This window comes from Choloepus didactylus, chromosome 7 (genome assembly GCF_015220235.1).
Source record: "Choloepus didactylus isolate mChoDid1 chromosome 7, mChoDid1.pri, whole genome shotgun sequence".
In the NCBI taxonomy this organism is placed as follows: domain Eukaryota; kingdom Metazoa; phylum Chordata; class Mammalia; order Pilosa; family Megalonychidae; genus Choloepus; species Choloepus didactylus.
In genome coordinates, this window is record NC_051313.1 from 127,395,055 (window position 1) to 127,527,250 (window position 132,196).

A 132,196-nucleotide genomic window follows, 5' to 3' on the forward strand; every position below is an offset into this window, starting at 1 on the left:
GCTTTTCTCATTATTCCTAAACATTTTTTACGTTTAGTTTCTACTGTACATTTAGTTTCTATATGTATGATAGAAACTAAAAATAAAATTTTTAATTTTAGTTATACCCTTTATTGCTGCTTGTATATTTTGTGATTAATCAGCTTTTGAATTCTATTATTAATTTTAGTAGATTATCTTCAATTTTCCAACTCTATAATCATTTCATCTTGGATCTTCCATATCTTAGCTTTGTAACTTTAGGCAAGTTACTTATAATCTTTCTATACCTGCACTCTTCTGTAGAGAGGGAAGCACAGTAACCTATCTTGAGGGTTGTGGGAAGAACCACCTATATAAAAAAACACTCAATAAATGTTAGCTTTCTCTTCCTTCCCCACCTCTCCTCTTCATTGTTGGCATCCATTAGCTAATACTGCCTGAACCACAAAAAATAATTGCAGCCACAGTGGGCAACCCTATTTCATTCTTGATTTTTGCAGATATTCTTCTTGTGCATTTCACTAGTAAGCAGAACATTTATATACATACGGTCATGAAAAGGATATATCCATCTATTGCTATTCTATTAGTGTTTCTTTATTCTGTTTTTAGATCAGAAAGGCATGTAGATTTTTGTCACATGTCTTGTTAGCATCCATTGGAATGACTGCATGCTTTCTTGTTTAATATTGAATCCTTATATTCCTCATTATAGAATATTATTCTTTTACTGCACCAGAAAATCCTATTACCTGTTATCATAGTTAATATTTTTGCTTCAACACTCATAAATTAGATTAGATTTAATTTTCTTTTTCTGTGGGGGGAGATCTTTGTCAAGTTTTAGTATCAATGATTGTCTAGGCTTTTTTTCTTTATCCATGAACTATAACAGTTTAAATAAAATCTCAATTTAGAGGGAACTGTCTACTCTGATTTCCATCTTCCTTTTCTCCCTTAATATAAGAACTTTTGATTTTTAGCTGGCTGCCCTGAAAAGAAGACATTTTTCAGACTCCCTAGGTATAGTCATGGACTAAGTTCCAGCTAGTGATCTAAACATAAGGTTACATGCAAGTTTTTAGAAAACTACAGTAAAAGGTTGCAATTGCATGCCCTTTTCCCTACTTCTATGTTTTTTCCTCCTTTCTATAGCTTGGGATGCAGGTGTGATGGCTGGAGCTTTAGAAGCTCTCTTGTATCCTAAGGATGGTAGAGGGATTTCTGGAAGAAGCCTGGTGATTTTGTGGAGTTGTATACCAGGTCTGGACTTTTGAACTTCTTGGACTTCTACCTCTGTATTTCCGTTACATGGGAGAGAAATAAACTTATTTCAACCACTGTTATTTTGAGTTTTCTACTCTACAGAACTTAATCTGAACCTCAGGGGTACAATGAATTGCTGTTCTTTTAAAATTATTTGTTTTCTTTCTTTTTCTCTTTTTTTTAATTGGAGCTCTGTAACTTTCTCAGTTTCATTTATATCTATTAGTCTGTTTAGATTTTCTTTTCCTTCTTGGGTCAGATCATTTTTATTTCCTTTTTTAAAAAGTCAATTAATCAAGGTTTTCAAATCTATTTTTGCATAATTCTGTAAAGTATTCTTAAAATTATAAAATTATTTATATAGAGTAAGCTCTTTTGTGTTCCTAATTTTTTTGTATTGCTGCCTTCTTTTTAATCTTAATTAGAATAGCTAATATTCTCTCCTACCCCTGCCAAGGACTATCAGGATTTATTTTTTCATTTTATAGCTTGCCTACATACCACTCAATTTCTAATTTTATCTTTAGTACATCCTTCCTTATGGTGTCCAAAAGTTTGTTTTCTTAATTAAAAAAAAAAAAATTTCTTTAGTCAAATGCCTTCTTGTTCAGCAGTCTTAAGTGTTCAAACACATAGAATTTCCTCTGAACACGGTACTGCCAATGTTAGAGATCCTTCTTCTCACTGGCAAGACCACACTTGGAGAAGACAGGACTGTAGGACTCCAAGAAGTAGAGATTAGCTTAGCAACATTCAGATTGCTCTTTCAAAGTTTCTCAGTTATTCAGTGGGTTCTAGGCCCAGAACTGAGTCAGTACTGTCAGGCTGAGGGTCCCCCAACAGATAAGACTGGACTTTCTTGCTAGTTACAACCCAGCCTCTGAGGCTGGGGAATGTGGGTGATGGATTTACCTTTTCTGTTCCTTCCTCTGGGCAGAAGTGGATGCCTAACCACGCCTCTGACATATAAACAGAACTCTTCTGCTTCATTTCCCATATTCCTAGAGAGACTTCTTGAGGGGAATTTGCAGTCATTATGTGTTCATTTTCCTTGTTGCACTGGAAATACTCTGACATCTGGAGAGGCTTAAAAATGCATGGACAATTGTCCCATTTACTTTTCTTAAGAAAGAGTTATATAAACAGTGATGTCAGAGAACCTCAACATCAGCAAACATCAGTTTTTATATTCAACCATAAATTAACATGAAATTTAGCATCTAATGGCTTTTTCTTGTCATTGTTAGTATTGTTTATATATTGGCTGCCTTCACTATTGTCCTTCCATTGGTTCATACTGATATGATAATTTAGGTTTGACATGGAATGCAGTTTTCAGAATAAACTCCTAAAGGTTATAATAAAGACTGTCAACAATCATTCCAGCAAATAAGTATTTATTGAGATGAAAAATATTTCAAGACAACTGACTCTAGTACAGTCTGAAATATATCAAATTATTTTCCAGAACTGAGTCACCCTTCAGAATTTGCTTTTACTCTTATTCTCTTTCCCATTTGAAGCCACTGGGATGGTTGGGTTCATGTGTCAACTTGGCCAGATGATGGTGCCCAGTTGTCTGGTTAAGCAAGCACTGGCCTAACTTATTGTGAGAACATTTCATGGACTTGAATCATCATTGAGTTGATTGCATCTATGGCTGAGTACCTCTATAATCAACTAAGGGGAATGTCTTCCGCAATGAGAGACATTTGATCCAATCAGTTGAAGTCTTTACAGGGAGACGTGATAAATTCCACAGTCAGAAGAGAGAATTTCTGTCTGCTTCAACCAGCCAGCCTCTCCTGGGGAATTCATTGAAAACCTTCACTGGAGTTTCCAGTCTGCCCTAAAGAATTTGGACTCATGCATCCCCACAGTTGCATGAAACACTTTTATAAAGTCTCATATTTACAGATATCTCCTATTAGTTCTGTTTCCCTAGAGAATACTGACTAATACAGCCACTTTTAACCCTTCTCTTAAACTTTACCTGGATATTGTCTAGGCAGAGCCTACTAGGTCTGGAAGCCATCTGGATTTAATACATCATCTAGATTATTAATCAGCACATCTTGGTTGGAAAAGACTCTGCTATTTTGATTTTCCTCCTCTTTTATGAGGTTGGCAGAGACAATTCAGCTTTCCTTCATCTCTCCCACTTGAATTCAAAATGGACTGGAAGATGCCTCCTAACTTCTGGGGTAGTCATTGGCTTTTCTTGCACATCACTCAAGAAATCTTGGAAATTGCAGCCCTGAACCCATTGAAAAGGGACAGAGAAAATGACAGATGATCACCACTGCTATCTCGCTTTTTCCCAGTTCAGGCTTTACAGTCTTTATACTATTCATTCAATGCACATTTAGTAAGGGCTTTTTACAGAGCTAATACCCATTCATTCTTTGCATGTTTAATTAAGTGTCCACTGTAAGCATGGAATTGTTCTAGGTGCTGGGGAAATAGCAGTGAAGAACAGGCCACATTTCTGCCCTGACAGGATTTACATCATAATCTCTCTGCTGGTTAAATCAAGAGGGAAACTGTGCTCCTTTCTTTACTCATCTGGAGGAGGCAGGAACAAAGGAGAATACTGAAAAACCTGAAAATAGGGCCGAAGAGTGTCAGAGAAGGAGGCCTTGGGGAAAGTGAAGATGTGGGAGGCAGTTGTCATGTTGTAAAAGGATACAACTCCAGCCTCATAGTCTAGAAAAATTCCCATAAGCAGAGGATGCTCTGTCAGATGAAGGTAAATTGGGGAAGAAGTAAGCGCTACATAGCCTTTCTTTCTGCACAGCCTAATAGCCCAGAACCCAAACTCAGGCTTCTGCTTCATGTCCATGCCTCGCTGCACATTTTCCAAACAAACCCCTACTTCCCATGCAGTTCCTTCCCCCACATCCACTTCAAAATAATGTCTTCCTGAGGTGAAGCCCTCATAGCCCAGGACACAGGGGAAGGCACTGAATCTCCTAGAAGAAGCATCAAGATTGTCCTGGGGGGACCCATGGGTTACTTGTCTCCTATCCTCAGAAAGAAGTAGTTCATGGTAAGCTGTATCTGGGTCCAGAGTCACACCGACTGCAGAGAAAGACAACATTTTTGGTGTTAAGAACACGGTTTATTTTCAATAAAGCCATCATGCGTTCAAATCCAAGCATTGTTTCTTATGTGCTGTGTGAGCTTAGGCAAGTCACTCAACTCTCTGAGCCTGTTTTGTTAAATATAAAATGGAAATCATCAGACCTGTGGCAGAGGGTGGTAAAAGGATTGAGTGGAGCCAGTGTATGTTTAGTGCTTGATATAATTTCTGGCACATGGAAAGTGCCTGCTAAATGTCAGTAGTAATAATAATAAGAAGAATAATAACATTGTCATCATCATCACTACCTTAGTCACTCAGAGAACTCAAGGCCCAGCACTAACCAGAGTAGATAATAGTTAGTCTCCTCTCCAAAGCCCACCCTCTCCCTTGTGGGACTCACGGAATATTGGAGCAGAAAGTAGCCCTTCCCCATCTCCATTTCATAGTCAGCAACACTGAGGATCAGAGAAGGAAAGTGACTCAGCTAATGTCACAGCTTGTTATTGGAGGACCCAGAATCTTACCCAGGCCTCAGGATGCACACCCAGTTCCACGACTTTAAAATGTAAGCACTTACTCCTTGCTTCAGAAAATATCCAACAGGGATTAGTGTAAGGTAATGTGTATGAAATTATCTGGCCACAGTCAAGTAAGACAGAAAAAAAAAAAAAAAAAAAAAGATAAACTCAAGTGAGATATTGGTCAACAATGCCATTAAAAAAAATTTTTAAAAATGGTAATAGGGTATTCTAGTAAAAGAGTTAAGAAAACACTGTTACTGGGTTAATCACTGATCAGGTAGGCTGTGGCAATAAGGGAAACAGAGTATTCTGACACACTCTCTGGGATGAATGATCGCCATTTGCTCCTCCAGACCAGTCCCACCTTTCTGCATCCTGCTCTCTGCTCAAGTAGGCAGAGACCTACTTGACCTCTGTGGACATACAAGCTGCCCTCCTTTTCCACTTCTGTTTGCTACAGGCATTGGGAAGCATTAAAGGAGACAACAGGGCAGAGAGAAGTAGTGTTAGGAGTATCTAATATCCCAGTCCCTCCCTACTGGATATGATTTGGTCTACATTCCTCTGCTTCTGGTGATACACTCTTAGAGGCACAGCTCCCTCCACCTGCCACTTGAGATCCCACAGAGGTGACAACTGTCCGTCTGTTACTGGTCCTGGGTGCTTCACTGTTCCTTGATTACCCTGCTCCTTGCCTTTGCAAATGGCCTGTTTTATTAAACTCCCTTCAGCCACTTTTATCACAAGCCTTTTCTGACAAAAGTCTGGGGTTTCAGTTTAGACTACCTGAATGATCCATGAAAATCCAAATTGAGAAATTAGAGTGTTTATAGGTTGGTAATGCCACTTAAAAGACAAAATGTCAATTGGATTTTTAAAATTCCACCTATATATTATTTATAAGTGACATATAAAAAAAAGATCCAGAAAGGTTGCAAGTTGGATAATATAATTGTATAATTATATCAAAAGATATTAAGTCAAAGCATTATTATGGTTGAAGAGGGTAAACTCATAAAGATAAAATGTACAATTCACTAGGAATAGATCACAATTTTAAACATACCTGCACTAATAAAATAATCTCAAAGCAACAAAGCAAAAATTACAGAATTACAAGGAGAAATTGACAAGTTTACAACCATCGTGGGAGATCATGTTCTCTCCACAATTGCTAGATCAGACAAAAAACACTGAAGATACGGAAGATCTGAACCTAACAAGCCAATCTAATAGAAATATATAAAGCTCAGTGACTAATAAGCAAAGAATATGCACTTTTCTCAGGCAGAGATGGGACATTTACAAGTTGAGTAAATACTAGGCAGAAAGCAAGTCTGAATAAATTTCAACAAATCTACATCACACAGACCATTTTTTCTGACCTTAATGCAATTAGGTTAGAAATCAATAATTTAAAAATCACTAAAAACATAACAAATATCAGGAAATAGAAAACATTTCCAAATCATAAGTTAGAAGATATTTAGAATGGAGAAATTTTTAAATGCTACATATACAAATTATACAATGAAGCTAAAACAGAATTTTGAGGAAAATGTATAGCCTTTAAATGCTTATTTTAAAAAAGAGAAAGGCTGAAACTTATTGTGCCAAGCAGAAAACAAAGAAACCCAAAGAAAATTTTTAAAAAGGAAAAATAAAGATTAAACAATAAGTCAACAAAATAAAAGGAAACAAGATTGCAATAGGAAAGAAAAAGCCAAAAGGAGCTTTCTTGAAAAGGCTAATAAAATAGACATACCTCTGACAAGGTTTATCAAGGGGGAAAAAAAGGGAAAGTAAAATTACAATGAATATAGAATTTTTTTAAATATAAAGGGAATTTTATGATGAACTTTATGCTAATAAAATGGAAAAGTTAGACAAAATGTATTATTTGATCGAAAAATATTTTGTAGTAAAACTAATTCAAAAGAAGAAGAAAACATGAGCAAACACAGCATTAGAAGAAATGAAGTCAATAGTTAAAAATCTCCCCACAGACCCGACTCCCAGGGGTGTAAATCCCCCTGGCAATGCAGAATATGACTCCAGGGGATGAATGTGGACCCAGCATCGTGGGACTGCGAGTATCTTCTTGACCAAAAGGGGAATGCAAAATGAGACGAAATAGTTTCAGTGGCTGAGAGATTTCAAATGGAGTCGAGAGGTCACTCTGGTGGACATTCTTATGCACTATATAGATAACACCTCTTAGGTTTTAATGTATTGGAATAGCCAGAAGTAAATACCTGAAACTACCAAACTCTAACCCAGCAGTCTGGACTCCTGAAGACAATTATATAATAATGTAGATTACAAGGGGTGACAGTGTGATTGTGAAGACCTTGTGGATCACACCCCCTTTAGTGTATGGATGAGTAGAAAAATGGGGATAAAAACTAAAGGACAAATGGGGTGGGATGGGGGGGATGATTTGGGTGTTCTTTTTTCACTTTTATTTTTTATTCTTGTTCTGGTTCTTTCTGATGTAAGGAAAATGTTCAGAGATAGATTGTGGTGATGAACACATAACTATGTTATCATATTGTGGACAGTGGATTGTATACCATAGATGATTGTATGGTGTGTGAATGTATTTCAATAAAACTGAATTTAATAAAAAAAAAAAAATCTCCCCACAGAAAATAAAGCAGGCATATACATCAAACAAAAATTTATCTTGTCAGTTTTACAAGAAATTCTACCAAACAGCTAAGGGACAGATGATGCCAATCGCATACCAAATTTTCCAAAGAACAGGAAATTACAGATCTCTCTTACTTAGGAACATAGATGCAAAAGCCCTGCACAAAATAGTATAAATAATAACAGACCAAATTGTAGATATTTTTACATTTACAATATCAATAAAAAAATTTAAGGTGAATCATAAAATATAATTACTTCATTAAGAAAAACTGTAACATTGTACTGAAAGATATTAAAGATCTAAATTAAAGAAGAAATATTCCACGTTCATGAAGAGATAAATGTACTTCTCACCAAATTACTGAAAATTAACACATGCAGTCTCGATCTCAACAGTTTTTCAAAGAAATTAGAAGTGTAAAGGCCAAGACAGTTTTAAAAAGGACCAGTGAAGATGAGGAAATATGTCCTAACAGATACAAAGATTTATTATAAAATGTCAATAATTTATGACAATGGGGTATTAACCCAGGAATAAAAACATGGACCAATGGACCAGAAGAGACACGCATATCCTGAAAATAAATCTGTGACAGAAGGGACATCAATAATCACTGGGGAAGGACAAACTTTTAAGTGGGGCTGAGAAAATTAGTTATCTATACTTCCCACCAAAAACATAAATTGATCTAGGTGGATTAAAGTCCTAATGAGAAAAGTCATATTTTAAAACTTTAAAAGAATGTATAATGAAAAATATCTGTATGGCCTTAAGGCAGAGAGGCTCTGTCACCCAAGATACAAAAGTCACAAACTGTGAAGGATAGTGTCTACTCAAAATTTGAAAATGTGTTCATTGGAAGAGAGAATGAAAATGTAAAATGCCAACCATATAACAGGAAAAGATATTGTTAACCGATGTAACTGACAGAGACTTTAACAAGCTCCCACAAATCAACAAGGAAAAGAACCTGAACAAAAACTACTAACTCCCAGTAAATCGTGGGTAAATCACAGAAGAGGAAGCCTGAAGGATGAATGGACGTATGAAAGGAAGTTCAGCCCCACAAGGGAAACTGGAGAAGCTCAGATTAAGTCCACAATTGAGCACCTTTTCAAACCATCAGATTGTCAAAAAACGTAAATTATAAGCAAAGACTTGGAGAGATGTGGAGCAGTGGGAGTGCTGATAGTGCTGGTGGAGAATAAATGGGAACAATTTCAAGATTTGCAGTATCTAGTAAATTGAAGATGTGCATCCCAGTATGCCCACTCCAAAGTATAACTCTAGAGGAAACCACTCACAGGACACAAAGAAGCATGGACAAGAATGTTCATATAGTATTGTTTGTAAGAGTATCAAATAAACAAACAAAAATCAACTTCACACTACCTCAATGCCCACTCCACAGGCAATCAACTTAAAAACCCATCTTAACCATATTCTGCCACATCGCAGAGTGGTTCAGAAAGTGGGTAGTGTAGGGACACTGCCTGACTTACCACCCCCTGCTCATGGGACCCTGCAACAGTCACTTAATTTCTGTGACTACTTTCCTCATTTATAAAGAGTAGCTCGTAAAAGTGCCTCCTGCAGACACAATTGTGATATTAAATGAGATAACACCTGTGAAGCTCATCTAATCTGCTGGCCAGAAAGAATGCTCAGTGATGGTGAACCGTTATTTTTGGTGCTGGCGGGACTGCAAATGGCAATGCTGGAACAAGTAACCTGGTACCGGGCACTGAGGTTAACAACCACCCCAGCAATCCCGGTTTTACATATGTGCCCTACAGAGATGCAAGCACCAGCATGACCTAGGAAGTTGGCTGTGGCAACGTTGCAATATCCAAGTTTTGAAAATGGCCTGAAGCTCTGTGAGTAATTATAGTATATTTATGGAACATCAGGCAGCTTTAAAAAGTGATGAGTGGCATGAGAAGACACATTCGATATCTTACATGTTTGTTCACATTACCTGGAGATGAGGGATTGGAGAGGGGTGAAAGAAACCTTGACCTTTTCCTTTTACATCCATCTATATTGTTTGGCCAATTGCAATCTGCCTGTATCACTTTTGTAATGAAATTTTTAAGAAAAATGGCTTCAAAAAGAAGTAGGAGAAATATCTAGTTAAAAGATGAGCACATTTATGAAGCAGGGTAGCCTGAACCATGTTGTAATGCCTTCTGCAAAAATAAAAGTAGGTAAATCTGTTCAGTTGACATCTGCACATGACTTAACATGAAATCCTATTTTTCCCTCCTGGTGTCTTTACTCAAATACAGAGCGTTTTTGTCTTTGTTTGTTGTTGTTAATACGAGGGGTAACAGACCACAAAGTCCATAATCCTTTACCTGATACCCAGGGGGCCAAATAGGATTTATAATTCACAATATTTTTGATGCTATAAAGGTAATAAATGCATATGCTTTAAATTATGTGTCCACTCCCATCAGGGTCTATAATCAAATACATTAACATTTTTGCAGCAAAACATGCAATTATTCAAACTAAATGGGATAAACAAAGATTTTAAATAGCCACATCGGGGCAGTTCAGGTTTGGCCACTGGTGGACAACACAAGGGTCATGCCTACTGGTGGTCATGCCTCCCCTTGATGTAGGCAGGACCTTGAATGGATCCTGACCGACATAATATAGCAAAGCTTACAGGATGTGATGCCTGTGATTACATTTTGTTCTATTAGACTCCATGTGGCTAGCAGCCTTACTCTAGAGATTCTCACTCCCTAGCCGGCTTTGAAGAAGACTGTAGCCCTTTTGGGAGGCCCATGTGACAAGTTGCTGAGGGCAGCCTCCAGCCAACAGGCAACAAGAAGCCATGGGCCTCCAGATGTAAGGAAATGAATTCTGCCCATGACCTGAGTGAACTTGGATGTGGATTCTTCCCTAGTGTAGCTTCCAGTTGAGAAGGTAGCCAGCTGACAGCTTGACTGCAGCCTTAGGAGACTCGAAGCAGCAAACCCAGTTAAGCTGGACCCAGATTCCTGACCCACTGAAACTGTAAGATTATATATATATATATAATATGTACGTTGTATGCTAACTCACTAAGTCTGTGGTAATTCATTTGCAGCAATAGATAACTAATATAGCCAGCAAATCATTTCAGGTTAGGTCAGATTTTGTCGCCAAATGAACTCTGCTTTCATTTGGGAATGCTTTTGGAATGCTTTTGGAATTTTTTAATTGTGGATAAGGGATTGTGGAAGTACAGCAAGCACTGATTAAGAGAATCAAGGGAGCAGGAAGCTCAGGCTTTGGAGTTGGTAAATCTTGGTTTTGTTTATAAATCTAACATTTACCACTTGTGTTATCTGGGTCAAGTCTCTAAAACCATTTGAACCACAGCCCATAATGTTTACCTATTATTTTCTGCATTGCTCTGGCAGTTGCCCAAAATAATAACAGTAAATAAATACTAATAATACCATAATGTGCCTTCATCCTGCACCTTACATTTGTTGATGCATTTAATCTTCATGACAACCCAGTGACATGGAAACTGCTGATATTTTCATTTTTCAGATGGGGAAATGGGAGTTTAGTTGACTGGGGTCGCACAGCTAATAAACAGGTGATGTGACAACCAGTATGGTCTGCCCCTGTCAAAACACTGGGGAGTACTCAGCTCCACCTAAATAACTGAACAACCTCTCTGGCCATGTGCCTGCCAAGGGATGGATGGTGAACTTGGTGACTGCCAGAGTTCCCGTCCAGCCACAGTATTTAGTGATTCTTGAGTTTACATACCTTGATAGCTCCTTAGCATTTTCTTCACATCACAGTAAAGTTCAGGAACATTGCACTCAGTATGAGGCTCCAAGGACAGGGCCTCTGGTGTCTCCAGCTTCACAGCCCAACTCCTAGAATAAGCAGAAGCCCAAGACTTCTTCAGTGGTGCCTTCCATTCAGCTCTATATACCCCACCTCTTCCTTCCAGCATTCACCCAAGACTTACTTGCTCAAAGTGTCTTTCACATCCTGTAGAGAAACAAAGACAAAAGGTGAGTGTGGAAACATCAGTTTTCCATCAGGTTTATCCTTAGGGGCTGTTCTCTAATATCCCTCTTTCCAAAGAGGTAAAGAGTACAACCCCAGCCTTAGGTATAGATTGATATCCAGAGAAACTGCTTCCCATCCCAGCCCCCTTGGAGGCTCAGCTAGCAGGATGCTTTTCAACCTTGGAGTCTCTTACCCTCCTTGTTTGAAGCCTGTGGCTGTAATGGTCACAATCACACAAGCCTGTGGTCTGCTTGGGGAAGGGGGCAGGGAGCCGTACCCATGCTCCCTTTGATAAGACTTGCTTTGGTTGATCTAATTTCCTTGAGTAAACTGATACTGGAGATCATTTATCACATAAGTCCTTCATGGTGATTCCATGCACAGCCTCTGGCTGGGTCACTAAAGTGGTGGCAGTGGGTATCAGTCATGCTACCCTCTTGACCTTACAGTGTTACCAGCAGTTCTATTAGGGAGAACCAGAAGTAACAGCCGTGAGGTGTTACTCTCAATGGGCTGGGCCCTTCATGCAGCTGTAAAAAGGCCCTGTAATATCTCTGGAGCAAAAGCTCTCCAAGTACAAGCACACTGGGGGAAAAGGTCATCATTCACTTTGGCTGCCCCACTTTGTCAGCCACCACTCACCTGGAAGAATATTTCAGGAGAGAGTTGGACAGTCAGGGTTCTGGGCATAGCGCCAAGGGGCAAACAGTGGCAAAAGTCACCCCATGGTTCGCTGTGGCTCACCAAGCTATGTCTACCCAGAGGGAGGTGTATTTTTCTAATTAGCACAAAGGCACCCTATAGACTAGTGAAGTCCACCCTGAAGATACCAACGCATATCTAAAAGAAACATTACTTTAAATTACTCCCCCTAATGTGCCAGTTTTAAGTGAAGGTAGGCAGGCCTTGCCAATCTTCCCATGCTTCCTTTGCATGCTCTTCTTAATAACTCAATAATGGGCCCGCGTTTCCCTCCTACGAGCCCACAGCCTCACCTGTAGCAACTCCTGGGCTGAGCCCTGACATTTCTCCTCCAGCTTCAGGATGTGGTTCCTTAATGCACAGCTCTGCTGTTCCAGGCTGGCCTCACTGGCCCTTAGTCTCTTCAGAATCTGTTCTTCTTCTTTTTCCAGCTTCCACATACAAGACTTCTCCTCCTCATACAGGAAGCGCTGGAGATTCTGAAAGTCAGACTGGATTTTTTCTCTCCGAGTCTCTATATTCTTCTAGAGACAAGAAATTATGCTCAGCAATTGTGGCATGATTTTCCCATGAGTCATCCGAGCTGGAAGAATGTTTCCCACTGTTGAGCTGGCCTGGGATGCAGGCACTCAGATATGTGAGAAAACATCCCGATTCTCCATCCTCACCTGACAGCCAAGATGCTAGAGAAGGTTGGGGGTGGGGTGCTAGATAATTTTATCATGGAATTAGAATGGAATTTGAGCACTTTCTTAGTTATGAGGATAAAGAAAAAAACATTTTATTTGGAATGCAAGAAAGCATCTCTAAGTCTGAGGGAATTTCTTGAAGCAAAAGCCTGTAATGAACATCAAAAAAGACTGGATTTTAAAACAGTCAGGCTGACAGGAGGAGAGTCCACAATTCTCAGAAGGGGGATGTCCAGCTTTGGCAAGCTTTTACCGTGGGTTAACTGAAGAACAGTCATGCAGCAGCCTAGGGTCAACATAATCATCCCCATGTGGAAGACTAACAGAAATTCTATGATATATCTTATGGGGCTCAGTTTTCATTTTGGGGAATATAGAATTATCACTTCCATTAGTCCTTCCTCAATTCATGCAGTATTTCAATGACCGTGATGTTATGATAGAAGGGTCATTGATTTAGGATGAAGAGGAGCTTTTTCTATAGGAGACAGATGTAGCCTTAACTCCTCCATTGAGAGGGCTCCCACGTTAGTTATAATTATGCCTCTCCCCACTGCCCAAGATCTTGGAAATGAAGGAAGAAACAGTGTCCTCTGAGAGCTAAACTTTCATATCAATACATAAGGGATCAGGGCAGAGGGAGAAAAAACCCCCAAAAGAGGCAAAATGGCTCATAGGCCTACGGGATTCGACTGTAAGCTGATGGATTACACAAATATTTCCATAAAGGAATGCATCCATGAAATACATGGCCAGCTGTAAAAATAGACTTAGAGACCCCACAGTACTGCAGTTGCAAATTGTAGGTTCTTAACAACAGTTTATGGTCCTCATTATAAATCAAATGGGTTTTATCAGCCTTGAGTTTGGGTAATGTGAATCCTACAATGAAGTGAGTCTGTTCTCAGAGGGCTCCCAAAGGTTGGTTTCTGAACCTGTAAGGCTGAGAGCCACACCTGGCACTGTGAAAGGTATGGTAAAGCATTTAAAATTCAAAACCCAGTCAAGGCCAGTTCTATGTAAACAGGCACTCCAACCCTGCTTCTGTTGACTGAGATATGAGGAATCCTACCTGGTTAACAATGAAGGATTGACCAAGCTAGAGGTAAATTCTCATGGTAGACAACTAGGGGACACGACATAAAAACAAATACTGATTTCTTCTTTGGGTGTCAGTTATTTGGTCTAGTTTAGTGAGAATAAACCACCATTGTACTCTGCCCCAATCATCCTTTGAGCCTGAGCTCTAGGGTGGAAAATAGGTTAAGCTCAACTAAGAGTCTTACCTTCCATTCAGTTATTTGCTTTGTTGTGAACACCATCAGATTCACACATTCCTCTTCAAGTTGCCTCAATTTTGTCATAACATTCTGGAGTTTTTCCTGAAGGAAAAATTGGGGGAGTCAAGACAATTCAATCAGACAACTCTTCATTAGGCACCTAGTCATGTCTATTCCTACAAGGAATTCCAGAGCTCAGGAGGCGTTAGAATAACTGAATATTTATTGAGTTCCTACTATTTGGCAGGGAGTATGTTAAGGGTTCTATATTTGATTCATTCAGCAACCCTGAGCAGTGGGCAGGGTTCCTAAGGTCACTTCTGTGCTTAGAAACTGAGGATTAAGTACTTGCCTGAGGTGCTATATAACTGAGATGGCTGAGCTCTGATTCTAACCTTCATCTGCTGACTCAAGAGCCTGAGCTATATCCACCACTGTAGTCTTGCCAGGGAAACGTAGCACGTGGGACAAGATAATAATCATCTAAAAGAAGATTTATAAAATAATGTGCCAAACCAAACATAACCAGTGCCAGAGTGTTTGGCATGCATGGAACTTTGTAGGTGCTACAAGTGAGTAAGGAAGGAAGGACGTGGGTGCCGACTGGAGTTATCAGAAAACATTAACAAGAAGAGGGGAATCCTGATATGCTTTTGCAGAATGGTGTCTTGAAACCAATTTAAAATAATATCCGTATCAAGCTTTTAGGTTATTTTTCAAAATGGTTTCTCTTATTTTCATAGAAAGCATCTGAAACTAAGCCCAATTGCTAATTGTGGAAAACTAATACCAAACAAGTATACTGTTTAATTCTCAAGCATGCTCAAGGGGACTCTGTAAACTGTTTACCAAAAGCCTGTATTGCGCTTGCTGTGTGCCTAGTGTTTTTCTAAACCGTATGTATATTAACTTCGTTAAAGCTCACAACAACCCTCTGGATGTGCATGTTGGCAGGGATGGGGATTGCTATTGTCCCCATTGTATACAGACAGGGGCATGAAGTCATTAAATAACTTGCTCAAAGTTACCGATCTAATAAGTAGCAGAACCAGGATTTCAGCCTATCTGGCTCCTGAATCTGTGATTATAACAACTACCCTGTATTGCAATTTTTCTTAAAACATGTGCAGGAGGGTGGGGGGAACAGTTAAAATGTGAACATTCCCATTACAATTATTAGCTGCTCCGTGGAGTTTAAGAAAGAGATGCTGTCTGCTAAGTGGTAGCCAATATTGACATGTCTTAAGAAGGACCACCTCCCCGCCATGGAGGCTGGAGCAAAGAGCCCCACAGTGGAAATAACGTTTTCTTCAAATCTAGGCGGGGCAGAGAGGGAATGAGGCAGCAGGACTATTCCAGGGCCAACTTCACTCCATCACAGCAAAGAGCAGCTTGCCTTACATGCCCTGGGGTGAGGAACTTACTTGTTGCCCCAAACCTCTCTCTCCCCTTCATCCTCTACAACCAATCATTTATTTCCAAATACCTTCCACTCTCCTTCCTGAATCTTGCTTGAAACTACCCCCTCCACCCCTTCTTGTTGGGAGCATCTGAAATTTACTCATTGATATTCATTTTATTTTTTCAGTCCCAGAGTGATCTTTTCAACAAAAACCTGACAACACTACCCAGATGAAAATCTCCAGTGGCCTTTACCACTCGGATCCTCTTAAGCTGATACCAGTGTTCCGGGCTCCAACTTTCTTTCCCATGTTGTCACCTGCCTTTCCCTACACACACTCCCTGGACTGGTCAAGCTGCAGGAAAGCTCTCAGGGCTGAGCCTTTGCACATGTGATCCCCTCTGCCTGCAATGCCCTCACTTTACTGCATATCTCTGTGTGGTTAATTTCTATGTGTCCTTCAAGAGCCTTAGAGGAAGGCTTCCCTGGTACCACTCCCTATTCCCTGGCAGTTCTAGCCAACAGGAGGGTCCAGGTAGTCTTTTTTGTTGGATTGCCTTCTCTACTAGACTGCAGGATGCCTGAAAGGTGGTATGTCTTTCTCCCCTGTATTTTGAGACTTTGCCACATGACTGTCTCATCGTGGCTTTTCAAATTATACACACCGTGTGAAGCAGTAAAACATGCAGATATGAGTTTGAATGTAGCCTGTTCTAGAGGGCAGAGAGAAGTCCGTCATAACCAAAGGGGAAAGGGACAAGGGTCTAACCATCCCACTGAAGGTCAGGATGGACAGTCTAGACTTGCTTCAGCAAGAACCCATCACAAACTATTCTGTAGAAGACAAGATGAAAGCTACATTTCAGGACCATAAGCTTGGGTTTCAGGCTAAATAGTCCCAGGTTTTGGGGAGCAGTGGAGACCAGGCATTTGGCAAGGCCCGCTGCCCCCCACCCCCACTCACCTTGTAGCCCTGACATACATCTTCGACAAGAGCTGTGGTGTGCCCTTTGTGTTGCAGTGTGCGCTCACAGCGCCAGCAGATGAGCTGGCCCTCATCTTCACAGAACAGCTGGAGTTGCTCTCCATGTATCTCACATGTCATTTCATGGTCCAGCTCCTTGATGACTTCAATGAGGCTTCCCAACTGCTTGTTGGGCCGGAGGCTCTCCATTTGAAATGGGACCCGACACTGGGGACAGGTGAACTCCTCTGGCTCTGTATGGCTCATGATCTTAATGAAGCCCATAATGCACAAGTGGCAGTAGCTGTGACCACAGGTGATGCTCACGGGCTCATCCATCAAGTTCAAGCAGATGGAGCAAGTGGCCTCCTCCCTCATCTTCTTGGAGGGTGTGCCTGAAGCCATGACTTTTTTTGGAAAGCTCCAAAATTGGATCTAGAGGCCAAATGAAGCAGCCAGAATTTTCCTCAGTGATAGAAATACATCTCAGCTGATCCTCCGTGTGATGAGTTGGGTGTCACTGGCCTTCACAGGTCCTGAAATTGTCTCTCTAGAAAGAATAAATGGATTGGAATCTAGAAGATGCATAAACACCTAGCTGTCTTGTCTAATCAATCGCGTGTGGTTATTTAAATTTAAATTAATTAAAATTAAATAAAATTAAAAATTCAGTTTCTCAGCCCCGCTGGTCACATTTCTAGTGCTCAATAGCCACATGTGGCTGGTGACTACATGAAGTGCAGATACAGAACATTCCATCATTGCAGAAAGTTCTCTTGGCCCAAGCGCCGGAGAGAGTAGGAAGATAGGCTTCCTCAAAGAAGTTACCCCAGAGAGACAATGCAGTGAGGAAGTGTAAAACTCTTTCATATTCTAATGAATATCAAGAATAATTATTACCAGAATTTCTCCTTGTAACTGGCAGCAACATTCAGGTAATCCTTGGTCTATCAAGGATTCCACTGAGACAATCAAAGTTGACTCCCCAACTCCAGTTCTCTCTACCCCTCCCCCATCCCATGAAGAACAAAACACACCAGATTAATAGTCTCAGTGGAGACCCAACCCAGGCAGTATCAGAGTAACCAAGGCAACCGGAAGAACCAGAAGAAACGGTCCTTTTTGTTTCCTCTCCGTGCACTGAGAAAGCAAATATTGGAGAGAAGGAAGGGGGGCAGGAGGCTTCCTGGGGAGCAGAGCTCCGGCAGAAATAGGGAGGTGACTGTCACTTTTCCAGACCAGGAACCATTTCCCAGAAGTCCGTGGTGATCGGAACAAACGAAATTGGCAGAATCCACGGGGCAAATCCACTGGCAGGATGGGGGGAGACAGGAAGTGGTGGGGGGCAGACCTCTGTGGGGGCCCCAGGGTGCTGGACCCCCTACTGTCCACCAGTGAGTTCCTGACAATCAGAGGCAGCTGAGGAGTTACCAGAAGCAAAGAAGCCTGTCTGCCTCCCCACCGCTGCAGCTGCTTCGGGAACCTAGCCCTGTTCGTCCCTTCTCACCCCTGGGTACTTGGTTGGGAGGTGGAGGAGGAAGTTTGGAGAGTGATCTTTCCTTTGAACCGACAGTGCCTGAAATTAAAAACAGAAATGCAACTAAAGTTACCAGATAGCTGTTCTCCCCCTGACAATCAGGACTGGTGTCTCGGAGCTGCGTGGAATTTCATCTGGAGACTTCTGTTGGGTGACAGATTATTCCCATCACGGGATACACGAGGCTCCTCTCTGCCAAGGGGTGCTGTGCTCCTGGGATAAGGGCCTTCCCTCCTTCTGAGGCCCCGGGGTGCCCGTCCTGGGCCCTCCCTCACCGCATCCTGGAACTTCTGTGGGCGTGGCGTCTGGTGAAAGAGAAAGCAGAGCGGGGCTACGATGCGGAAAGCCGAGTCCTGACGAATCTGCGTTAGCGAAGCGCTCTTTTCAGGAAACACCCGCCCTTTCCCCCCGTACACACACAAACGCTTTCACACACACATACACACACACATATCGTATTCTTCCAAACCTTGGTCTAGACCTTTTCCTAAACCTTCCCACACAGCAGTCACATATTCGCTGCTAGTCCTCTCCTAAACTGCCACTTCCTGAGGCCTGCGTGAGGAAGTTAACTCCAACCAATGAAACTCAGAAGTGAAAGAACTGTGGGAGGCGGGGCCGTAATATTAGAGGGACTAGTGACGTTGAAGTGCAGAGGACAGCCAAAAAACTAATTTAAAAATTACTTCCTCAAAACTCTCCACCGGAGGCTCAAGAGAGGCCCCAAACATCCCCTGGCAGACAGACTCGCTGGTTACGAGCAGGCAATGAAGGAGCCCAGAGGTAGCGCTGTCAGCTCTCTGATTAACTTTGCAACAAACTGTTCCAGAAAGCAGCCTGAAGTGAAGCTCATCCTCTGAGGCACAGCTGAGCTATTCAGTTTGGAGCATCTGAATCCCAGCAGCTTCTCAAATTAGTTGTGTCAATTTCCTCGTTGATGTTCCTGAATTCAGATTGGATGAGTTTGTGAGGCTAGTGCCCAGTTTATGGATGAACAGCCTTCCAGGGGATCAGGCAGGAAACAGTTTCCCTGAGAAACAAGAGTCCGGCTTGGGATGTCTTGACACAGTTCCTGCTTGTTTTTCCTGAAACTCAGCTGTTAACAAGCTCCTCAGATAATCACAGGAGAAAAACTGCACTCCTGAGCAATTACAATCTTCTCGGGTAAACTTGGTTTTCTAGGGCCTAGAAAGAAGCTTAACTGAGGCCTCAGAGGGCCTCAGTCTGCCTCTCAGACTTCACGCCTACACTTCTCCCCCTTGCCCACTCTGCCCCAGCCACCCTGGCCTCCTTGCAATTCCTGGAACTAATCAATTAAACTTTTCCTCCAGGGCCTTTGCACTTGCCATTTTGACTTCCTGGAAAGTTTCTCCCCTCTTACCCCAACCCAACCCCTAAATACCAAACATTTACATAGCTGGCCCCCTCACTTGACTTAGATTTCTGTGTAAACACCACCTTGTACCTTGCTGGAGAGGCCTTTCTGACCCCCTGCTGAAAGCAGCATGCTACCTTGCTACCTAGCACTCATCTACCTGACACTATAGCTTATTTGTCCATGGTCTGTCTTCACTAGCAGGCTGTTTTATGAGGGAGTTACTTTGTCTTGTTCACAGCTGCATCATTATGTCTATAAGAGTACCTAGAATATAGTAGATGCTCAATAAATTTAGGGTTGCCAAATTTAGCACCTAAAAACACAGGATGCCCAGTTGAATTTGAATTTCAGATAAACAACAAATAATTTTTTAGTACATGAGCCAAATATTGCATGGAACATACCTATACTAAAAATTTACTTGTTATTTATCTAAAACTCATGTTTAACTGGGTGTCCTATATTTTATCTGGCAACCATAAGTAAATACAATTTTTTGAGAGAATAAAACAATCATATGCCCTTAAACAAAAACAGATCACTTATGCCTGGGTGACATGGTCACAGATGCATGAGGGAAAATGGAAAATGCATCTGTTTCCTACACTCAGGTATTTTGATTTGGGCGCAAGTCCAGCTAATGAGCAAGAGGAAATATAGAAGCCAGAACCAGCAGAGACCCTCTGAGGCAGATTAAGCAGAAGACAGTACAGGGGCACTTCTACAATGGGGGAGTTAGCAGGTTTGTACTAAGCAGGTACCATGGGAAGCAGCTTGCTAAGTGCATGGAAATAACTGACATTATTCAGATCCCGGCCACTGGTGTTAAAAGCTACTTTTCAAAAGAAGGTAAATCATGAATCTCTTACTGACATAAAAATTTATAAAAATAAATTTTATTTATTCAGGGGTTGGCATACTAAGGTCCATAGGCCAAATCTAGACAGGTTTTTTTAAAAACATTTTTTATCGTGAAATAAAACATATATTCAGAAAAGTGATAAATTTCAAAATACTGTTGTGCCAGTGTGGCAACCCGTGGCCTGAGCAAAACAGGCCTGCAGATCTTTGGTGCACAGCAGTCTGCATGAGGTAGGCAGCTAAATGTTTAACCTATTGCCTTTCTAAGCCAGTAAAGAGAAAAAGGGTAAACTGACCTTAAAATGTAACTTTATGCAAGCAGGCAGGAAGTGAGGGGCTCTTAGTCTTACAAAAAGAGCAAAATGTAATTGTTCAGGTGTTATTCTAGTCCTTCCTGCACCACCCCCCAGGTCAAAGTAACCTGTTCCTGCATCTATGCTCCCCCCACCCTTAGGAGGGCCTTTGTCTTAAACCCTTGTAAAAGGCTTTCTGCCCTTTTTGCATCGCTCAGTCGTCTTCCCTGTGAACGTGATACCTGTCCGGCCTGAGAGAGCCATCATGATCTCTCCATGACTTCTCACTCTATAAGTAAGCCCTGAATAAAAGTTTATATATCAGAAAATGCTTGTTGTCTTCTTTGGCCTCTGGACTGGCATGGCCCTCTTGGGCTGTGACAGCCAGTTTGAATGTATTATGTGCCCCAAAACTCCATGTTCTTTAATGCAATATTGTGGGGGCAGGCGTATTAGTATTGATTAGGTTGGAATCTTTGAATTGGGTTGTTTACGTGGATATGTGACACACCTGAATGTGGGTGATAACTCTGATTAGATTATTTTCGTGGAGGTGTGGCCCTGCCTATTCAGCGTGAGTCTTGATTTAATCACTGGAGTCCTATATAAGAGCTCAGACAGAAGGAGCTCGCTGCTGCAGCCAAGAGAGACATTTTGAAGATGGCCATTGAAAGCAGACTTTTCCTGACGCTTTGGAGATGCTAGCCCAGAGTTTGCCCCAGAGAAGCTAAGAGAGAACAAAATGCCCCAAGAGAAATATTTTGAAGAATGCACAGGGGCTGAGAGAAGAGCTGGAACACAACCCAGGATCAGCAGATGCCGGCCACGTGCCTTCCCAGCTAACAGGTTTTCTAGACACCATTGGCCTTCCTTTGGTGAAGGTATACTCAAGTTGATGCCTATAGCTTGAGACTATAACTGTTTAATCAAATAAACCCCCTTTATAAAAGCCAATCCATTTCTGGTGTTTTGCGTAATGACAGCATTAGCAAACCGGAACAGATTTTTTAACAAGTGTTAAGAGCAAATTTCAAAGCATGATATGGGTTACAGTTCCAAAATTTCAGTGATTTCCTTTTAGCTGTTCTAATACTTTAAGAGTAAAAAGAAGTATCTATATAATGATTCAGTATTCATAATCATTTGTTAACTTTTATCTTCACTGTTACAACTCCTTGCTCCATTTGATCATTCTCTCAGTCTTCAGGGATATTTAGGCAATGACCATTCTAACTTCATGTGGAAAAGGGGTACTGACATTATGGGGTAGGGGGATAGCCAGTTGTTTTTGTCCAGCTCTAGAGCTAAGAAAGTTTTTCTATTAGTTAAGGTGGTAAAACAAAAACAAACAAAAGACAAACAAGGATATGTCAGAGATACAGTATATGGACCACAAAGCCTAACATGTTTACTATCTGGCCCATCACAAAAAATTTGCCGACTCCTGATTTAATTCATTAATGAGGAACTGAAATGGTATTATAACCAGTCCAAAGGAGAATCCAAACAACAGATTCATATATAGATCAGGAATATTGTGTACAAATAGAAGCAAAACTGATTTTGGTGCAGGAGTGGAGATTGGGAGAGGACTGTTACTGGTTACAGATAAGTTAAGAAGAAAGGAGGTTCTCCAAGTGTCCCTGCAGCTCGGGCGGCAGGAGGAGCAGCAGCAACCAGCAGCCCAGTCTCAAGAAGGCTCCCTGCACACAGAGCATGTGCCAACCATGCAGCCAAGATGCCCAGAGGAAGAATCCTGCTCCTGCAAAAGTGGAAACAAAGCCAAAAATGGTACTTGAGGAAAAAAAAAAAAAGTGCAAGCAAAAGGGAAAGGGGGAGCAAAGGGAAAAGAAGCTGAAGTGGCTAACCAAGAAACTAAAGATTTACCTGTAGAAAATGCAGAAACTGAACATGAGGAGTGTCCAGCCTGGGATGAAGCAGGAAAGAAAGAAGCCAAGTCTGATTAACAGTGTATACTATGTCTTATCAGTGGTCCTTGTTTCTTCCTTCTTGTACAATCCAGCAGAATATTTTTATCAACTATTTTGTATTGCAAGTTTTTTAGTAGCTTTTGATGAAACATTTTTAAAGAGATTGAAATCCCATCTCATCCCATTATTTTTAAATGTAAATGCTTTTTTTAGAGAGGGTAAATCATTTGCTGGTTGTTTATTTTTTGATACAACCACAAAATAGTGGGTTATTGAATTACAGGAGGCTGTGACTGTATTAGAAGTCAACTTAACATTCCACAGGGTGGGGAGTGCGGTTTTTATACCCTATAATAACAACATGTACTATATGATGAATAGGAGTCACAGGCATGCGTTTAATATGTGTTGAACATTTAAAATTACCTCTATTCCTATGTTTTTGGTAGAATTGTTTCTTAAAACCACTCCTTGATCTTGGCTCTCCCTGCCAGAACTGTGTGTGCTCTGTAACATCCTTGGTCATGATTGTCTCGTTTTCCTGATAACTTTGTTATATTCTGTGAAAGACTGGAAATGTGAGTGTGTAGAGTGCATGATATTAAATTGTGAACTAGTGGGACTTAAGATGTAACAGCTTATCAACATTTGAAGATATTGTTATTTGATAAGGAAAATTTGCCTCCAAATTTTAAGCTGGAAAGTCACTGGAATAACTTTAGAGAAAAATGACAACTATATGGCTTTTTAGATTTTCAGGATGTTAAGAATTGTGCACCAATTGTTCATAGTGTCTGTGTGCTGATCTTCAGAACACCAATAAAATCTCAATTATGAAAGAAAAAAAAAAAGAAGGGGCTTCCAAAAATTGATCCAGAAAATAGAAGATAAAAAAAAAATATTCCAAACAAATAGCCACAATCATCCCTCAACAGTTCAGATTCATATAATTAATGCTTATTCCATTGGACCTTCGATTAGCTGTCTCACGAATTCATCTGCTTCTTGACTAAAAAGAATTCTGAAAATCCTGACTCAGTTCACTGGTTCAGCCTCAAAGCTGTTAAGCGAGGACATGAGAAAGCTTGTTCACGAGAGTCTATTCTTTGAAGTGTCAACTATTTGAAGTACCTGTTCCATGCGGCTTTGAGACAATCCTTCTTTGCTGAAGATGTGATGTCTGGTCAGTTGTTGATTGCAGAGACCTCAGGAAGCACCAAAGTAAAACAAAAACTGTCTGTGGATGGCAGAAACTGCAAATGGTCAGGGTTATTACTGATAATTTTCAAAAATTATATGAGAGTTCATAAAAAGAATAATTTGTTTCCATACCATCATGCAAAACAAGATAATAAAGCCAATCCAAAAAAGTTTTAGACAAAATATATAGAAGCATAATAATTAAGGCTATTTTCAAAGGCAGTGAATAATGAATATTCCACTAATTGTAAAGAGATTCACATAAAAGAAGATATATTAAGATATAATATGTAATAATCCTGAGATATAATATACATAATATCCAAAGAATATGACAAGCAAATAGCAAGAAATACCAAGAATATATTTGGAATATCAATTAAAGAGTTTTAGTAAGTCTAGAGTAAGTCCTAAACATCTGTAGTTTTATCATACTACTTAGATAAATGTCTGAGTCCCAGAGAAAAAGTTCTGGCTTAGAAGATGCTAGATACAAATTAAAGAAGTAACGTGGTTGCCAAGTTATCATTTTAAATAATAATTGAAATAACCATTGTTGCCTAGTATCAGACAAAACAGCACCATGACTCTGATAAATAGAAACATCATGTGTAGAGACATGGAGTCTTCCCTGGCTTAGCAAGTTCTTTAGGGAGGCCTCCTCCTAAAAGTTTAAGAGAAAGCCAAGGCAGTGTGTGCCTGAAGGCAGGCAATTAAGATAAGGAATCACACTGGGTTCCCTCCTTGCCTCTGCTTCCCACCCTGCCTAGAAGAGATTGTACTCAAGGTTATTATGACCCCAAAGTTTGTTCCCTAAGGCTGTAAACATGTAAGTCTTATGATTTTAGAAAAAAAGCAGTTCCCTTGTGAAACGGGAAAACAGTCACATAGTAAAAGGAATGCTTATGCTATATAACCCTGTGCTAAAAAGCTAATAAAAGAACTTCTTGCATGAACAGAGAGACGGTGTCGGTTCCCTTCTTTCACAATTGGTGCCCCATGTGAGGCATTTCAATCCCGACCACAACATTGGAAAGTTGCGCAGTAAGTACAAACAATTTTGTTTTGCGGTGGTTCAGTAGTTTCAGCCGCTCAACATTATGGATCAGTCTCTCACTGTTCCCCAGCGCCGGTATGTGTTAACCCTACAATGGCTGCTGCAGGCTAGCGGAGCTTCTATCTCCGAGGACACTCTGCATTCTTTGTTACATGATGTTGTTCAGCATAATCCTTGGTTTCCTGTTGAAAGTACGTTAGACCTTGATGTTTGGAAGTGCATTGGGTATAATTTGAAGTGGGATTTTAAACAGGGGCAGAAAGTCTCCTCTAAAACCTTTACTACATGGGCTCTTGTCCACACTGCCCTGGCCCCTCTTCATATTGTTGGGACTGGAATACCCAGGGAAAGCACTACCGATGCCTCTACTAGTAGTCCTCCACCTCCCGAACCATCAGCTCCTCTACCTCCAGCTGATAAAGGCGGCAGAGATGTAATAGAGACCGCTTGGCTCTCTCCTCCTTTACCGCCACCACCTCCTCTTTCCCTTCCCAGAATTGTAGCACCAGGTTTTTTTTTTGTTTTTTTTTTTTATTAAATTCAGTTTTATTGAAATACATTCACACACCATACAACATCCATGGTATACAATCCACTGTCCACAGTATGATAACATAGTAATGTGTTCATCACCACAATCTATCTCTGAACATTTTCCTTACATCAGAAAGAACCAGAACAAGAATAAAAAAATAAAAGTGAAAAAAGAACACCCAAATCACCCCCCCATCCCACCCCATTTGTCCGTTAGTTTTTATCCCCATTTTTCTACTCATCCATACACTAGATAAAGGGGGTGTGATCCACAAGGTCTTCACAATCACACTGTCACCCCTTGTAATCTACATTATTATATAATTGTCTTCAGGAGTCCAGACTGCTGGGTTAGAGTTTGGTAGTTTCAGGTATTTACTTCTGGCTATTCCAATACATTAAAACCTAAGAGGTGTTATTTATATAGTGCATAAGAATGTCCACCAGAGTGACCTCTCAACTCCATTTGAAATCTCTCAGCCACTGAAACTATTTCGTCTCATTTTGCATCCCCCTTTTGGTCAAGAAGATACTCTCAGTCCCACGATGCCGGGTCCACATTCATCCCCGGGAGTCATATTCTGCATTGCCTGGGAGATTTACACCCCTGGGAGTCGGGTCCCATGTAGGGGGGAAGGCAGCGAGTTCACCTGTCGAGATGGCTCAGTTAGAGAGAGAGAGGGCCACATCTGAGCAACAAAGAGGTACTCAGGGGGAGACTCTTAGGCACCATTACATGCAAGTTTAGACTCTCCTTTGTGGTAATGAGCTTCATAAGGGCAAGTCCCATGCTCGAGGGCTTAGCACATCAAACGTGGCGCCAGTTTTACAATGCTGTTTGCGCGAAGCAGCATTAGCTGGAGATCTCGTTTGTCCTATCATACTTAACCAACAACAGCAGAGAGTGGATGAAGCTGAACCCAGTTCCCAAGCTCCGCAACCTGAAAATAGAGGGGACCACCCCACCGACGATGAGGCTGCCGAGAACTCAGCAGGCCCCGTTGATGACGTGGGGAGTCCTGAAGAAAACCACTCAAAAGGCTGAGGCGGTGCTCCGACAAACCAGCACCCCCATGACTCCAGAAACACTGTTTCTGGCAATGGTGTCAACTATCCATTGCCAGAGCGTGGTAACCTTACTCTTTCTCTCCTTATTCTTCCCTTTGTTCCAGTGTACTTCAGCTCAACTATACTGGGCACACATTTTAGGTCCTCCCTTGTTCTGCCCAGTAACCTGGGCGGAGTCCCCCTTCCCTGTTTCTAACGTCACCAACTGGCTAGGTGGAGTACATGCGCCACCTAGCGGCCTCTTAATTAATGGCAGTCAGTGGATATTAGCTAACGACAGCGTGTCCTTTGCCTCTTCCTTTTTGCCCCTTTGCGTATCCCTCACTAATGAATTTTGCATTAAACCACACAATCGTGTTTGGCTACACAACGCCTCACAGGCACTCACCTTTATATCAGTAGGGAGCCTCACTTACGGAAACATAACCTCCCAGGATAATGTTTCCGTGCCGGTTCCAGATCCCTCTTGCGCCATCGGGTGCAATGAGTATAAGCCCACAGGTGCAACCCTTGATTGGATTGCTTGCAGTGGCAAAAATCCCCACATTCTTTCTTTACAGAACCATTCTGTCATTGATTCAATCCCCATTGGACATCTTAAGTCCGATAATCACACACAACTAGTTCACTGGGTGGGTAATCACTCCGCCCTTGTGGCTAACTCCTCTGAACCCATCATTTGGATCAATGGCTCATTGAGCCTTCCAGCCCCTCAACTTGATTCCCAGCAGCCACAGTGTACTTTATGGCGGCTATGGCACATCTTCCACAAAGTACCCATCCGGCATGGTAATTATAACTTCCCCAATCACACAAACATTACTTTCACTCGTAATTATACTCTTGATGTTCTAGTCTGCACTGCGCATCTTACGTATTCTTAATCAGTGATTCCCTTAATATTACCTATTCTGACCATTACAACATTACCTTTTTAGGAAGCAACTCATATTTTACTTCTTGTATTTCAAATACTAACATAACTAGTAAAAATATAACAAGTATATTAGTCTTAAAAAGACAAGCTGAAGTGTTCCTTCCTGTGAATCTAACCTGAAAGTGGCACTCATCCTCCAATCTCATAATTCTTGAGCAAGCTTTGCAAAAAATTCATGTTCCCTGTTTTCTATTTACTCTAATTGCAGTTCTTGTACCCACCGTTATAATTTTAGCCTCCGCCACTGCATCCATAGTAGCTATCTCCCAAACTGTGCAAATAGCTCAATCCGTAAACTCCGCAAATGGAAAATGTCAGTCAACAATTTATTACCCAACAAAGCATTGATTAGGAAATCTTAACCTGGCTTCAGGCCTTAGAATCTGCCATTGAATTTGTAGGTGAACAGCAAGATGGTCTTGCCCAGCACCTTACCCTGAGATGTGATTGGCAAATGATGTCTATTTGTGTAACCCCTTTACAATGGAACAATACACATCACACTTGGAATGATGTTAAAAAACAATTGTGGGGAGCGTTTCATGATAATTTAACTAGTGATGTGGATAATCTAAAATCACAAATTTTAGAAACGCTCCATGCACCCAAATCAATGAAGAGCAAACCAATACTATCAACACTACAAAATAATTTGCAATGGCTAGACCCAAGCTCCTGGGGTCACATATTTTCTCTACCCTCTCTAGCTAAATGGCTCTTACTTAGTGCTATAGTTTATGTTTTGCTTCTAGGACTCTGGTGCGGGTGGACCAGCCTAAGAAGACGTCGCACCGCCAAGAACTCCTATAGTACCCCTAACAATGATGTCTTTATCATCACAGAACAATGTAATCATAATAAAAAGGGGGGCAATGTAGAGACACGGAGTCTTCCCTGGCTTAGCAAGTTATTTAGGGAGGCCTCCTCCTAAAAGCTTAAGAGAAAGCCAAGGCAGTGTGTGCCTGAAAGCAGGTAATTAAGATAAGGAATGACAGTGGGTTCCCTCCATGCCTCTGCTTCCCACCCTGCCTAGAAGAGATTGTATTCAAGGTTATTATGACCCTGAAGTTTGTTCCCTAAGGCTGTAAACATGTAAGTCTTGTGATTTTAGAAAAAACGCAGTTCCCTTGTGAAATGAGAAAACAGTCACGTAGTAAAGGGAATGCTTATGCTATATAACCCTGTGCTAAAAAACTAATAAAAGAACTTCTTGCATGAACAGAGAGACAGAGTCGTCTCCCCTCTTTCACAATCATGGCAGTGAAGGCATTGATAAATCTCTAGGACCTTCCCAGGCAGCATATAACTGCTGAAATATTTACATTAATAACATGTTAGACATACAAATTTAACCTAGAGAAGGTCCCATGCAACTCACAAATTTCTTTACAAGGAGAAAGAAAAAAAAATTGTTTTTAGATTGTATATATGTTACTAGAATGAAAAACTTTAAAAAAGCATAGGACTGTGTAACACAAACAGTGAAATCTTACTGTAAATGATAGACTATAGTTAATAGTATAATTATAAAAATATTCTTTCATGAATTGTAACAAATGTACCACACTAATGCAAGGTGTTAATAATTGGGTGGTATATGGGAACTCTGTATTTTATGCATGATTTTTCTCTAAACCTACAACTTCTCTAATATAAAACAAACAAAAAACAAATATTTGTGATTTTCTAGGGGTCCTCTGTGCAAAAGATAATCTGAAAGTTTTATTTTATTTTATTTTGCATTTAGAATTCTATTTTAGGAAGCTGAAAGTCAAAAGTTGTCAGGAGAGCTGAACATTTAAGATAGGATCACAGGTGCCTGATTTGAAAATGATAATAAAACATTTAAAAATAAACGTAGAAGGTAACATGATTGTAAAGAACATGAGTTCTTTCTTAAGTGAGAAATCTTTGGCTGGTTATTTGTTTTCTTAAATAATCAAGAACACAATAAAGTCAACTATAAAGCAAAGAAAATTTTTCTGGTGAGAAACAGAATCTTTGTTAACTAAGCAGATTACAAAGGAAAAAGAATAACCTTCCACACTCTGAAGGAAATAAACAGTAAACAGTGAAGGCAGTAAACTGTAAACCAAGGAAACAAACCTGTCAACATTGAACAAGTTTTGCTAAGATTTTAACACATCATAATTTTTCAGATTCAGGTATTATACCAAGGCAAATACAATTCATTTGCACATTTTGTTCTTTGTTATATTCTTTTATATTCGGAAGCAAACTAACATTTTACTTTAGGACAGAACTCAGGGGTCTGTAAGGTCAGAACTAATTTCGGAATATTGCTGAGATATTATCATGCAAGGTGTCCATTGCTGTCTTGCAAAAATCGATCAGTGACTAAGCATTTACAAACAGTCCCAGTTTCAATTTCCATTAGGGTAATTATCCATAGGTGTAACCCTTGAAATGAAAGCTCTTTAGGACCCTCAATAAGTCTGAAGAGAGCAAACGGGTTGGAAGACCAAAACAAACCGCAGCAATGACAAGGACAAAAACAAAAACAAAAACAAAAATATGAGAGCTATTGCCTTGGAGCAAAACTGCTATTTTCTTTGAAAAATAGAAGCACATACACAGTTATATTTCTCTGAAAATATTGCTCCTCAGCATACTCCTAAGCATTGGAGCAAAAGAAAAGAAAGGGTAAAGGAATTTACATATTTTAAGCCACTAACATGTCCCAGGAAACATGTCAGGAACTTTATAAACATCATATTAACTCCTCCCTGCATTCCTAAGAGGTATTATCTGCAGGTTTGGATTAAAGAAACTGCAGTGTCAAATGGGGTAAAGATTGATTTCATAGGAAAGCAGGATTCCAACCTGGGATGGCCTGACTCCCAAGTCTGTGCAACCCTGTCTCTCCACACTGTCATGCAGGAGCCCCTGTTTCTGATAAAAGCAGGGGCAGAAAAGCTTTGCCCTGAAGGGGAAATATGCAAATGAAGAGGTCATCTTCACTCAGAGAAGCTTTTGACACACTTCCTCGACAACCTAGACTTCTATTCTAGTCTGGGACGAAAGGGCAGGGGAACTAAAATGGTGGTGTTCAAACCTTTTCTGCCCTGACCTATGGAAAAAAAGACATTTGATAATGCAATCCAGTACACACACACACAAACACACAAACACACACATAACACAAACATCCCAACTGAAACCAAATTCAAAATAATGCTTGCACTATTTTGTGTGACACACTCTTTGTTTTCTTTTCTTTTTAATTTCTGGTTGAGAGCCACAAAATTGATTTCTAAATCCACTAATGTAATGACCTAAAGTTTGAAAAACACTCAACAAGAGGATTTGAAGTATGACCCAGAGGGCGATAACTTTGACCTCACAACCCCAGGGAGGAAAATGTCACAATTCTTTATTATTCTAAAGTACAGGTTCCTGACTTATCTCCTACTTGACAAGAGTTGGGAGAATTGCACTCTTCCTCCACTTTACTGTTCTGGGGCTGAGAAAATGGGAGAGAAGCTCATGATCTTCCAACCAACAAGGCCTCCATTGAGAAGCTTGGGGCCAGGGCAGGCCCCTCCAAAGCAGAGAGCTTCACCCCTGCCTCCTTGCCAGGTGAGGCACAGCCCAGACCTGACACCTCGCTAGGCCTTTCAGATACCCTCTGTTTTAGTTTGCTAATGCTGCTGGAATGCAAAACACCAGAAATGGATTGGTTTTTATAAAAGGGTGTTTATTTGGTTACACAGTTACAGTCTTTGAGGCCATAAGGTGTCCAAGGTAACACATCAACATTCCGGTACCTTCACTAGAGGATGGCCAATGGTGTCTGGAAAACCTCTGTTAGCTGGGAAGGCACGTGGCTGGCGTCTGCTCCAAAGTTCTGGTTTCAAAATGGCTTTCTCCCAGGATGCTCCTCTCTAGGCTGCAATTCCTCAAAAATGCCACTTTTAATTTCACTTGGGGTATTTGTCCTCTCTTAGCTTCTCTGGAGCAAGAGTCTGCTTTCAACAGCCATCTTCAAACTGTCTCTCATCTGCAGCTCCTGTGCTTTCTTCTAAGTGTCCCTCTTGGCTGTAGCTCCTCTTCAAAATATCACTCACAGCTGCACTGAGTTCCCTCTGCCCACCAGCTCATTTATATGGCTCCAATGATTAAGGCCCACCCTGAATGGGCGGAGCAACACCTCCATGGAAATTATCCAATCAGAGTCATCACCCACAGTTGGGTGGGGCGCATCTCCACAGAAACACTCAAAAGAATTACAATCTAATCAACACTGATAACGTCTGCCCACACAAGATTACATCAAAGATAATGGCATTTGGGGGACACAGTACATTCAAACTGGCACACCCTCCTTCTTCCCTGCTGGTGCACAGGGCAGGATGTGGATTTCAACCACTCCTGAAAAACAAAACTACCAAGGCCCTTAGACCACTTACCTCCTCCTCCTGCACTCAGTCCACACCTGGAACCTCTGAGAGTGCTTCCCTCTGCCCTTTACCTCCAGGAGACCCTCAGGTCTTCACAAATTCCTCTTCACTCTGAAATGGAAGTGGGAAGGGTCCCTAGTTTTTGCCTTCAGCTCATCCTGGAAAGGAGGGAAGGCAATAGGAAAATATACTCTTCTTTTACAGCAGTAAAAAGAAAGGACAGATTAGTAACCCAGTATATCACCTTCCACACTGGCACAGAGTATCTAAAAGCGGGAGGCATGCAGAGGGTCAGCTCACAGACTCTCACTCGAGATCTTACTTCTCTACCAACCCCCTTGGGAATCCGTAAACCTTCCTGGATGAGGTTATTGTTTGCTACTTTTAGATTTCTTCTTGTTTTGTAACTGCTCTGAAGGATGTGGAGGAAAAGAAGACAGCGGCTCATCTCCATCACAAAATGCATCCAAATAGGCTTCCCCTTCTCTGCCCTGTTGCTCTCTCCTTTTCCTCCTCAGGGCCCTATGCAGGACTGAATTACATTTTGGTACCCAGAGACAGTGGCCCAGGGCAGGGAAACGGTAGCCACCAAGGCCCAGCAGTGAGCAGCCTCAGCTTGGGGCCATGACACCTGTCTAGCCCTGCACTCTGTGGAGATAAGGCTGTGGAGTCTGGGTCAAGTACTTAGTGAACCAGCTCCAGCTTCTCCAGTTCTAAAATAAAGCAGAAGTACCATACCTTCCCAGTTGAGAGTTGTTATTAAATGGGAAGAAATATAGATTATGATCCCAAAATACGATCTTGCCACACTTACAGCCCTCAGATACAAGAGGCATTTATGACAAGTGCACAATAAATATTTGCTTAAGACACACACATAGGTAGTGGTCCACTGGGGCCAATAAGAGAGGATGGGTACACATGCAGGAGAAGGAGTTAAACTTGGAATGTGGGAGCAGCCCACAACCATCTCTGGGGGTCTGGCTGATCAGATGTTGACCCCAACAGTAACCTGGAGGTCTGTGCTCATGCAATAGAACTGCAGAGGGAGGCTGGGGCAGTTCTGCCCAGCTATTGTGCTGCTGGTCTAAAACCTCAGGCCAAAGACAAAAATTGTTTGTGAAACAGGCTCCCCACCTCTCACCCCAAACTGGATCTTGCTTCAGCACTTCTCCCTCCTGGGTACACATGGGGCCTTCTGCCATTTTGCCACTCAGTGATTTATTGTGCACTGGCATGGCCTGTGGTAGCCGACCCTTTGCGTAGTACAGGACATATCCACACCTGAGGCAACCCAAATCCCAGATCCTACCATGATTCCTTACAGATCCCTACAAATTTCACTGTTGTGGATGTGACTCTGGACCCAGGCATAGCTCATCCCAAATTTGTCCTATTGAAGGATCAGAGAAAGGAAGCTAGTGAATTCCAAAAAGTAAATTACCAATATCAACAAAAAACAGCAAGACAGAAGCAAAGATGTCATGATAAGGTCTCTCTTTTGATAGTTTCCCCGCCTTGCACTTGTATCCTGGTACACAATGGAGGGACTGGCTCATGTGAAGAGCTGTGGGTTTTAGTGGGGGAGAGGGAACTCAGACAATCTTTCAGGGAGATGGTCCCTAAAAGTGGGCGTAGAGAGAGACCAACAGGAACACTCCTGTGGAGGAATGTGTCATCTCCGATAAGTGCTGGGCTTGACCCCGTGAGCCCGGGAAGGGAAAGGAGTCATTGGAATCTATTTAAAAAGGCCTGGACTCTGAGTGTTCCCTCTACAAGGAACAGTCATTCCCCAGATATTTACAGGGTGCCTCCCCTCAACTCCTTCAAGTGTCCACTTGTGGGTCAGAAGAAAAGACACCTAAAAAATTGTCAGCTCCCTCCAACACAGGTGTCAGGGTCACCAGCAAAAGCACCACTCATACAGGCTCTGGTGGGAAGACATTTTACTCACATAGAGAAGAGACAGAGCAAGGTCAGTTTCACTAGTGGATGTTGGTTCTCATAGCCAACTGGTCTCAATCCATGGCCAACTCAGGGAGGCAGTATCCATCTCTTGTATTTGCTTGCTACGGGGAGGAAACCCGCTCCTCCCCTCCAGGCACAGATATACCACTGGTGTTGAGCAGGATGTCATAAAATATGCCCACAAGGGTCAGACAGTCTCAGTGAATGTTTACATATGCTTGGGGCAACAGGGGAAGACAAGTACTGGCAGTCCCCTATCTGCCAGGGGATTGTGTTGTATCCCACCAGGCTGACACACCTGGTCCTGAATACAGGATATATTTGTGGGTCCCAGGGAAAGGTGGGAGGCCATGCCAGGACTGTCCTGTGTCACAGCCTTCTCAACCAGGCCTCCTCTGACCACCTGTGCAGATTTGCACCCCCACCCTCCACCCCAATCCCTCTCAGAGTGCTCTCTTTGGTTCCTATGGCACTTATCACTGAATATTTTACTTATCTATCTTACTTATATTCTGCCTCCTCCATGAGAATGCAAGTTCTACAGAGGTAAGGATTTCTGTCAGTAGTATTCACTGATGAATCCCAAGTGTCTCAAATAGTGCCAGATACAGTGAATAAATGTTAACATACGTTAAATGAAAGAGCTCTCTGAGCTGCACTAAACACACAGTGCACGGTGTGATGTGTGAGCCTGTGTGTGTGTCTGTGTGTCTGTGTGTCAGCAGATTAACATGGCAAGTGGTATGAGAAGGTTCCAGAATCCTTGGTGGTTAATGGTTTCCCACAAAGCTGCTTCTCTTCCTCCCGTAGGACCTATTGAAGGTGTGGACTGAGAGAAAATGAAAATGGAAGTAAGACAAGAGCTGGGTCTCTGGTAAAATGGCTTAGGGGGGAATTAATTACAGCAAAGTACAGCAGTGATTTGAGGCCAACTTTTCAGATGAAAAGTTGCACCCCTCAGAGGGAGAAAGGACACAGAATTCTAGGTAAAAAATCACCCAGAGGAGACTGACTTGAGTGAGGGGCCTGACAAAGAATGGAGGGGAGGAAGGAGAAGGTGGAGCACAGGACATTTTTAGGGCAGTAACACTTTTCTTTTTGCTACTGTAATGATGGATACATGACATTATGCATTTGACAAAACCCATAGAACTGTACAACACAAAGAGTGAAATCCAACGAAAACTATGGACTTTAGTTAATATCTCAATACTGATTCATCAATTGCAACAAATGTACCACACTAATTCAAGTTGATAATAATAAGAGTTGCGGGTGCAAGAAATATGGGACCCCTCTGTACTTTCTACACACTTTTCCTGTAAACCTAAAATGGCTCTAAAAATACTCTATTAAAAAATTGTTTTTAAAATTTTGATCACATTGACTTGAAAGATTAATTTTTCAACATTGAGTCTTCAGTCCATACCAAAACATGTATACCTATGTGTTATTTAGGATTTCTTGGGTTTCTCTCAATTATATTTTGTAGATTTCAGTAAGGAAGTCTTGCAGATCTTTTTGTTTGTTTCCTTGTTTTATTTCGTTTTCCCCAACTTTTTATTTTGAAACATTTTAATCCTATGAGAAAGCTTAAAGAACAGTAACAATGAATATTTATATACTGTTCAACTAAATTCATTTATAAATAATTTACTCCATTTGCCCCCTCTCCCCCCCCACTCTGTGTGTCTCTTCTGAACCCTTTAGAAGTAAGTTGCAGACATGAAGACACTTCATTCCTAAATACATCAACATATGTCTCTTAAGAACAAAGACATTATCCCACAAAACCACGTTAAATATTTGACATTTATAAAATAATATTATGACATTTAATCAAACATCCTTAGTTGTCCCAGTCATGTCCTTTATCCTTCTTCTTTTGTTTTATTTCCAGTCCAATCCAGGCTCACACATTCGTTTGGCTACTATGTCTTTTCAGGCTCCTTTTATCTGTAAACAGTTCTCCATGTTGAGTCCTGGCCAGTTGTCTTGTCAAATAGGACATAGACAACCTGAATTTATCTTATTGCATTATCATGATAAGATTCAGATTAAACATTTGGCAATAATGCCAGAAAGGTCTGGTTGACTCTTAGAGGCATATATTTACCACTAGGAAATCATTGAGTTTCTTGAATCTACAGTTTGGTGACTTTTATGAGTTCTGAAAAACTCTTCAAATTTGTTTTGTTTCTATTTTCTTTCTCCTCTCTTTTTGAAACCCTGATTATGTTACGACAACTTTTATTCTCCATGTTTTTTCACTTCTGTTTTACGGTTCCTTTCTGTTTTTCTCTCTGTGCTGTACTTCGATAGTTTATTCTGATCTCTATTTCAGGTCACTCAATCTCTTCAGCTGCATCTAATATGCCATTAAACTAATCCACTGAGTTTTACATGTTAATTATTGTGTATTTCATTTCTAGAGGTTCTTTTTCATTTCTTTTCAACTTTTCTGGGTCACTGTTATAAGTTCCCTTCACTGCCAAAAGAAGGCATAGATGTCCCATAATTTATGCCTAACTCTAATATTTGAAGTATTCGGAGTTTGTTTCTGTGGTCTAATGTTTTAGCTGGCTCTTGTACTTAGTGTCCTGTTTCTTTGTGTGCTTGGTTATTTTTGCCAATGCATTCTTCATTTTTCTGGGAAAACTATTTGTGGGTATTTAAGGACAAGGATGAAAGTGCTTTCCTCTAGAGGAAATTTGTGTTTGCTTAGTCAGGCAGGTGGGGTACTACCAAATATTACTTTAAACTAAATTCGTGGCTTGAAAATTTTTTGTAATAACCCAAGTGATGTGAATTTTTATTTCAAATATGTATGAAAGCCTTATTAGTTTCCCTGCTCCCCACCCACACACCCCCAGCTCTATTGAACACCAGGACAAATTTTCTTGCAGTTTCTAGAAAGAGGACTGGGGTTACTTCTAGTTTACTCTTATATTTAGCAGATTAGTCTGTTGAAAGAGGTAGGTCTCCTATTAGACAAACCTTCTTTGCAAGGATCTGGTTTTGATTTTAGACCTTTTTTTTCTAATATATATACTTTAAGTTATAAATTTCCTTCTAAGCACTGTTTTAGTTGCATCCTACAAAGTTTGGAATGCTTTTTTTTCCCATTATTGTTCAGTTCAAAACGCTTTATAACTTCCTTGTGATTTTTTTTTTCAGAGTGATTGATTATTAAGAAGTATGTTTAATTTCCAAATACTTGGTTTTTCCCCCCAGATATCTTATTTTTATTGATTTCTAATTTATCTCCACTATAGTCAGACAACATATTCTATAAGATTTAAATCCCTTTAAATTTATTAAGACTGGTTTTACAGCCCCAAATATGGTCTATGATTAGCAATATACCATGTGTCCTGAAAACAATGTGGATGCAGATGTTGGATATAATATTCTATAACTATGAGTTAGGTCAAGGTGATTGATAAGGTTGTTTAGGTCTTCTATGTCTTCATTGATATTTTATTTAGTTATTCATCAGTTATTGAAAGAAAGCTAAGTTCTCCAACTGTGATTGTAGAATTGTCTATTTTTCACTTTAAATTGTTTCAAATTTTGCTTCATGTATTTTGAAATCCCTCTTACTCTCTGGTAATTTCTTTGTCTTAAAGTCTACTTTATCAGTTTTTAATAGCCGCTCCAGGCTTTTTTATGCGTACTGTTTGCATAGTGTATCTTTTGGGATACATTTATTTTCAACCTATCTGTATCTTTTACTTAATGTGTTTCTTTTCTAGCTAGTACATACTCAGTTCTTTCCTTTTTAAAAAATCCATTCTAACAAACTTTGCCTTTTAATTGGAATATTTAGACCATTGACTTTTTTAAATTCAGTTTTATTGAAATATATTCACATACCATACAATCATCCATGGTGTACAATCAACTGTTCACAGTACCATCATTTAGTTATACATCCATCACCCCAATCTATTTTTGAACATTTTCCTTACATAAGAAAGAATCAGAATAAGAATAAAAAATAGAAAAAAGAAAACCCAAATCATCTCCCCATCCCACCCCATTTTTCATTTAGTTTTTGTCCCCATTTTTCTACTCATACATCCATACACTAGATAAAGAGAGTGTGATCCACAAGGTTTTCACAATCACACTGTCACCCTTTGTAATCTACATTGCTATCCAATCATCTTCAGGAGTCCAGACTACTGGGTTGGAGTTTGATAGTTTCAGGTATTTACTTCTAGCTATTCCAATACATTAAAACCTAAGAGGTGTTATCTGTATAGTGCATTAGAACGTCCACCAGAGTGATCTCTCAACTCCATTTGAAATCTCTCAGCCACTGAAACTTTATTTTGTTTCATTTTGCATCTCCCTTTTGGTCAAGAAGATATTCTCAATCCCACGATGCTGGGTCCAGATTCATCCCCAGGAGTCATATCCTGTGTTTCCAGGGAGATTTACACCCCTGGGAGTCAGGTCCCATGTAGCAGGGAGGGCAATGAGTTCACCTGCTGAGGTGGCTTAGTTAGAGAGAGACACAAAGTAGACCATTGACATTTTTTTTTAATCATTTTATTGAGATATATTCACATACCACGCAGTCATACAAAACAAATCGTACTTTCGATTGTTTACAGTACCATTACATAGTTGTACATTCATCACCTAAATCAATCCCTGACACCTTCATTAGCACACACACAAGAATAACAAGAATAATAATTAGAGTGAAAAAGAGCAATTGAAGTAAAAAAGAACACTGGGTACCTTTGTCTGTTTGTTTCCTTCCCCTATTTTTCTACTCATCCATCCATAAACTAGACAAAGTGGAGTGTGGTCCTTATGGCTTTCCCAATCCCATTGTCACCCCTCATAAGCTACATTTTTATACATCTGTCTTCGAGATTCATGGGTTCTGGGTTGTAGTTTGATAGTTTCAGGTATCCACCACCAGCTACCCCAATTCTTTAGAACCTAAAAAGGGTTGTCTAAAGTGTGCGTAAGAGTGCCCACCAGAGTGACCTCTCGGCTCCTTTTGGAATCTCTCTGCCACTGAAGCTTATTTCATTTCCTTTCACATCCCCCTTTTGGTCAAGAAGATATTCTCAATCCCACGATGCTGGGTCCAGATTCATCCCCAGGAGTCATATCCTGTGTTTCCAGGGAGATTTACACCCCTGGGAGTCAGGTCCCATGTAGCAGGGAGGGCAATGAGTTCACCTGCTGAGGTGGCTTAGTTAGAGAGAGACACAAAGTAGACCATTGACATTTAACGTTAACATTTATTTTTCTTCTCATATTACACTGGCGTGCACCCTGCCCTTACAATATTGAACATAAGTGATGATAATTAGCATCCTTGTTTCATTCCTAATATGGGGGGGGGGGGAGGAAGGAGAATGCTTTCAGAAATTTATTATGTTTTTGTTATACTATTTTCTTTTGTATGTAAAAATATCATTACATTTTGCATGAATTCTTAGGAGAAAATATTTTCCAGTTTTCCAGGAAAATACCATGACCATATCTCTCAATTTTGTTTCCATCTCCTTTTCACATTTTACATATCCCACATAAACCGCACTTCATCGAAAGTAAGTGTATTTTACTTGACTTCTTAGCACAGTCTCTGTTTATATTTTTACCAATAGATGGCACTCTTGCATTTTTGGTGGCTTATGTCCATGTGGTTTTGCCTTTATAAAGTATTACCACTTCTTTGACCAATATTGAAGAAATTTAATCTGGTTCATATGGTGGTTTTAAATGATTCAAGCTAACAATGCTAACTATATCCAAACACTTAATCATCTTTAAATATATTCATTCATACATACAATAGTATTTATTGAACAGCTTCTCTAAAGCAGACCTTAGGCTAGACCCTAAGAATATATTAGGAAGAGAATTTTTATCATACAAAAGTTTCCAAAAAGCTAAGACAAGTTAAAAAACACACACACACACACAAAAAACACTACATTCTAAATGATATAACAAAAGTAGGAAAAAGTGTTGAGGCTAAGAGAAGGAACAAAGAAGCTTGCAATTTCTGGCAGAATCTGGATACTTTTTGCAGAAGTTATAAGCACTGAACCATGTTCTGAGAGAAGAGCAAAATTTCACCAGAAGATAGGGTTCAAAGAATTCCACACAGACTGCATGTGAAAAAATCAAGGACAATAAAAAAATTTTCCCTTTTATGTAAACATGGTATTATTCCAGTACTGACAACATGGAGTACATGTGGAGGATGGATTTGAAATAAATACGGGAATGAAACAATGAAGTCATTGGTAGAACTCATGTCTCCTTCCTCCCCCCTCCCTCGCACATTTCCTTTATGGAGTGATTACACGGATGGCAACAATCCAAAACCACCATTGTGCCAGAGTGCTGGGGGGAAGGTGGAGAATGAAACTGCCTGGTTTGCTCATCCTAAGCTGGATTCTTCCAGGAGACCCTTCCACCTTCCCCACCAAATCCCCTTCCCTTGAAAGGGCCTAGAGAGCCCATTTCCAGCCCCTGAGGACTCCGTATCTGCATTCAGAAATTGATTCCACCCAAAGATTGTCTGAAACCCTCCCCTGACTATTAGCCAAAGTCGAACTCAATCTCGCACCATCCTCACTCCAGCCTCCCCTCCCATAAGCCCACCACCCCTAGACCCTCCTCTACCTTTCAGAGTCATGGATGTGCTGCCAGTTTCTCTGATCTAAAGATCTAAACCTGATGGAGCACTGCTGTGCTGATGACATCTGGCCCTTGAACTAGACCCATTTTGAGCTCTGCTGCTATAACATCTTTGGCCCCCACAGGCCCTTTGTTGTGAGTTTTAAAAATGCAGTCAATCTACAAAATAAAGAAAGGCTGAGGAACTGTTCCAGATTAAAGGAGACTAAAGAACCATGACAATTAAATGCAATGTGTAATCCTAAATTGAGGGGAATGAGAGATGGATTCTAGAAAATCTGTGGCCTAGAGCCTAGACTCATACCTGCTTCACTCAGCATTCTGCAGAACAGTCCTGAGTCTGCCCTGGGTATGAGGGTCTCCAGGGCTTATTTCTACATATAGAAGAAGGCATGGGCTTTCTCTGGGAAATAGAGCCTGTGGCCTCTTAGTCTTCTCTATTTCTGGTGACTGATGAGTGGTGCAACCCAGGGGTCTGGAATAAATTTTCCAAATGAAGATTTTCAGTGGTTGGGCTGGCTGAACATTAGAATCACCTGGGGAGTTTTTGAACTTCTCATTGCCCAGAACACACCTCAGAACAATGACATCTAGGGTCTAGCCCAGGCATCTGGTCTGTTTAAAGCTCCCCAGATGATTTGAACCCACTAGGTTCAAGCCAAATGAAGTCTTTTGGCTTCATTTGTCTAGAGCCACAGCAGCTTTTTATGTGGGAAGTTTTGTTGCCATCCACATGAGCAGGCTCCATTCCTGAGAATCCTGGTTTAGGTATGTTGCTAAAACTCCCCAGGTGATTCTGCAGCTCTCTCCTGGACAAGAGTCAATGACACCCCACCCCCACCCTACACCCCACCCCGGAATGTCCACACTGCCCATCTCCTGTGTCAGTCTCGGGAAATGGTAAGCTGATTGCTGAAAATATTGGGCCTTCAAATCCTGAAAACTCTCTTTTACCTCATTAAGACTAACCTTTGGTAAAATGCAGTAAATTGAAGTGAATTTTGGAGGCTGTCTTTTTGGAACTCAGGTGGTAATAAGTTAAAACTACTATCTCACCTGAAGGATTGAGAGGCCTGTGGGCTCAATGGGATCTGGTATAAGATTTCAGTTCAGAAATTGGACACATTCTGGTTTCAACTGCAGGGGGCAGCTGCATATTCTGAGACCCAAATCACACATGGAAATTAGCTGGAGAAATTACTTTGGAGGGGTTTAGAATTATGATGAATGTATAGCATTAGCTATACATGTTGCTTTTTTGTAGTTATCTTTTTGTTTTGTGCTTACCATATGTTTAGTCTTATAATTTTTTTACCACTTCACTAATCCCTACCCTGTCTTCCCCAAAACAGACTACCAATGGCAACAGCCTGATTTAGCACATAGAATCTTATACAGAAAAATATACACATATATAGGTTTTTTTAAATATAAATATTTATAAAAATGGAATCACATTTTATACTCTTCATATTATTTTCTCATTTAAAGTTATATTACACTATACAAAAGCATCTAAGACAAATGCTATAGATGCAAATCATCTTTTCTTCACTATTGCTTAATTTTCTATGTATCATAATATATTCAATTAATGGTCATTGAGGCTGTTTACAGTTTGTCCTTCCATTTTTCCTTCTGCTTCAAATTGGATTTCCTTGAACGTGTTTATTAATTCAGGGAGAGTCAACATTTTTTGTGATATTAAGTTCTCCCATTCATGAAGATAGAATATAGTTCCATTTAGCCAGATCTTGTTTGTGTCCTTTAATAAAATTTTATTGCTTACTTCTTTGAATCACACTTTTCTTGGTCAAATTCTAAAAATTTTATAGTTTTTCTTGATAAAGAAATTAAAATTTTCTTTCTGTTTCCATTCCTGGCTAGTTATTTCCACTGTTGGGAAAAATAATTGACTTTTTTAAAATACTTACATGTTTCCAGTCAGTTCACCAAACTCCCTTTGTGCCTTGTACTTTAACCTCTAGTAGTGCTGAACAACTCTAATTTCCCACATCAAGTCTCTCTGGCGTTGCTGTGTCTGGAAAGTCCTTCCCTGACGTTATTGACTCATTCATACCACCCATGAAGTCTGACCACAGCCCCTCCTCCTCCCGGAAGCTTTCCCCTGACCCCCTGGGTTGGCAGCAGCCCTTATTTGTTCTCACCTAGTACCCTATACACACTTGTATCATTTGTGTTTATTACCCTTCATCCTAGTTGTCTGTCTCTATGTATAGTCTCGCTCACTGGACTCTGAACTTTGTGAAGTCGTGGGTCAGGTAGGTCTTAAACAAATTGGTATTCTCAGAAGCTAGCACAACATCTGAAACTGCTAATTTTCAAAACTGCTCTGACTGGGACAGCCATTAATGCCAAGACAGACAGACCTACTTTTTAAAGATCTCAGATCTTTTCTGCTATATTACTTTGATATTTTAAAAAAGGCACAGGTACTATTCTTTGAGTGCATAGTTCTCAGAATTGATTTAACCACACTTTGTTATGTGAAAATCATGGTGGAGGTAGGGGAAGGAGAGTTGGACCAGCTATGGAAATTATGATTCCTGGTTTCTAATGTGATTCAAGAATTTGTTCAGTCAGTGCACTTACAATGATTGAACACATGTTATAGGCCAGATACCAGATACCATGTCATGTACCATAGGTACAGTAGTTCTCAAAACACACAAAACCCCTCCAGGGAGTTTGCAAAATCCAACTATAGGTTTACACATTTAAACAAAATATTCAGCTTTAAAAATGCAATCTGCACCTTACTTGTGGCACTGGATACTTTTTGACCATCTTTCCTTATGATTATCACTTCTCTTTCAGGGATCAATTCCTGGCTTCTCTTTCTACCAGGGCTATTGCCAGCTCACTCCAGGCCCTTGTGTGGATTAGAAAATGTCACACCTCCTTGGGAAGAGTCAGCAAAAAGTCTCATTTTCCCTCTTCTTAACTATTTTCCTTGGCTGATCAAGCACATGACAACTTTATAATAAGTCAATTACCAGAATTTTTAATTAAAGAAACAATGGATCCATCGTGTCAGTTCTCCCTGCTACTCCTCCATCCCTCAAAAGGAGACAGTGGTAGCCAGAATACAGCCCCCGTTTCCACCCAAGGCCCCAAAGATGTCCACATCCTATTCCTCAGAACTTGTGAATTTGTTTCCTTCCATGGCAAAATGGACTTTACAGGTGATTAAATTAAAGATTTTGAGATAGGGAATGGATCATCCAGCTGGGCCCAATGTAATCACAAGGGTCCTCCTAAGAAGGAGGGAGAAGGGTCCCGGTGAGGGAGACATCTTTCCCTGTTGGAGCCTGTGCCAGTTTGAATGTATTATGTCCCCTAAAACGCCATTATCTTTGATGTAATCTTGTGTGGGCAGACCTATCAGTGTTAATTAGATTGTAATGCTTTGAGTGTTTCCATGGAGATGCGCCCCACCCAACTGTGGGTGATGACTCTGATTGGATAATTTCCATGGAGGCATTGGTCTGCCCATTGGGTGGGTCTGAATTAAATTACTGGCGCACTGCATAAGATCAAACAGAAGGAACTCAGTGCAGCTGTAAGTGACATTTTGAAGAGGAGCTACAGCCAAGAGGGACACTTTGAAGAAAGCACAGGAGCTGTAGATGAGAGACATTTTGAAGATGGCCATTGAAAGCGGACTTTTGCTCTGGAAAAGCTGAGAGAGGACAAATACCCCAAGTGCAACTAAGAGTGACATTTTTGAGGAACTGCAGCCTAGAGAGGAACGTCCTGAGAGAAAGCCATTTTGAAACCAGAATTTTGGTGCAGATGCCAGCCATGTGCCTTCCCAGCTAACGGAAGTTTTCCGGACACCATTGGCCATCCTCCAGTGAAGGTACCCGATTGCTGATTTGTTACCTTGCACACTTTATGGCCTTTAGACTATAACTGTGTAACCAAATAAACCCCCTTTTATAAAAGCCAATCCATCTCTGGTGTTTTGCATTCTGGCAGCATTAGCAAACTAGAACAGAGCCTCCAGAGGGTGCACAGCCCTGTCAACACCTAGATTTCAGCCCAGTGAAAGCCATTTTGAACTTGTGACATCTAGAACTGAGAGATGATAAATTCATGTTGTTTTAAGGAACCAAGTTTCTGGTAATTTGTTATGGCAGCAATAGAAAATGGATTGGCTTTTACAATAGGGGCTTATTAGTTCACAAATTTACAGTTCTAAGGCCATGGAAATGCCCCAGTTAAGGCATTAACAGGACGATACCTTCTCTGAAGAAAGGCTGATGGCATCCAGAGTTCCTCTGTCACATGGGAAGACACATGGCTGGCATCTGCTGTTCAGTGTCTCTCTCTCTCTCAGTTCTTATGCATCCTTGCTTGTTTCTCCTGGGGTGTTTCTCTCTAAGCATCTGGGGGTCCTCTGTTAGCTTCTGTAGGTCAAATTCTGGATTTCATCTCTTAGCTTCTCTCCTGGTTCTGATTTCAATGGCTGTCTCCAAAATGTCTCTGGGTATTTTCTCTGTAAGTGTCTCTGAGCTCTCTTCAAAACATCTCTGCTTATTATCCTCTCATAGAGGGCTCCAGCAAGGGGGTCAAGACCCACCTTGAATGAGTGAGGTCACATCTCCATGGAAACAACCTAATCAAAGTTCCCACCCACAATATGTCTGCCCCCACAAGATTGGATTAAAAAAATAGTCTTTTCTGGGGAACATAATAGACTCAAGTAGCCAAGCTAAGGTGCTGGCTCCAGTAGGCTCTTTTGGGAAGTGTGGTGAGACTGACTGGATCAGGGGAACTCACCTAAGGACATTTGCAGCAGATAAAACCAGACAGAGCAGGCCTCCACCTCGTTTTATAAGGGTCAAGATTCAAACTAGGAAGATCCAGCAGTAATTCCTGTCCAAAGGTTAAAAGTCACAAAGAGGAAATGGGTCCCAAGAGTCAGGAGCCAAACAGAGCCTAGATCAGGAAGGGACCAATAAGAAGGAAGAAAGAAAAGAAGGAAGGAAAGAGGGAGGGCGGAAAGGAGGGAAGGAGAGGGGGTCACGGCAACTTCGTGGGGAGATAATAGAGTAGCCAGAGTGCACAATTATCAGGTTGTGGGCACTGAATGCTAAAGTCTAACTGATTTAACAGAACTCTTAATGGGGCCATCTCCTTTATTAAGGAGCCACAAGTTAGTGTATATTTTTCACTTAATTTGCCCAATATCCCGATAAGTTGAGCACTATAAACTTTGCTTTACTAAAGTAGAAACCCATTCAGAGAGGTTAAATGACTTGTCCAGGGTTACAGGAAACAGTAGTAAATGAAAGTGAGATGGACCGCATCTCTCCAACCCCAGCAGCCCTGCTCTTCCTTTCACACCATGCAGCCTTCCTTTCAGGGTAAAGACTTGTTGACTGAATGGTTGTATACATAATTCATGGCAGAAAAACACGGTGACTTCTCTGCAAAATACTCACTCCATCAGTGAGAACTTGAACATGAAGTTAAAGATTAAGCGGCAAAGCCAAACCCAGGCTCTCTGCTCTGAGCATGTAGCCCAATCTGGTGACTGCCACGTGACTTATTATTTACCCCTGTGAAACCAGGTGGAATTATTTGAAAGGAAAGAAGGGATAGAAATTCTCTCTTTCTTCAAGTTAGCTATAGAGTCTAGGACTTAAAATACTGACATAATGAAGGGAAGTGCCTTTTTTCTTTGAATGTAGGAAGAGGATTAGCAGTCTATCAGATCGCCATTAAAGGGAGGGAACAGTTTTAGGGGAGATCAGAGTGAAAACATTGACAGCACCCTAAGGATCTCCATCTGGGAATGGTCTCTGGTTCCAAAAGGAAGAAGGAACTTTCTAGGAAAGGTAATCAATTCAATCAAGACCCTAGAATAAGGCTTGAGAGGCCACCGGTGCCAACACACACTGTGGACGATGGTCACTTCTCCAGGGACTCTGTGAGTATTAACTGTGTCACTTGGATGAGTTGGATGGGCTTTCACTGTGGAATAAAACACTGGATACAAACCAACAAGGTTTGGGTTTGGGGAGTATGACTAGTTTCTCAGATTTCTATATGTACTTGAAATTGACTCTCAAGAAAAGGAGAACATGAGCAAGGTTGCTGGGAATAAGGTTGAAGGCAAGAAAACATATATGCTCATGGAAAGCATCTGGTTTATACAGCTGAGAAAAGGTGCCCAGAGAGATTATGGTTACCTGTTAGTGCTATGACCAGAAGCCAGAGGGGAAAAGGCTCAGTGAAAGTGCCACCTTCTAACCTGCCTAGGAAAATCCCAAAAGCACAGGAGGCCTCATATTGACCTGGAAGATGGAGGTTCTTGCTTGAGGGAAAGGCTGTGAGCCCTCCAGGATGGTGTCTCTATTGCACCTTAGATTTTGCATAACCCTGCCTTTTAGGATTGCCCACTATTGGTGAATTGGTGATCAGTATGCTTTTTCTTTTCTTTCTTTCTCTCCTTTTTTCTTTTCTTTCTTTCTTTCTTTTTTTTTTTTTTTTTTTTTTTTGGTGATAAAGTTCATAAGTGAATTGACAGTATTGTGTAAATGATATAATGGAAAAACCAATTTAATCTCAGAACTACTGAACCTTCAGAAATTTAGGCAGGTGATAAAAGAACCTCAACTTTGCTGACACTGAAGGAACCACCTCTTCCCAAACTCTCTGATGTTTACAACAAGATGCATCCTCTTTCTAACCACTTTGTGGATACCAGTCCAGAAAGAAACCACTTTTAAAAGGAAAAGCTTAAAACCAATTTAACAGCCAGTCAAAGCACCTTTATAGAAACACATATTATTTGCTGTAAGCCAATACTTAGTCACGGACCTGAAGGGGCCAGAGTGCCAAAACTGTGACCACATTATTTTTGTTGTTAATATCAATAACGACATTTTATAATGTACAATATTATCAAGTTGCAGGGCTTTTCCATACATTTGTTAATTTCAGTCACAATAGTCCTGTGAAATAGTAGTATCCCCATTTTCCCTATGAAACCTGCTCAGGTTTGCTCACACTGTGAATGTCAAAGCAGAATTTGGTTCCTGGATACCCTTTGAACTTTAGGTTCATGCTCTTTCAACCACATGCAACATTTACTCTGAGTAAACTGGGAGATGATGCAAGACAGGCTGAATATTAGGGGAAATCTAAGAGCAATAGAAAGGCCAGCATTACAAAACAGTTCTAGACCCAGAAGAATAGGAAAAAACTATTCCTTTGCTTACGAATACACAGTATTATCTATAATATTGGTTTTTATCTCAAATGCAACTCTATACTGCATCATAAAATTATTTTTAAAATATATAGTTTTCTTTTAACTTAATTTCAACTCAGTTTACATATGTCTACTTATGGCTTAGATAGTGGAGTCAATATTCTTATAGAAGCGTCCCTGCCGAATGGGAAGGTTCTTGACAATATTACATGTTCTCGATTGCTTACAACTGGGTTGACTGATCCCAGTGTCTCTAAGGCCTTATCAATCACACCAGTGCTCAGAACCCACAATTTCATAAGCTGCTGTGATTATTTTAGAAAAATAGTTTCCATTACTATGTCACAGAAAGACTCTTATTTAGAATGGTTTGGAATTTTAGCCTGATTTCTATATTTACCTTGTGCAAAGAATTGGGGAAATTAACAACTGGAATGAGCTATTGAGACAAAATTCAAAATAGCCTTTATGACCATGAAAGCTAAATAGGGCTTTTCAGCCCTTCCTATAGGATGGCAATAGATAGAAAACAAGAAGGGAAATTGAAGTGGTAGGTTTGTGATACCTTTCCACTAATATAAAAAACAAGAAAAAAGTAGGGGCTTTTAACAAAATATTGACAGCTCAAGTTGAAAGTATTCTATATTATAAAATTTCCTTCTGGAACAAATGATTAAAAATTGATTTAGTGTTGTATAAATTCCCATTTAGAATACCACAAAATGAAGCTACTCCATTGTGCTTTAAGCTTGTGCATAAAATATCATGACAATAAAAGAAAGGTAGTGTTGAGGTTAAAAAAAACACACACACAAAAAAAACATTAGGGCATTAGGAAACCTGGTATTGACTCTGAATTGTGTGACCTGAGACAACTTCTCAGACTTTCTGCATACCAATGTTCTCATCAGTAAAATGAATGGTTGGGCAGAAGGAGCTCAGAGTCTTATTCAGAAGGAGCTCAGGGGTTCAGTGTTTATAAGGTTCATTAGAGAAGTTGTTGGAAACTTTATGTAGACTATATGTACTTGTAATTGCATGCAGTTTAAAAGTTGCCTTCAGCCAAGGCTTGGAATCTTACGTAACAAGGGAAACAAATACAAAATGGTCCAAACTCAGCTAGGTCAGCTAAGTGTCTATTCCAGATTGCTTCAGCTAGGATCTGAGTGTAGGTAAAGAGGTCAGTTGAACCTCTGATATCATCCAGATGTTAAGCAAGACTTAGAAGCCTTCCAAGACAGAGCAACAGCCAACATCTTTCCCGGCGCTGACCTCCTCTTGCCAGCAATTGAGCCTCCAATTTTCAAAACACAGATGGGGAGACGTTATTCTCAGAAATCTAGAGATATCTGGCAACAGAAAACCATCCTGACATGCAGATGAAGCCTAATTGTTGTTCTTTTAAATACAATTTCGTTTTTGTGGTTAGAAAATGAGTATCTACTAAATATAAAAAAATTTACTTGGTAAATATGGAAATGTGGAAAATAAGGAGAAGCCTAAAAAACAAAGTGACCTGTAATCCAGAGATAGCCACTGCTGGCACTTGTGAATTCATTTCTGTCTCTGTATGTGGGCATACACGTACACACACAGGACAGAGTCTGCTTTGTACAAGAGAGTATGAGCATGTCCTCAATGTTACTTGACATCTTTGACAATGTTATTTTAATAGAATCCATCATAACAATCTATCAAAATTGATTCACCAAACTCTTATTATTAGACTAATTTGCCTCCAATATTATGCTCTCATAAGTAATACTGCAGTGGGTATTTTTGGACAAAATTCTTCATCTACAACTTTCCTTTTGATGTTCCATCCTAAGGTCATCGATGATAAACAGCTTTAAGGCTGCATATATGTATCGTTAAATTTATGTGCAGAGACAGTGCAAAGCTTTGAATGATGAAATATAAGCATGATACATGTGTTTGTAAAGTCACGGATCTTCAAGTTAGGAATGACTGCAAAATTGACACTCTTCTTAGGCTGAGGAATGTTCCTAAAAGAAACACATGCTTATCTCCCAAAATAGAGTTTGATTGGTGTACACAAAACAAATGAAACATATCCATATTTGGGGTCATGAATTTTCTTTGCTTGTCAGCTTAACTGTATTTATCCATCATTGTAGCAGAAAACTTTAGTACAATTTTATAGGTGATTTGAAGACCCTTTCAGTCCAATAAGGTGTCCAAATTGTGTGTAACCAAAACAAGAATACACATTTTAAATGTTTAAATGTAATACATATAACAATTATGCAATGCTGTCCTTCCTGTAAAAAGAAGGCACCATGTGCCATTGTATGGAGGGAATGGAAGCATGGCCAGAATGAAAGAAACAACTGCTCTGGAACCTTCCTCCACCACCAGTTCTTGAGCTTAATTTAATCATCCCATCATCTGCGCCATAATATTTCTTCCTTTGTATGGTTCTCTGTGGTTTTATAAAGCACTTGAAATGGTCTCATTTAATTCTTACAGTATCACTCAAAAATAAGCCTTAGCCTTATTGAACAGACAAGGAAATGGATGGGTAGAGATATTAAATGACAAGCTCTAAGTCACAGAGCTAGGTCTTAAAGTCAGATTCTCTTGTAAAAATTGAGTCCTCCAGAAGCACAGCAGTAAAAAACTGTACTGTAAAATGTAAATCATATGGCTACGACGTGTCAAGACTTTTACTGATGCTGAGAGGATGTGACATTACTAAGCAAAAATCATTTGTGTGTCATGTTTTGGATTATGTCCTCTCTGTAGATAAAAATCTGTCGTGATAAAAGAGATTCAGGGCAGAGGGAAACTCCACCACCAAGTGTGGTTCCATTTCCCAGAGACGCCAAATGGACAAGAAGCCTTCCACCAGGAAAGGTAAAGCCACCTCTCTCGTTTGCAGGCTTCATTATAGAACAGTTGAAGCTTTTTTCGGAGTTCTTTACACATCCTTGCTGTCCTCTCCTCCCCTTTCCGTCTTCTTGTCCCTTTGTAGAGACTCTCCCAGTCCAACAGTGGACCTGGCCCCAGCCCCTGATCCTGGCAGGTTTTAAAATTACCTGTTTCCTTTTCCACAGGGAGTCGCACCAGGGTATCCATCAGAAAGTAAACCAAATGATCAGTAAAACCCTCAATGTATGCACGAATCCTCGCTATGATATCCTCATCAAGTGATGGCTATTTCCCCCGAGGTTAGAAAAACCACCAGTAATATGGGAATAACTTCTTTTGCAGGCAGTCAATTCTATCCCTGGGCCTTTTTGGCCATTAAAAAAATTACTTCTTCCATTATATTTTTATCTGCTTCCTTACAGGTTCTCTCTTGGTTTCTTTTTATTCCCATTTCTCCAAATCACCATAGGAAATGGTATCTTCCAATATTGGCCCATGTTCTACTTTGTGGGATCCCCCTTCTTTTTTCTTTTCAGTTCCTTGACCTTGCAGTATATTGAATACTCTCCAGCATCATGTCATCTACAAACTTAGTAAAAATGGTTCTCCATTTTAACTAAAAAAAAAAAAAAAAATGCTGAACATACATGAAGGCAGGACCTTGTGACACTCTGACATACAACCAGAATGTTTCCTGGTAGATATCACACTAAGGAGTTAGTGAAAAATGCTCATTTAAAGTACTATCACCCAGATATCTTAAAAGAGAATCCTTGGTTGTGTGATTAATTTAATCTAAAGGCAGCTAAGTATAAAATTTCAGGCTTTGTGATAAATGAATGTGTGCCATGGATGGGACCACTGGCTTGGCTCTGGGAGATACAGACTTTATGACCTGCTCTGCCACCATCTTCCCCATTCACTTCATTTTGGAGCAACAAGACACAAATGCTGTGCACTTAGGCTTTCCTCTATCATCTGTTTCCCACATTTGCCCTCTTTAATTGTTGAGTCCCAGATGCATTGTATTGAAGCCATCAGAAGTATGATGATATGACAAATATGACAAAAAGAAAAGGAAGGTGGTAATCTTGGTTATCTGGTTGAATAAAAGACAGTGGGACTGCAAGACATCAGCTGAGGTCCTTTCAGATTTAGCCATGGGAGAAATGGAAAGAAGAAGGGGGGATTCAGCCAGGATGCTCACTGTCTATTTCTGTGTTGTTCTCAAGGTCCAGATTTCTGTTCCTTACGCTATGGGCTGGCCCTCATCATGCACTTCTCAAACTTCACAATGATAACCCAGCGAGTGAGTCTGAGCATTGCAATCATTGCCATGGTGAACAGCACCGAGCAGCACGGTCTGTCCAATGCCTCTGCAGAGGGGCCGCCTGCACACACCCTCAGCAACCCCAGCAAATCCATCAAGGAATTCAATAGAGGGGTAAGTTGCATGGCAGAACAAGGCTCTTTGTCAAGAGGACAAACCCAGTTTGAAAGGAAGGCTTGGATTTTGTTTCTGCATAGTATAGAAGCATGCATTTTCAATGACAAACTCAAAGAACTGGGTTTATTTTATTTGCTTATATTTGTGGTACAAAATAATCGTTATATGAGATTATTATGGTCACAAGGTTGGAGAATAGGGGCTTTAGGAAATAAATAGAAAAAATAGTGAAAAATTCTGAAATGGACCAAACAGATTACTGGGTGTCTTCAGTAAAACACTAGATATTGTCTAAGCACATCCTCTGGGGTTACCCGATTCTATACGGATCTCTGCTTCTTTCATTGTCTTTGAGATATTTTGCAACTCCGAAAATTGCATATAATTGTATATAACTGGTAGATATGCAAATGATTCTTGTCAATTATCCTTTAAACTATCTATCATTTATTGCACATTTCCAATGTCAACCCCATAATTCATGTTTATTTATAATGACCTCCTCACCTTGAACTCAGCTTATTTATAATGACCTCCTCACCTCCAATCTTTCTTCCATCATCCAGTCTACACACCCACACTCCCATACTCAGGAATCCAGGACACCTTCCGAATTCCTCCCTTGATATATTATGCACTTCCAGAATCTAATACCACTTCCCAGTTCAGTCATATTTTCTATCAATGGCCCAGGGAAATTCTTTGCTTTGGGCAAGCCAAAGTCCCTGTTCATTTCTGATCATTTGGTATTATTCGAAATGCAATAAGTCCACTCCAATGAAAGTGAATTTTCCTTTTTCTCTTTATCCAAATCATAGTCATTCTTCAAAAGGTGGGTCAAGTACTGCTTCTTTCCTGGAAACTTCCCAAATTGTACTTCCCTGTTCTCAAAGTCCCTACTTTACTTACATTCATCCTTAAATCTTCATTCTGACATGAATCACATACGTTGCATTACTTACAGATTTATAGTTATTTCACGTAGATAAAATGTCTCCTTTTTTGTATTCTTTGGCTCTCCACTTCAACTTCTAGCATGATGTCATACATCTAGTAAGCTACCAAAATTTACTTATTGTGTTATATCAGAAGAATGTGACCTTATTTATTTGTAATGTGCGTTTTAGGAAGACAGCTCAGCCAGGGCAGACCATAATACCTGAATTTAATTTCTTTTTTTTTAAATTAGAACAGATTTTGATGAGAATTCAGTAAAATTTTGTTTTCCTTTTTCTTTGCAATGAGTCAACATGTCATGCACCTTTTACCAGATGTAAAAATAGTTAAAGGAAGCTCTTTCACATACAAACCATCCCTAAATGGCTTTTTCCTATTATCCATCTATGTAATAATTTTTCTTGGTCTCTTTTCTTCTCTACTTCCTCGGCCTTTCTTTCTCTCTGAGAGGAACAAATTGGGAAGTAATTGGTTGTTGGTTTTGAAAATGTGGGATATTTAATTTAGGCTAAAAAGAGAGAAAAATAAAATAGATATTTAATAGTGAGACCCCACCGATCCCAAGCAACTCCTGGCTATAGAGTGGGGTTTCATAAATGGACTTCTTAGCAAAGAGTTTTCCTTGTTTGCTTTTTTTTTTTTTCCTTCCAGGCCTCTGTATATGAATGGAGCCCAGAAACTCAAGGTATCATCTTTAGCTCCATCAGCTATGGAATTATATTTACCCTTATCCCAAGTGGGTATTTAGCAGGGATATTTGGAGCAAAACAAATGCTTGGTGCCGGTTTGCTGATCTCCTCCCTTCTCACCCTCTTTACACCATTGGCTGCTGACTTTGGAGTGATTATAGTTATTGCAGTTCGGACAGTTCAGGGCATGGCTCAGGTATATAAGTACTTTCTTCTTTTGAGTGGGACAGAGATTCCCAGATTCTACTGGAAATCAAAGGACTTAATGATTTTTCATTTCAGGGAATGGCTTGGACGGGTCAGTTTACAATTTGGGCAAAATGGGCTCCCCCACTTGAACGAAGTAAGCTCACCAGCATTGCGGGATCAGGTAAGACACAGGTCACAGCTTGGAAATCTGCTTCACCCTACCACGTCTTTCCTTCTCTGAATGAGATTTTTATGGAGAGGAGAGAAGTGCTACAAAATAATTTAACAATGTAAAATAGTTACATAACAAATAAAAAAGATTCATCTGTGCTGTAGCCATTGAGGCTCAGAAATATAAAAGAAGCACTGTGAGTTAGGGTAGGCAGAAAAGATTGTAAGAAAAGTTTAGAACTTTAAGAATTTGCATCAATGGGAAAAGGTCAAGTAAACTGTATAAACACCATTTTAGCAAAGACATAGAAGTGAGAATTAAGACTATCATAATTTGGAGTGGCAAAGAGAAATCTGACCAGAAAGAAGAGTTTAAAGAGTCCTCATTATTCTGAGCTCTTTGCTGTTCTGAACTGTAATTCACAACAACTGTCTATGTAGGCAGATTTTTCACTCACATTTTACAGAGATTAAGCAAATTACCCAGATGCAAGTAGCCAGTGAGTGGTGGAACTGAGAGTTGAGCCCAGGCAGTTTGGCCCCAGAGCACACATTCTCAGTCACTATGCAAGAGTGTCACTCCGTGGTATGTGCTCATACTAAGACCTCCACAACTTTATCAGCGCTGTTTTCCCCAACTTGCAGTCTTGAGAGTGTACACTTGAAGAACTGAACAGAGTTTCCATTAAGCTTCTCACTCCAAGGCCCAATATACAATGTCATCCTGCTGATTTTTACCTCAGAGCAGCTCTTTTGCTTGCTGGTTTCCTTCTATCACAGTTGTCACCACTTCCTCTATCTCCAAATGCTGTCAGTTGGCCTTTCTTAGCCAGCTTATTTCCGCCATCCCTCCCTGCCTATCAAAACCAAGTTATCTTCCTAAAGCACTAAAAGAATGTTTTAGCTCACATGCTCAAGAATCTTTAATATGTTCCTCCACAATTGTAAAATAAGACTGGTCTTCTTACTGCACAGATCTAATGATGCTCTGTGCCATCAAGCGCAAACCTGCTTTTCTACCCTAAGCCCCTCTGCAAGCAATGAACTGGTGGCACCAAATGTGTGCCGCAACCCTCCTCCCCTACTGTCCATATTTGCACTTAATTTCTCTCTGTCTCTACTTCTGCTGGCCCATTTTGCAAGAAGGTCCTCTGACCTCAGTTCCTATTGCCAATATTCCATGCATCCTCCCACTTAGCTCATGTAAGCAATTTATAAATTTTATTGTCAGTATTAATTTTCTCCTCATACATGCTTCAATAGCGCATTATAGTTTTTTTTTTTTTTAATCATATTTATATGCTATGCCCATTTCTTTTTTCAAGTTGTAGACTGGGACCTATTACTGGGTCATAGAATCAACTTAGTGAGTAAAAACTAGTATTAAAAAAATGAAAGGAAATAGATTAGAATAGAAAATGTTGGCATATGTAGCACATGATAAGGATAAGTATTGTTTTATGAAACTTTGTTTGAGGTGTGTGTGTATGTTTGTGTGTACAAGTATATTTGTGTGTATGTTGTGTTGTTCTTACTAGCGATCTCTGTAATCTTCAAAATCTAAGGTCTAAATTGTATTATACTTTTAATAGTGAATTTTGTTCACATTTATCCCTCCAACATGACTGAAAGATCCTCGAGTACAGGAACTGTATCTGACTAATTTTCATAAGTCTTTCCTTTCCTGCCCCTGATCTTATATTTCACTTGACCGGAATGTAACTCTCCTCATAAGGAAATACTGTTGGGCTGTGATTGCAGAGAGTGTCTGTAACAAGCTAAAGAGATTTGAATTTGATCACATTGGTGTAGAGGAAGCTTTGAAAGTCAAGGAGCAGATCACTATTATTTATTAATTCAAACTACTTCATATGACTTTTTGGAGATTTGTCAGTGGGAGAAATTATGTCACCTGGTAATTCTAAGTCTGCCACCTCACTGTGGAGACTGAGTCCACTCAGTCTCAGACTCTGGTGCTGTCATAAGTGGTTTTTTCCTCTCTTGTCCTCAGGGGCAGCATTTGGGTCCTTCATCATCCTCTGTGTGGGTGGCCTCATCTGCCAGGCCTTAGGCTGGCCTTTCATCTTCTACATCTTTGGTGAGTCACCTTCTCTCAAATCCTAATTCTTCCATGTCTCAGGCATTCATTTTGAAGGCTACATAACCCATATTCTTTCCATGTGATAGAAAATATCCTTTATTAAATGCAAGGTGATGAAGGATGTTGAGGATTAATAGATTTCTTATTCTAAAACACAATTTGATTTAGCATTGTCCTGGTGGTTCTGGTCACATGCACAGGCAGAGGAGATGACTATATACATGGTTCTGGCATCTGAAACAATAGGAATGCAGCCTTACCCTTCTACCCAAGCATCTTCTGCAGAACTTTCACCCCCACATCTGAAATGCCTGGTCTTGTTGTTATATGAGGTTTATTAAAGTTGTTAAAGCACACCTTCAGTGTGTCTTCATATTTAGTTATAATATGTGTTTCTGCCCAAGACGCCCTTTACCTTATTCTCTACCTGATGAATTTTTTAAAGCTCAAACGAGGTCCTCCAGTACTTACCTTATCAGATTCAAGTGTTGCATCCTCTATGCTCCTTGCTGCTGTGCTTTCACTAGGCCATGTTGTCATGTAATTATTTATCCAAAACACACACACACATACACACACACACTAGACTGTGAAATGCTTGAGGCAAAAAATCCATCCAATAATGTTTTTATCATTTTGGTGCCATCACGGTGCCTGACTCTTAGCTTTATAAATAAAGAATGGATGAATCCAGTAATTAGATGGGATTGAAGAACATTAGTTCTCAGAGTCTTTTAACATAGACTATTCTTCTAATAGCAAATCCTAGTAATGGGACAAGTTTCTACTGATTATTTTGTTGTTATAGCCAAATGGTATCTTGAAATATGATCCTGGCTTGGATAGCTTTTCATTAATGATTCTAATCTTGGGTCAATTTGATCTACACTTGTTAACCAGATTCTATTGAACAGTGTTTCTTCTGGGAATCTGAAAGGGGTAAGAGGTTTGGTTAAAACAACAATGTCTCTTGCAAATGTGTTTGAAATTTTCCCTTGCCACACTGATTTCATGGCTGGTTATTTCATGTATATATGACTACTCTTCTGCTTCAGGCCTGACTATTGAGAACTTCCAAAGTAAGACAATAATGTATATTTAATGAAGAAATCATTGCTAAAGGCACGGCATATAATACTGTTGGCATTTTAAGAGTAATGCTCATCTTTACATTGGTATGTTTATGCTCATGCTATATCCAGAGGGCTCCAATATTGATAAATGAAGACTGTATTTGAAAGGTAGTATCTAGAAAGCTTTAATTGTAAAAGAAGTTTGGTTGAAGAATTGACTGGAAGAAGTGGGAAATTTTAGGTCTTTATAATGGAATACCCACGAATTGATGTGTGTGTCAGGGGCAGGGGGTGGAGGCATGCCTCTTCAAAGGAAACTCCCTCTCCCCAGGGCACAAATTCATCTGAAAACTAATTGGGTCCCTGTTTCCCAGGTAGCATTGGCTGTGTCTGCTGTCTCCTGTGGTTCGCGGTGATTTATGATGACCCTATGCATCACCCATGCATCAGTGTCAGGGAGAAGGAACACATCGTGTCCTCACTGACTCAACAGGTACAGTGCACCCCTCTACCTGTGGACCACACAGAGATCACCAGGGCAGGGTGTGGGTCTCCCGGGAGAGATGCTCTCTGGCCTTTCCTCATACCTGTGTTGACTAGATGTTTCCTTTCAGTCCAGTTCCCCTAGACGATCTGTCCCCATAAAAGCGATGGTGAGATGCCTACCACTCTGGGCCATTTTCATGGGGTTTTTCAGCCATTTCTGGTTATGCACCATAATCATAACATACCTACCGACGTACATCAATTCTGTGCTCCATGTTAACATCAAAGATGTGAGTATACTTCCTATACTTATATGAAAATGATGATAATGGCAATAAGAAGAAATAGTTCTATGCTGCCTACTAAATTCTGGTTGCTGCTCTCTTTGCACATAACCACTCATTTAGCCCTCACAATGAACTTGAGAGGGGCATGGTACTGATTCCCACTGCCCAAGAGTGGAAATGGGGACGCAAGGAGGTGAGATGACTTGCCCTGAGTTATACAACTCTTAATTGGTAGAGCCACTCCAGTATCTGTTTTCTTTACTACTTTGCTACACTGCCAGGCCAGCTAATACTTCAATTTCCCTTCAAAATTAATATTGCTTTGTTTTCTGGGGATCAGTGTGACACAGATGCTGGCCCTCTTACCTGAGACAGTATTCATTCTAGTGTGGACAAAGTGCTAATTTCCATAAAACAACTCAGAATGTCAGATGGCAGGCTAATGGTTATCTGTATAACTAATAAATTTTGGTGCTCTGTGAACCTCTGTAATTACTCACTGTGTAATTTTCCTTCCTTTAGAGTGGGGTTCTGTCCTCCCTGCCTTTTATTGCTGCTTCAAGCTGTACAATTCTAGGAGGTCAGTTGGCAGATTTCCTTCTGTCCAGGAATCTTCTCAGATTAATCACTGTGCGAAAACTCTTTTCATCCCTAGGTAAGGATAGACCTATGAGCTTGGTTAATCAACCCCTTTTTCCATGTGGGGTCTCAGAGGGTTCCTGACAGCATGTCCTCATTATCCAGGGCTCCTCCTTCCATCACTGTGTGCTGTGGCCCTGCCCTTTGTGACTTCCAGTTACATGATAACCGTTATTTTATTGATACTTATTCCTGGGACGAGCAACCTGTGTGACTCAGGATTTATAATCAACACCTTAGATGTTGCCCCCAGGTAAGAGCTTTACCTGTTTTTCCCCTTCTCCAAAACAGCTTGCCTGCATTCCTGCATTCCTACCTTCTTTCCTTCTTTCCTTTCTTTCTTTTAATGCTTGTCTGTAACATCACAAAATGTTCATTTGGAATGAAGTTTGCAGGCACTGGTTTTAAAGGTCTTTATAGGCCATAACCGTGTTGTCTAACCTTACTTATCCATTTAATGTATTAGTTGCAATAAAATTTTAAACTCAAAAAAAAGACGGGCTCTTCCAGAGGCATTAGTCCTTAGCCTTCTGCTTGCGACTCTTTCATGTTGTTGACGCGCACTGAATGATGACGAAGTGACAGGTAACTAGAAATGCTGGTATGTGGCCATAACCTAAAGCAGTTTTAGAATACCAGTTCCCAATCTTGGCTGGTAATCAGTTAGATCAAAAGCTTCCCAAGCCTCCTTACAAGATATTGGACTGTGTGTTTTGGGGAAGGGCCCATACAGTATGTATTGGACAAGCTCCCAGGGTGTGGATAATATTAGCTACCAAACCCTGTTCTAAGGATTTCTCCTATATCAGCATATTTAATCCTCACAACATGAAGTAGGCCCTATTGTTACCCCATTTTGTAGGGGAGAAGACCGAGGCATAAGGAAGTTAAGTGGCTTGCCTAAGCAGCAGAGCCAGAATTTGGACCCAGGGAGTTTTGCTCCAGAGTCTGTATCCTCCTACCCACTGCACAAACTGCCTCCCATGCTGAGCAACCAGGGTGGGGAATCTCTTCTCCTGGAGGGACTGAATTGCCCCTGGTGGTTGACTCTGTGGACAGGTGATTTCAGGGTTGGCAAACAAACGTTGCCCTGAACATCTTCAGGTAAAGGACAAACTACACTTTGTCTAAAATGACTTGGCCATTAGAGTGGAGCTCCATTAAAGCTGAGTCACCCTAGGAGTCATGGGCTTCTCTGATTCTATATAAAATCCTCTCCCCACAGATACGCAAGTTTCCTCATGGGAATCTCCAGGGGATTTGGGCTCATCGCAGGAATCATCTCTTCCACTGCCACCGGATTCCTCATCAGTCAGGTTGGGCCCTGTTTACTGAACACCTACAGGTGGCGGGTATTATTTGGGCACTGGTGCTATGCGGTTGGGCCTCTGCTCTGAAGCAGTCTGGTCCAGTGGGGAAAACAAGTGTGGATGTCAACACAACTACTCTCCTCATAGGGGCCTCTAAATCAGACCACAGTTGGTCAGATTTGCCAGAGGAAGAAAAATAGGGGCTGAATATTAAAAAATGAATAAATGTCAGATTGATGAAAGTGAGCAGTTCAGACCATGTGGCAGCATGTGTGACTTCTTAGAGCTAGAAAAGCATCAAATAGTTCTTAGTTACTGCCAGGGGAATAAAGATAGAGGGGCAGAAGGGGGAAATCAGGAAGAATCTGCTCAGCTTAATTCCAATTTAAAAAGAAATCTCAAACGGAAATGTGGAGTGCCCCAAGGCCAGTTTAAAGAGAAGAGAGAATGCATGTGAGACAACTCAGGTAGCAAGGACAATGGGGCTCACTCAATGTCCCAAAGTGGGGATGGTGGGCACGATGAAAAGACAGAACCAGGCTGGGACAGAAGAAATGACCAGGGTCAACTTACAGAGGAAAGTTTTGTTTTAATAGATCTCCACCTGCTCTAGTTTCTGGGTTAATTTTTTCACCAATTACTAGGAATCCATGGTGACTATAATGCTGGAAATAAGTTATGACTTACCAGGACTTAGTGAGCAGTATCACACAGGGAGACCAAATGTAACCCATGTTGCATTGGGATGTCCATCTAAGGGGTGGTTTTGGTTGATATCAGCAGCCCCCAAAAATAAAAATCAGAGAGAACACAAGCATGAAACCTTAAAAGATGCTGTGGTAGGTAGAATTTTAAATGCATGGCACAATGTATTTGATTCCTAGGGCTGCTGTAAAAAAGTATCACAAACTGGGTGGCAGTGGGGCCATGCTCCCTCTGAAGGTTCCAGGGAAGAATCCTTCTTTGCCTCTTTCTAGCTCCCGGCAATTGCCAGCAATCCTTGGTGTTCCTTGGCTTGTAGCCACACCACTCCAATTTCTACCTCCATCTTCACACAGCCTTCTTCCCTCTGAGTATCTATCTCTCTGTCGCCAAATCTCTCTCTCTTTATAAGGACACCAGTCAGTGGATTTAGGGCCCACCCTAATCCAGTATGAATTTAATTCCATCTGCAGAGACCTTATTTCCAAATAAGGTAGCATTCACAGGCATTGAGGGTTAGGACTTCAACATATATTTTTGGCAAGCACAAGTTAATTCACAGCATACAATATTTTCAGGAATGTTGAAATCCAAATCTCTAGAAAAAACATTAGTATAGGTTAATTTATTCTGATTTAAAGAAAACCCCAGAATTCAGAACTGTATTTTAGACTCATTTCATTTCCACCCATTTCATAAACCTTTTTGATGACTTCAGATGTTAAAATGGTCATTGCATGTTGGTCCTTATATTCCTTGCGGTGGACGTTGTAGTACACAAAATGGAGGATTTCTAAAACGGGTGGAGGAGGAACTTGTGAGGTGGATGACTAGTCTGTGTTTTTTGTCACTAGGATTCTGAGTCTGGATGGAGGAATGTCTTTTTCCTCTCGGCGGCTGTCAACATGTTCGGACTGTTCTTTTATCTCATGTTTGGACAAGCAGAAATCCAGAACTGGGCCAAAGAGAGGACTCTTACCCGCCTCTAAGGCTATTGAGTTATAAACTTATATACAGAACTGACTGTTAACTTTTCAGCATTTTTAATGTATTGCCATTCTTTCTTTGTATTCTTGGCCACATATTCAGCAGTTCTCAACTGTGGCTATGTGTTAGAATTCCCTGGGTAGTTTCTAAAACTTACTGATACCTGGACCCCATCTGATAGATTCAGACAGAGTTGAAGGAGAGCCTAACTAAAACTAATTTTTTGGCACTCCCCAGGGGTTTCCAACACACAGCAGGATTGAGAACTGCTGGACTAATGTAAAATGTCAATTCCTATTGCCTTTGGATTTTCCTTTTTAGAAGGTATTAGATAAATAAAAATCTATGTGAAAATAATTCCTGCCAAATACCTTCATGAAGGTGGTTATGGACAAAGAGAAATTCTGCTGGGAATTGTAGCCATATTACACAGTTTTGCACAGAGTAGAATTCTAAGACTGTGATCCACACAGTTGTTATTTTACATCTAGATTTACTGTTTTTTTAAATAATTTGTAAAACATGGATATTTATTTATGTAGCTAAATTCTATTAAAATGCATATGCTAAAATTAAATAGACCATTTTCAAATTATTTAGATTAGGAGAATCTTCACCAGGCAAACATATATTTATTTATACCAGCTAAATTCTCATAGATTAATGACCATAGAATGGCCAGAAAGAGATGAAATGAATGAGGTCAAATAGAAACTGGAGAAGAGAGAATACAGAATTGGAAAACTTGTTGAATGTAACAGGAGAGAGTGTGGACACTTCCAAGAGTGACAGTGAGATAGTTCAGATCAAATAATGAAAAGGGGAGAGAGATGAATGCTCCCCTTTCAAGTATAATGGAAATTTATAAGGAGAAGACAAGGTATAACAAGATACAGCAAGGCCTAGGAAGTTATCACATATCAGAGAAGTTCCTTTAGATGGTAAAAAAGATCATTTGACCTTCCTCATATTTTCACTATTTTCCCAAGATTTTCAAATTAGTCATCATCAACCCCAATTCCAGGAAATAGCTTTATTGTTCTTTCTGTTAGTGCCTTCAGATATCTTCTGTTGGATTGCCCTTTCCTACTTCTGGACAATATCTCTCAACTGTTTTCAGTCCAATCCAGTATAAATCAGAACTTCAATCTTATCTGACAAAGAGTGTGCACTGAGAAATATAAAGAACTTCAAACTAAAAAGAAAAAAAAGACAGAAAACAATAGAAAAGTGGGCAAAAGACTTGAACAGAGTCTTCATAAAGAGGTTTTCTAAGTGGTCCATAAACATATAGAAAGGTGCTCAACCTCATTATTCAGTGGAGAAACGAAAATACAGTGAGATACCACCATACACTTAACAGAACAGCTAAAATGAAAGAAGATGAAAATCAGCAAATGTTGGCAAGGGTTTGGAGCAACTGGAACTCTCATATGCTATGAGTATAAGTATAAATTAATAATTTGCAAAGCAGCTTGGCTATACGTCCTAAAGCTAAATTTACACATTCCAATAACTCAGAAATTTCACTTAGAATTGCATGCAGATGTTCATAAAAAAAAATTACAACAATGTTCATAATAGCCCAAACTGAAAACAACTCAATTATTCATCAAGAGAAGAATGAGTAAATAAATTATGATATGTTCATACAGCAATGAGAATAAACAAACCACAACACACAACACGGATGGATCTCAGAAACACAATGCTGAGCGAAAGAAATAGCGTATTTTTTCAAGTTTATATAGACCTTTAAAAAATAACCAAAACTAATCTATCATGTTAAAAAAATCAATTTAATGATTTCCCTTGAGCCAGGGGTGCAAGTAGTGATGGGGGGAAAGGGGTGGCTCCTAGGGTGCTGATAATATCATACTTCTTGATTTGGATGCTAATCATAGTAGTGTGTTCTCTCTGTGAAAAATGTACATTGATGATTCTTACACTTTCATATAGGTAAAAAATACATTGCTATTTTAAAATTCAATGCTAATAGCATTGAACTATAAAAATTTGTTACAACTGTATTGTAAAAATTTGTTACAACACTTAAAACAAATTAAATTTCATCAATTTAGAAGTTTTTCCTCTCCCTTTGGCCCAGTGGACCTGCCATTGAGAAAGAGTCTTGGCTGTTTCTTTCATGTTCTTTCTGGTCCTTTCCTACTTCTGGATCCTCAGCATCAGAGCAGGAGGGAAGGTAGTGGGACAATGTATGTTGTCAGCTTTGGGGCCAAGGCCAAATTCACAAAGAACAAAATCGAGGAGCTTCAGGCTTCCAAGAAAACATGTCCCTGGAAACATCAGTTGCCGTGGGAGGTAAGAACAACAAGGATCCAGCATGTCCAGGCTTTCTGAACAGTGGCTCTAATTCATCCTGGCAAGTAACTTCAAAAGCTATCTTACCCCATTTGATGGTTTGAGGAAGAGTTGCCATCCATACTTCCTCATGGCTTCAGAGAACAGATGCAATTGTGAGCTGATAGGAAGCATCTCTAATCCAACTTTCCCATCCCTAAAAAACTGGTTCTAACATTAATGGTAATGCAAATTAATTCATTTCTCTCAAGTAGCTTATGGGCATCTATCTAGTGATGAGATGATTTTCTTTCTCTCTTTTGACTTAATATTATGAATTGTATCCATATATTTCTTAATGGTGAGGAATATTTTCTTTCAGTGTTCTTTTAATATACTGTACAATTTGATTTACTAATAGTTTATTTAGCACTTGGGCTTCTGTATAGATGTATGAGAATGGTCCTGTATGTATGTGTGTGTTTTGCATGTCTTTATCGTATCTGGAGATGAGGCTTATGCCAATTAAAAAAAAAAAATGAAATAAAGGGAAATTTCCTTATTCTCCAATACTCTGAAAAAACTAACTAGAGTGAATGTTTATAGCTGCCATTATTATTTGAAGGCTTGAAAGCAATGGTTTGTAAAACTATGTAATCATAAAGCCATTTTGTGGAGAATACTTTGATAACTTTCTCAATTTCCTTCATGGTTATGAGTCTGTAAAAGGGTTCTATACTTTCTTTGAACAATTTTGGCAATTTATACCTTGAAGGATCATCCATTTGATACATAATTTAAAAGGTATTTGCAAAATATTCAAATATTTTATCAAATTATCTTTCTTTTTGTTTGTTTTTTATTTTTTTTTAATTTTAATTTTTATTTTTTTATCTTCATTTTATTGAGATATATTCACATACCACGCAGTCATACAAAACAAATCGCACTTTCGATTGTTCACAGTACCATTACATAGTTGTACATTCATCACCTAAATCAATCCCTGACACCTTCATTAACACACACACACAAATAACAAGAATAATAATTAGAGTGAAAAAGAGCAATTGAAGTAAAAAAGAACACTGGGTACCTTTGTCTGTTTGTTTCCTTCCCCTATTTTTCTACTCATCCATCCATAAACTAGACAAAGTGGAGTGTGGTCCTTATGGCTTTCCCAATCCCATTGTCACCCCTCATAAGCTACATTTTTATACAACTGTCTTCGAGATTCATGGGTTCTGGGTTGTAGTTTGATAGTTTCAGGTATCTACCACCAGCTACCCCAATTCTTTAGAACCTAAAAAGGGTTGTCTAAAGTGTGCGTGAGAGTGCCCACCAGAGTGACCTCTCAGCTTCTTTTGGAATCTCTCTGCCACTGAAGCTTATTTCATCTCCTTTCACATCCCCCTTTTAGTCAAGAAGATGTTCTCTGTCCTACGATGCCGGGTTTACATTTCTCCCCGGGAGTCATATTCCACGTTGCCAGGGAGATTCACTCCCCTGGGTGTCCGATCCCACGTAAGGGGGAGGGCAGTGATTTCACCTTTCAAGTTGGCTTAGCTAGAGAGAGAGGGCCACATCTGAGCAACAAAGAGGCATTTGGGAGGAGGCTCTTAGGCACAACCATAGGGAGGCCTAGCCTCTCCTTTGCAGCAACCGTCTTCCCAAGGGTAAAACCTATGGTAGAGGGCTCAACCCATCAAACCACCAGTCCCCTATGTCTGTGGTCACGTTAGTAACCATCGAGGTGGGGTAGCCCAATACCCCTGCATTCTCCACAGGCTCCTCAAGGGGGCACTACATCTTTTTTTCCTTGTTTTTCTTTTTTTTTTTTTTAACTTTCCCTTCTTTTTTAAATCAACTGTATGAAAAAATAGTTAAAAAGAAAACAAACATACAATAAAAGAACATTTCAAAGAGACCATAACAAGGGAGTAAGAAAAAGACAACTAACCTAAGATAACTGCTTAACTTCCAACATGTTCCTACTTTACCCCAAGAAAGTTACCTAATATAGCAACATTTCTGTGAACTTGCTCCTACTATATCCATCAGAAATTAACAGACCATAGTCATTCCTGGGCATCTCCAGAACATTAAATAGCTTATCTGTTCTCCTTGGATTATTGTTCCACCTTCCTTAATTGCTCTCTATTGCTAGTTCCCCTACATTCTACATTATAAACCATTTGTTTTACATTTTTCAAAGTTCACATTAGTGGTAACATATAATATTTCTCTTTTTGTGCCTGGCTTATTTCACTCAGCATTATGTCTTCAAGGTTCATCCATGTTGTCATATGTTTCACGAGATCGTTCCTTCTTACTGCCGCGTAGTATTCCATTGTGTGTATATACCACATTTTATTTATCCACTCATCTGTTGAAGGACATTTGGGTTGTTTTCATCTCTTGGCAATTGTGAATAATGCTGCTATGAACATTGGCGTGCAGATATCTCTTCGTGTCACTGCTTTCCGATCTTCCGGGTATATACCGAGAAGTGCAATTGCTGGATCGAATGGTAACTCTATATCTAGTTTTCTAAGGAAATGCCAGACTGACTTCCAGAGTGGCTGAACCATTATACAGTCCCACCAACAATGAATAAGAGTTCCAATTTCTCCACATCCCCTCCAGCATTTGTAGTTTCCTGTTTGTTTAATGGCAGCCATTCTAACCGGTGTTAGATGGTATCTCATTGTGGTCTTCATTTGCATCTCTCTAATAGCTAGTGAAGCTGAACATTTTTTCATGTGTTTCTTGGCCATTTGTATTTCCTCTTCAGAGAACTGTCTTTTCATACCTTTTGCCCATTTTATACTTGCTCTGTCTGTACTATTGTCATTGACTTCTAGGATTTCTTTATATATGCAAGATATCAGTCTTTTGTCGGATACATGGTTTCCAAAAATTTTTTCCCATTGAGTTGGCTGCCTCTTTACCTTTTTGAGAAATTCCTTTGAGGTGCAGAAACTTCTAAGCTTGAGGAGTTCCCATTTATCTATTTTCTCTTTTGTTGCTTGTGCTTTGGGTGTAAAGTCTAGGAAGTGGCCGCCTAATACAAGGTCTTGAAGATGTTTTCCTACATTATCTTCTAGGAGTTTTATGGTACTTTCTTTTATATTGAGATCTTTGGTCCATTTTGAGTTAATTTTTGTGTAAGGGGTGAGGTAGGGGTCCTCTTTCATTCTTTTGGATATGGATATCCAACTCTCCCAGCCCCATTTGTTGAAAAGACCATTATGACTCAGTTCAGTGACTTTGGGGGCCTTATCAAAGATCAGTCGGCCATAGATCTGAGGGTCTATCTCTGAATTCTCAATTCGATTCCATCGATCTATATGTCTATCTTTGTGCCAGTACCGTGCTGTTTTGGCAACTGTGGCTTCATAATAAGCTTCAAAGTCAGGGAGTGTAAGTCCTCCCACTTCGTTTTTCTTTTTTAGAGTGTCTTTAGCAATTCGAGGCATCTTCCCTTTCCAAATAAATTTGATAACTAGCTTTTCCAAGTCTGCAAAGTAGGTTGTTGGAATTTTGATTGGGATTGCATCGAATCTGTAGATGAGTTTGGGTAGAATTGACATCTTAATGACATTTACTCTTCCTATCCATGAACATGGAATATTTTTCCATCTTTTAAGGTCCCCTTCTATTTCTTTTAGTAGAGTTATGTAGTTTTCTTTGTATAGGTCTTTTACGTCTTTGGTTAAGTTTATTCCTAGGTACTTGATTTTTTTAGTTGCTATTGAAAATGGTATCTTTTCCTTGAGTGTCTCTTCAGTTTGTTCATTTCTAGCATATAGAAACATTACTGACTTATGTGCATTAATCTTGTATCCCGCTACTTTGCTAAATTTGTTTGTTAGCTCTAGTAGCTGTATCGTCGATTTCTCAGGGTTTTCTAGATATAAGATCATATCATCTGCAAACAATAACAGTTTTACTTCTTCTTTTCCAATTTGGATGCCTTTTATTTCTTTGTCTTGCCGGTTTGCCCTGGCTAGCACTTCCAGCACAATGTTGAATAACAGTGGTGACAGCGGGCATCCTTGTCTTGTTCCTGATCTTAGAGGGAAGGCTTTCAGTCTCTCACCATTGAGTACTATGCTGGCTGTGGGTTTTTCATATATGCTCTTTATCATGTTGAGGAAGTTTCCTTCAATTCCTACCTTTTGAAGTGTTTTTATCAAAAACGGATGTTGGATTTTGTCAAATGCTTTTTCAGCATCTATCGAGATGATCAATTGATTTTTCCCTTTTGACTTGTTAATGTGTTGTAATACATTGATTGATTTTCTTATGTTGAACCATCCTTGCATGCCTGGAATGAACCCCACTTGGTCATGGTGTATTCCACTGTGGTCAGAGAATGTGCTTTGAATAATTTCAATCTTTTTAAATTTACTGAGGCTTGTTTTATGTCCCAGCATATGATCTATTCTGGAGAAAGATCCATGAGCACTACAAAAGTATGTGTATCCTGGTGATTTGGGACGTAATGTCCTGTATATGTCTGTTAAATCTAATTCATTTATCAGATTGTTTAGGTTTTCAATTTCCTTATTGGTCTTCTGTCTGGTTGATCTATCTATAGGAGAGAGTGATGTGTTGAAGTCTCCCACAATTATTGTGGAAACATGAATTGCTTCCTTTAGTTTTGCCAGTGTTTCTCTCATGTATTTTGTGGCACCTTGATTGGGTACATAGACATTTACAATTGTTATTTCTTCTTGCTGAATTGCCCCTTTTATTAGTATGTAGTGGCCTTCTTTGTCTCTCAAAACATCCCTGCATTTGAAGTCTATTTTATCTGAGATTAATATTGCTACACCTGCTTTCTTTTGGCTGTAGCTTGCATGAAATATTTTTTTCCATCCTTTCACTTTCAGTTTCTTTGTGTCCCTGTGTCTAAGATGAGTCTCTTGTATGCAACATATTGATGGTTCATTTTTTTTGATCCATTCTGTGAATCTATATCTTTTAATTGGGGAGTTTAATCCATTTACATTCAGCGTTATAACCGTTAAGGCATTTCTTGAATCAGCCATCTTATCCTTTGGTTTATGTTTGTCATATTTTTCTCCTCTGTCTATTAATATCCTTTATTGTACCCATACCGAATCTCTTTAGTACTGAACCTTTCTCCAAGTCTCTCTGTCCTTTCTTTGTTTCTCTGTCTGTAGGGCTCCCTGTAGTATCTCCAGTAGGGCAGGTCTCTTGTTAGCAAATTCTCTCAGCATTTGTTTGTCTGTGAAAAATTTAAGCTCTCCCTCAAATTTGAAGGAGAGCTTTGCTGGATAAAGTATTCTTGGCTGGAAATTTTTCTCACTCAGAATTTTAAATATATCGTGCCACTGCCTTCTTGCCTCCATGGTGGCTGCTGAGTAGTCACTACTTAGTCTTATGCTGTTTCCTTTGTATGTGGTGAATTGCTTTTCTCTTGCTGCTTTCAGAACTTGCTCCTTCTCTTCTGTGTTTGACAGTGTGATCAGTATATGTCTCGGAGTGGGTTTATTTGGATTTATTCTATTTGGAGTTCGCTGAGCATTTATGATTTGTGTATTTATGTTGTTTAGAAGATTTGGGAAGTTTTCCCCAACAATTTCTTTGAATACTCTTCCTAGACTTTTACCCTTTTCTTCCCCTTCTGGGACACCAATGAGTCTTATATTCGGACGTTTCATATTATCTATCATATCTCTGAGGTCCATTTCGATTTTTTCAATTTTTTTCCCCATTCTTTCTTTTATGCTTTCATTTTCCATTCTGTCATCTTCGAGGTCACTGATTCGTTGTTCAACTTCCTCTCGTCTTGTACTATGAGTGTCCAGAATCTTTTTAATTTGGTCAACAGTTTCTTTAATTTCCATAAGATCATCCATTTTTTTTATTTAGTCTTGCAATGTCTTCTTTATGCTCTTCTAGGATCTTCTTGATTTCCTTTGTATCCTGTACTATGGTCTCATTGTTCATCTTTAGTTCTTTGAGTAGCTGCTCTAGGTGCTGTGTCTCTTCTGATCTTTTGATTTGGGTGCTTGGGCTTGGGTTATCCATATCATCTGGTTTTTTCATATGCTTTATAATTTTCTGTTGTTTTTTGGCCTCGTAGCATTTGCTGAACTTGACTGGGTTCTTTTAGGATTTGTAGACCAATTGAAGTCCTTATCTCTAATTTATCAGATCTACAGCTTCGTGTAGTACACTTTCTCTAACTAACCAGCAGGTGGCATCCACGAGCCACCTGTTCTCCACAAGCCAGTTCTCCCCTGTTTAGCCTTTTTGGTGAGTGGGGGAGTGAGTCTTGTGGGGTCCAATTGGTGTACCAAGCTTGCGTGTGTAGTTGGTGTTGCCTGCCCTGTATATGGGGCGTGTTTCTGGGCAGTCAGGGAGGGGGGGTGGCTCTAACAATCAAATCTCCCTGGTGATCCTAGAGTTTTAAAGCTGCTGCAATAGTCTAATCCTTCAGTTCAGTCCTGCCACAGTTTGTCTCTGCCACTGACCCACAAGTCCTTGGTATTGGCGTATGGCTCCTGAGACTAGCAAGTGGGCCCCTCTTCCAGGCTGTGCACCCCGGGTCCTCTGTTGAGGGATGACTGTGCTATGTCACAGGTGAGTGCCGTCCCCCCAGGGCAGTTCTGGGCTGCTGGGCTGTGTAGGGAGGCTCCCAGTCTGCTGAAATGATGGCTGAATGGGGCTTTGTTAATTCACACTGCTCCACCTTCCCAATTCTGGGACAATCAGCTGAGGTTGCAGGGAAGGCTAATGTCCACACCCAGTTTTGTGGTGTGTGCCTATTATTTGAAGCACTTCCGTCACACTGGGTTGTCTGGGGCAGCTCTGGGCTATGGGGCTGGCGATGGGCAGGAGTGTTTGCTGTCCACCAGGATGATGGCTGTGAGCGGACACCCCCCTTTTCTTGGGAAGTTGTGGTGTTTAGTGAATTTTCCCAGCCACTGGATTATTGCGTTTTGTCTCAGAGCTCTCTTAGTTCTGCTGTTGACTTGACCTGCCCAAATTGCAAGTCTTTGAAGCTTTCTGTATTGGGCTTCTTAGAGTAATTGTTTTAGAAAAAGAAAAAAGGATTAAACAAAAAAAAAAAAAAAAAAAAAAAGGGCCCTCCTCAGAGATCTAATGGGTTATTGAAATGCTAAGAGACAAAGCAACCAGGGCCATTATGGAAAGGTCCACAGGGCAGAGAGATCAGCTTTTCTTCGGGATTTGCATATGCACCTCAGGGCCTGAGCTCTGCCCTTCCCCTTTCTATATTCACCAGAACTCCAAAAATCCTCCGCTTTTATTTTGGAGTTTTTCATGTTGTTTTTTTTCTATGCCTGTCTCCTCTCTGCTGGGCTGGCTGCTCTCAGATTCTCTGGTGTCTGGTCTCAGTCTATCTATGGTTGGAGTTTGGATCAGTAGAATGAGTTTCCGATAAGGGCTGCCACTGCAGTTCTCCCTTCTCCTTCCCGGAGCTGACAGCCCCTCCTCCCACGGGACTGAGCCTGGCAGGGAGGGGCGCGGGTCCCCTGGCCGCAAAAACTTACAGATTTCGCTGATCTCAGCAGTTCCAGGTTTTCATGAGTGTTGTATGAAGTATGCCCAAAGTCAGATTGCTCTGTGGTGTCCAGTCCACGCAGTTCCTGACTTTCTACCTACTTTTCTGGAGGAGTAACTAAAACATACAGCTCACCAGTCCACCATCTTGCCCCGCTTCACCTTGACACTTTTATGGAAGCTCCTAGTATCTGATTTATCATACTAGACAGGGTGCTAAGAGTCTTCTTAGAACATATGCTGTGTTTTAAGAGACCTTATAGAGGAATGACAGGTGTGAAAAAATTTACTTAATTTACTTAAAAAGACTTAAAGCTTGTTTGAGGTAAAATGGATGCTCTTAGAAGCTAGAAGATTATTATTTGGCATTCAACTACAAATAAAGGCTAATAATTATTTAAATGCTTTCAAAACACAACTGGGCACAAAATTACCATTATTCTCCAAGGGTGCGTGAGTGGTGTGCGTAAGAGGTAATCTGTTACTTCTTACAAGTTACCCAATTTCTCTACTAAAATCAAAAAGAAGCCATCTGATCAGCTTATCAAGAGCTCCAACTAAATACAGCAGCAGCATTTCTAAGGAGCTGCTCTTATGGGCAGTTGCTTGACTGCAGCCTGAGGTGACAGCCTCTATACCTGGACCTATCATGCTCAGATCTGCTGGGTCCCCAGTGTTCCTGTGGCCTGGAAGGGAGGATCCCCAAACTCTAGCAAGCTGGCTCTGTTCTGCTGTCTTTTTTTCTGCTGGAAACACTCTTCCTTGGGTCTGGGTTTTTCTCCACTGCTATTTGACTTGTTTTCTCATATGATTTGGCACTGAAACAGTCACTGCCGCTCTCTCACTCAGCAATTCCAGGGGCATCACCCCATTGCCTCATGGAAAGGATTTCCAAAGCATCTGCCATCCTCCCTTCTCGTTTATACTTTGATTTCAGAGTTTCCATTTATCCCCTGGATGTTGTAGCGCTCGCTCTCTCTCTCTCTCTCTCTCTCTCTTTCTCTCTCTCTCTCTCCTTGCTATGTCTTGTTGGCTTCCCACTAACTCTTTCTTTCACTAGACTTGTATCTTCTTCTCTGTCATCACGCCATATGTCCAGAAGCACCTGCAAACCCTCAATCCTGTAGGCATCAAATCCTACAGTCTTTCCTCTAGTCACAGCATCTAATCCTTGATTTCCAAACTAGCACATTATTTCATATGTATTTTCCATTGCACATGCTTTTCCACTTGTAAAACTCTTTTTCAAACAACCCCTCCTCTGAGAAGCCTTTAAAAAACATTCCTAGGCAGAATCAGTCACCCTATATATTCCTTATCATATCTTATAATTAAGTCCTGCACACTTGTTCTATCTGAATGTAATCTCCTGGAGGGTGGTAGAAATATTTTTGTTTTAACAAATAGCCTGACACAAGGTGGATGTATGATAACATTTTAAATGGTCAATAACTGAATGAATATTTCAAGCTTGTCTGGTGCTCTCAAAGTGTTATGATATAAAAGAAAAGAAAACATGTCCTCTACTTTATCTCCTCTATTGACTTAACTATTTTTAAAAATTTTTGAATGGTTGTTCAAAGGTCTACAATACACATTTAAAAATGATCTGAGTCTATCTTCAAATATATCACTTCACATCTAGTAAGAGGATCTTACAACAGAATATTTCCGGGTCCTGAAGTAGGGATTTCATGCAGCAGAGCTGCAACCAGTCTGCAATGGACAGATAGTATGAAGAAAACATCAACCTTTATTCTTGTAAGCCATTGAGATTTTCAGTTCATTGGTCACCTCATGAATGATGTGCCTATTCACACCTTGTTGGTTTTTATCATCATTCTTTTTCTTCTTGGTCATCAGATGACTGCTGCATATTCAGACATTACATCCACTGTCAAGACAGGAAAATGGGAAAAGAGACGATGTAGTACCAGCCAATCTCTGCTTAGGTGTCCTTGGCCAGGAATATGCACAAGCCACATTAGTTGCAAGGGAGGCTTGAAAATTGAGTTTTTAGCTTTTATAATCTTTCTCTATATTTTTTTTTTTCTTTAGGTAAAGGTAGGTGAGGAAGTAGGGATTTTAAAATGAAGTTTGGCTCAGTCAACAAATTATTGTGGTACATGTCACATTACCTTTAAAATCTTTTATTACTTGTTGGCATATAGTTTGTGCACCATACATATTGAAATGTAGTCCCTATTGCATTATTTTCATTGCCTCTGTGACTTTTCCCATGCAGCAAAGGGAGCAGACTGATTTGTTTTTCATGGTAGTACTTCACTTCTGGTACCAATGTCTGAATTAGTCAGGGTAAGTAGACTATGCTGTGCTAACATATGAGCTATGAAATCTCAGTGGTAATGGCATCAGTGTCCAATCCAGGTTGCTCAGTGGATGGCACACAAGTGACATCAGATGACACTGGAAAATGAGTAGTCCAGAATGCCCAGGAAGAAGACATTGGTTTAGTGAACACATAAACAGTCTTTTCCGCAATAGATGAAACCCTTAGGATCAGTGCCTGGCAAGTTATTTAACAACTCTGTTCTGCAGTTTCCTCATCTGTCATGTGGAGTAATGCTTGCTCTGGCCTCAGTGGGTATTGGAAGAGTTAAAGGTGTAAAACAATTTGAACATCGCCTGGATCACCACCTAAGTGTTTGCTTTTATTGATTTCTTTCTTTCCTTTTAACAAACAATGCAGCAATGAATATCTTTGCATAAACCTCAACCTGTGCATGTGTTGCTGCTGATGAAAATCTAAGAGACTGAACTGCTGGAGCAAAGGTATCTGTGTCTTAAATGTTAACAGACATTGCGAAATTGCTCTCCACAGAGGGCTGTAACAGTTTATAAATCCATCAATAATTTCATTGCATATTTTCCTACATTTTTACTATCTTAGTTTGCCTAGGCTGCTATGAAAAATGCTACACAATGGGTTGGCTTAAACAACAGAAGTATATTGTCTCAGTTTTGGAGGCTAGAAATCCAACATCAAGGTATCACCAGGCCACGCTTTCTCCAGGAGTCTGTAACGTTCTGGGGCTGGCTTGCCAGTTATCCTTGACTTTCCTTGGCTTGCATCTTTGCCTCCATCACATAATGATCTGTTTCATTCTCTGGCTTCTCCTAACTGACTGACTGCGTCTAAGTTTCCTCTGCTTATAACGACTCTAGCCAAGATGGATTAAGTACCACCTTGATTCAAATTGACTTCATCTCAATAGGCTCTTCTAAGATCCTATTCATAAATGAGTCCACACCCACAGACTGGGAGTTAGGACTTGAACTTGCCCTTGTGGGAGACACGATTTATTCCACTACACTTACCAACAGTATGTTATCAAACTTTTGGATCTCTGCAGTCTGAATGGTGAAAAAGGTCTTGTTATTTTCATTTGCTTTTCTCATACTATAAATTAATTTAAATGTTTTTTTATGTGATTGAAATGTTCTTTTCTGAAAAATGTCTTTTTCCTTTGCCCATTTTTGATAGGATTACTGTTCTTTACCATTTTGATCTAGGGAGTCATTTGTGCATTTAAAAAATTAGTCCTTTGTTCGTATGTGTTCCAAATATTTTTTAAAATAAAATAATTTTTTTTTTACTTTTTTTATGGAAAAGGCCTTATTCAATTTCATTGATTGGAATTTATCAATATTTTATATTACAGGCTCTGAGATTTCTGATGTTAAAAGTTCCAGTCATATTTTCTTATTCTAATGACTCTCCAATTATTAAACATTTATTGAATAATCCTCTTTTACCACATTTATATGTAATTCTATCTTATTAATGCCTTACTAAGTAATTATAGATATTTGAATTGATTCCTAGAATTGTAAATTACATTAATCTGTCCATAACATGTTCTTCTAATTATTGCGGCTTTATGAAATAGTTTATGGTTAGACTTGGATAGTCTTCCTTCTCTTCTAAGAATATTCCTGAATATTTTCTATTAGTAGTGCCATATGAACATCGTAATTGCCTTAGCTATTTAAAAGTTTTGCTATTTTTGAGATCACACAACATTTATAAATTAATTTAGGGGAATTGATTATTTCCATTATGATTTTTATTATTTTGTGGGTTTTAAAATGTTTTAATGTATCAGAGAAATGATTAACTTTTTGTTTATGATTTCTAATTGAATTATATTTTGGTAAGAGAAGGGAGTTTGTGTTATTTCCAATCATCCATAAGTTTTTTGACACCCTGTGTGACTTATTTTTTGATCCATATCTGTAAATGTTGCACGTATGCAAGATCAAAATAGTGATTCTGTTAAGAGTTTCATGTCTGCCTTTTTTACCAAGCTGTTGACTGTGCTGTTCATGGTTTCTATATTCTCACTAGTTATTTGTCTGTTTAATCTATCTTCCAAGATTGATATTCTACCACTCACACTACAATTAAGAATATGTCAATTTTCTACACAAACAGTTTTGCTTTCTATACATATAGTTACTTTTTTGGGTGCTAAAGCAATGAAGACTTGTTTTCTTAAAGAATTGTTCTTTTTTGATATTAAAATGACTTTTTCTAAATTATTTTTATATTAAAGACAATTTTCTCCAAAAACAGTATTGGAACAAGAAGCAATGTTTGGTGAGTTGTTGCATGGAATATATGTTTCTATTATTTTTCTTTTAACTTTTCTGTGTCATTTAGTTTTATACATTAAATTTATAAACAGAATGTATCTGGATTTCATTTTACAGTTGGAATTTTAATAGGGATTTTTTTGAATTGGGTAGAATTGTCATCGTAACATTATTGAATATTCCAATCCATGAACATGGAATAGCTCTCCGTTTATTTACATCTTCTTAAATTTACCTCAGCAATGTTTTGTAATTTTCAGTGTCCAAATCTTACACTTTTTTTCGTAAATGTATTCCTGAGTATTTCATTCATTTTGGAGCAACTGTGGAAGGAACTGTATTCTTAATTTAATTTTTGGATTGTTTAATGCTGATATGTAGAAACACAATTGATTTTTGTAAATTGATATTGCTGTACTTGCTTACTCATATTAATAGTTTTGTTTATTTGTTTGTCTTATCCCACAAGATTTTCTACATACAGGATTATGCTGTCTATGAATAAAGATAGCTTTAAATCTTCCTTTACAATATGAATGCCTTTTATTTGTTTTTATTTCTTTTTCTCACTTGATTGCACTGACTAGAACCTCCCATATAATGTTCTATAGAAGTGGTGAGAGCAAGCATCCTTGCCATCTTCCTGATCTTAGGGGGAAAGCCTTCAGTCTTTTACCCTTAAGTATGACGTTCACTGTAGGTTTTTTTATAGATGCCCCATATCAGATTGTGAACGTTCCCTTCTTTTTCAAGTTTTTTTAAAATGTTTTTCATGAATGGGTGTTGGATTTCATCAAATGCTTTTTCAGTGTCTACTGAAATGATACATAGTTCTGCAATTATAATATTAATGTGATGTATTACATTAACTGAATTTCAAATGTTAAACCACTTTTATATTCCAGGGATAAATCCCACTTTGTCCTGCTCTATAATCCTTTTTATATATTGTTAGATTTTGTTTGCTAATATTTTGTTGAGAATTTTTGCATTAGTATTCATGAAGGATGTTGATCTGTAGCTTTCTTTTCTCCTGATTTCTTTGATCTCATAGAATGAGTTGGTAAGTGTTCCTTCTATTTTTTGGAATGCTGTGTGATTCTCCCTGGAACATGGTAAGATGGACTGTCTTGTGAGGAACTGTCGCAAAGGCATTTCTAATCAGCCTCACTATCTTGAGGGAAGTTCTCTAAATTGTAGGTGACTGCCATGAGGCAGTTTCTCATCCACCTTTCTGTTTCTCGTGAGGCATTGGACTTTATACTTCACTGCCTGTGGTGGCTTGGAGTTATGGACCTCAGAAAAACATGCTCTTAATCTTAATCCATTTCTGTGGATGTGAGCCCATTATAAATAGGACATTTTGAGGTGATTACTTCAGATAAGGTGCATTCCATCTGAATCAGGATGGATCTGAATCCTATTACTGGAAGCCTAATAGAGATGGCCACAGAGAGAGAAGCTATGAGGAGCAGCCAGAAGCTGAAAGTCCAGAGAATTTAGAAGAGAAAGGAGAGGATGCCACAATGTGCATTGTTATGCTACAGGAAAAGCCAAGGAATCTCAAGGTTGCCATCCAGCCAGGAGACACCAACCCTAGGAGGGCCTGACCATGGGTTTGCATGTGTGTGTATTGGAGGGGGGGCACATTCAATCCATAACAGATTCATTGTCTCCTTACTAGGCAAATCTATGGAAGTATGGCAGGCTAGCCTAGCATTTGCCACTCTGCCGTTGCTTAGGGATCGCTTGGCTGCTTGGCAGTTTGCTGTCTACCTGGAAAATCCTAGAGGAAAACCTGTAAAATCAAAAATGATAGATTTCAACAAGTTTGGCCAAATGCAATATTATGACATGCAAGTGTGAATAACATTTTTACATAGAAAAGCAATGAAAAAATAAAATGGAAAAATCCCTGGAGGCAATGGCCAATTGTCTGTTGTAATGGGCTAGATGGGAGGCCTCACCTGCAATCCATGCAAAAATGTCATTGCAACTGGAATTAACGATGCACATGGGCTTGGATGAGATGCTGGTGTACATCTGCAAGGTTACAAGTTACAGACTATCTCTCCCTGTTCCTGAGCTTCTGATTCCCTCATCCTTCTTCTTGGTTTTAATCATGGTGGTTTGTTGGAAATTATCTGGACACAAGTTTGCTACAAGTCAGGACATCCAAGCAACAGAAAGGCTCACAGGACAAATGAAGGAGCTACAATGGCACAATTTGTTAAGTCAATTTAAAACCCACAGCCAGAACAAGGAGAAAGAGAGGGATCTCTTTGTCCCTTCACTCCATAACTCACACATGGTTTACTTATTAGCTACTTAATCTGTACTTAACATATCTTACGACTTTCATACATCTATATTCTATTTGTTTTCTTTACTTCTATCAAGGTGTTGAATGTTCTCAAACAATGCTCAAGAATTTATATTACACATGATTGTTTTTTGGAGCCCTTTCTATAGATTGTAGAACACTTGAAAACCCATGGCAAAACGTTTCTGACTTCCCATAAAAAAAGAGTATGTACAAGTGGCACAGGGAGTCCTACCTGTAGGCCTCGTATTCAAATGAAGTCTCACAACACCAGGTCTGATTAGATAAAACACAATGGGGGAAAAAGCATGTAAAAGTGGCTGCCAGTTTGACTTTTCTTGGATGGGCACTCTTCAGATGTCAGACAGTCAGAAAGCTAGTCACAGCTTTCAACCCCATTTATAATGGCCCTCATTAACCTCTTATTTTAGTTTCGTCTCTTGCATTAGAGGGCGCTACGTCCCGCAGGATATTGGTTATTGGGAAGACTGGACTATGTGCGGCACTCCGGTTCCCTGTGGGCGGGGTGCACCCTTTTCTCCTCAGGATCAACTAAGTTGAGCGGTCGGAACCGGCGCTCCAGTCTACCCCGCAGTGGTGCTGGAGTCCCTGACCGCCGAGATCCTGCGAGCTGGCGGGCAACGCGGCCCGCGACAAGCAACAGACCACCCCGCGCCACCATCCGCAACTACATGGAGCTCAACAAGCTGCTGGGCAAAGTTACCATCGCGCCAGGTGGCGTCCTGCGCAACATCCGGGACTGCTGCTGCTGCCCAAGAAGACCGAGAGCCACTGCTTTTTTGGAAAAAAAGAAAGTGAAATCAAAGGCTCTCTTCAGAGCCACCTACAATTTCAGAGAATGTTGTGGTCAGATACTGTACACGGTATTTCAGTAAAGCTTCTCCATTTGTAATCTTGACAGTCTCCTCTTTAACTTTTTTAGCAAAGTTATCTTACAGTGATTCCCTTAAAGCTTAATTTAGTTTGGATTTTCATTCAAGTTGTAGTTTTGTAAAAGACAGCTTTGTGTGGTATCAGGGAAATCACTCTAAGGCATTTTTTTTTTTTTCATTTTGGCTATGTTTTATTGTTGTTTGTTTGTTTTGCAATCAAATTACAATGAATTTGTCAGTTGTTCATTTGCTTCTCCAAGTCTAAGAGAGGTGTTTTAATCCCTCATATCTAGCCTAAGATTGTATTTCATCTTTGAATATTTTAATGTGGGAAGATCTGTAGGTTCCACTTTGTGTAGGGTTTTGCTTTGAGGGCTGTGCAGTTTCCCTGAGAAGTTGCTGCAGGGTAGACAGCCAAGATGAGGTGAGAAAGGTTCCAGGACAGAGAAAGCTCCTCCAGGGGCCGCTGTCAGCCACATCTTGGCCAAAGCCAGATTCTGCTGTATTACGTGTGTCAAAATCAGGCTTTTGCTGGTAAAATTACCAGCCTGTTTACCACCTTGTTACACCTGGGCTCTCCTGGGTGATCTGGGGCCTTGCAACAATATTTTAGAGACGTCTCACCATCCTGGCATGAAAAGGCGATGAGAATCCAGCAGGTCTCCTGTTTCCAAACCATTGGTTTAGATTGATTTCCTTTTGCCTGACGCTCACTCTAAGGGAGAGAATCCTGCCTTTGAAATGTTGTCACACCTTTTTTAGGTTCTAAAGAATTGGGGTAGCTGGTGGTGGATACCTGAAACTATTAAACTACAACCCAGAACCCATGAATCTCGAAGACAGTTGTATAAAAATGTAGCTTATGAGGGGTGACAGTGGGATTGGGAATGCCATAAGGACCAAACTCCACTTTGTCTAGTTTATGGATGGATGTGTAGAAAAGTAGGGGAAGCAAACAAACAGACAAAGGTACATAGTGTTCTTTTTTACTTCAATTGCTCTTTTTCACTCTAATTATTATTCTTGTTATTTTTGTGTGTGTGCTAATGAAGGTGTCAGGGATTGATTTTGGTGATGAATGTACAACTATGTAATGGTACTGTAAACAATCGAAAATACAATTTGTTTTGTATGACTGCGTGGTATGTGAATATATCTCAATAAAATGATGATTAAAAAAAAAAAAAAAAAAAAAAAAGAGATACTCTATAACACAGTGAGCCCAATGTAAACAATAGACTATAGTTAATAGTATAAGTATATGAATGTTCTTTCATGAATTATAATAAATGTATAACAAAATTCAAGGTGTTAATAATAGGGTGAGATATAAGAAAAAAATACACCTAATGTAAACTACAGACAATTGGTAATAGAACTATTTTAATAATCTTTCATCAATTGTAATAAAGGTAACTACTGTTTTTAAAAAAAAAAGTACAATGACAAAAAAGTGCTGTTGTCAATTGTAACAAATGTTCAACACCAATGCAAGGTGTTGGTGGTGTGGTGGTGTATGGGAATCCTTTATTTTATGTATAATTGTTCTGTAAACCCATAACTTCTCCAATAAAAAGTATTAGAGAGATGAAGTGTCTAAAAATAAAAAACCAAGAATTAATAGTAAAAAAAAAAAAAAAAGAAAGAAATGTTGTCACATTTGCTGGGAATAAACACGAGATGCAAGGTGATGGTTAGACAGCCACATACAGAACAGTCTGTGGCAGGTTGCTCTGTAGCCTACTCCTAATAAATATTTGCTTCATAAATGTCTGGAGGTGTGGCAGAAGCTAGTGTGAAACTTGTTTTTATTAAATATAATTCTAGACCATCTTAAACTTCTTTGGTGACTACCATTGCCTCACAACCAGAACCTAAGGATTAGTTCCCAGACTGGGCTGTGGAATTGTCTTGTCTGGAATGTGGAAGGAGGCACATATACAAAATCTTTGACTTTGGAGTCCAGAGGAGAAATGGAGGTGTCTGGCTATTAACTCTGCGGGATAATGAAAAGTGAAGTGATTACATGGCTGATAATCACTTTCTAGGCCGTGCGTTTTGAAAAGCCAAGCAAAAGCATTAAATCTGGGAATCAGCAATATTATTAATAGAAATAAATTATTTAAAATGTGTGCAGTTAGAGAATTTCAACATTTTGGACTATGACCTCTAGTAAAAAATATACATTTTACATTGTGATACAATACCAACGTATGTGTTTGTTATAAACATATATGTGTTTCAGAATCAAAAGTTTCACAAAACTGTCCATATTCTAAGTGGGATGAGCTCTGATCTATTCTGCTATGTTCTAGTAGTTCAATAGAACAATGCTATTCATGGTACACTAAATTTATTTCATAAGAGAGTAGTGACCTGTAGTTGAAAACTCCTAAGGTGATGAGAACAGCCAGAGTACCCTTCACTGCACACACACACACACACACACACACACACAGGACCACAGTGATTGGATCAAATGGTGAAAATTTTCCTGGGCTGAGTCAATATAAATCTTTTCTGGGATTTTCAGACCTTGGGTTTGAACACAGCTGCTCCTCCTTCCTTTTTATGGATATAAAGAGTGAGTCTCTAGAACTGCCTGCAAACATGTCTACTGCCTCTTGGAGAAGATTAAGAGAAGGTAGGTGAAGGGCAAGAGTCCAGCTGAAATGAGTTTGGAGGGGGTGGTTTTATGTGTTTTATTGTTTTTCTGTTTTTTGTGTGTGGGGGGGGGGGGAGGGAGTTACGATTGGCATTTATATCATTCATTCTAGTCCTTGTGGTCTCCAGAACTGTGCTTGTTCCAGCCACTTGTCCTCTTCTGTGACTTACCTCAGTCATCACCTGTCCTTCCTCCCCTCCCCCCCTTCTCTCTCTCTTTTCCCAAAACATTTCAGTTGGAATTTTGTCACTTATAAGCACAGGTGTCTACAAATGGAAGCCACAACTAATCAAGCACAACAAAAACTTCACCTTGCAGTGCAATGGCCAATAAAAGGGTTGGACCCCTGCGCTTGACCCTTCCACTTTTGTAGGAACAATGGAGATCAGAGATCTTGCTCCTTGTCCTGAATTATCATTGTAAAAAAGATGACAGAGTGCAAGAGGAAGGACCTGGAGAGGACTGAGCTGAATTAAAAGTTTTAATGTAAATATCAGAACCTGAAAGAAGCATAGTTGAGCTGGAAGCAAACTCCTCATCTTCATGAAGGTAGCAGAGGGCAAACAGCAACAACCACCACCACCAAAAAAACAAACAAACAAAAAAAAACAAAACCCAGAAAAACAGCAATAACAAAGGAAAATGCGAAATATGAGAGAAATTATTTTGCTTTTTTTCTCCAAGTTAAGATTTGAAATCTACCCATACTTTAAATGATTGACATGGTCTTTTGGGGCTAAGGAAAAAAATGTATCAGATAAAGACAAGAAGTCCCCAGATTTGAAATGTCAGCACATCCCACTCTCACCCTATTCTTCCAAGACAGGCTCCTGGGATCAGGAAGTTCATTAACCCAAACTTAAGTAATAATTCACATTTAAGTTGTGGAAATTTATTGTTTTATTTGGCAATTCAACACAATCAAGAAAAATCAATATATGAGTAAAATTCAACATCCACAAAGATAGAATACCAAACTTAGAAAAACTAGCCACTGAAAAAGTAGTGTTAGTACGAATATCTAATAGAAATAAATGAATAACATCAGAAATATTTGATGATATAATGTCCTTAAGGAAAAATAGGCTGTAAAAATGAAAGTTTTCTTAGAAATGACAAATATCCCCAGAATTTCAAAGGACAGAAGGGAAGGAGGGAGGGAGGGAACAAAATCAGTCTCTACGGATTGGGAGAAAATTGACCCAGTTCAAATTCAAAGTAGTCCTGAAGTATAAATGGAAGGAAACTAGACGAGAAAATTTGGGGAAAATGAAAGCAGGAAGTTGGTTTCAATAATTGCCAAATAGATGGTATAGTATGGAGGGTAAAAAAATTGGATATAGTAGCCAAACTACCTGGGCTGGATTTCTGACTCCATATCTCAGTAGCAAGTTCTTTCATTTCTCTGTAAAATGGAGATAATAATAGTATTTACTGCAAAGGTTTCCTATGAGAAGTAAACTTGTTATTATATGTAAAGTGCTTAAAACAGTGCCCAGGGTATATTTAGTGTTAAATAAGCCCTGTCAAAAGGACTTCTTCAAAGGGGCAAAAAGTAGAAGCATAAGAATTGGGAAGGACAAGATTACTATCTTTATTTGGAAATAATACGCTAAAAACCCAAAAGAATTCAGTAAGGTGTCCAGACATGAAATTAACATACAAAAAACCAAGTCAGCATCCATATGCAAATGCCATTTAGAAGATACATTGGGAAAGAAGCTTATTGTGCAGAGCAACCACAATAAATAAAATATAGAGAAATAAATTTAACAAGAAATGTGCAAAACCTACATGAGAACAACTTTAAAACAATCCTGTGGGACGTCAATTTGGACTTGAATAAAGGGACACACATTTCATAAGCTTGGATAAGATGACATGCTATCCTGAAGATGAGAACTATAACATAATTTTAAAAGACGGTACTTAGTTAACATAATACAAAGTGTTCACAGAAAAAATAAAGGTTAAGTGGCTCTTAAATATATGCAAAGGGGCCCAACCTAACTTTAAAAAGACAATGCAGATTAAAACTACATTGAGATACCAATGCTCACCTATCTGATTGCCCCGAAATCCAACAGCCCATCCTGTCGACAATGCCGAGAAGCAACAGGTATTCTCATACTTTGCTAGTGGGTGTGAGAAATGGTATAACCCACATGGGTTATATGACTGCTACAAATAATGTAGCAGTGGATAAGCTTGTCCATAAGTGCATTTTTGATTTGTGCACGTGTATCCTTAGGGTAAATTCCTAATAGTGGGATTCTTGTGTCCCAGGTTCTACAGTGTATAGGAAGGGCTTTCATTTATTGATTTTCTATTACATGCAAGATATGGTGAGTGGTGTTGTTTTTGGCCTGATTTATTCCCAGTCCTCTCAATGATCCCCAGATAAGTGAGGCTTAACAAAGTAAAATACACTTGTTCCAAGTCCCAGGGAGTAAGTAAAGGTGTCTGCATATAAACTCAGCACAGTATAATTTATAACCCATGTTGCTTAGAGAATGAGATGCTGTCTTACTTGATAGTTGTGAGATGTTATCAGCATTCAAATCTCAACTAAATTTTGTTTACATGATATCTGGAAGCACACAACACCACCTCAGTTCATAAGCACTCCTAATTTTCTTCCAGGTCTCGTGAAGATTTTATTTGTCACAATTGTTCTTTTTCTTTTTCTATGGCTTCATCCCAAATAGTATACGATTTTGCAGCTTTGGCTGGGCACTCCTGAACTGAAGTAAGGGACACTGGAACTGGAAAGTAGCCCTATCTATGGAAAAAAGCAAGGACTATTTGCATAATGGCAATCAAGCACATTGTTAAATGTGTTATGTAAATTAAGAGACACAGCATTTTGTTCATCTGATAGAAGGAAAATAATGGAGTTGGTATTTTACTATGAGCTTGATGAGGAGATTGACCCCATTTGTCATGGAGTTTGACTTCAACTTGGAGGTAAAAGGATTTGCCAGAACCATGATGAAGTACTTAATCTGACCAAATATAAGGTGGCAGATGGGTTTCTGGTTTAGAGCAGATATAAGGTAGCAGACGGGTTTCTGGTTTAGAGTGTGTGTGAAAAACTGCTCAAGCTCCAGAAAATGGTCCTGCCATTTAGTCAAGACTTTTGTTTCAGGATTCAGATTCATGCAAGGGGTTTGCTTGATGGCTGCCTCTGAATCAGCTGAGTCACTGCTGGACTTTGTGAGGTTTAGGGCTGAGTGAGCCCGTGAGAGGTACTTCCTCTTCCATCTGGACTTGCAGTGACAGGCATCGTATAATCGCAATAGGATTATATGATGAAATCCTCTGAAATATTACCCCAAATCAGAGGCAACATCCTGTGGCTGATTATTAACTTCAGTTGTTTACAGTTCTATGACAACTCTGAGGAAAATTGCTAAAGCAAAAGAGAAGTGTGCACTCTACCCTCTCTAATGATTCTCATGACTGAAATAACACAATTTAAAAATCAACTTCATTCAGAAGGAACACTTGTAAATTAAAAAGCAGACAACAAAAGGTAGGCATTGCAATCTAAGTCAAGGAACTATATCATCTATATTCAAGTGTTTAAAAACTAAGGCATCCTCCCTCCTACTTGGGATCTGACACCCAGGGATGTAAATCTCCCTGGGAATGTGGAATATGAGTCCCAGGGAGGAATCTGGTCCCAGCATCGTGGGCTGGAGAACATCTTCTTGTCTAAAAGGGGGATTGAGATGAATTGAAATAGAGTTTCAGTGGCTGGGAGATTCCAACAGGAGCCAAGAGGTTGCTCTGGTGGGCACTCTTATGCACTATGTAGATAACTCTTTTTAGGTTTTAAGGAATTGGAATAGCTAGTAGTAAATACCTGAAACTATCAAACTACAACCCAGTAGCCTTGCATCTTGAAGACGATTGTATAACAATGTAGCTTACATTGTGACAATGTGATTGTGAAAGCCTTGTGGCTCACACTCCCTTTATCCAGTGTGTGGATGGATGAGTAGAAAAACAGGGATGAAAAAACTAAAGGAAAAATAGGGCAGAAGGAGAAGGATGATTTGGGTGTTCTGTTTTTACTCCTTTTTTTTTATTCTTATTCTCACTTTTTCTGGTATAAGGAAAATGTTCAAAAAATAGATCAGAGTGATGAATGGACAACTATATGATGGTAATGTGAACAAATGATTGTATACTTTGGATGATTGTATGGTGTGTGAATAAATCTTAATAAAAAACAAAGAAACAACAAAAAAAAAACTAAGGCAAAGTTGGATTTTTTTTCCCACAGAGACAACTTTGGTCTATTTCTACCAAGTCAAGGCAAGTGAAATGGAAGAACAAACAACCCATGTGCATTTAAATATGTTACTATTTAATATTATGTTATTTAATATGTTTAATAAATTAAGTGGCAAAACCAAGTCACATTTTCTGAGTTGGGTAATTCAGGTCAGAAACATCTCCTATGACATTCTGAAGTTGTTGATTAATTATCCCAGAGTCCAAAGTCTTTTAAAAATGACTCAGGGAAAAATCTTTTACAAGGGAAGGTGGAATTTATATTCCTTCCCCTTACATAATTGAGTTAGATTATCTATGCTTAAATTCCTAAAAGCAGATGGAGCAAATCATTTTTTTCATCTCTTTTCTCTTATTAAGAATAAAATAAAACTCACTTGAAAGAATTATGAGGGTGACATATAATAAATTGTCAGCAAATAGTGGGTCTGACTCCCCAAGTTATCAGCTCCACTTTCTGAATTCTTGACTTCAGTGCTAGGTCTTTCCAGGCTCCCGTTTCTCAGCCAGTGTCCTAGAGGGTGGTTTATTCTCTCATTATACAGTTCAAATAGATATAAATAGTCAAACTCAAAAGCAAAAGGAGATCTCCTCAGGGCCTTAAATTAAGAAGCAACTTAAGTGATGAGCAGAAGCCAAAGCCAGAGCAGCTCGTGGGAGTGCAGACCCAGGTTTAATTCCCATGGCCAGAGACAGATTCTAATCCTCACACAGGGAAAGAAGTCTGGGCCACAAGCCTGGAGCAAGCAAGGGGCTAGAAATGAAGCACCTGGGGGTGTGGATGCAAACAAAAGCCAACCTAGAGAAACGGAGAGGATCTCCACCATGCCCAGGTGAGTGTTCCAAACTCATGATGCCCATTTTCAAAATGAGTTGCCAGATGGTCTATATGGAGTTATAGCACATATGCAAAATAAGTGATTATACAAAGCACTATTTTATATAGTTTGTGAATATATATACATATGGATTAAAAAATAGAAAAGCATGGAGAAACCACACTAGATTTATGAGTTGTTTCTTTTGGCAAAGAAAGGAAAAAGAGATCAGGGAAAGAAACAGAGTGAAGTTCAAGTTTATCTGTAATGTTCTAGTTCATGTATTTCAAAGAAGAAAAAGTTACACAATAATAAAACAATAAAATTCTGTATTTAATTATAATATTCGCTCTCCTTTTTTTAAACCTCTTCAAAGCAGAACTAAATACATTAAAGAACCCGAAAGCAAAGTAAAAAAAATACATGCGGGTGTCTGAGCTGGAGAATGTTATCTGAGGTTCTGAGGAGAACTTGCATGAGGGGGAAGGTCGAGAAGCTCACATCAGCAGAAATGCAGGCAAAGGGGCAGAGAGAGCTCTGACTGCAAGTTTGGAAGGCATGCAATTCTGAAAACTTCCCCGAAGGCCACTTGGCAAGAAGTCCTCTCGCCCAAATTCTGGTTTGAAGATTCTCATTAATGATTAGCAATCCAAAACATGGGTAGTAAAGAGTACTCAGCTGCCACTGGCAAGGCGGTGAAGGAGAGAGCATGAAGCAGCACAGGGCTCTAAATTGAAGTCCTTCCTCAGACGCTAAGTTGGTAAGTCACTTATCTTCTCTGGGCATCTGCTTTCTCACCTGGGAAATGAGATGTTGGTATCCAAGATCTCTAAGAGTCCTTCCTGTGTAACAACTGGTCAGTTTTATATACTCCCCAAATTCCATGATTAAAAAAACAATGTGAAAGAAAGTACAAAAGTCCCTACCTCCTTAAAAAGGCAGACAGAGGAGAGGGGGAAGTCAGAAGCTGGTGCTTTTATGCCTGATCATCCATAAACTTCGAGACTAGTTAGTGGGAACAATGGCAATTCTGGAAGACATTTCCAAGAAATAGGCACAGTGGTGAGGTGTTTAAAAGCTGAATTTGGGGGATTAAACTGATTTATCAATAAATATCAGCTTTTTCATTTACCAACTGGGTGACCTGGATGAAGAGGGATTGATGTAAAATGCCTGATACAGTAGCTAATTAAAAAACAATAGTTGTAATTATTTCTGTCATACCTACAGCTGGTGGTACACACAAGAAGAGCTGGAGGGTAGTTGTATGGGAATCCTCCAGATAAGAAAGGATAAGTAACTACACTTCCATCTCTTCCATGTAGATGTCACCCCCAGGAAGGTTATATTGGGCTTTTCTCCTGGACAGGTCTGCAGCAACAGGGCTATCCCAGCATGCTGAAGGACTCCAGCCTTTCAAATCCAGCTAATTGCTTTAATTCCCCACTCAGGTCGATCAGTGTCCAGGGCTTTGGCATAGGACAAGGCTGGGGCTAATTCTGGCCCAAACTGGCAAAGAACCAAAATCACCATTGCAACCCCACTGTGGGCATCCAAGAGACTTAACCTCAAAAGCCTAGATAACAGTAAAATGTAGTAAAATAATTATGAAATAATGCATTTTGAATATTTATATAAATACATATTAATATAATTTATTTCATTATAAATTTAAATAATTTAATTTTTAATAATGACTGTTTTCAACTACCAGCTTGCAAAATTCCTAAAATTTTAACAATCAGCTTTTGCAGTCTTACGTGAGCTGGCTCCAGCACACCACTGCTTTACTCGTACTATCCTGGGGGAGCCATATTAGGGCTTTCTCTTTTGTTTCCCTATCTGAATTCAGACTCTGCCATGCCTGCATCTATTTATATAATTTCTCTTTCTGATATAGCTTAAGACTCCTGGGGATGTCTGCTTGGTTGTCTTATTTCTCTTTTTAACCTGTTTCTATAAAAAGCCAACCACTCTCCCCATACTTATAAAATTATTGAATTTCCTGGATAAGGCAACTCTCAGGTATCATGTAGCACTTTGAGCAGAGTCTAAGGAAGGCAAAACTAGAAACATGTTCCAACATCAATAGTTTCAGGGACTCTGGGTCTTAAGCCTCCATTCTTGCCTGCTGAAATGGTATATATGCAAACATGTGGGCCTTATTTCTGAACTCAGACCTGGTTGTTAAGGGATGTCATTTTTTATCTTATTGTTTTTCCTCTATTCTCCCTGCCAGATAATATATATAGTTTAACATTTCCACTCCGTGGTCAGTTGATAGTAAATTCACAGTACCAACCAACACCTATTACTTAAACAAAAGGACTTTTATATGTTTAACCAAACAGATCCTGTTTTAAATGGAAATATTGTTCACTGAAAGTGATCATGGGTCCAAATTATAGGAGCCTACAAATTATAGGAGAGTCTATCTGAGCATCTCTTCCTCTTGGCCAGCCATTGAGGATCTGGCACCTGGTCTTTTCATTAAGTAGCGGAGAACAAGAATGCAGGGGCTGATGGGCTGTGAAGAGGCCGTAAATCTGGGCAACACCCACTGCTGCTTGGCTAGGGTCAATTTAGGAACGGTTTCAGAATGGAAATCTGACATTCAGAATGTTCTAGTGCAAGCAGGTAGTAAAGTCTCACAGCCATAGAGTCACATTAATTGGCATCATAAAGGAGCATGGGAGGAGAACCTAAGATGGCAGCTAGGTGAGACAGGGCAAAAAAAACACCTCCATGAAAAATACTAGATAAAAACCAGAAAGTGACCCAGAACACCAGTTCCAGAGTAGCACCAGCCACACAAGGTCTGCTAAATCTACAGGGACCATGCATTTGGTAAAACCAGGAGTGTGCATTCTGAAATGAGTGAGTGAGTTGGCTGAAAGTCCCTTGGCCACGCTGTGGTATGGGGAAGTGGTGGGTTGGCATTTGGAGATGGACTAGTTCTTTGGGGAAAAAAAAAAAAAAAAGCCCAGGAGCAGCTGCAGATATGACAGGGAGAGCCCTGCAGTGAAGCAAGGTGGGAGCAGACTGGGCTGACACCTCAGTGCCTGGCATGGAGGATACCCCTTCCCACACCCGCTGCTGACTGTCTCACGGGAGCAAAGGGGAACCAAAGGGAGAAAGGACCACACAACTTGCAGCCATCTCCCCAGCGGGCGGGGGATGCTCCTGCCCGGGGCCAGACCCATAGCCCAAAGTCACGCCAGGAAGCCCAGTGTGATGGGGAGTCTTTCCTGCAGCACCACAAACAAGCCAATGTTGGCCGTGGACAGTGGCCTTTAATACGCCCATGGCTGATTGTCCCAGAGCTGGGAGGGCAGTGCTGTGCAGAAGAGGGAAGTTAATGCACCCCATTCAACCTTGAAGCAGGCTGGGAATGCCCCTGCATGGCCCGGCATCCCAGGGCTTCCCTGGCAGGCCGGTGCACACTAGTGACGTGGCACAGCCCTCCCTCAGCAGAGGTCCTGGAAGAGCACAGCAGGAAAGGGGGATCTACTTGGAAATCCCTGGGAACCTATGCCAATACCAAGGACTTGTGGGTCAGTGGCAGAGAATGGCCTTAAATCTCCAGGAACACCTGGGAGGTTTAATTATTAAAGCTGCACTTCCTCCCTAACCACTCATACACATGCCCTTCATTCAGGATGTACAGCACCGACAACACACCCAAATTAAGTGCACCAATTGGACCCCACAAGAGTCAGATCCTCACACACCACAAAGACAAAGTTGGACTTGAGGGGAATAGGTGACTCACGGACACCATCTGCTGGTTACATAGAGAAAGTGTATGCCACCAAGCTGCAGTTCTGACATATTAGAGATCAAGTAAAGCAAATGCCAATAGGCCAAAAACAACAGAAAATCTTAAAGCATATGATAAAACCAGACGATATGGAGAACCCAAACCCAAACACCCAAATCAAAATATCAGAAGACACACAGTACTTGGTGCAATTAATCAAAGAACTACAGGCAGGCAACGAGCTCATGGCACAGGATATAAAGGACATGAAGAAGAGCATGGCACAGGATATAAAAGGCATAAAGAAGACCCTAGAAGAGCATAAAGAAGAAATTGCAAGAGTGAATAAAAAAATAGAAGATCTTATGGAAATTAAAGAAACTGTTGGCCAAATTAAAAAGACTCTGGATACTCATAATACAAAATTAGAGGAAGGTGAACAACAACTCAGCATCCTCAACAACCACAGAACAGAAAATGAAAGAACAAAAGAAAGAATGGGGAAAAAATTGAAAAAATCAAAATGGATTTCAGGGATATGATAGATAAAATAAAACATCCCAATTTAAGACTCATTGGTGTCCCAGAAGGGGAAGAGAAGGGTAAAGGTCTAGAAAGAGTATTCAAAGAAATTGTTGGGGAAAACTTCCCAAACCTTCCACACAATATAGATACACAAAGCATAAATGCCCAGCTAACTCCAAATAGAATAAATCCAAATAAACCCACTCGGAGACATATTCTGATCAGACTGACAAATACTGAAGAGAAGGAGCAAGTTCTGAAAGCAGCAAGAGAAAAGCAATTCACCACATACAAAGGAAGCAACATAAGACTAAGTAGTGACTACTCAGCGGCCACCATGGAGGTGAGAAGGCAGTGGCATGACATATTTAAAATTCTGAGAGAGAAAAATTTCCAACCAAGAATACTTTATCCAGCAAAACTCTCCTTCAAATTTGAGGGAGAACTTAAATTTTTCATAGAGAAACAAATGCTGAGAGATTTTGCTAATGAAAGACCTGCCCTACTAAAGATACTAAAGGAAGCCCTACCGACAAAGAAACAAAGAAAGGAGAGAGAGATACAGAAAATTTTAACAGACATATATAGAATATTACATCCCAGGTCACTGGGACACACATTCTTCTCTAGTGATCACAGATCTTTCTCCAGAATGAGCCATATGCTGGTACATAAAAACAAGCCTCAATAAATTTAAAAAAAAATGAATTTGTTCAAAGCACATTCTCTGACCACAATGGAATACAAATAGAAATCAATAACCATCAGAGACTTGGAGAATTCACAAACACCTGGAGGATAAAAATGAGGGGGAGATAAAAACATTTCCGGATAATCAAAAGCTGAGGGACTTCATCACCAGTAATCAGTCCTATAAGAAATGCTAAAGGGAGTTGAGCAGGCTGAAAGGAAGGGACACTAAACAATTGACTGAAACTACATGAAGAAATAAAGATTTCCAGTAAAGACCACATGGTAAATATAAATACCAATACTACTTTATTTTTTATTTATAATGCCACTATTTACTTCCTACAGGATCTAAAATACATAAACTGCAATGATAAATCAGTGGTTTTGGACTCAATGTAAAATATGTAATTTTTGACAAGAACTACATAAAGGTGGGGGAATGATGGAGTATAGGAACATAGTTTATGTGTCCTATTGAAGTTAAGTTGGTATCAAAGAAAAACAAGATTGTTACAGATTTAAGATGTTAAATTTAAGCCCCACGGTAAACACAAAGAAATTATCAGAGAATATGACCATACAGATGAAAAGTAGAGTAGGGGTTCTGAGAAGTGGGGAAAGGGGCAATGGGGAGTTAAGAAATGAAAGTAGGATTTCTGTTTGGGGTGAAGGGAAACTTCTAGAAATGGATGGTGGGAAGGTGATAGCATTGCAACATTCTAAATGTGATTAATCCCACTAATGGAATGCTATGGAGGGGGTGGAACGGGAAGATTTAGGCTATATATATGTTTCCACAATTGAAAAAAAAAAAAAGACAGTCTAAATAGATGACAATTAAATGCCAAGGATGATCCTGGATGGGATCTGAGGATGGAGGAGAGGAGGCTCAAAGCGCAGCTAAGAAGATGCCAAATCTTCTTATGGGACACACACACACACACAAAAGGAAATATAGAATGTAAGCTTTGTATCAATGTTGAATTTCTTGAACTTCTTAGCTGCGCTTAATGAGATTGCATAAAAGAATGTTCTTGTCCATGGGAAAAGTATATGTGAATTATATTGTTTGTTCAAAGATATGTGCAGCTTGCTCTCATATGTTCAGAGGACAGAGCAATAGATAATGGATGATAGATAGGGAAGGAGGGAGGGAGGGAGAGAGGGAGGGAAAGAAAGAAATGGTGGTGTGACAGGATGTTAAAGGTGGTGGATCTGGGTATCGGGGGAGGGGGGTTGGGGTATGATGGAGTTCTATGTATGGGGTTTGTACTGTTTTTGCAACTCTTCCTTTAAGATTGACTTTATTTCAAAATAAAATTTATTAAATTAAAAAAAAAGAGCATGAGAAAATAACTATCACCCAAGGGTGAAACAACATATTCCTGTTCAATAGTGCCAGGTTTCACAAAACATTGCATGGTGGACCTATCTTTTGTCCTTTGCTAAAGTACTTATTGAACAGCCTTTAGGGCTTACAATTAAGATAATTTACATGGGCACAAAAGGCTATTTTTAAATGCTCTGCCCACACCATGGAATTAGGATGCCATATGCCAAGATTTTCACGCAAATGCATTCTACTTGTTTGGAATAAGCCAAGCCCACCTCCAAAGCCCACACACATCCATTTGCACTACATTCCCCAGCTGAAAAGGCTGCCAGCTATACCTCACCTGGTCTCCAGGGATCCTGTGTGTTCCCCAACTCGTCAAAGTACAAATTATTTCTGTGTTCCAGATAAGAAACTTACCAAAATAGAAAAAGAAAAGCAAAAATTCAAAAATAAAGAATCAGAAGAACAAGAAAACATCTCATTCCTGATTTTGATATAATGGCAGACTACCCACTGATAAACATGGTTGGACAGCTAATAAGACATCCTACCCAGATTTTGTCTTTATTTCTGCCACACTTCATTGAGAGACCAGTTCCTCAGACTCTGAGCCTAGTGGATTTTTTTCTTCTTTAGCACAATTATGAGGCCTAGGATTTCCTCACTCACTGCCTGACCCATTTGCTCTCCTTCTCTTCATGAATAAACACCCAAGTTTTCCTTTAGCCCTTGGCTTTCCAGAGTGTTTTCTGCAATTCCTTCTCTCATGGTAAGGCTGCTTTGTTGCAAGGTACTTTCTTTGTTAGTGCTGAGAGTGCATGGGTCATAAAAATTTTTCTATTCTTACAAGTGTGCCAACTGGATGTCCCTTAAGTTCTATATTTTTGCATGAGGGCATATTGGTTCAATTGAGTGAGGAATATTGAGTTCTCGTCAGTTACTTCCACAGGAAATGAGTATTTTATTCAAGCCACATTAATTTAGGTGAGACATTTAAAATTACTAGAGGTTTGAAAACTGTGTATGAGATTGTAAAATCATTTACACATCTCTGTGTTTTAAAAGAGATGTTATTGAGTTGGCTGAATGAAATGTTACTCATACAATTGACCTGTACGTGGATATTCATAGCAGCTTTATTTGTATTAGCAGAAAACTGCAAAGAAAACATTTGTTTATCAACATTTGAATGGATAAAAAAATTGTGGTATATCCATGCAATGGAATATTACTCATCAACAAAAAGGATGAACCATTGATATGCACAAAAACATGGATGAATCTCAAAATAATTATGTTGAGTGAAATATACCAGGAAAAAAAGGAGTACATACAGTATGATTCATTTCTGTAAAACTTCTAGAAAATGCAACTAAGTCTATATCACAGAACATAGATCATTGGTTGCCTTGAGGAAGGGGTGGCTAGGAGGCAGAGCAGGCAGGGATTAGAAACGAACATGAGGAAACTTTATTTGGGTAATATATATGTTCACTATGTCAATCGTATCGATGGTCTCACACATTTATACATCCTTCGAAACTTATAGAATTGTATACTTTAAACATGTGTGGCTTATTGTATGCCAGTTATATCCCAATAAAGCTGTTCAGGAAAAAAAAAAGTCTGGTCAGGGCTAGAAATAGAGAGGAGACATCCCAAAAGGCATGCTGTGAAGCTGACCCCAAACCAAGTAGGAAAACTTTAACATGAATAGAAAATATTAGTCACATTTAAATAGAACCATTTTAAAATCATTATTCCATAGTGACTCTAAAAGGGAGTCATTAATGTAAAAAGTCTTAAGATAATAACTGTAACACACAAAAAAGGATGACATTGTCAGGGATATTTTAAAAATAAATTTTAATATGAAGAGAATAGATATATGTGCTCTGGTGTCTTTTGTGTTGCTTTTTTTTTAAAAGTACATATGTCTATTTATAAAGTTTGTTTATATATAAGAATGAATGGATTTGAGCTCTGGGAGTAGGGCAAGCAGTTGAGGAAAAGTTGGAACCAAGAACAGAAAGGACTGATCAGTTTCGGTAAATACACATTGTCATGGGAAGCTATAGTGCTAGCCACGTGCGGCCAGAGAGGGGCTAACTATATGTCCTAATGGGCAAAGTTTGCTGCACTGAATCAAGCCTCATCCCTTGGCAGAAAACACCTCCGAATAATGAAACTTTTAATTATACAGAGATGCTAAGAAATCATACCTAAGTTTGCAACAATGGTATCAGATCAGGTCTGGTTAAGTGCAAGCATTCAAATGCTTAAGACAACTTTTATTTATTAAGCCAGCACATTTGGTTTATTAGTGGCATAAGTAGCTATTTGTTTTGAAATTTTTTCTTTACTACATTTGTAAATAGAATATAGTACAAATATTGGACTTATCCTTATACACACATTACACATAAAATCACCTTGGGCATCAAAGAACCTAGTATTGTAAAGTAGTAACAATTTTTTTTTAAGTTTTCTTACCTACGGAGAGGCCATGATCTCCCTGTTAGCTATTTCCAGAACTCTGTGGCTGAGAATAACATGGGATTGAAAGTGCATCATTTCATTACGCACATTTGAACTCTGATTATTAGTGACACGTGTGGTCACCCACTTCCACGGGGCACTAGGACCCAGGTTCTCAGGTGCAGGCAGAGGAGTCCAGAAGAGGGCACCTCTGAGGTGACTCATACACATGGTAGCTAGAGTGATGAGGACAACAAACCATTTTATGCAGCTACCACCTGGCACTGTGCTAGGCATGCGCAACCTCATTAATCCTTAAAGGAACTCCTTGAAGAAGGTATTGTTGTTGTTATGAACAACAGATGGGGAAACTGAAGCACCAAAATTTGTTCCTTGTGTCACTTGGCACAGCAATAAATCACAAGCTTGGATTTGAGCTGGGGGATACCTAGCTCCAAAGCCAGCATTCTTAAACTGGCTCACAGTGAACACTCTAGATCCTACGTGATGAACAGCTCCAAATCTCGGTGGCAGTGCACCTGTCATATTGAGACAGGAGGGGTAACAAGCCTACCTGCGTCCCATGCAGATGGAATGGCCCAGCTTTTTTTACCCCATGCCCCCTGTGTCAATGTTTAAAGGAATCTCTCTTGGCTGACACCTGTGGATCACTTATCTTCCTGGTAGGTGAAAACAGGTCATCAGGAGAGAAGAAACTTGATGGCCACCACGACAGAGTTGAGTTCCACAGCAGGGAAGAATAATTACTCCCAGGACTTGCAGGTGGATGAGAGGCTCATTCCTAGGAAAGGTGAGCTTCACCTCGGCTGCTTGGTTTTAGGATTTTTAAGGTCAATTCTTTACATGCAATATATTACTAAAAAAAAAAAAAGAATTTAGATCTTCGAAGTTGCTTAGTTCTTTTTAAAAATCAAGTTGGCATTAACGTAAATTTTGGAAACAGCTGAAGAAACTAATCCCACTATTCTAAAAAATAGTTTTATTTTTGACTGTTGCATGGTCATCTTTATCCATGTGCATTTACATTCCTGATAATTACTACCAAATTGTCTACAAGGAGTGTTGTGTATTCTGCTTGTTATTGCATGTAATATTATAAATGTAATTGCATTGTAAAATTATGTCAAGTAAGAGAAATTGATTACAGAAGCCATGAAAAATCAAGAAATGAAAAAAAAAATTCCATAATTCACCAGCTTAATTCGATCACTGTAATTTGGTTTTATTGCTTTCCTTTCATTTTCCTATGCATATTTTACATAGTTCTGTATTATTATTATTTTGAAGTTTTTAAACTTGGCCACATATACTTTTCTATATTGCTTCATAATACAACCATTATTCTTCAAGGATACCCATGATTATTCCAACATATCCCTTAGAAAAAGTATTGTTTACCTGAATAATCCCCTTACAGTGGGACATTTATTTAAGTTGTGGGGTTTGGTTTTGCTACTTGGCTATTATAAATAATATTAAGATTAATGAGCATTGTTTACCAATAACGCTTTCCACATTTGGAATTATTTCCTTAGAGTTTATTCCCAAGATGTTAAATTTTTGAGGCAAAGGGGTGTAAATATTTTATTGTAACAGGCCACAAAAGAGACCTCAGTTTTTAATCTGAACAAAGGCGGAGCCACATGGAAGATTTTGAGCAGGGGGGCGCGGGATCTGATTTATAGTGTGGATGATAACACTCCAGTTGCTGAGAAGGGTAGAATAGATTGGAAGTAGGGAGTCAAGTTAAAGGTTATTGAAAAGATCCATGCAAGAGGTGCTGGTGGCCATAACCATGTGGAAGCAGCCCCAAACCAAGTAATAGCAGTGGCCTGGTGAGAAGTATGTGGATTCTGAATACATTTTTAATGTAAAAACAACAAAATTTTCCAAATAGGTTGGATACAGGGTGTTTTAGTTTGCTAAGCTGTTCAAAGCAGATACCATAAAATGAGTTGGCTTTTAACAATGGGAATTCATTAGTTTACAAGCTTAGAGTTTTGAGGCCATGAAAATGTCCAAATCAAGGAATCATCAAGACGATGTTTTCTTCCTGAAGACTGGCTGCTGGAGATCCTGGACTCCTCCTGTCCCATGGCAAGGCATGTCTCTGCCTTCTCTTCTTCCAATTTCATTGCCTTCAGCTTCTTGCTTCCATGGTGTGCGCTCTCTCTCTCTCTCTCTCTCTCTCCCTCTCTCTCTCTCTTCATACTGTTTTTAAAGGACTCCAGTAAGAAGATTAAGATCCACCCTGATCCATGCCTTAAGTGAAGTAACCTCATCAAAAGGTCCTACTTATAATAGGTTTACACTCAAAGGAATGGATTAACTTTAAGAACATGATTTTCTGGGGGTATACACAGTACCTACCACCATACAGGGCATAAAAGAAAGAAATCAAGAAAATTCCAAAGTGTTTGGAAAAATTGGATTTCCATCAACTGAGTTGAGGAAGACTCAGAGTAGAGATCTATCAGGTAATCAGTTGATTTTTAGTGGCACAAAAAATAATGAAGCATCTTCAAATCAATAGTGGCTTTGATTTGAAAATATGCAGTACTACCATTTTACATCTTGACTTTATTTTTATTTAAAATACGAGATTTTGCTGCAACATTATTTTTCTATATATTTTGCCTGTTATCTCAACACCATTTTTTATTTAATCTAGCTTTCCCCCATTAATTGTTACAACATCCTTTTCTCATTCTGGGGATCTTTTGGATGTTTGCTATTTTTCCTTGGATTTTTCTGCTTATTCTTGCTTCAATACAGTGATGTTTTATCATTTTACCCTCATGAAAAATTTTAATGCTTCATAATGCAATTATCTCTCAGTGCCCTTTTTTTCCTTCCAAAAAAATATTGTGTAGTCCGTTAAGACATTCAATTAGTCTTGATTATCATTTGTCAAGTATATTCATTTTCTATGCCTGCAAACAAATTACCAGCAATTTAGTGGCCTAAAACAACACACATTTATTATCTCACAGTTTCTGTGGATCAGGAGTCCAGGCACAACTTAGCTGGGTCTTCTGCTCTGGGTGGGTCTCATAAGGCTTTGATTAAGGGGTTGGATGGGCTGCATTCTCATCTGGAGGCTACAATGGGGATGAATCTGCTTTCACGCTCATTCAGGTTGTTGGAAGCATTCATTTCTTTATAGCTGTATAACCAAGGGCCCTAGCTGTTTGTTAGACTTTGGTTCAGGTCCCAGAAGCTGCCCATAGTTTCTTGCCATGTAGGTTTTCCAACTTGCTACTTACTACACTAAGTCCATAAAGAGAGTGTCTAGCTCTAGTCTGCTAAGATAGAGGCTTATATATCATAATGTAATCATGGATGTGACATCCCATCACCTGCCATATTCTGTTGGCTAGAACATAGGTCCTGCCCACACCTAAAGGGAAAGAATTACACCAGGGTGTGAACACCTAAAAGTGAGTATCATTGGGGGTCACCTTTGGGTCTATCCATTACATCAAGATAAAAAGCAAGCCTCCTGGCTTCTGATTAGATTAGAATTAAATTCATCAATATAACTGTCTGGTTTCAAAAGTCCATGATTTCATGGTGTCAATGCCCTCTTCCAGTGACTGAATACCATGCTTTAAGATATTTATTAATTTATGCATTCTGTTGCACACACATACAAACTCATATATCCAGGAGTGATCATTGAAAATATTTAACAGTCAGCCCGGCACTGGCACCATCCTGTTAGAGTAAACACGGCTGGAACAATTTTTTCAGAGTGGATACAGGACACAAACAACTTTTAAGGGAACACAAAGCAGCCTGCAGGGAACACAACACCTACCATGCACCAGGTTAAGTCCTTGAAATACAATTTTTAGTTAATTTTACAGCAATCTCATTGAGCTTGCTCAATCTCCATTTACTTATTTGTGAGCTATTAGTCTCTTAGTTTGCTAAAACTAGAAATCCCCTTTTGGTATCCTTGGGTCTCTAGGATCCTGAGTCAACTTGGAGAAATTAGAGGTCACAAGAACTCACAAATTCTTTGTGAATTTTTGTTAACGTAGGGAGTCACCATACAGCCCTAAAACAGGAAGGGAAAACTTTACAAAGATATTATATTTGAGCTTCTCACTCTTATTACAATATATTTTCTCCCTTCCTCCAAGTTCCTCCATCCCATTTACTACAAAGTCTTGTGATCTACAAGGACAGGACAGCAAAGCCTTGAAGGGAAGGCTCTTTATTAATTTCAAGGCACTTCCTTCCTTCCTTGAAGCTTTGAGGCCATCTTGGAGTTGCAGGGTGTTGCTCTACTCTGTCATACCATATAACCAAATAAACCCCAAAAATGGAAGTACTTGGGTTGCAGCAGAGATATTCTCATAGAATCGTCTGGGACAAAGGAAAAGCCACCATCTACATGTGTTACAGTGGTTAAGAGCATAGACTCCTGAACTACACTGTTAGATAGCCTCTCTGTTCCTGTGTTACCTCATCTGTAAAAGGGAGATAGTAGTAGTAGCTGCCTCATAGCATTCTTGTGAGTATTAAAAAAATTGATTCTCAGTCATCATGTTACTTGATCTTTCAGGAACATCTGACAGTTGACATTTTAGGACATCTGACACACACCTTCTGACTCCCTCCTTCCCAAAATCCTTTTTCTTTTGGCTTCCAAGACATCATATTCTCTTGGGTTTTTTTTCCTACCCCACTGCCTCTTCCTTTCCTTTTCAGTTTCCTTCGCTGGTTCCTTCCCTATCCAACCCTAAACATTGGAAAGCCTCAGAATCAGTCCTTGGTTCTCTTCTCTCTTCTCCTCCCTTCTCCTCTCCTCTTCTCGCCTCTTCTTTCCTCTTCTCTTTCTCTTCTTTTATCCTCCCCTTCCCACCATTCCATTCTGTTCTCTATTTATTCTGACTTCTTAAGTCTCATAGCATTAAGTATCATCTGTGTGTTGTTAATTCCCAATTTTATGCCTCAGTCCCTACTTCTCTTCTAAACTCTTGAGTTGTACATCCAACAGTATTCACAACACCTTCTCTTGGGTGCCTAAAAGCCATCTCAGTCTTAACATGTCCACTGTCAAGCACTCAACCACCCCACCCCCAACCTTCTCCTCTAGAACTCCTTTCCTCAATAACCAGCAACCCAATTCTTCTAGTTGTTCAGAACAAGAATTTCCCCAACCCTAAAACTGAAACCCTGATGTAATAGCACTCTCACAGGAGGATTAATCTGGGATGTGACCACATCTTAGCTCTTCTACTTCCACCACCCTAGTCCTGATTAGCAACACTTCTCTTATTGCAATAGCTTCCGCATTGCACTTTCCCCTATTGTTTTGTTCTCAATTCAGCATCTAAAGAGATCATTTAAAAATTTGTCTTACTGTATTGAGTTTGATAAAAACTCTCCAGTAGCTCTAGCCTCACTCAAATAAAAGCCAAAGTTCCCACCATGGCCTTTGAAGGATCCAGGCATGATTATCTTTTTGCCCTCATATCTGCTCTTCCACCCTAGGTCAGTCTACTCTGTCACACTCACCTCCTTTTGGCTCTTTGAATACGCCAGGTACTTTCTAGCCAACCTCAGGGATTTTGCACAGGCCGTTAACTCTACTTAGTATGTTCTTTCTCCAGTTAGCGACATGACCAGTTTTGACACGTCATTAGGACTTTGTCCATTCCTGCTTGATTTTCTTCACAACACTTACCATCGTCTCATACATTATATGATTTACTATTTTGTTTTTCATATTTTGTGCTCCCTCTCTTGGCCTGACATTGTGTGGTCAATAAATATTTGTTGAATGGTTGAAGGTAAAAGCTGGACTGGAGGACGTAGCTTAGAAGAATGTTCAATCCAGCTCCCTGATGTTTCCCCTGAATTGGACAGACATCTCTCCAGGCACTGGCTGAGCTAGACAAGCCCAGGGGAGTCTGCCTTCAAGCAGTCTGGGGAAGGAGCTTAGTCACACATGCTCAATTTATTTACCCAAACACCTTCATCTAATAAGCCCCTTCTTTTCCTGTGGGGAAAAAAAAGTGAAGGAGGTGTAGAGAGTTTATTCTGGTTAAAGCCCTTCTGCAAAAATATCTGAGACCTGGTAAATAAGACTTCATACCTCCACTTTTTATTTGCTCTCCAAATTAGACTATTAGCTGCATTCTGTCAGGGTGTTTTCTACTCACTTACTATAATGCTGCAATATTTTAGGAAGTTGAGTAGGCAGCCAGAATTTGGAGTTTTTGAACAGTTTGATATCATACGCAGAGCATCTAATTGATTTTTCTCAAATTTCAGTTTCTGAACAATTCTGCACTTAAATTTCAATCACAAATAACGATACCCCCCACATTTTGTGTTCTTTGGACCGTACAGCCAGAATCCGGGAGAGGGAGAATGAGATTTCTACTTTTAAGCTGCCATCTTTCCTGGAACTGTAAATACAGATTATTTGAATGTTGGGCTCATTTTTCTTTCCAGTATTCCACATTTTTTTTTCGTAATTTGTGGATGCAAATTCATTGATGAGAAAATCTTCTAGGAGTTGAACTTCAAAACTTAAATGAAAGTTTGTCCTCAATGCCTGAAAACATATTAGTAGAATAATGACCTACACCTATAAGCAACTCCTTCAAAGTTTAAATTCTCTGTATGTACTAGGTTGACTGGTGTTCCCCCAAAATTGAACCTCAGAATGTGACCTTATTTGGGAATAGGGTCTTTGCAGATGTAATTACTTAAGTTAAGATGAGGTCACATTGAATTAGGGTGGGTCCTAAATCCAATATTTCTATGTCCTTACTAGAAGTGGGAAATTTGGACACAGAGACAGACACAGTCAGGGAGAAAGCTTTGTGTTCAGGGTGGCAGAGACTGGAGTGATTGTCTACAAACCAAAGAATGCCTGGAGCCTCCAGAAACTGGAAGAGGCAGACAAGAATCCTCAGGAGTATGGCCCTGCCAATATCTTCATTTAGGACTTCCAGCCTCCAGAACTGTGAGGGAATACAGTTCTGTTATTTTAAGCCACCAGCTTGTGTAATTTGTTATGGATGACCTAGGAAACCAATACAATATTGTGCCGCTTTGAGACTGTTATGGACCCCAGAAGAACCATGATCTCTGATCTAATCTTGTTGGGTGGAACCTTTTGATTGTTTCCATGGAGATGTGACTCACCCAACTGTGGGTGAGACCTTTGATTGGGTTATTTCCATGGAGGCATGGATCCTGCCCATTCAGGGTGGGTCTTGATTAGTTCACTGGAGTACTTAAGAGAGCTCAAGAGCCAACATAGGCACCGACGCTTGGAGATGCTGGGAGATGCAGATAGAAGGGCATTTGGAGATACTAATCTAAGAGGTGAAGCCCAGAGTTTGCCCCAGAGAAGCTGAGAGAGGACCCCTAGATGCTTAGAGAGAAGTGCCCTGGGAGAAAGAAGCAAGAACCCACAGCCGAGAGAGAGGAATGAAGACAGAATTCCAGAGACATTTTGGAGAAAGCCATTTTGAAACACAACCCGGGAGCAAAGGACCAGCAGATGCCAGCCGTGTGCTTTCCCAGCTGACAGAGGTGTTCCGGATGCCATCGGCTGTTCTTCAGTGAAGGTATCCTCTTATTGATGACTTGGTATGAACACTTTTATGGCCTTAGAACTATAAACTTGTAAGCTAATAAATCCCCTTTATAAAAGCCAATCCATTTCTGGTATTTTGCATAATGAGAGCTCTAGCAAACCAGAACAGATTTAGGTAAATAATTTAAATATGTATGCATATATGTACATATTTACTTATATATATTTACTATATACACACACAGAGATACACATATACTTACTTATTTGTGAGAAATTTTATCATCTTTAAATTACAATGGCTTGGGATTGAGAGAGACAAAATTACAGGAAGGACAGAATGATTCAGAGCAAGTCAAGATTTAGCAAGCTATGGTATAAAAGGCCCTTTGGGTCAACTCAGTGATTTCCTCTTTTGTATCTTCCTGTCCTAAAGTCAGTAGAATTGCCATTTAGATCGTTAGATGATGGTCTGGGGTACTTTTCTATATCATATTTTCAAAAACAGAGGTTATCTCAATAAGGAAAGTTCTAATGTAATGTCATATATTTCCAGTTCCAAGCTTTTGTTCTGTTCGCTATGGAATGGCCTATATCATAAATCTCTGCAACTTCATACTGATGACACAAAATATCATCATTAACATCACCATGGTAGCCATGGTCAACAGCACAGACCATCAGTCCCAGGTCAACAGCTCCACTGAGGGGCTGCCTCTTGACTCACTTGGTGCCCCAAACAAAGCCCCAGAGAGACTTCCTGCAGCGGTAAGCAATGCAAGAGTCAAGTATGCTCATATTGTTGATGTTTGTTTGTTTCCTTATTTGGATGTTTATTTTTCCAGATTTTATTTCTTTGAAAGTTTCCATCGAGAAAATATTGATTTGAAAGCAAGTGACAAATCTAAAGCAGTTTCTTAAGGTAAGACCTTTGCTATAAATAGCTAACTGCTGAGTTCTCTTTTTCTCTAAGGCACCTGTGTATGATTGGAGCCCTCAAACCCAAGGCATCATCTTTGGTTCTATCAACTATGGCATGGTGCTAACTCTGGCTCCCAGTGGCTACCTGGCTGGAAGAATAGGAACGAAGCGAATAGTTGGGGCTGCTTTGTTCGGATCCTCGTTTCTCAGTCTTTGCACCCCATTGGCAGCTGAACTTGGAGTAGTTTCCCTCATTGTAATTCGAATAGTCCAAGGGATAACCCAGGTACCCAGAAATTTTGTAAATCGGAACTTGATGTAAATTTCTGCTTGGTAGCATGGATCAAAAACTCTAACCATTTTTATTTCAGGGATCAGGATTGGGGGGTCAGTTTGCACTGTGGGAAAAATGGGGCCCTCCACATGAACGAAGCAGACTCTTAAGTATCGCTCTATCAGGTAAAGAAATTTAACCCCACATGGGTACCCTGCAATCCAATATTCTCCCACTGGGTTCTTTGACAATTATTCTATTGCATGATTCACTTTTGCTCAATGCTGAGGAATTACTTATACATTAGGGAGACTGGTCCTTTGTCTGTGTCATGACTTTCAGTTCTTTTCCCAAAGTTGTCATTTGTGACATGACTATGCTTATCATGATTTTTGGCCATTCGGGAGGACTTCTTAAAAACATATATTTTTATGTAGCCAAATCAACCATTCTTTACTTTTATGGCTTTTAGTTTTTGAGTCATAGATGGAAAGGTTATAAAGGCATCTGACCATGTATTTTCTTGTATTTGTGTGTTTCATTATTTATTTAAATTTCTGATGTATTAGAGTTTATATTTGTATTCAGCATAAGGTATAGATCCACCTTAATTTTCTTTGGAATGGTTCTCAATGGTCCTAAGAACTGCTTTCTGATAATGTTCTGCCTGGACAGAGCACGTGGAATGAACATGCTGTAGGAAGAAGCTGAGTAATACTGGGGAAGAGAGGAAAATGGAAAGGACATGGCTAACAAACAGGAGATTGCCAAAGTGGGTGCTGGGCCAGTAAAGAAGGGTAACCCTCCAGGTAATTTATGGGTTCCAAGAGTACTAGGGACTCCTAAAGTCCAGAAATCAAGCCACACACATACACACACACACACACATGCACACCCTGTCTGCCTGCACGCCCTTCTGGAGACCTTCACAACACTGGAAGATTGGAGGTTGCATTCAGTGATAGTAGAGCGGAGGCTCCCGTTTGAACTAGGATAGGCTCAGAGGCCAAATTAGGTGCTAGAATTGTATAGTTTATCAAAGCAATTTAAAGCACACAGAGTGAAGGGGGAAATGGGGTAAATTAACATATTTACGGTAGGGTGCAAGGGAGAAGAAGGACCACACTATTGAATCTCGAGGTATATAATATTCATATATCCCATCTCTCTTTCCCTGTCTGTACATCAGCCTTCCTAATAATGGTGAGATCAAAAGGACCAGAGTTGAAGTTTGAGAAAGGGATCCCACAGATGGAAGGTCCCTGGGCAATGACACACACTTGCTCTGTGGTAGAGACATAGGGATGAGTATAGCTGGCCACAGGTGTAGCTTGCCAATTAGTCTGCTAAAATATGTTGGGTTTCATTTGTGTTCCTTGAGCAGAGGACACATGGGGCCAGAGTGGATGTCCCTAGTCAGTGGGTGAATTAAGAGCTCATGAATATTGAGTCAGCAATGCTCTGAATTGTTGTATTTTCCAATTTCTGTGGATTGAATTCTCACCCACCATCAGTTTTGAGATACCAACTTCAAGTCACTGAATGCAGAGCTGGAAAAAGAGGTGCAAAATCTACTTCCCTAGCCCACTCCAGCACTCCTCTGTATATCTCATGTCTCATGAATATTCAAAGTCTCATGTTTATAATTAATGCCTGATTAATAGTATGCATCTCTTCTAGAAATAGCAAATTTGCAAAGCTAGAAAGCAGATTGGAGATTACTAGGAGGACAGGAGGAGGAGGGAAGGCAGAGGGTTTATTTGTATAAATAAAATAAATAAATGAAAAACAAAAAATTATTATGCATCTCTTGGTCCTTCCATCCTCTCTATCTATGTTTAAGAATGTATATGAGTTAATATTTATAAATCAAGTGCTGCCTTTGAACTACAAGGCATCGGAGAGAATATTGGTCTGGAATTCAGTGGAGATATTAAAGATAAGACATACTAAAATTCCTCCATATATAGGCAGTATTTAATGCCCTGGGACTGGATGAGATCACCCAAGGAAAAAAAACAGATACAGAAGATAAAAAAAACCAAGGGAATAGTTCTGAGGCCCTCCAGTATTCAGGCCTCAGAACCAGGACAGTGAGATACTACCAAAAGGGACTGAGTAGTTCCCCATGAGTTAGCAGGAAAACCAACAGGGTGTATGTGACAGATGTGATGAGACAATATGCAACCAGAGGTGAGGGGTCAACTCTACCACATGCTGCTGGGTTGGTTAAGTGGCCATGGGTTTGGCAAGGTGGAGTCACTGAAGGCCTTGACAACCCATGTCAGTGTTGTGGCAGGGTCAAGGTGTGTTTGGAGTTTGCTGAGGAGAGAATGGGAAGTGAGGAAATAGAGGCAATAAGCAAAGCTTTTTGAGAAATTTGTGCTGAAGAAAAGCAGAGAGATGGCAAAATGGATAGAAGGAGTTCTGAAGAGGTGGGATTTTTTGTTTGGTTTTGTTTGGTTTATATATAAGACATAAGAAGGTATGTTTCATGTGCATGGGAGAGATCCAAGATGAGGAAGTAAGTGAGGATGTCAAAGTGAGAATGCACCTAGGGTCCAGAGGACAATAAGGGACCTGACCTTGGATGGGTGCAGGAACTTGGCACCTGTTATAATTGGATCAAAGACAGAGAGTTTGGGGAAAATATGCAGATTTAGTTGACTTGGTGGTGAAAAATAGTACCAGTTTCCATCTTCATCCATTTGTGCCCTGGACTCGGGCTGCCTCATTTCAAGTGCTACTTCCACCTGTTATTAATTGTGTCACCTTGGGCAAGTTATCTAATGTATCTAGGTCTCCATTTCCTTAATGGTAAATTTGGATATTAGTACTGAAATGAGACAACATGTTAGATGCTTAAATAAAGGGTATGGTCAAAAGAGAGGGAAAATATAAGTAACCATTTCTAAAATTGTGAGGTGGGGAAAGAGTAAAACTAGAAGTCATTACAGAAGACACTCATAGATCTGACCCCATAAATACTTAACAAATGCTGAGTTACAAACCATATCATCAACAAAATTAAAGAAGGGGAACAGAAGTGCAGCCAGCATGCCAGACAGAAAGTTATTATTCACAATGCATAAAGATCCTGTACTTCAATAAGGAAAAGTTAAATAAGTGAAAGAAATAAAGAAAACAGTTTATGACTAAACAGTTCACAGAAGAAATAAAAATGATAAACATAAGAAAAAATGTTGACTTTAATGTATCAGAAAAAATGAAATTTAAATGAGATACTGTTTTCCATTCATATTGAAAAACTATTTTTAAAAACAGGATATTCAATGTTGTCAAGGAAATGAAAAAATAATATTTGTTGGCAATTTAATTTGGTACAGCCTTTTAGCAGGAAACTTTGGCAGTATCTATCAAGTCCATTTCTGGTACTCCATTGTACAGAAGTAAATTATGCTTATGTTCAGAAATGACTAATTATGCCTATGTTCAGAAATAATTAAGTAGAATCTACATAGTGGCATGGAAAGACTTACAAGAGCAATTGTTCTATGAAATGTGAATTTCATAGAACAATAGGTACATTATGATCCTGCTTATTTTATAGTAATATTAACTTACCTACACAAATATAGAATTTGACAGGTTGATGTTAATGTTCATCTGGAAGATGAAAAACACAGTAGCCTAGAAATGTCAGAAAAAGTTGTAAAAAGATAATATGTCCTCCCATATGAGAGTATTTTGTAAAGTTATTGAAATTAGAAGTGTTATTAGCACATTTATAGAGAAATAAATATATCTAAATTTCTAACTACATATCACATAAGTGCATTTGCCAAAAGTTGAGTGCATGTATATATACATATATATATGCATATACACATATATACATTATAATGTGTGTGTAGTGAGGAAAAGATATGCTAATATATATCATATAATAAATTGTTACTAATGGTTAACTTTTAGAGAAAAGAATGGGATTGAGGAGGCATGTGAGAGGAAATTTGGTTTCTTGTGGTAATTTATGTTTACAAAAGCATATATTACCTGTACAATTAAAAATTAAAGCAGCATAAAAGGAAGTATAACTCATGGGACTTGTCCTTGGTAAGACTGTTGCTGCAAAGAAGAGGCTAGGCCTGCCTATAATTGCTCAGATGTGGCCCTCTCTCTCTAGCTAAGCCAACTTGGCAGGTGAAATCACTGCCCTCCCCTCTATGTGGGATCTGACACCCAGGGGAGTGAATCTCCCTGGAAACATGGAATATAACTCCTGGGGAGAAATCTAGACCCGGCATCGTGGGATGGAGAACATCTTCTTGACCAAAAGGGGGAATGTGAAAGGAAATGAAATAAGTTTCAGTGGCAGAGAGATTCCAAAATGAGCCGAGAGGTCACTCTGGTGGGCACTCTTACACACCATATAGACAACCCTTTTTAGGTTCTAATGAATTGGAATAGCTAGCAGTAAATACCTGAAACTGTTAAACTACAACCCAGAACCCATGAATCTTGAAGACAATTGTATAAAAATGTAGCTTATGAGGCGTGACAACATGATTGGGAAAGCCATATGGACCACACTCCCCTTTGTCTAGTTTATGGATGGATGAATAAAAAAATGGGGGAAAAAAAAAAAAAAAAAAAGGCAACCAGTGTTCTTTTTTACTTTAATTGTTCTTTTTCACTTTAATTTTTATTCTTATTACTTTTGTGTGTGTGGTAATGAAAATGTTCAAAAATTAATTTTGGAGATGAACGTACAACTATATAATGGTACTGTGAACAATTGAATGTATGCTTTGTATGACTGCATGGTATGTGAATATATCTCAATAAAAATGAATTTAAAAAAAAAAGGAGGTATAACTGTCACCTACAATCTTACTAGGAAACTGCCAGAAAAATCGGTTTTCAGGAGAATATAGGAATTGAATCATGAATCTAAGGTTCATATATTCTAATATGATCTTCTCTTTGTGGTCTGGGGATACAGATTTATAGCATGTCATCCTTCATACTGTACGTGCCTGCCTGGCGGGTGCCCAGAGCCCCACAGCTAGCTCTTTGTCTCTTTGCAGGCCTGGTATTAGCGGGCTTCGCTGCCATCCTCCTGGGCGGCCTCATCAGTGAAACTTACGGATGGCCTTTTGCCTTCTACATCTTTGGTAAGCCACTGTCACACAGTTCCCAGGTTTTCACATTCAGGGGGATTGTTCTGAGTATCTACCTGTATGTACTTTTCCAGAATAAATGAGTCCAGCAAGAAAAAATGCTAGGGTAATCCTAGAAAAGCAAAATATCTTAATATAATATTAGGGAACAATTAACCTAGACCAACAAAGTATTCTGAAGTCCTACTGCCAATTATAACGAGCTGTTAACCCATTTAATGCATTATTACACAAAGTGAGCAGGCATACCCCACTGCCCTTGCAGGTGGTGGGGGACAGGCTTGTAAAGCAGTGGTTTCTGAGAGATAGAAGAAAGTCCAGAGAGATAGCTACTGCTGTGGGGGGTTGTCTAGATGAGGCCTAGCAACAAGGGGGTCCTGCATAGGGCACAATATTCCTAAAGGCATTGGGTACCTGGGCATGGAAAAACACGGAAGGAAAACAAGAGAAAGGAAGTTGAAGATGAATTTTGCCAGCCTCAGCATTTGCCTCAGAGCCTTCCATTTAAATATTGGAAATCAAGAAACAACTGCTCCCTCCACCACTTGCATTTCAGTAGCTTTCACATTCCACAAAGCACCACTTGAGAACTCTGAAACAAAAACAAAAGTAGGCCAACTGTGGAGTGAAGTCAAAATTTGGAGAAGTGACATGCAAAGTGTTGATTTTCTTGTCAATTTTTTCTCTTACTGCTTTGCCCTAAGAGTGAGCCCTAGTCACAGAGCTGTGCAGTGACATTGATGGATAAAACTCCAATAGAAATCCATGTCTTTGACCAGAGGAAATGAGAAAGTGGACCCATGAAAGCAGAAGAGTTTGTGGGAGAATCTCAGAAAGGAGAGATTTGGATACATACCTGCCAAGGCCTTGGGATCACCCCTGAGTTGTGCAAGCATGGGATAAGCCAAAGCAGTTTAGCAAAAACTATGATAACTGAACTAAGATTTACATCATATTTTAAGTCATACCAATCAAAATGTGCTGGATTTTGCCTAATGGTTTTTGTGCATCAATTGGATGATCATGCATTTTTTTTATTTTTTTCCTTCATTCTTTTAAAGTGGTGTACCAGCAGACTTTTTGTAGAAATTGACAAACATATTCTAAAATATATGTGAAATGCAAAGAATCTAGAACTGCCAAACAACTTTGAGAATGAATTACAAAGCTGAAGAACTAACACTACCTGATGTGAAGACGTATTTTGTAGTTACAGTCATCAAGACAGTGTGATATTAGCATAGAAATAGACAAATACACTAATGGAGCAGAGTAGAGTCATAAATAGACTCATGTCCACAAGGAAAACTGATTTTTTACAAAGGTACAAAGACAATTCAATAGAGTCTTTCTAGCAAATCATGCTCAAAAACTTGGATATTCACATGCAAACAAACAAACCATACTTCATACCATGTACAAAAACTAACTCAGACAAAAACTAAGATGGCAGCTAGGTGAGACAGGGTGAAAAAACACCTCCATGAAAAACACTAGCTAAAAACCAGAAAGTGACCCAGAATACTAGTTACAGCAATGCACCAGCTGGACGAGGTCTCCTAGTTCCAGAGGGGCTGTATAATCGATGAAACCGGGAGTCTGCATTCTGAAATGAGTGAGCAAGCTGGCCAGAAGACCCGCAGCTGCGTGGCGGTCTGGGGAAGCCAGGGTTCGGTGTTTGGAGACTGGCTGGCTCTTTAAAAAAAAAAAAAAAGGGAAAAACCCAGGAGCGGCTGCAGCTGCAATAGTGGGAACCACGCAGTAAAACACAGCAAGAGGAGGCTGGGCCGGCCTCTCAGTGTCTGGCCGGGAAGATAGCCTGTTGCAGATACCCTTGGGGCCAGGGAAACAGAGGGGAAAGCCGGAAGCAGAAAGAAACCCCGCGGCTAGCAGCTGGCTCCCCAGAAGCCTGGATAAACTCCTGCCCGGTGCCGTGCCCACAGCCCAGAGCCCCGCCAGTTGTCCTGGAGCTGGGAAGGAGGAACTGTGCGAGGAGGAGGGGGTTGAGATGCCCCGTTCGGCCATTTTTGTTTCAGTCTGAGAGCGCGCCGCTGCATGGACCAATGACCCGGGGCTTCCCTTGAGGGACAGCATGCACTGGTGACACAGCATGGCATTTCCTCGGCGCAGCTCCTGGAGGATCATGGCTGGGCGGGGGGACCCACTCAGAGAACCCAGGGACGCTACGCCAAGTCCGGTGGTTTGTGGATCAGCGAGAGAGAGGGTCTGGGGCTGAACTGAAATGAAGGCTTAGACTCTTGTGGCAGCCTTGAATCTCTGGGAACCTAAGGGATTTGAATATTAAAACTGCCCTTCCTCCCTGGCCACCCGTACACACGCCCCACATTCAGGGTGGATGGCTCCAGCAACACACCCAAACTGAGGTCTCCAACTGAGCCCCACAAGAATCACTTCCCCACACACCACGGGAACAAGGTTGAGAACTGACTTGAGGGATATAGGTGACTCACAGACGCCATCTGCTGGTTAGTTAGAAAACGTGTACGTCACAAAACTGCGTCTCTGAAAAATTAGATCAATATCCTTTTTTTTTTTTTTTACAACTTGAAAGAACTCTATCAAGCAAAACAAATGCCAAGAGGCCAAAAACAACAGAAAATCTTAATGCATATGATAAAACCAGACAATATGGAGAATCCAACTCCAAACACACAAATCAAGATATCGGAAGAAACACAGTACCTCACACAATTAATCAAAGAACTACAATCAAGGAACGAAAACATGGCAAAGGATTTAAAGAACATCAAGAAGACCATGGCCCAGGATATAAGTGACATAAAGAAGACCCTAGAAGAGCATAAAGAAGACATTGCAAGAGTATATAAAAAACTAGAAGATCTTATGGAAATAAAAGAAACTGTTGGCCAAATTAAAAAGACTCTGGATATTCACAATACAAGACTAGAGGAAGCTGAACAACATCTCAGTGTCCTAGAAGTCCGCAGAACAGAAAATGAAAGAACAAAAGAAAGAATGGAGAAAAAAAATCGAAAAAATCGAAATGGATCTCAGGGATATGATAAATAAAATAAAACATCCAAACTTAAGCCTCATTGGTGTCCCAGAAGGGGAAGAAAAGGGTAAAAGTCTAGAAAGAGTATTCAAAGAAATTGTTGGGGAAAACTTCCCCCAACCTTCTACACAGTATAAATACACAAAGCATAAATGCCCAGTGAACTCCAAATAGAATAAATCCAAATAAACCCACTCTGAGACATATTCTGAACAGACTCTCAAATACTGAAGAGAAGGAGCAAGTTCTGAAAGCAGCAAGAGAAAAGCAATTCACCACATACAAAGGAAACAACATAAGACTAAGTAGTGACTACTCAGTGGCCACCACAGAGGCAAGAAGGCAGTGGCATGACATATTTAAAATTCTGAGAGAGAAAAATTTCCAACCAAGAATACTTTATCCAGCAAAACTCTCCTTCAAATTTGAGGGAGAGCTTAAATTTTTCACAGACAAACAAATGCTGAGAGACTTTGCCAATAAAAGACCTGCCCTGCTTCAGATTCTAAAGGGAGCCCTACCAACAGAGAAACATAGAAAGGAGAAAGAGATATAGAGAATTTTAGCAGACATATATAGTACCTTACATCCCAAATCACCAGGACACTCATTTTTCTCTAGTGATCACAGATCTTTCTACAGAAGAGACCATAAGCTGGGACATAAAACAAGCTTCAAGAAATTTTAAAAAAAATTGAATATACTCAAAGCACATTCTCCAACCACAATGGAATACAAATAGAAGTCAATAATTTTTAAACTGTAACTCCACTAATTACTTCCTACATGATACAAAATACACAAACTCTAATGACAAATCAGTGGTTTTAAACTCAATGTAAAATATGTAATTTTAGACAACTATATAAAGGTGGGGAATGAAGGAGTATAGGAACATAGTTTATGTGTCTTATTGAAGTGAAGGTGGTATCAAAGAAAAACAAGATTGATATGGATTTTAGAGGTTAATTTTAAGCCCCACAGTAAACACAAAGAAATTATCAGCGAATATAACCATAGAGATGAAAAGTAGACTATGGGTTAAGAGAAATGAGGGAAGGGGCAATGGGGAGTTAAGAAATGAGTGTAGGGTTGCTGTTTGAGGTGAAGGGAAATTTCTAGTAATGGATGGTGGGAAAGAGCATTACAACATTCTAAATGTGATTAATCCCACTAATGGAAGGCTAGGGAGGGGGTGGAATGGGAAGATTTAGGCTGTATATATGTTTCCACAACTGGAAAAAAAAAAAAAAAAGACAGTCTAAATAGATGACAATTGAATGCTAAGGATGATCTTGGATGGGATTGGAGGATAGAGGACAGGTGGCTCAAAGGGACACAGTTGAGACATAAGGAAAAGGAAATACAGAATGTAAGCTTTGTATCATTGTTGAATCTCTTGTACTTCTTAGCTGTGCTTAATGGAATTGCATAAAAGAATGTTCTTGTTCATGGGAAGTGTATATGTAAATTATAGTGTATGTTCAAGGATGTGTGCAGCTAACCCTCATATGTTCAGAAGACAGAGTAATAGATGATGGATGATATATAGGGAGGGAAAGAAATAGCGATGTGACAGCATGTTAAAGAGGGTGGATTGAGCTATTGGGGGAGGCGGGTCAGGGTATGATGGAATTCTGCATATGGGGTTAGTATTGTTTTTGCAACTGTTCCTATAACTTTGAATTAAAATGTTTTTTTTTAATTAAAAAAAAGAAAAAAAACATGAAATGAAAATGTCAAAAATGGTTAACATTTAATAAATAAACTCATGATGACACACACAAAAAAACGAAAAAACAAAACAAAACAAAACAAAAAAACTAACTCAAAATGAGCCCTAGACCTAAATACAAAACCTGAAGTTATTACTCTTCTGAAAGGAAACATAGGAGAAAATCTTTGTTCTTGAGTGTTTCTGTTTGCTAAAGCTGCTGGAATGCAGTATACCAGAAATGGGTTAGCTTTTAACAATGGGGATTTATTAAGTTACAAGTTACAATTCTAAGGCCATGAAAATGTCCAAATTAATTCATCCAAAAGAGGATGCCTTCTCTGAAGAAAGGCTGCTGGTATCCAGGGTTCCTCTGTCATGTGGAAAAGCACATGTGATGTCTGCTGATCCTTCTCTCCCGGGTTCTGATTTCAGTAGCTCTCTTTCTCAGCTCCTATGGGTTCTTCTTGCTTCTCTGGGCATTTCTCATCTCTCTGCTCTCTCTCTTTCTCTTTGTGTTTCTGCATTTTATTCTCTCATTAAGGGCTCTAGTAAAATAATAAGACCCAACTTGAACTGGGTGGGTCATATCCCAATTGAAACAAGCTAACCAAAGGTCCCACCCACAATAGGTATGAACTCACAAGAATGGATTAAAAGAACATGGCATTTCCTGGGGTACATAACAGTTCCAAACCTGCACATTGAGTTAGGCAAATATTTCTTAATTATGTCACCAAAAGTATAATTCATAAAATAACAAACTGATAAATTGGATTTTATGAAAGTTAAAACCTTCTGCTCTTCAAAAGGCATTGTCAAGATTATAAAAAGGCAAGCTAAGAAAAGGAGAAAATATTTGCCAAACACATATATGATAAAGACTTTTATCCAGAATGTACAAATAATTCTTAAAACTCAATAATAAGAAAACAAACAACCCATTTTAAAAATGTGCAGAGTATTTGAAAAGCCACACCACCAAAGAAGATTTATGGAAGGCAAATAAGTACATGAAAAGATGCTCAACATCCTTAGTCGTTAGGGAAATGCAAATAAAAATCACAAAATAGTTCTACACACTTTTTAGAATGAGATGCCAAGTGTTGTGCCATCTGTAGGATCTCTGATCTACACACATACACACACATAAATAAGCAAGAATTGTAAAAGAATGGGTGCTAAAGAACTGTGATACTCATGTGAATTTTTTTTGAGAAATGGAAAGGGGATATTATTAGCAAGGGCTTTTCCTAAGACCTATACCAAAAAACATGCCAGTTGTGCCGGTTTGAATGTATTATGTACCCCAGAAAAAGCCATATTCTTTGATGTAATCTTGTGTGGGCAGATGTATCAATGTTGATTAGATTGTAATTCTTTGAGTGTTTCTGTGGAGATGCACCCCCCCCCAACTGTGGGTGATTACTCTGATTGGATAATTTCCATGGAGGTGTTGCTCTGCCCATTCGGGGTGGGCCTTGATCAGTGGAACCATATAAATGAGCTGACAAAGAGAAGGAACTCAGTGCAGCTGTGAGTGACATTTTGAAGAGGAGCTACAGCCAAGAGGGACACTGAAGAAAGCACAGGAGCTGCAGATGAGAGACAGTTTGAAGACATCCATTGAAAGCAGACTCTTGCTCCAGAGAAGCTGAGAGAGGACAAACATTCCAGGTGCAACTAAGAGTGACATTTTTGAGGAACTGCAGCCTAGAGAGGAACGTCCTGGGAGAAAGTCATTTTGAAACCAGAACTTTGGAGCAGACACCAGCCGCGTGCCTTCCCAGCTAACAGAGGTTTTCCAGACACCATTGGCCATCCTCCTGTGAAGGTACCCAATTGCTGATGTGTTACCTGGACACTTTATGGCCTTAAGACTCTAACTGTGTAACCAAATAAACCCCCTTTTATAAAAGCCAATCCATCTCTGATGTTTTGCATTCTGGCAGCATTAGCAAACTAGAACACCAATGTAAAAGAAAACCACACAGAAGGCAGAAATCAACCTAGTACCAATTTCACCCTCTGATTGCAGGAGGCATTGGCTGTGTCTGCTGTCTTCTCTGGTTTGTTCTGGCTTATGATGACCCTGTTTCTCACCCATGGATAAGCATCTCAGAAAAGGAATACATCATATCCTCTCTGGCCCAACAGGTACACATAAGGACTTAAATTTTCTCCAGTGACCTTGGGGCAGCATCTGGATTTCTTAGGGTGACTAAGAGCATGTGAGAATCTCTCAGATCTTATTTAACCAATAAATTTGTTTTCAGGTCAGCTCTTCTAAGCAGTCTCTTCCAATCAAAGCTATGCTCAAATCGCTACCCCTTTGGTCGATGATTTTTTGCTGTTTCGGTCATCAGTGGTTGGTTTCCATATTGATTGTGTACACACCAACTTACATCAGCTCTGTGTACAATGTGAACATCAGAGATGTGAGTATCTTTCTCTCTATTCCATTCTCCTGTTTGCATGGCTCAGCAATGACTGCCTTCTTCAATCATTCCTAGAGAAATGTGTCTCTTGTTATCAAAAAAATATCTAATATTTTAGACTTGTGCTAATAGATTTTTTAGGGATATGAAGAGGTTATTGATTTTCCTAAGAAAGTGTGATTTCAAGATGTGAGTATGATTGGTAGTGATGTATTAGTGAAAGCTGTGGTTCACTCAATTTTTTTTCCCACAGAATGGGATTCTGTCTGCCATTCCTTTTATCGCTGCCTGGGTTTTTGGTATCCTAGGAGGCCAACTGGCAGATTTCCTTCTGACCAAAAGTTTTAGGCTCAATACAGTACGGAAAATTGTCACAGTTCTAGGTAAGAAGGGCGTATGAAGTCGGTTAGTGAGTAAGACATACAACAGCCAAAGAACTGATCTCACTGTTCAATGTCTGTTCCTCATTTCCTAGGAATTCTCCCCTCTTCAATATTAACTGTGGTTCTGCCCTACCTCAGTTCCAGTTTTATCACAACAGTGGCCCTTCTGACGATCTCTTGTGGACTAAGCCCGCTGTCTCAGACAGGGATGTACATTAATGCCTTAGATATTGCTCCAAGGTAAGATTAATTTCTAGTCTTACCTTCACATTTTCTAAAAAAGATTTAGACTTCAGCTTTCTGGATGCCCTCAACTTTGGAAATTAATAATCTATGGGCAAGGACCAACCAGATGGCCCTGTGGTCATTTTTGAAGGTATCAGGGGTTGGGGGAAAGGTATTGATTTATCTTGGTGTGTCTCATTGAGTATAAACAATGCAATTCCTTTTTGACATGATTAAGTGATAGATTCATACATGGAGCAGGGCTGAAGGATGTTGTCAAGCATCTCTGGATCTACCCTGGAACTTTCCTCTCCCCAACAGATATTCCAGCTTTCTCATTGGTGTCTCAAGGGGATTTGCATATATAGCAGCTATCCTGGCACCCACTGTCAGTGGATATCTCCTTAGTCAGGTAGAGTTTTCTTGTCAAGAAGGGCTCTTAAAATGCTCTGAAAAATCTGTTTATAAAGGTAATGATATAAAGAATGTATTCAAAGACTAAAAATTGAATTGTGGGTGACTTTATCAGAAAGATCAATCTAGTAAAGAAAAATATGGAGCAATTTTTTGATGACCTCAAACTTGGCTCATTCTGGAACCAAACAATGATTTACCTAGTGACCTACTACGAATGTACAGTTCTTGAAATTGAAACCTCAGAGCCACATGTGTGTCTTGGGATGATTTCATGCATGTGTAGCTGCAACATGCCATGTCTTCTGCCTCACTTTGAAAATTTCATTTGTATAGCCATGCAAAAGAAAAGGGATAATGAAAGGAAACAATTTTAGGTGCTTAATCCATACAATTAGGTATTTCATATACAGTAATCTCAACTATTAATTCTCACACTATCTGTGAAAATAGAGTATTATTATCATTTCTTGGTGATTAACTGAAAACCGGAAAGAATCAGTCTTACGACTAAGAAGACACAGAATCAAAATTCTTGAATCCAAGACCTATTTAACTCAAAAACCCATAATCTTTTCACTTGCATTCACATGCAAGAATAATTCGGAAGTGTTCTCAGAAGAGCTCATGTAAACAAGATTCATGCCAAAGAAAAACTGTTTGGCACTTTGATAAATAGTGACTAATGCAATTCTGTATATTAATTACAAAGCCTTCCAAATCCCTTTTAGTAAGAATATTCTGAAAGCATTTTGAAGTTCTTTCCATCTGATTATCAAGCTTTCAGGAAATAAATTGCCACTTGGAAACCTAATACTGAACATTATCTCCTGAGCCATGAATACTGTGTTTCACAGAAAAAAAAGGATGAAAGGGGTGATATTTACGTGGGGTTTTGTGTCCTCAGGATCCTGAGTTTGGGTGGAAGAATGTCTTCTTGTTGTTACTTGCCATTAACATGTTTGGACTGATCTTCTACCTTATATTTGGAGAAGCAGAAGTCCAAGACTGGGCTAAAGAAAGGAAACTCACTCGTTTATGAAGGTAAAGAATAACAAGTTCATCTGTTTACAAGCATAGAAGTTGTTTTTAAGGTTTTTAATTGGTGTCATTTTTTTTCCTTAGTTATTCCACCTTGGTTGGAAAAGTCACTAAGCACCTTATTTCATAAATGGAAATGACTCAGTGATGAAAATAACCATGGAAAGAATTTTATTTGCTGTGGCTCTTTTCAAATATGCGATCAATTCTTTCTTTTATCCAAATTTCTGTTTTGAGAAAAAGATAAGATGAATGAGAATTCAAATAAAATGATAGCCAAGAACAAAGTTGTCTGCCTCATAGAATTAACAGTGGAATGGGAGGAGTTGCCGTGTGGGAGCCAATACAAGAGATTCGAATGTTCTAGGTTTCAAAAAAGGAAACAAGGTTTTGAAGCCCTTAATCCAGGTTGCAAACTTGCTAGAGCAATGACGATTTTTCCTAATTGTGAAAATGAAAGTTAATTTACATGTATTGGGCTGGGTATCATCCATTGGCTTTTCCTGGCATGTGCTCCACTCTTCTCCATCCTGCTCAGGCCCCAGGAGGCTGACCTGCATGGACTGCATCACACACTCCCTTGTCCACTGGCTTCTGATGGATTTCCAAGGAAGGAAGGAGAGTAAGGCTCCCTCCTTAGGGAGGCTGCAGGGGCCCATCCTTTCACTGTAGTTCACAGCAGGCAACCTGCTCCACACATTCTGGTAACCGCTGCCTTCCTTGTGCCTTCAAGGATGATAACAGTCTTGTTGCTCGCTCCAGAGGTTTACCCAGAATCCCTTTTTGTTCCCCTATCACTTGCCCAAAAGCTTTTTTAAAGCTTTCCTCAAATCACCCAGTTTGAATCTGCCACCATTTTTTTTTTCCTTCTGGGACCTAACTAATTCAGTGATGGAACCATATATAAAGTTTAAAAGTGAAATGGGTTAGTATTTTTGTAAAATGATAATATATTGATGTCAGTGGATCAGAGCTTGTTCAGAGCAGCCAGGACCATGATCTGGGCAGCTCCCCATGGTGATCTCTACCATGCAAAGCAGAGGTTATACAAGTGATAGGATGGACAATAGTTCTAAAAGAAAAATCAGGGATATGATACAGAGAGTCAAGTGTGAATAAACTCAACAATAATTCCTGAGATCTTGCTTTGGGCCAGAGTCTGGGCTCTCAAGACACTGAAGTAAATTAGACGCAAGTCAACTTTGCTCCATTCTAATGGAGAGGACAGACCCCAAAACAGATGGCAACGCACTGTCTTAGGTACAACATCAGAGGTACACATAGACCATTAGTGGTGACTAGCTGAGGAGTTCCAGTTCTAGGCTGAAGGGTGCAGGGAAGATCTCCTTCTGGAAGTAATTCCTGAGCTAAGTGTTGAATGGGGAGTGTTATGGTAAGATTTCCCAGACTGGAACCCAACTTGTGCAAAAACATGAAAATAAGAAACAGGATGTATTCTGAAGGGAATACAGAAAAAGACAGAAGATGAGGTCAGGGAAATGGGCATGGCCAGAACATGGAGGTCTTTTTTGCCACATTAGGGAGTTTGAGGTTTACCTTATAAGCAACAAGGTTGGGGTCATAGTGTAGCTGAAAACCACAGGTTCACTTCCCAATGCAACTGAAATCAATATAGTGGCACCAGTGCTTCAGAGAGAGTAAGAGCTTTATTTCATAGCCACCAAGAAAGGAGACAGGACTAAGAAAAGTCTCAAATTTGTCTTCACAAGTCTAAAGGGTTTAGGGTTTTTATGGATTCAAACAAGGGGATGTGGAATTGTTACCATTACAATAATAAGCAACTAAGCTAAAATAGCCATAACAATAACAAGTATAAATGACTATAGTATCATGCAAAGGAGTGGAACTAAGCTAAAGTAATTATTACAATAACAGTTATAAACAACTATTATCAGCAGTTACAACAGCAATAGTGACCTGGCAGATTTTCTTGTTCAATAGAACTCCATGGCCCAATTCCAGAAGCTGGAACACCAGTAAATGGCCACATGGTCAGTGGAACACCCAACAGTGGTAAGAACTGATCTAGGGCAGGGGGAAGTAGGATGGAAAGAAAAAGAGTGACACAGAAAGATATTTAGAAAGCAGAATGGGAAGATCATGACATTTACTTAGATGGATACAGGAGAAAAGAGAAGGAGTCAGGGAGTCCCAGGTCTCTATTGAGAGACTGGTTAGAGAGTGAACTGGACAACTGAGACAGAGAATGCAGGAAGAGGAGCCTTTTCTGGAGGAAGACAATGAGCTGATTTGGAACATGCTGATGTGGTGATGGTGTGATAAGTCAAGGGGCCAGACCATGAATCTGAAACTTGTAGAAAGGGCCTGGGCTGGAGACAAAGACATAGGAGAAAAGTGCAGATGTTCAGTACTGAAGATCCAAGTGTGGACCAAATTGCTCAGGAAGAGATAATAGATGGGAAAACCTCATGCCAAAGACAAAATGCCAACATTTCAGGAGTGAACAGAATAAGAAATGCCCACACATAATACAGATGAAAGAGTCAGGCATGTGAATGTGAGGAACAGTGCAAGAGTACAAGTCTCATGGAAATTCATGAATATGCCTCTTAAGTAAAATAGCTGATCAACTGTAACAAGTGTAGTAGAGAGATTCAGTTAGGTGAGGCCAAAAATGAACCCAACCATCTTGTGTTTAGGAGTTCTTTGGGGGTCTGTGACATGACACATTTAGCAGAGAGATGGATGTGAGGGTCCGTTTACAGTTTGTTGGTGTCAAAGAAAAAAACTGCACCAGACAGTGTTAAACAGGCAAGGATGACTTTATTCAGGGTCTTCTGTAGCAGGGGTGAGAGCATAGAATTCAACTCCTTCAAAACAAAGGACAACCAGCTTTTTAAAGGCTGGTAGTGAGTTCAAGGAAAAGCACTGGAAGATAGTAAAGGGGACTGATCACAGCAATAGCTGAATGGTGTACTGAGGTCACAATTAGGACAGTTTGGTTCCAAAGAAATGGATGAAGGATTTACTGAGGTTGTGATTAGGACAATTTGGTTCTGAATGCTTTCCTCTGGAGTATGTAAGGACTTGGAGACAGGAGGAGGGAGATAAGGAACTGCCTACTTAGGAGGCTCTTAGGCACTGGGTAGTTGTGATAGGTTGAATTATGTACCCCAGAAAGAAAATCTTGGTCTTAATTTAATCCATTCCTATGGGCATGAACCCATTCTAAATGGGAACTTTTGAAGATGTTATTTTTAGTTAAGGTGTGGCCAACTGAATGAAGATAGGCCTTAATCCTACTACCAGAAGCTTCATGAAGAGAAAGTCACATGAAGGAGCAAGAAGCTGGATGTCAATGGAACCAGAAAGAAAAAAGAGAAACATTGCCATGTGATGGGAAAACCAAGGCACCTCAAGGATTGCCAGACAGGCAGAACACAACCAACCTGATAGTAAACAAGCCTTCTGGTTTCGGAAACCTTGAGCCAATAAATTCCTGTTGTTTAGCCAACCCGTTGTATGTATTTGTCTTAGCAGCCAGGAAACTAACACAGAAGTATAAGGACTGGGGTGGGAGAGAGAGGAGCAGAGAGGGATGTCAGGGCAAGAGTGATATTTAGAATACAGGCATACCTCATTTAATTGTGCTTTGCTTTATTGTGTTTCTTGCAATTTAAAGGTTTGTGTTGAGCAAGTCTATCGGAGCCATTTTTCCAACAGCATATGTTCACTTCATGTCTCTATGTCACATTTTAATTAAGGTATGCACATTGTTTTTTAGATCTCACGCAACTGCACATTTAATAGACTAGTGGAAACCTAACTTTTATATGCACTGGGAAACCAAACAATTAATATGCCTTGCTTTATTGTGATATTTGCTTTATTGAGATGGTCTGGAACTAAACCCACAATACCTCCAAGGTATGCCTGAACTTAGGGAATTTGTCCTTTTCCTTTTTTTCCCTGCAGTCTGAGTTGTTTTTCTCTGCAGTCCAACAGCCACAAGATTTAGATTCAAGGTAGTCAGATTGGAGGAGGGAGTGGGTAGCAGTGACCTGAGGTGTAAGGATGAAAGCTTGATCAAGAAAAAGAAAAACAGTCTTGGTCATTGGTGAGTGAATGGGAATAAGAAAGTAGAGAAATCAAGAGAAATATTTTTACAAAGTTTGATTGAGAAGGGGAGAGGATGGGAATGTGGCCTGAAGGTAATGCAGAATAAGGGAGAATAACCTAAGAGAAATGACCTAAAAGGAATGATCTAGGGCAGACTCTTGGGGAGGAAAAAGTGGGGTGGGAGTGATGTTGTGGAAGAAAGGTGCAAACAGATGGAGCAAGGTCTTGGAGGACACTACAGTCGATAAGATCTAGGATTCAGATGCAGGAGTTTGCCTTAAACATATAGAACAGATTGTAAAATCAGAAATGTGAGCTTTCTCTTTAAGAAAGTAAGTACTTTTTTTTTTTCCTCAGTAAAATGCCTGCTGACTGGCTACACTTGTTAAACAACCAAGGAGTTGCAGAGCAAATACATTTTGTTTGTTGAATACCCTCTGTTCCCTATGATTCTGATGTCCCAAAAGAAAAAGAAAATTTGCCTGGTGCTAATGAAAACTTCAAGTTTTCCCTATTATACAATACAACTTAAAGGCTTCATATGCTTACATCAACTGCAAGGTTTCAATTATTAACTATATCATAAAAATGTCTACTGTGAAAATGAAAGATGATTTAAAATTGAGTAAGTAGGCTGGTAGGATGTCAGGTCTGACAGGGTAAGGAGCTCTGAGGTCTGCTCCCCAGTGAAACTTGTGAAAATTATTTTTAAAACAACAATTTAGAGCCTCTAAAAGTGGATCTAAAGGAAAGTAGCAAATATAGAAATATCTATTCAAGAAAATCAACAAAATTTCAGTAATAAAAGTCTGTGTTATTTGAAACAAGACTGCTCTATCTCTCCCCACTCCCAGTTCAAGAACATGGAGTCTCCATTCCAGAATGCTGCAGCCAAGAACACAGGGCACCTTCTCCCAGCTCTCAGATGGTGGGTTTTCTTCCAGGGAGAAGCAGGACTTCAGCATTTCTCCTCCTGCCCCCAGGGGCCTGTTGCTGAGGCTAAGTACTTGGTGAGTGCAGTGGAGAGGTGGGGGCTCCATTCTTATGCCCACCCCCCACTCATAGAACAGAGGCTCTCCCTTGGGTGTGGCATGCTGAGAATACTGGGGTCCTGAGAGCCCTTGCCCCAGCTTATGAGTGGTGGTTCCACACCAGCAAAAACAATCTGAGAGGATCTTAGGCTATTGCTCCTTCCCTCCACTGAGCACTTAACTCCTAGATTTGGGTATCACTCAGAGAGAAGTTTACCCTTGTTCCTACCCCCAGTTCCAGAACGCTGGCTCAGCGATTTTGTCTTGGGGGAGAAGACCATAAAACAGATGGCTCCTCATCTCTAAGCAAGGAAACAGATTCCATTTGCATCAGAGCATGGAAACATTTAAACCTAAGAGTGTCCTCAAAAGCAGTGGAGGTTGTGGTGAAGGGAATGAGGAAAAGATTTGTGTATCTAATAAAGATAGTCTAGACTGTAGAATGGCTAGTTTGCAGGAGAGAAATATGCATATAAGACAGGTGGGAGGAGCCCTCCTAGGTTGGACAAATATTAAAAACTGACCTCAGAAACTATTTCCTGGAAGGAGACACAATTTGATTGGATGGTATTGCAGAGAAATTTATGTTCCAATGTATTGCTGTAAATAAGACTGTAATCAGTCAGCAATTAGTGGAGTTTAATAGCTGGGTATGGTTGGGGAAAGAGTAGGCTGTTCCAGCCCAAGAGGGCCATGCCAGTCCAGAGGCCAAAGAAGACAACAAGCATTTTCTGATACATGAACCTTTATTCAGGGCTTACTTACAGGGTGAGAAGTCAAGGAGAGATCATGACGGCTCTCACAGGCTGGGCAGACATTGCATTCGCAGGGAAGACGACTAAGCAATGCAAGACGGGCAGAAAGCCTTTTATAAGGGTTTAAGACAAAGGCCCTCCTAAGGGTGGGGGGAGCATAGATGCAGGAACAGGTCATTCTGACCTGGGGGGTGGTGCAGGAAGGACTAGAATAGCACTTGAACAATTAAATTTTGCTCTTTTTGTGAGACTAAGAGCTTCTCACTTCCTGCCTGCTTGCATAAAGTTACATTTTAAAGTCAATTTACCCTTTTTCTCTTTACTGGATTAGAAAGACAATAGGTTAAACATTTAGCTGCCTAGGTCATGCAGACTGCTGTGCACCAAAGATCTGCAGGCCTGTTTTGCTCAGACCACGGGTTTCCACAAGGCCTTACTAGTACCAGTGTCATCCCAGATGACTGTGGGCATATCTATGCCTCCCTGAGAGAAAAATCAGAAACTTAACATTATGGTGGTATGGGGATAGACTTCATTAAAATGATCCATTCAGTAGCTAAACAAATAAAAAAAAAAAAAAGGAAATAACAGTCAGCATCAAGGGAAGGAGGGCAGTACCTAGAGTTGTTGCAATGTATTATCTAAAAGGTCCCAACAAAAAATTATGCAGCAGGAAAAACAACAGGAAAGTATGACTCATACATCAGGAAAAAAAGCATGCAAGAGAAACTACCAGTAAGAGTGACCCCATGTCAGATTTCAAAGTAACCATTATAAATATGTTCACAGAACTAAAGGACATCTTGAAGAAAGAAGAAAAGGAAGTGATGAAACCATTGTCATATCAAACAGAGAATATCAATAAATGGAAAAAATTTAAAAGAACCAAATGGAAATCCTCAAATTTGGAAGTATAATCATTGAAATTAAAAATTCACTAGGAGGGAGACGGAAGAAGTTGGAGGCATAGAGAGGAGTGGAAGCTAGTGTGTCCCCTGGAACAACTAATAAACAACCAGGAACAACTAGTAAATAATCTGGAATAACTGTGGAGTGACAAATGTGACTGCCTGCTCATCATATACCAACCTGAATTGGGAGGAATGCCTGGGATTGCAGCATAAAATCTGTAAGTAAATACTGCAGATCCAAGCCGGGAGCCCCCTCCCCCCATGGCCCAAACTGCAAAACCTCACAGTGCTAAAGAGCAGCACTCTCCAAGCAAGTGAATGTAGCTCAGCTGAGCTCCACCTGGGGTTTTAATTAACAAACATAGACTGCTCGATACAAGCTACAAATCCCCAACAAGCAGACAGAGGCTTTTGGTGACAACTGACCTTAGCGAGCTGGAGGGTGGCTGCAGACTGGCCCTGAAAGAGGCTTTCTGTCCCTGCTTTGGCTCAGTGGAAAAAGCCTCAGCCATTTTCAGTTCCCAGCACTCTGACCCAGACAGGGGTGGAGATAGCAAAGGCAGAGAAACTATTCAAATATAAATGACCTCTCCCTAGAGGGTGTATTTTCCCTAAGAGGGAGAAGGTGGTCCCAAGCTCTACTACCTGCCTTCCATTCAGAAACAGACCCCAAGGCCTGGGAAAACAGCCATGGGCCACACCTCCTTACACCAGTCTGGAGCTACAGGCTGACAGGTGACACTTGCTGGGTGGAAAAGCACAGTGACTTGAGGGCTCACAGAGTGTACCAATCTTCTAAGACACACCCTCAGGGAGATGCGATACTATTGCTTCCTTCTGAGACCTGAGTCCGATCTGGTCTGGGAAAACCTGGTTGGGGTAACTAAGGAAATCAGATACCGAGACAACAGAAAACTACAACCTACACTAAGAAAAACAAAGTTTTGGCCAAGTCAAAGGAACAAAGTTACACTTCAACTGAGATACAGGAATTTAAACAACTAATACTAAATCAATTCAAAAAGTTTAGGGAAGATATGGCAAAAGAGATGAACCATATAATGAAAACACTGGGCATACATAAGGTAGAAATTGAAAGTTCAAAAAAACAATTGGCAGAATCTATGGAAATGAAAGGCACAACACAAGAGATGAAAGACACAATGGAAACATACAACAGCAAATCTTAAGAGGCAGAAGAAAACACTCAGGAACTGGAGAACAAGGCATCTGAAAGCCTACACAAAAGAACAGATAGAGAAAAGAATGGAAAAATATGAACAACATCTCCAGGAACTTAAGGACAAAACAAAAAGCAAGAATGTACATGTCATTGGTGTCCCAGAAGGAGAAGAGATGGGGAAAAGGGCAGAAGCAATAGTAGAGGAAATAATCAATGAAAATTTCCCATCTCTTATGAAAGACATAAAATTACGGATCCAAGAAGCACAGTGTACCCCAAATAGAATAGATCTGAATAGGCCTACACCAAGACACTTAATAATCAGATTATCAAACATCAAAGATAAAGAGAGAATCCTAAAAGCAGGAACAGAAAAGTGATCCACACATACAAAGGAAGCTTGATAAGACTGTGCAGATTTCTCAATAGAAACCATGGAAGCAAGAAGGAAGTGGTGTGATATATTTAAGATACTGAAAGAGAAAAACCACCAACCAAGAATCCTATATCCAGCAAAACTGTCCTTCAAATATGAGGGAGAGCTTAAAATATTCTCTAACAAACAGACAATGACAGAGTATGTGAACAAGATACCCACTCTGCAGGAAACACTAAAGGAAGCACTGCAGACAGAAAGGAAAAGACAGGAGTGAGAGGTTTGGAAAACAATTTTGGGAGATAGTAGCACAGCAATGTAAGTACACTGAACAAAGATGACTGTGAGTATGGTTGAAAGAGGAAGGTTAGGACCATGTGGGACACCAGAACAAAAGATGAAAGATAAAGACTGGGACTGTATAATTTGGGGAAACCTAGGATGCTCAACAACTGTAATAAAAGGTACAAATATGTTTTTACATGAGGTAGAACAAATGAATGTCAACATTGCAAGGTGTTAAAAGTAGGGTGGTATTGGGGGGGAAATACAATCACGTAAACTAGAGACTATAATTAACAGAAACATGTATTATGCTTCCTTTAATATATACCAAAGCTAAATATACCAAAGCTAAATTCATATGGGGGAGGGGACATATGGGAAGGGTATGGGACTCCTGGCATTGGTGATGTTGTCTGACTCTTTTTCTCCTTTAGTTTAATTCTATTTTTCCTTTTGTTGCTTTCTAGCTGTCATTTTTTCTCTCTCTCTCTCTCTCTTTTGACTCTTCCTCCTTCCTTGTGGAAGAAATGGAGATGTCCTTATTAGATAGTGGCGATGGTGCTAGATACATAAATATGTGACTATACAGGGAACCAACGATTGTTTACTTAGGATGGAATGCATGGTGTGAACAAAACCATCTTAAAAAAATGAGTTGATGAAGAAATCTTGAGGGCACTATATTGAGTGAAATAAGACAGACACGTAAGGACAAATATTGTAGGGTCTCACTGATATGAACTGATTATAATATGTAAACTCATAGACATGAAACATAAGTTACCAGGATATAGAATGAGGCTAAAGAATGGGGAGTGGTTGCTTATTATGAGCAGAATGTTCAACTAGGGTGAACTTAAACATAAGGAAATGGACAGAGGTGATGGTAGCACATTGTAAGAATAACAAACAGTGGTAAATGGTGTGTGAACGTGGTAGAAAGGGTAAGCTCAGAGTCATGTATGTCAACAGAAGGAAAGTTGGAGATTAAAAGATGGGAATGTATAAAACAGTGACTCTCGTGGTGGACAATGTCCATGATCAACTGTACAAATATCAGAATTCCCTCTCATGAGCTAGAACAAATGTATGACACTATAACTGGAAGGTAATAATAGAGGGGCATATAAGAAAAAATATACCTATTGCAAACTATATACTACAGTTAGTAATATTTTAACATTCTTTCATCAACAGTAACAAATTTACTCTACCAAAACTATGAATCAATAATGGAGGAGGGGGGGTGGTTAGGGATATGGGAGGATTGGAGTTTCCTTTTTTGTCTTTATTTCTTTTCTGGAGTAATGAAAATGTTCTAAAAATTGAAAAAAAATTAATTGTGTTGATGGATGCGCAGCTGTATGATGGTACCACAGGCAACCGATTGTATACTTTGGATCTTTGGATAGTTGCATGGTATGTGAACAATCAATAAAAAATCAAAAATAATACAATATCATTGAAAAAATAAAAAAAATTCACTAGGAGCAGATCAACAGTAAATTCGAACTGGCAGAAGAATGGATTAGTAAGCTAGAAGACAGAAAAATAGAGATTATGTAAGACAAACAACAGAGAGGAAAAAAAATGAAGAAAAATGAACAGAGACTCAGAGAAATGTGGGGTAACATCAAACACACCAATATACCTAAAATGGAAGTACCAGAAGGAGCAGAGAAAGAAGAAAAAATATTGAAGAAACAATGGCTTAAAACTTCCCAAATTTACCAAAAATAATAATCCACTTATCTAGGAAACTCCAAGTAGGATAAACACAAAGAGACCCACAAATGGACACATTCATAGTAAAATTGCTGGAAGTCAAAGACAAGGAGAAAATCTTAAAAGCAGCGAGGGAAAAATTCATCACTTTCAAGAAAATCTCAATAAGATTAACAGCTAACTTTTCATCAGAAATGATGGAGGCTGGAAAGCAGTGGGATAACATTAAAAGGCTCACAAAAAATCTGTCAGCCAAGAATCTTATATCAGCAAAGCTATCATGCTAAAATGAAGGCAAAATTAAGACTTTCCCAGATAAACAAACACTGAGAAAATGCATTGTTAACAGACAGGTTTTACAAGAGATACTAAAGAAAGTTCTTCAAGTTGAAGTGACCACAGATGGTAATTTGAACCCACACAGAGAATACCAGTAAAGATAATTATGTAATTATAATAGACAATATTAATGTATAGTTTTCAGTAAAGAAAATCAAGTAATTGTAATAGATAACATTAATGTGTAGTTTTTCTACTTTCTTTTCTTAAGCTGATTTAAAAGGTCATTGAATAAAATATGTATGTAATGTACTGATGGGCCTGTAACATATAGAAATGTAATTATATGTATAATATATTTGCCAATAAAAGTACAAAAGAGGTAGGTGAGAGAAAAGGTGTAATAGGCTAAGGAAATGACAATAGATGGTAAAGTAATGATTATAACAATGTATCATTGGGTTTGTAACATTAATAGATGTAATATATGTATAATAATATCATAAAAAGGGTGAAAGGAGAAAGAGCTGTATAGGGATAATGTTTCTATATATCACTGGAATTAAGCAGGTATAAATTTGAAGCTGATTCTCAAAATTAAGATGCATATTTAAACCATAGAGCGAACACTAAAAACAAAACCAAGAAATTTAGTGAAAAAGTCATTAATGAAATTAAAATGCTACATTAGAAAACATTCACTCCTTGTAAAGGAATAAGTTAAGGAAGAATAGAGGAACAAAAAGACATGAGGCATATGGAAAACAAAAAGTAACATAGCAGGCAGATATCCAACTTTATCAATAATAATATTAAATGTGAGTAGATTAAACAATCCAATCAAAAGTAGAGATTGTCACACAGGATTTAAAAAACATGATCCAACTATATATATTCTAAAAGGACACACTTTGGATTCAAAGACACAAATAGATTGAAAGTAAAAGGATGAAAAAAAGATATATCATGCAAACAGCAAACATAGGAAAGCTGGAGTGGCTATACTAATGTCAGACAATAGGCTTTAAAACAAACAAAAAAATGATAGTGGAGTTGAGGAACATTTAAAATGATAAAAGGGTCAATCTGTCAGGAAGATATAACACAAAGTATGTTCTCCAACCACAATGGAAGGAAATTAGTAATCGATAAAAAGGAAATACTTAGGAAACTTACAAATATGTGGAAATTAAATAACATACACCTCATAACCAATGAGTCAAAGAAGAAATCAAAAGGTAAATCAGAAAATTCTTTGATACAAACAAAAATCAAGACACAACCTGTCAAAAGTTAGGGGATGCAGCTAAAGCTGTGCTTAGAGAGAAATTTACAGTTGTAAATGCCTGCATTAAAAAAGAAGGAAGCCCCCCAAACAAAAAATCTAACCTTCCCCCTTAAGACACCGAAAAAAGAAGAGAAAATTAAACCTAAAACAAGCCAACAGTGGTAGCTGGATAAGTGAAAATACTCAATATAATTCTTTAGCTGGAAAAGGCTTAGTATAGTCTTCAATAGACAATAGAGAAAAAAACTGTTTATTAAGACCACTTCACTTAAGCAGACTTGAGTTATTCCAAGCATAAAAAGCCCTTGTTAAAATAAACTGCTGTTGCTCTAATCTCAACAACAAAAAAAATCTTATTCTCTGTTCCCAGGGATTTTCCCAGCATTGCCCGCAGTAGGATATGAGGGATGTAACCATATGGTCTCATAAGCAGTACCTTCTTGAAAAACAAGCCTGAATGAGAGGACTTCAAGATAACAGGAGATGTCAGTTTTCTCTCTTCTATTTTTTTTTCCCCCTTTTGGTTTCTTCTGGATTCTGGCTAGTTCTTTGTCTGTTTTGGGTTATAAAAGCTCAAACAACTCTTCTCACTCTGAACTGGTCTTGGAAATTTTTTTTTTCTTTCAGTTCTTTGTTGATGCTTCTTCAATAAACTCACCTTCTCACCAAAGCAAAGAGACTTGTTCTCTGTTTGATCGGAATCAGGTGGGCCTGCCTATTTAGAACCATGTTTTCTGATGGTATCAACAGAAGGAAACAATAAAGATTAGAGTGGACATTAATGAAACTGGAAATAAAAAAATAATAATAATAATAGAGACAATCAAGGAAACTGAAAGCTGGCTCTTTGAAAAGATTAAGAAAACTGACAATTAGTTAAGTAAAAGAAATAAAAGTCATCCTGATGGGAAAGGAAGAAGTAAAACCATCTCTACTCACAGATGACATGATTTTATATTTAGAAAATCATAAGGAATCCACTAAAAATCTATTAGAACTAGTAAATGAGTCAGCAAGTTTGCAGGATACAAGAGTCACGTCAGGGGTAGTCCTGGGTCACTGACACCAGATGGGAATGGAGTTTATTCAAAGCATGGACATTGAGCAACTGCTGACCTGGCACTTTCTATCAGTAAAAAGGGCCCTAATTACAGAGAACGCCAACCTCACTGTCATAAAGGACAAACAGTACAAACA

At 39.5% G+C, this 132,196-nt stretch overlaps 3 protein-coding genes and 1 pseudogene across 6 annotated transcripts; 3 read left to right on the forward strand and 1 right to left on the reverse strand.

Annotated features, from left to right (window-relative positions):
- Positions 1–2,628: 2,628 nt before the first annotated feature.
- TRIM38 (tripartite motif containing 38) lies at positions 2,629–18,692 on the reverse strand. 2 transcript variants are annotated; one of them, XM_037842963.1, is made up of 8 exons: positions 18,583–18,692; positions 18,187–18,418; positions 16,577–17,126; positions 14,217–14,312; positions 12,535–12,765; positions 11,496–11,518; positions 11,288–11,400; positions 2,629–4,329 (listed from the first exon to the last, which is right to left on the reverse strand). In XM_037842963.1, the coding sequence occupies exons 3-8, from the start codon at positions 16,979–16,981 to the stop codon at positions 3,806–3,808; spliced, it is 1,392 nt and encodes a 463-aa protein (XP_037698891.1). In that variant the 5' UTR covers positions 16,982–17,126; positions 18,187–18,418; positions 18,583–18,692; the 3' UTR covers positions 2,629–3,805. The 2 variants fall into 2 exon arrangements, with proteins under 2 accessions (XP_037698891.1, XP_037698890.1); XM_037842962.1 differs by having other exon boundaries at positions 18,187–18,663.
- A 27,381-nt stretch (positions 18,693–46,073) lies between these two features.
- SLC17A2 (solute carrier family 17 member 2) lies at positions 46,074–64,503 on the forward strand. Its single transcript, XM_037844787.1, has 12 exons — positions 46,074–46,398; positions 50,452–50,562; positions 51,810–52,021; positions 53,633–53,866; positions 53,953–54,040; positions 56,042–56,128; positions 57,579–57,697; positions 57,819–57,980; positions 58,500–58,632; positions 58,722–58,869; positions 59,842–59,932; positions 61,483–64,503. Exons 2-12 carry the CDS (start codon positions 50,535–50,537, stop codon positions 61,615–61,617), a joined length of 1,437 nt encoding a protein of 478 aa, XP_037700715.1. The 5' UTR covers positions 46,074–46,398; positions 50,452–50,534; the 3' UTR covers positions 61,618–64,503.
- On the forward strand, positions 63,907–79,329 carry LOC119540811 (annotated as a pseudogene).
- Positions 79,330–87,743: 8,414 nt separating this feature from the next.
- On the forward strand, positions 87,744–119,340 carry SLC17A3 (solute carrier family 17 member 3). 3 transcript variants are annotated; one of them, XM_037844532.1, is made up of 13 exons: positions 87,744–87,854; positions 96,574–96,697; positions 104,031–104,242; positions 104,448–104,681; positions 104,767–104,854; positions 109,721–109,807; positions 116,603–116,721; positions 116,841–117,002; positions 117,256–117,385; positions 117,478–117,625; positions 117,932–118,022; positions 118,932–119,068; positions 119,150–119,340. In XM_037844532.1, the coding sequence occupies exons 2-12, from the start codon at positions 96,607–96,609 to the stop codon at positions 119,064–119,066; spliced, it is 1,497 nt and encodes a 498-aa protein (XP_037700460.1). In that variant the 5' UTR covers positions 87,744–87,854; positions 96,574–96,606; the 3' UTR covers positions 119,067–119,068; positions 119,150–119,340. The 3 variants fall into 3 exon arrangements, 2 of the variants coding, with proteins under 2 accessions (XP_037700460.1, XP_037700461.1); XR_005218085.1 differs by lacking the exon at positions 117,932–118,022; XM_037844533.1 differs by lacking the exon at positions 104,031–104,242.
- The last annotated feature ends 12,856 nt before the right edge of the window (positions 119,341–132,196 follow it).

What these genes read in the sequence shown, in the direction of transcription:
- TRIM38 (XM_037842963.1), bottom strand. Translation starts at nt 16,981, where the DNA reads ATGGCTTCAGGCACACCCTCCAAGAAGATGAGGGAGGAGGCCACTTGC. An exon ending in AGCAAATAACTGAATGGAAG is followed by an intron (nt 12,766 to 14,216) that starts GTAAGACTCTTA and finishes TCTTGTCTCTAG; the next exon opens with AAGAATATAGAGACTCGGAG. An exon ending in GTGAAAGACACTTTGAGCAA is followed by an intron (nt 11,401 to 11,495) that starts GTAAGTCTTGGG and finishes TGCTTATTCTAG; the next exon opens with GAGTTGGGCTGTGAAGCTGG.
- SLC17A2 (XM_037844787.1), top strand. Translation starts at nt 50,535, where the DNA reads ATGGACAAGAAGCCTTCCACCAGGAAAG. An exon ending in TCAAGGAATTCAATAGAGGG is followed by an intron (nt 52,022 to 53,632) that starts GTAAGTTGCATG and finishes TTTTCCTTCCAG; the next exon opens with GCCTCTGTATATGAATGGAG. An exon ending in TGTCCTCACTGACTCAACAG is followed by an intron (nt 57,698 to 57,818) that starts GTACAGTGCACC and finishes GTTTCCTTTCAG; the next exon opens with TCCAGTTCCCCTAGACGATC.
- SLC17A3 (XM_037844532.1), top strand. Translation starts at nt 96,607, where the DNA reads ATGGCCACCACGACAGAGTTGAGTTCCACAGCAGGGAAGAATAATTAC. An exon ending in TTTTGCCTTCTACATCTTTG is followed by an intron (nt 109,808 to 116,602) that starts GTAAGCCACTGT and finishes CTCTGATTGCAG; the next exon opens with GAGGCATTGGCTGTGTCTGC. An exon ending in GTGGATATCTCCTTAGTCAG is followed by an intron (nt 118,023 to 118,931) that starts GTAGAGTTTTCT and finishes TTGTGTCCTCAG; the next exon opens with GATCCTGAGTTTGGGTGGAA.